At 36.3% G+C, this 144179-nt stretch overlaps 10 protein-coding genes, 1 long non-coding RNA gene, 1 other non-coding gene and 2 pseudogenes across 17 annotated transcripts in view; 2 read left to right on the forward strand and 12 right to left on the reverse strand.

Annotated features, from left to right (window-relative positions):
• Positions 1-11671: 11671 nt before the first annotated feature.
• On the reverse strand, positions 11672-12502 carry LOC137744224 (ethylene-responsive transcription factor ERF024 pseudogene; annotated as a pseudogene).
• A 17734-nt stretch (positions 12503-30236) lies between these two features.
• Positions 30237-33293, forward strand: LOC137746134 (trihelix transcription factor PTL). The gene is made up of 2 exons (XM_068486214.2): positions 30237-30974; positions 31861-33293. Exons 1-2 carry the CDS (start codon positions 30499-30501, stop codon positions 32990-32992), a joined length of 1608 nt encoding a protein of 535 aa, XP_068342315.2. The 5' UTR covers positions 30237-30498; the 3' UTR covers positions 32993-33293.
• Positions 33294-42753: 9460 nt separating this feature from the next.
• Positions 42754-45407, reverse strand: LOC137745032 (fructose-bisphosphate aldolase 1, cytoplasmic). The gene is made up of 3 exons (XM_068484885.2): positions 45246-45407; positions 44152-44379; positions 42754-43818 (listed from the first exon to the last, which is right to left on the reverse strand). The coding sequence occupies exons 1-3, from the start codon at positions 45271-45273 to the stop codon at positions 42998-43000; spliced, it is 1077 nt and encodes a 358-aa protein (XP_068340986.1). The 5' UTR covers positions 45274-45407; the 3' UTR covers positions 42754-42997.
• A 2209-nt stretch (positions 45408-47616) lies between these two features.
• On the reverse strand, positions 47617-49837 carry LOC148692586 (uncharacterized). The gene is made up of 2 exons (XR_015954034.1): positions 47937-49837; positions 47617-47845 (listed from the first exon to the last, which is right to left on the reverse strand). It is a non-coding gene; the product is annotated as an uncharacterized LOC148692586 (long non-coding RNA).
• A 729-nt stretch (positions 49838-50566) lies between these two features.
• LOC137745033 (fructose-bisphosphate aldolase 6, cytosolic) lies at positions 50567-53328 on the reverse strand. The gene is made up of 3 exons (XM_068484886.2): positions 53121-53328; positions 51812-52039; positions 50567-51617 (listed from the first exon to the last, which is right to left on the reverse strand). Exons 1-3 carry the CDS (start codon positions 53146-53148, stop codon positions 50797-50799), a joined length of 1077 nt encoding a protein of 358 aa, XP_068340987.2. The 5' UTR covers positions 53149-53328; the 3' UTR covers positions 50567-50796.
• A 4075-nt stretch (positions 53329-57403) lies between these two features.
• On the reverse strand, positions 57404-58801 carry LOC137744043 (uncharacterized). Its single transcript, XM_068483906.2, has one exon. The coding sequence runs from the start codon at positions 58578-58580 to the stop codon at positions 57666-57668; it is 915 nt and encodes a 304-aa protein (XP_068340007.2). The 5' UTR covers positions 58581-58801; the 3' UTR covers positions 57404-57665.
• Positions 58802-75311: 16510 nt separating this feature from the next.
• Positions 75312-77509, reverse strand: LOC137744596 (PAN domain-containing protein At5g03700 pseudogene; annotated as a pseudogene). The gene has a single exon (XR_015954293.1). The product of XR_015954293.1 is annotated as a PAN domain-containing protein At5g03700 pseudogene (transcript).
• Positions 77510-83753: 6244 nt separating this feature from the next.
• On the reverse strand, positions 83754-83834 carry TRNAL-AAG (transfer RNA leucine (anticodon AAG)). Its single transcript has one exon. It is a non-coding gene; the product is annotated as a tRNA-Leu (tRNA).
• Positions 83835-89473: 5639 nt separating this feature from the next.
• LOC137744787 (polyadenylation and cleavage factor homolog 4) lies at positions 89474-96512 on the reverse strand. The gene is made up of 7 exons (XM_068484585.2): positions 95507-96512; positions 93734-93835; positions 93155-93412; positions 92600-92728; positions 92103-92510; positions 89845-91758; positions 89474-89721 (listed from the first exon to the last, which is right to left on the reverse strand). Exons 1-7 carry the CDS (start codon positions 95870-95872, stop codon positions 89707-89709), a joined length of 3192 nt encoding a protein of 1063 aa, XP_068340686.2. The 5' UTR covers positions 95873-96512; the 3' UTR covers positions 89474-89706.
• A 413-nt stretch (positions 96513-96925) lies between these two features.
• Positions 96926-99870, forward strand: LOC137745578 (ribosome production factor 2 homolog). The gene is made up of 6 exons (XM_068485550.2): positions 96926-97153; positions 97298-97501; positions 98336-98581; positions 98668-98907; positions 98991-99056; positions 99299-99870. Exons 1-6 carry the CDS (start codon positions 97028-97030, stop codon positions 99506-99508), a joined length of 1092 nt encoding a protein of 363 aa, XP_068341651.2. The 5' UTR covers positions 96926-97027; the 3' UTR covers positions 99509-99870.
• Positions 99871-100521: 651 nt separating this feature from the next.
• Positions 100522-103566, reverse strand: LOC137745577 (heat stress transcription factor A-3-like). 2 transcript variants are annotated; one of them, XM_088681577.1, is made up of 3 exons: positions 102738-103368; positions 102028-102099; positions 100522-101753 (listed from the first exon to the last, which is right to left on the reverse strand). In XM_088681577.1, exons 1-3 carry the CDS (start codon positions 103218-103220, stop codon positions 100635-100637), a joined length of 1674 nt encoding a protein of 557 aa, XP_088537703.1. In that variant the 5' UTR covers positions 103221-103368; the 3' UTR covers positions 100522-100634. The 2 variants fall into 2 exon arrangements, with proteins under 2 accessions (XP_088537703.1, XP_068341650.2); XM_068485549.2 differs by lacking the exon at positions 102028-102099 and having other exon boundaries at positions 102738-103566.
• A 1230-nt stretch (positions 103567-104796) lies between these two features.
• LOC137744875 (serine/threonine-protein kinase CTR1) lies at positions 104797-112613 on the reverse strand. Of its 4 annotated transcripts, none has more exons than XM_068484685.2 (17): positions 111825-112591; positions 110406-110707; positions 110174-110318; positions 109766-109869; positions 109179-109387; positions 108007-108132; positions 107746-107904; positions 107598-107638; positions 107441-107509; positions 107232-107332; positions 107013-107097; positions 106801-106899; positions 106480-106548; positions 106255-106386; positions 106039-106133; positions 105756-105951; positions 104797-105642 (listed from the first exon to the last, which is right to left on the reverse strand). In XM_068484685.2, exons 1-16 carry the CDS (start codon positions 112407-112409, stop codon positions 105843-105845), a joined length of 2430 nt encoding a protein of 809 aa, XP_068340786.2. In that variant the 5' UTR covers positions 112410-112591; the 3' UTR covers positions 104797-105642; positions 105756-105842. The 4 variants fall into 4 exon arrangements, with proteins under 4 accessions (XP_068340786.2, XP_088538076.1, XP_088538075.1 ...); XM_088681950.1 differs by having other exon boundaries at positions 104797-105181; positions 111825-112586; XM_088681949.1 differs by having other exon boundaries at positions 104797-105181; positions 107746-108132; positions 111825-112613.
• A 5594-nt stretch (positions 112614-118207) lies between these two features.
• On the reverse strand, positions 118208-128969 carry LOC137746154 (DNA glycosylase/AP lyase ROS1). Its single transcript, XM_068486235.2, has 20 exons — positions 128522-128969; positions 127900-128418; positions 125150-126802; positions 124664-125071; positions 124316-124406; positions 122881-124228; positions 122700-122779; positions 122433-122517; positions 122266-122357; positions 122118-122186; positions 121950-121986; positions 121785-121867; positions 120858-121379; positions 120494-120530; positions 120319-120382; positions 119836-119975; positions 119643-119708; positions 119432-119546; positions 119308-119346; positions 118208-118679 (listed from the first exon to the last, which is right to left on the reverse strand). The coding sequence occupies exons 2-20, from the start codon at positions 128261-128263 to the stop codon at positions 118564-118566; spliced, it is 5409 nt and encodes a 1802-aa protein (XP_068342336.2). The 5' UTR covers positions 128264-128418; positions 128522-128969; the 3' UTR covers positions 118208-118563.
• An 11134-nt stretch (positions 128970-140103) lies between these two features.
• The window catches only part of LOC137746002 (delta(14)-sterol reductase), a 5290-nt gene continuing 1214 nt past the window's right edge, over positions 140104-144179 (reverse strand). The window contains exons 5-13 of the mRNA XM_068486044.2: positions 143656-143747; positions 142999-143046; positions 142487-142607; positions 142157-142203; positions 141654-141735; positions 141303-141379; positions 141085-141204; positions 140737-140811; positions 140104-140654 (exon numbers count right to left, since the gene is read on the reverse strand). Of these exons, the coding sequence (XP_068342145.2) occupies positions 140501-140654; positions 140737-140811; positions 141085-141204; positions 141303-141379; positions 141654-141735; positions 142157-142203; positions 142487-142607; positions 142999-143046; positions 143656-143747 (816 nt within the window). The 3' untranslated portion in view covers positions 140104-140500. The remainder of the gene's footprint in view (positions 140655-140736; positions 140812-141084; positions 141205-141302; positions 141380-141653; positions 141736-142156; positions 142204-142486; positions 142608-142998; positions 143047-143655; positions 143748-144179) is intronic.

The following is a 144179-nucleotide window of genomic DNA, read 5'->3' on the forward strand; positions in this document are numbered from 1 at the left end:
TTAAATGACAGAAATTAACAAGAAGTGTGTGGAAAGTGAAGAGATTTGTGGATATCAATCATCACCCTATATAGAAATGTCAAACTCAACTATATTGGCCGTCACCTTAATTTGCACTTAAAATATATATCAAGTCGTCAAGCAGGTTAGGCCATCTAATTTTTTGAGTTGTTTAAAGAATTGCATGATTAGAAAAGTAGTGGGCAAGAGATGGTGATTTTTTTTTTTTTTTTTTTTAAGTTTGCTATTTTTATCTTAGATCATTTAAGCTTATATCCATCACGCGTAGGGATGACAACGGAGTGAACGGTAGTCTGGAATGCCCATTACCATCTACCCTCCGCCGGATAATCGAGGACCACGTCCGAATTCGGTGCCCCTCCGCCAGTTATTTCTTCAACACAATAATAAAAGATTCGTAATATAATACTGCAAATATATTTCATTCATATAATACATATACACTACCAAAATAAAATATAGACAAACTGATACCAACTAGAAGCCGATTAAACCTCGAAGAATCAAACATGCTCTGATAGCAAGTTGAAAAATAGAGTACACATGGCAAACAAACAAACTGATGAATAAACCGACAAGAAATTAATATAATTTTATTAAAACTGAAAAGAAAGATTGTTGTGATGGCTATAAATTAAGGATTTCATTGTAACTGACTGACTTCTAAGTACAGTACAAACCATCAATTTTATAAATTATAGGACAAACAAAATCAAACCCTAACTTAATGAGTAAGACAAATAAACTTAACGGGCACATAATCCTAATCCTAGCCCAAAAAAAAAAATATATATATATATATAATAACAATAATATTAAAACTAATTTTCCAACATCAAATTAAATGTGTTTCAGGGTGAAAATAGAGATGAGGGTGGGAATCCCGTTCGGCAGGCCTCTACAGGTAAAAGAAAAAAGGTTAGTAGTTCCCAACCTACGGTCACCCAATTTCAAACCTTTTTTAGGCTTGGTTTGGTACCGAAGTGATTCTGAAAAAAACTGGTATAAAAAAAAGTTGGGAGTTGTTTTTGTATTTGGTAAACATTCAGCTTCAGCTTTTTATCACAGTTTTGGGTGAAAAAAAACAAAAAACAAGAAGCTGCAAAACCCAGCTTTGAAAAACCGGCTTTTTTTTTCAGATCTGTTTTACATAAAAGTTTACCAAACACTATAATACTGCTTTTCTTTTTTCAAAAACACTTTTACAAAAACGTTTACCAAACACTCTGTTGCTTTATTTCACAGCTGCTTATTCTCATAGCACAACAGAAGCAGCTTTTTTTTTCAAAACACAGCAATACCAAACCAGCCCTTAATTTGGTATCAAATTTGCATTTGTAAGAGTCGAACTTAAGATCATATATTTGTGTGTGAAGAAAAAATACTACTATACTGTAATGCTAGCTATTATGCTAGTGACGACTTTAACCGCTTCTAAACTTGGAGGCTATCTTTACACATTAATTCCTCATTATTCAAAACAACGTTACTAGAATTCCTGTGTATTTATTTACCAAACATATTTAGTATTTACCTATGTCATGGAAGACCAAGACCGAATCAATCTGCTATGCCGCCACAGTAATTCCCATTTGATCAAAAAAATATTCTCACTAATTAAAAATGCATACACATGCATGCATGTGCAAATAGACTATGAATATTTGATTAGGACACAAATCAAACTTTAAATCAACGATTAGCAAAGTTTGAAGGCTAGACTATGAATATTTAATCTGGACGCAAATCAAACTTTAGTCTCTTATCTTGTGCTTGAAGGCTTGACTGTTTCTCAAAGTTGAAATTTTGATTTTTCAACTCATCTTTCGTAATGTTGACTGTTTTCAACTGCAACCTTTGAATTTTTATATTTCGACCAGTTGTCATGCTCAAGATCCTCACGTCCCACTCCGTATATATACCCGAGCATGGAAATGATTTGATACATACATCTTATATCCTTACGACATTTGCTATCGCATTTTCTTCAAAGTTCAAACCCTATTTTCTATTGTCGGAAATCACATCGTTTATGTTCGAAGCTGCGTCTATTTTTACAGAATCATGAGTTCAGAAACCTTTGCAGGGAAAATTTCAGGACTGGTTGAATTTCCTCAACCCAGAAGACCAATAGACTACAAGATGAGTTCAATATCGGAGTTAGCATCAATATTTCCTTATCCTACAAAACCAGTTAGCATAGACAATATGACTAGTACCGATTCCGAGTCATTTGCCACAGACGGCAGACTTCCACGACAATTTGTTGATCATGAGCATGTATACGTGGCGGCACCACCAACCACGCCACCAGCGGAAGAGGAAGATAGGGAAGCTGTTGATGGGTTACGTGGATTCATTTCGGAGCTTCGTGAAACAGTTCCGGCAAGAATAGCAGAACAACTACTGAACGTGGATGGAAACAAAGGTCAAGTCACTGTGCAAAAGGGTGCTACGCGCGGCCTGCAAGGATCAATGGAGGAGTTGTCACATAAGCTTGAGCGCTTCAAGATACGAACTTTAGATATCGTAGGGGTTGTGAAGGAGGAAGAGAAGCAATAACTGACCAATTTATCAAGCGAATTGTTCCTAGCAATTAAAGTAAAATTTTCAAAGTATCAATAACAACTTCTTTTATTAATTACTCCTCTGCTCGTGCGAGGAGCCTTTTCAATGGAATCCACAGATCATACTTATATAGGTAATGTTAGGAAGACTAAATTTGTAGAAATGAGTACGTTTCAAACAAGGTCTAAAATATCGATGATATCGGAAATATCGGTAGTCCAAAAACACGGAAATTTCGATGGAAATATTGGGATATTATTGATATCGATAAAAATTGAATAAAAACCATGGAAATTGTAAGAAAAACTTGAAAATTTTTATTGAAACTTTGTAGGATGTTTATTGTCACATCCCGCCCTAGGGGGACCACTTCCCGGGCTTGCTCCACCACCGTAGCACGATATTGTTCTCTTTGGGCCCCAACTACGCCCTCATGGTTTTATTTCTGAGAACTCACACGAGAACTTCCCGATGGGTCACCCATCCTAGGAATGCTCTCGCGCGCTACTCGCTTAACTTCGAAGTTCCCATGGAATCCGAAGCCAGTGAGCTCCCATATTCCAGACCATACATTGAAACCCAGCCCAAGTGCGACACCAGCCAGAGGGTTATGGTGTCCCATACGCTCCGGCACATTGGATCGCGTCCAACCCAGTTTCACTTTTCGCACTGCACCAGATTATACCTTTTATGGGCTCTTCTTTTGGATCCAGTATGTTTCTTCTTTTCTCTTTCGCCTTTAGGCTTGCAGCATACCTAATATCAACCTAGCCCAATCTGGGCCTGGACCCACACTTTAATTTGGCCCTAAGACCAAATACTTAATTCAATTATAATTTTAGTCCTAGAGTTCTATTTGCATATTTTTCTTGTTGCATATTTTTTTGTATATATATGCGTTTGTCTGTAGGAATATATGAACCTGAATTTCATAATTATTTTGAAACCTGAAGTTTCTATAAGCATGCCTTGTTTGAAAACTTGAAGTTTTTCATTAAAAACATCACCCATGAAAACCCGAAGTTTTTCATACAAATTTTAACCAATACACGTCTATTAAAACCTGAATGTTCTACTCCTACGTGAATCGATTGATTTTTCTTTCTCCATTGCACTAATCACATCTTGTACTTTATTTTGTGATAGGAACATGTCGAATTTGAACAAACTCGACTTCACCACTTTGGAGGTCTCTGGAAGGAATTACCTCAAGTGGGTTCAAGATGTGAAGCTCCACCTCATTGCAAAGAATTTGTGTCCCACCATTGAAGATGAGACGGATAACCATGTTGGCGAAGCTGAGAAATCCACCCCTATGATCTTCATCCGAAGACATATTCATGACGCTCTACAAACTGAATATCTTGCTGAAGATGATCCACGAGCACTATGGGTCGCTTTGGCTGATCGTTTTGATCACTAAAATGACATATTCTTACCTGAAACAAGACATTACTGGCAACATTTGCACTTCGAAGACTTTAAGTCTGTGAATGAATATAATTCTAAAGTTTGTCGAATCCGATCACTTCTCAAGTTTTGTAATGAGACTTTGACCGAAGAGGATCTTTTGGAGAAGACCTATTCGAACTTCTCTGCTACTAATATTGTCCTGTAGCAACAATATAAAGCTCAAAAGTTCACTAAGTTCTTGAATTTAATCTCTGTTTTACTTTTCGCTGAAAAACATAATTAGTTGTTGATGAAAAATCATCAAGCTCAACCTACTAGGTCGACTTTTGTGCCTGAAGCACACTATAGTATGAACCAATGCCCAAAACACCAAAAGAGGCGTGGTAGGGGCGGCCAGAAGCCATCTCGCCAAGGTAAACAGAGCCAAGGCCCATCTAAGGGAGGACACAAAGCCCCGAATCGCCCAAACCTCGCTCACAAGGCCCTAAACTTCAAGAATAAGGGTAAAGCACCTGAAACCATGGATGCGGATATGTGTTATCATTGTGGTTCAAAGGAACATTGGTCCCATGTTTACTGAGCTCCCCAGAAGGAAGTCACTAAATATCATTATCGTTGTGAGAAGTTTGAATCAAACTTTGTGCAAGTGGATAAACCAGAGAGTAACAAAATGGAGGTCTCTAACTTTCAGGATGATACCACACCTATGGAAGATTATAATCTTAGACATAGACTTATTTTTTTAGTTGAAATAAGACAATGGGGTTGAATTCCACAGTAATGGCTGAACCCCCTCCTTGTTTTTTTGGTTAATTTTGAACAATTTTTCCTTTATGTTTGGATTATTTGTTGGTGATTTGTTTTTTGGATATTAAGTTTTAATTAATTTCCATCCTTGAATACTTAAAAAAATATTTTGAATGGATATTTGCTTTTTAGAACTTCTCTGCAGGTGACTAATTCAAATTAATTTTTCATTTTAGGTATGACTAGTGTGGAAGTTAGTTGTCTGGTAGATAGTGCAACCACGCACACCGTTTTACGTGAACGCATCTATTTCACTAACTTCATACCTAAGAATACACCTCTAATAACCCTCTCAGGCCCATCCAACCTGATCGAACGATACGATAAGTCACGTATAATGTTGTCCAATGGTACAGTCTTGACCATTGATGAGGCTCTTTATTCTCCACATTTTGGAAGAACGTTGTTGAGTTTTAAGGACATTAAAGATAATAATTACCATGTTGAAACCCATGTAGAACATGGAGTTGAATTTATGTGCATAACTTCATGCGAATATGGCCAGAAATATATTCTAAAGAAGATAAAGCGTATCCCGAATGATCTGTATACTACGACCATATGCCCCATAGGCAGCCACTATGTGGCCGGCCCTAACTTTGGGACCACGCACCAAATTACACTTTGGCATGATCGTTTGGGATATCCTGGACGAATAGCGATGCGCCGTATCCTCAAATCATCACACAGGCATCCACTAATTCAAAGTTTAGGTTCAATTCAAGGAATCGCATGTCAAACATGTTCTATGGGAAAGCTTATTACTAAGACTAAGCTTTCTTATGACAAGACTCGTTCAAATCCTCCCATTTTTCTACAAAGGATTCGGGGGGATATTTGTGGACCAATTTACCATCTATGTGGACCATTTAGATATTTTATGGTTTTGGTTGATGCTTCCACATTTTGGTCATATGTGTGCTTGTTGTCTACAAGGAATGCTGCATTTTCCAAACTGTTGGCTCAGGTTATCAAGCTCAGGGCTCATATCTAAAGCTTTGGATGATTGCATGTAGATTGGGGTTGAAGTTGAACATCTTGTACCCCATGTTCACACCCATAACGGCCTGGCAGAGACATTCATTAAATGCTTACAAAGGAGTGCTCGATCATTGGTCATACGTACCAAGCTCCTGATAATTGCTTGGGGTCATGCAATATTGCACACAGCCATGTTGGCCGCCTGAGGCCTGTTGCAATCCAACCATATAGCGTCATTCAGTTGGTTACCGAATACGAACCCAATATATCACATCTATGCGTTTTTGGTTGTGCAGTCTATGTGCCTATTTTGCCGTCCTTACGTATAAAAACAAGGTCTCAACAAAGGATAAGAATCTATGTCGGATATGATTCTCATTCGATCATTTGTTACTTAGAACCTTTGACATGCGATCTGTTTACCGCTCGTTTTACGGATTGTCACTTATATGAGACAGTCTTTCCATCATTAGGGGAAATAAAAAAGTCAACGTTCCTGATGAATGACGCGAATTATCATAGACGACTTCCACTTTTTCTCATTTAGATTTCCGCACTGCTCAGTGTGAAACTGAAGTGCAGTGCATATTAGATTTTTAAAGCATGCCAGATGCTTACACCGATCTAGCGCGAGTGATAAGATCACATATTCCAGCTGCGAATGCGCCTGCAAAAATAGATGTACCAAATGTACGACGGACTTCCCTCTTGGAGGCCCGAGACGCCAACTTTGGTGATCCATGTACATTAACGGCTAGCCAATCATCTGCCCCTACACAAAAGCGTGGCAGACCTCTTGGTTCAAAGGATTCACACTCTTGGAAGAGGAAACCCACGACATAGGTCCCTGAAGAGCTTACCGTGAATCCGACTGTTGCTTACTCATTCTATCCAACTCATGAGAAAATTCTAGATTATGGAAGTGTCCTCGAAAAATCAAGTCATTCTCTCAAGAATCGTGAGATTTCGGTTAATTATGCTAGCTTAGATGATGTGTGAAGTATAAATGAGATGATCATTCACGATGCATTAGCATATGCAATAGCTACTGAAATCATGTTGAGCAATGACATTGAACCTCGTTCCGTTGATGAATGTCAATGTATAACTGATTGGTCAAAATGGAAACAAGCAATCCAAGTCGAACTCAATTCGCTTGCGAAACATAAGGTGTTTGGACCTGTAGCTCATACTCTTCCACATGTGAAGCTCGTTGGTTACAAATGGGTTTTCGTTTAGAAAGGTAATGAGAAGAACAAAATTGTGCCTTACAAAGATCATCTTGTTCAGCAAGGCTTCTCACAACGCCCAGGGATTGACTATGACGAAGCTAATTCACCTGTTATGGATGTGATTACTTTTCGCTACCTTATCAGTTTGATAATTTTTGAAAAATTGAGAATGCAGTTGATAGACGTAGTAACTGCGTATCTTTATGGGGATCTTGATATGGAAATTTATTTGAAAGTTCCTGAAGGACTTACATTGACTGGATCAAATATTTCCAAACCCCAGAAAACGCTCTCAATTCGACTAAGGCGTTCACTCTACGGTTTGAAGCAATCTAGAAAAATGTGATATAACCGTTTGAGTGAGTATTTGACTAGTCAGGGTATGTGAACAACAAACTATACCTTTGTATGTTCATTAAGAAGTCACATTCCGATTTTGCGATAGTTGCAGTATATGTTGATGACATGAACCTTATTGAAGCTCCTGAAGAGCTCGCGAAAATTGTCGCAAACTTGAAGTCATAATTTGAGATGAAAGATCTAGGAAATACTTGATATTGTTTCGATCTCGAGATAAAGTGCCATTCGGATGGAATCTTAGTACATCAAATGAACTACACCCAGAAGGTGTTGCACATCTTTAATGAGGATAAAGTAAAGCCTTCGAGTACTCCTATGGTCGTTTAATTGCTAGATGCAAAACGAGATCTCTTACCTCCTAAGGAGGATGATGAAGAGATTTTGGAGCCTGAAGTTCCTTATCTAAGTGCGATAGGCGTTTTATTTTACTTAGCTCTATGCACTAAACTCGACATCTCATTCACTGTTAATCTTTTGGCAAGATATGATAATGCACCAACACGCAGACACTGGACTGGCATAAATGACATCTTTCGCCAATTTAAGAGTACTACAAATTTGGACTTTTTCTATCCCTACGAATCCTCGAGTCATGCCGCACCCTCTGCTTCTCGAGTCGATTCTCACCTTGTTGGTTATGCCGACACAGGATACTTATCTGATCCGCACAAGGCGCGCTCTCAAACAGGTTATATCTTTACCGCTGGAGGCACCACAATCTCTTGGAGATCAACTAAATAGACCCTAGTTGCCACTTCGTCTAACCATGCTGAAATTCTCGCCTTACATAAAGCAACTTGGGAATGCTTTTGGTTGAGAGCATTTGTGGGCCATATTCAAAGCTCATGCGATCTTTACATCATCATAGATGTCCCGACGACGATCTTTGAAGACAACGCATCATGCATCGAACAGCTCAAGAAGGGTTACATCAAAAGAGACAACACCAAGCACATTGCGCCGAAGTTTTTCTTCTCACATCAACAATAAAAGCATCAGAAGATTGAAGTCACACAAATCCGTTCACAAGACAATCTAGCCAACCACTTCACCAAATCACTACCGAAGGTGACGTTTTAGAAGCTTGTTCATGGAATTGGTATGTGTAAACTTTCTGAGTTGTAACATTGCTATTTCTCTTTGGAATGGTGTCAAACTTAGGGGAAGTATCCTGAAGAATACTTGTTTGATCTTAATGTACTCTTTTTCCCTATGATTATGAGCATTTTTCCCACTAGGTTTTAACGAGGCACCCGCCTTAGGCTGGTCATATCCCTGATGACGTCCCATAGACTTTTTTTGTACTTTGCATTTCTCACACTTTTTTCCTTAAACTATGGATTTTGTCCGTACTCAAGTTTTTGCCATAGCCTTAGGGTTTTTTTAGTGAGACTTACTTCCTTATGCAAGTTCCTACCTTATTGAGAATAAGCGTTGTTCCCAGAATTAGTGCCGACGAATCGACTTCCTCAACTTCTCCATGATGCTAACATCTAACCTTGAGTATTTACACACTCAAGGGGGAGTGTTGTGAACTTTCGTAGTTTAAGTGTGATAATGTAAATCCTAGATTAGATTTTATTCTAGTTATCGTTTCCTATATGGACTTTTATTCCTTAGAGATGAAGGATTTCTTCTCCCTTTTACTACTATAAATAAAGGCAGTACGTAGGGGGATAACATATCTCTCAACACACATATTCCCCTACGATTCTACAAACACATCTTCTCTCTCTCTTCCCTTATTGTCGGCCATCTCTCTTTAGTCAGATAAAATAGGCTACAACAACTAGTATCTTTTTTATTTATTTTATTTAAGTGATGCTTCAAAATTTAATTTAATTTAAACTATGAGAAAGGAGCATCACACGTTGCAGAGAAGGGAGCATATCTGATTCAATCAGTCCATTGGTAAAATAGAATACCAACTATTGAATATTTTGGTGGAAATTAAACTAGGTCTTGTTATTGTGCAAAAATACTGTATAAAAATAATAATACTTATTTAATTTAATAAATATGACTAGATATAAATAGCTTATAACATTTTCCTTATTGAGCCGCACGGCGAAAACTTTCATAAAAACTCAACAATAATCATTTTTCATAAAATTTGTGAACTCTACATAGCTTTTAATCGGTTTTGTAAACATGTGCAAAATTATCATACATCCTTTTTCACTCTTTTTTCAACCTCTTCAAATTTTTTTGAACATTTCAGAGATGTTGTGGCCGATAGAAGTATGTTCTACCTATGTTGTTACCAAAAATGTCTTTCTTTGATATGCCTAGAGTCTATATACCTACCATCCTTGCATGTAGGTTCCAACCATAGGAAGGTGAAAGATCAACATCCATCTTTGACATTCCCTGGTAACTTCTACCACTATTAGGCAGCCACGTCAGAGGCGATAAACTTGTTGAGAATGACTCGTCAACAAAGAGTAGGGTGGCCATAGACTTTTATGGAGCTCTATCTAATTCAAATTACATGGTTATTTTTTTTTTTTCAATGATGGAAGGGCCTTCCACTGTTACACATTACAATCAGATAACCCAATAAAATTTGGTATAACCAAAAAGCTCATTCAACAAACGAAAAAGAGAATTCTAATCCTTACCCCGCAAAGATAGAACGCAACTCCCCCCACCACTGCTACCACTATCACCTTGCCAGCAGCCACAAGGGTCCTGTCTTAAGAAAATCAACTCCGCGTCGGATTCGACGAAGGCATTGCAACACAAAAAATTTAACCCCACAACAAGAAAACAGTCCCGACCAAATTTCGCCGCTAAAACCGCGGCAGGAAAAGAACCACCCCATTCAATCCACATTCACATACCCCTGGTAAAGAACCAAAAACACAAACTTTTAGAAGACGATAGGGCTAAAGGCGCATTTAAAACACCCTCGCTTGGGCTAAGCTGCAAGACGCTTGGTCCCGATATTTCGGCTTGTCGGTCAGGCGAGGGGTAATGGGGAAGGATTGAGATATGGCGGCCAAATCAGGTTTGCCGCTCATAACTTTGAGCAAACGTTGTGGGAGGAGTAGTGTGTGAGAAGGGGGAGCTTATGAAGGAGTGAAGGTGATGGATGTTGGGGGTTGAAGAAGCGCAATTACAGGGATAGATGTTAAATTTGTCGAAGACAAAATACGCTGATAAACACCGGAAAATTGGTAAAGCACACCGGCAAAACAAGCCATTTACCAAAGGCATGGCCGAAGATTCTAAAGGGGAAAGAGAAAAAGGATAATTGCACAAAATAAATGGTTGCCAACCGACCCCAACCTAAGGAAGGAGTTGGAGGCGAGCTGGCCTTTTTGTTCTTCCCGAGAGAAAGAGAAAGCGAGCGGCCCTGCTATCTAATGGATACTCTTTTAAGTAACACAAATTACATGGTTAATTAATTTGAAGAATATAAGCACAAATATGCAATAATTTTGTATAAATAAATAATAATTTTATATTAATGTTCTTTTTGATAAATGGTTTTACCAATCAAACATTATTCATACTAGAATGACATCTTAATATGGGATTAATCCTGATTGAACATTCTGAATCTGGAAAAGACAGCACTATTCTATATACGCACGTATATATAAATATCACACATTTGATAAAATCCAACGTAGGACTTGATTATTCTTTTGACTAAATCTCTCAACCTATTTGCTTTAATTTCCAAACCAAACTATAGGGACATTTGCTCTGAAACCTGAAGGAACTAAAACTGAACCATGGATTGAACGCTTAGCTAGCTTCTATGCAATTCTAGAATGATTATCATCGTTCCATTTTAATATTTCATTTTGCAGAATTTCAGGGTGGCCTTTATCTGCTTCAAGGTTTTGGAAGGTTCTAGGGGAAGTTATACATATTGTCAAATTGTCGAGCAATAATTTGGTCCTGGACGGCTCTTGAACTGCATCGTTCCATTTCATGACGCACTTCAGACGTGATTATTCAGCTCGCTGCAGAATCAGAGAAAAACACCACATGATTTTGATTATGGTGATATTTTTTTGTTTTCCACATATTGGAAAGTGGATGAGATATATATTTCATTTTCTAAATTTTTTTTCACGTATATAAATAGAGATATAGGCGGTATTAATTAGCTCCTCACAGTATTGTTTGATTCAGCGAACTTACATAATTAGCAAAACAAAATATCAAACACACGCAAAAGTTTCATTGCACATTGTGTTCTAATGAAGAATGTGTAGATGCAGATAGAAAGGCGCAACAACACAGCAATTCCTTATATATTTGAAATCCTGCACAATCACATAACTCTCACAAACAAAATAAAGGAAACAAGCATTTAACAATTTCATAGGTTTTCATGGAGACCCCCTGCATATAGATCAAGGGTTAGGTCCTTTTATTCTGTTTTTTCTTTTAATTTTCGGTTATATTTTTTCATTTCTTTTTTTCTCGTTTTGATACTGTTGATAAAATTAAGCTGGGATTTTAATTAAATTTCCAAAGGTTATGGTCTCCTTGTTCTTGATCAGCACCTATAGCATCATCGCCAGCTATGTCCAAGCGAGGAGGGCTAAGAAGCATTCCCTCAGCCATGTTCACTAGAACGTTAGGCATATTGAAGATCAGTTCCTCATCAACAAACTCCTGATTCAGCATTAATCTATCAGCCTCATCAACTGTCTTATGAGCCTGATGAGCATCTTGCTGATCACCCTGCACCTCACTCCTTGAATAAGAACCGTGATCAATTGCAACTCCCATGGCAGCAGCAGCGGAGGATGCTGCCGCCTGGATGTCACGTGGCGAAGTGGAGGCTGGCACGGGCAATGAAGAAGCGGAGTTGGGGAAGTTGAGCTCAGCACCTTGACCCTTGAGAGCGATAGCAGCCACGTCATAAGCAACCGCAGCCATTTCAGGTGTGGAAAATGTGCCTAGCCAAATCCTATTAGGTTTTTTGGGCTCTCGGATTTCTGATACCCATTTTCCACTGCTCCTGCGCCGTATACCGCGGTACGTTGGGTGACGCCCAGTGGAAGTAGTAGTACTTCCAGTACTGCTTGATGTTGTAGTAGTACTTCCCGTACTGCTTGATGTTGTCGTAGTATTTGTGGTGTACATGGTGGAGATGTGGCATTTGGAAGTTGATGGAGGAAGCCATTTATGGAGGGAAGGTATTTGGGTGATGAACCAATTGTGAGCTAGGTGAAGAGTTTGAGAGGTAGAAAGTGCAAACCAGGTGTTGCTGAACTGCGCCGTGAAGAGAGTTGGGGTGTAAGGCTGTAAGCCAGCTTAGTTTGTGTTGGATGGACTAGTTCTGGGTTGGATTTGCGTATTTGTATGTAAACTGCGCGTCAATAGAACAGTGGTTTTATATATATATATATCACTTTCCTATCTTCTATATCACCCCATTCTCCTATCGTACTAAATGCTATCATCTAACAAAGATTTGATTATAATAATGAGGGGATTCATCTTTTCAAGGTGATAATCCCATCAAAGGACAGTATAAATATGATGATGATGAGACGTGGGGATGGTTAGTGTACTAGAGAGTGGAGCTTCCCACCCTTTCTGTTATCTATATCGCAACTTGCCTACTATATTAAACCGGGTTTTTGAACATTAGTTCTTGAAAAAATATCAAAACTTAAAAATTTCTAATGTTAGGTTATATATTGATTTAATGTATGGAATTGACTTGTTTGGACTGAAATGTCTGTACTTAAATATTTTGTATCGAAATATGTTATAATAATGAATTAGTAATGTAGACTTAGAAAAAAAAAATTATGAAATTGCTACAAAAATTATATAAAAATGACATGAATATGGATGTTGACATTTAAATAGAATCAAGGGACTAAACTCAATTTTGAATCTTGTACCAGACATTAATCTGAACTTTACCTTATTTAAGGATTAAAATCTAGTTTTCTATAACTCAAAGTATAAAATAAAAACATAGTCGTTGCATTATAGAAAGTAAGCACTCAACTTAAAACCAATTCAAAATAAACTCCAATAATGTTGTAGAAATATAGTGGAAAACATTTCACACACACAAGAGAGAGAACGATAGAGAAGAAAGAGCTCGACTTAATTTCATTTCCTGAGAAATTTTTTTTTAATAATCCATGAGCTCAAGATTATGAGGTCAGTTTAAAAGTACTTTTAAAATAATTAAAAACAATTTTAATTACCAAAAGTCCTTTTAATTATGTTTGACATAAAAAGTGAAAAGTAGTGTTTTGGAGTTCAGAAAAGCACTTGAAGTGCATTATGAAATTAATTCAGCTTCAACCCAACCTATATTGGTTCTAAGATTGTTATTGAATTGGTACTTCAGATAGGAGTTTCAAATTCTGTATGTAATCCTATTAGCAGTTTAGTTGTGTGCTTAATCCAGGTATCTAGAAGCTATATAGTTTTCCCTAGACTATATATATATGAACATGAACTCAAGCTCTTGGGTAATTATAGGATAACTTAGCAATTCTATGATGGATTGGTTTGCCAAGTCTCGAGCTCCTATAAATACCAGCTGGATCGCTGCACACGCTAGATACAATCATATTGATCTCCATTGTATGAGAGATTGTATTAGGCCTGGTGAGTGTGTAGAAGACTGCTTGGTGGTTTCTTGGACGTGAAGGTGTTGCTGCTACTTGGTTGAGATAGTTGCAATGAACTCTGCTACTACAGGTCAGATGTGTTTGTTATAACGTGTGAATGTTGATGTAGCCTTGTTAGTCTTGCACTTCTTTCAGAAAGTACATGTTGTGTGCTTTCTCTTAGGAAACACATGCTTCTTTCAGGAACACATGTTATATATGTGCTTCTTTCATGAAGTAGTTGCTATGTGCTTATTTAAGAAGCACTTCAAGTGCTTTTCCCATCAACCACTTACATTTTAATTAATAATTTCGAGATACTTTTACTGAAAATGTTTCTGAGTTAGTTAACTATTGAGCTAATCCATAACAAGTCTAACTCGATCCCTCTTCATTTCTAAATCATGTGCTTTGTGAACTATAACCGATTGTATGCTAACATAGTGGGGAGTCCCAGAATCATTAATTATACTATGCTGCGTTTTGATTTCCCAATTTAGGATTGTCTCTATACATACATGGCCATATTAAGTACAAGCATCGATCTCTTTTTGCGAAAATGATTGTGTATGACTAATAAGTTAAATCTTTTCGATTACATTGGTTTAGGGTTGGTTTGCGATTGTGGTACTTTTAAACAAAATAGCTTATTAAAAAATTTGTAACATCAAATGTGTTTGGCAAAACAAAAAAAAATGTTTTTTTTTTTTTTAAACTGGTGTCAATGACAAGAAAAAAAAAACATAGAAAAGCAGAAGTAGGTTTACCGTGCTTCTAAAAAAGTTTTTTTTTTCAAAGCATAATAAATAGTGCTCATTTAATGAAATTTTTAAATGGCAAGTATACTCTCACATATTTTACAAAATTACAATCATTGGCCCTACATTAATCTATTTGACAATTATTATTTCACATTAAATATCATATCATTTTTAATCATTTAACATATTCATAGCAATTTATACAAAAGATTATCAAACACTCAGACATTATTTTATTTTATTTTGTTAAAAACACCTCTACTAAAAAAATATAAAAAAAAATAAAAAAAACCAAACACTCAACAACTTTATTTTACATTTGTTTATTCTCACAGCACAATAGAAGCAATTTAAAAAATAAAAATAAAAATACACAATACCAAACTAGCCCCTAATTGAATGGAAAATATCAAAGTAAAGCTAAGGACACTACAAACAAAACTTCATTATCGACCAATAATTTTTGAGAAACCCAAATACCCTCGAAAAAAGTTCCCGATCGCAAAACATTGGTAGTCCGTAAAAAGTCATGGAAACGAATTTTGCTTTAGATACACATTTTGCCCTCAAAACAAGTTTCAAATGCTGTCGGAAATTTTTTTTTTTTCTGCGGGAAAATAATGCACCGTTTGTTTTAGCGACAAACAAAATTGTCGCATGAAACATAATGGTAATTTTCGAGGGTGTACGCAAACCACCAAATTGATGACAAAGGATCTTTGCATGTCAAACACTTCGTAGTTCTCATTCTTTTCGTGGCACCATGGGCGGTTGAAACAACTACGATGGGAGGAGAGAATGCACAATGATCTATATGTAGTTCATGTTGGCTAATGTTCGAGAGTAGTGCTACACTTATCATATTTTTTACATCACTTTTGTATTACCTTTCTAATAGAGGTTGAGTTTACCAACATATGTACATATGTGGATCTTATCTTTGTTAGAGAGGTAGAAAAATGTGGTATGAAAAATATGGTAAAAAATAGCTTCTTTTAATAATTTAATCAAGTTGTTTCGGGGTTTAAGGGTTTCATATTTTAAGTTTAAGATCTAAGATAGGATTTATGTTGGATATGTAGATTAATGGAACTCTAAAACCGGGTAGTGCTAGATATAATTCACATACCAAATTGGTAAAACACACTCACGAATTTCAACATATATTAACCAAAAAAATATATATATAATTCACATACCAAACCATAAACTCCAATGTAATGGTTACTTTCTCTTCTACATTTTGATTAAAAGTGATATTACTATTTTGAGTAACACTAAGATAAGCAAGAGAGTTTTTTTATTCTGACACACAAATCTGATGACCTAGTACTAAAATTACAAGCCTAAACACAGTGCCACACCCACTCAATTAGCTCTCACTAGCATTACTCCACTATTAATCTCTAATTTTAGCACTAAGAAGCGCCTTAAGTGCATGCATTTGCTGCAATACAATCATTAGTTTTCTTGACCAAGCAAGGTGCCTTTTTCACCAACTTGCAGCTGCAGGCAACCAACTTTTAACTTGTATCGTTTAACTCAATGTCCCAAAATGAAAACGCAAAAAAGCAAAAAAAAAAAAAAATTCTTGCTCTAAGGGGAGCAGACATTTCTTCCCCTCACTAGTTCTGGGAAGAGGCAGAATTGAAAACCCACCCTTCAAAACCTTACTTTTTAATATAATTTGCATGAAAGTACTACGTGAACTTACGTAGGAATTTACGATGTACATTTATCTTGTGCCATCAGTTGGATGTACATATATATCACTATCTTTACTTAATTGAATGAGAAATTTTTGCATACAACAGGTGTTGTAATATTACGCTTAAATTAACTAATTATGTTATCCATAAAGATCAGAACCTTCTCTACATAATACCGAAGGAGGGAGTGGGTAGTCCCGCTAAAGGATTATATTAAAGATAGTTGAGAACCAAATATTAAAGTTGAGAACCAAATATTAAAGTGAGCTGAAAGAATACGTACATATATAATATTGTTTGCCTATATGTCCGTACAAACCCGAGTCCTGGTAATATCATTACCAAGTTGACCTAGGTAAGACATGTATCCTTCATAGTTGGTCATATATATAGTGCCTCAAAATCAATCGAAACGTAGTGAACCAAGTTGTGTTTGACCCTAATTTCTTAATCAAAAATCTGAACGCGCTCAGACTGTGGTTGGAGAGGAATTGGTGGGTTCTGCCCCCCACGAACCAAAGTGATCTAGAGACCATGAACACTCTGAAAGAGACAGCGCCGCAGACAGAATTAGGGCTTCTTGAAGGAGATAATATTAATATAATAACTTTCATTCATAGCAAATCGATCCGTTCCAATTAGCAAAAATTGGACGGTAAGATCCTCGTAGGTACCAGCTATTTATCGTATAAAATTCTCGTACTCTACAACAAAAAATGATGAAAACAATGAAATACACAAGAAGTCCGGTGTAGTTAATAGGTCCTGTGATGATGCTATACTTATCCTTGCTTACAACAGTAAAGCGAGTTCTTACTAAGAAGCTGTTACGTACTATAAGCATACATTATCAACATCTAATATGAAAATAAATTATATGAATAAAGGTTGGGCAACTTGATTTGATATGTCGTGTCTTGGCCGTGTAACTATTCTTTGGTATATTAATGCCTCCCTCGAATGCTTTGAGTTTAAGCAATAGAGTACGTGTTGAAAATAACACTTTTTCAGTCGACATGCAGCACAATTAGGATAGTTTCGAATCAACAGACTCTTTTATGTCAAAATCTGGAGAAAATTAAAACGTATACTTACGTCCATCTTACATGCATATAAATAAAGAAATACTTCTGGCAAATGTTATACGTACGTACTTAAATAAATTAGAACAATGTTATAGTTAAATTTAAAAACAGAAATTCATGATATGGTTTTTATCCTGGGTATGAAATTTATTTAGTGATTACTAATTAATTGCCACTACTTTAGAAAATCATGTGTCCACATATTTTCTACAAAAGGAAATCATTTTCTGATTTTGGCTTGTGTTGGCAGTCGTTCACTTTGTAATTAATTGTAAATTTGTTGTTAGAGAGATTTTTTATTGGGATTTATTTCCTATTAGAAATAAGTTGGGTTTTATTATCTTCTTTTTTTCTCTCCAAGACTTCGTACACTATATGCTGGTCTCCAAAGGTATAAGAGTATATATTAGAAAATGAATAATATTTGCATTCCTTCTTGCGAATAACATGTCTTCAACGTATAAAATTTATAATCGAAACTATTTAATTTCTTACATTTTTTTTGAAAATCATTCCTATAAAAAAAAAAAAATCTTTCAAATTAGAGATATTTTAGTCATATTAATGTATCAAACAAAGTAATGGTTCATCATGAATATGTTACTTGGTACCCACACATTGATTTGTTGCATATACCTGAATGATTAAATGGTCTTTGATTTGAAGATTTTTTTGTAGAAATAATGTTCAAATGAAGATTAATAAATGAAACAGTACTGATTATAAAATTTATATAATAAAGATATATTATTTACAAGAAATAAGATACGTGGATTCTCTAAAAAAAAAGATGCAAGTATTATTTCCACGAACACTTGATTTTGACATGGTATCTTAGAAGGATCCGACCTGACACAACTTTGACCGTTCGAAATGTGGACAATGACCCTGATCCAATCCATTCCAATTCTTAAAATTGAATACGCCCAAATTTATTGAATAAGTAGAGATAAAATATAAAATAAATTGCGAAGAAGACGGTAGTCGATGTGGAGTTAGTTCCAAGTGTGGTCCACTAAAGAGTGTTCTCACGTAAATAGGCATGGTGAAGGATGTAAGTCCCACATTGAAAATTTGACAGAAATAAAACTTAGGTATTTTGTGATTGAACCTCACAACTGCTAGACTAAGTGTGAAGAAGAAAGGTAGCTAATGTGGAATTAGTTCCACATGTGGCCTCAGTGTTTCTACGTAAGGAGGCATGTTGAAGGATGTAAATTTCACATGGAAAACTTGGCAGAAATATAATTACAGTCTTTTGTAATGAAACCTCACACCTGCTAGATATTAATAAGCAATTAATTAGTTAAAAATAATATCAGTACTTGACCCATTAGTAATCGCCCAGCGCCTTTGTCTAAAATCTTAACTAGGATTTTTTTGTAGGGTTTTTATTTTGGTGGAGTAGCCATTTGAAATCCATTGAAACAATTTAAGCTGAAAATCAATTGCATCTTGTCACAGATTAAGCCATTTCGTAGATCATCCTAGCTTTCACCCTGCTTTTCAGTTTTCTGGCGAACAAAAACATTGACAAATCTAAAGTATAGACACTGGCGATAAGCCAGATAACAATGATGGGTCGGGCTTGAGTATAGTACCCCAGGGTGACTTTAGGGTCCTACCTGAAATTCAGAACACAGCAAGGCCCATAGGAGAAGGGCGCTAATTGTACATGGGATGTAAGATTACTGGGTAACGGCGCCATGCATAGGTATGCATTTGTTCCTCTCTCAACGTACTATCTCGTGTGTCATCTTTCACTTAAAAATAAATAAATTAAATAATCTCGTGTGTCATCTTAACACATAGACCCAAAGAATTCGTGTGTTATCTCGCTTCTGTTAGAAAGATGGTATATCAAATAGTCACTCAAAATAGTGCAAAGACTAGTGTTCAAATAAAAAAAAACGTTATCCAACCAACCCTACTTAATATTGAGATTTGTTAGTAAATGAACATAGTTGAAACTAAATTCTAAACTTGTGAAACACATTGGCAAACCCACCAAAGCCCTCCATACAAAGAGTGGGCACTTAGAACCAAAAACCGAAATCAAAATCAATTAAATTAGACTGCACCAAACGGTTTAGGTTAAAACGGTTTCGGTTTGAACCAAACCCCAATGTGGAAAAACAGTTTGGTTTCAAATTTGAACACTTGAAACCGCATCGAAATTGAACCGCCCCACAAAAATTAAATAAATACTTAATTTAATACCAATATTACGTGTTGGGTTCTAATTGGTTATTTGGTCGAGTCCATACATCGGTTTCACTTTCACAAGATCCAAGGTCTTCTCAAGTATCAAGTTCTCAAGCCCATTCACAAGCTTAAAGACCTCATCAACCTTTGAAGAGTAAGTATCCAAAAGGAAAGGGAAACGGAAGGGTTGAACAATGCAAAATAATGACTTGAAAGCTATAACACCAAAACTTTTTTATTAAATTGCACGAACAATTTTTTTTTTTTGGGGTTGTACTACTAATGCAATAAAGCATATTGTCGTTGAAGTTTGTTTGGACTTTAGTTTTAGTATGGTCAATAGTGTTGTACTAAGGTAATGGCATAAGACATTTTGATGTTGAACTTTAACATAGTAATCATGATTTTTTTTTTTTTTCAACTGAGTTGCATTTAATGGCATAAAGCATTTAGGTTGCAAATGGTACTGGTTGAAACCGAACCAAACCGCAATCAAATGGTTTTGTTCAATTTTGGTTCAATCTTCAAAACAGCACCAAACTGAACCACAAAAAAAAAAAAAATTGGTTTGACCTCAAACCCGTAGCGAACCAAACCGTGCCCACCCTTACTTTATACTGTTGAAGAATAGGATCCCAAATGGGACTTATGACAAAATAATATATAATAATATATGGAAGATTCCACCTCTAATATTACAGAGATCTTTTATGATAAAACCCAACACATAGTAATAGGTGGTTAAGTTGGAAAAATATTGATAATGATGGTGGTGGACCATGCTAGGCCTATAAAGTTTATCATGGTATAAGAGCAAACTATTCTCTTGATACGTCTTGGCTCAAGTTATTAAGCTTGAATCTGCTTCCTTAAGTTGAGTTTTCGAAAAGTTGTGCTCCAACTTAAGGGAATTGGCTCAACGACTGAGCATTTGAAAAAGATCGGCGTTGGATCAAGTGATCGAATACCTACCATGCTCTCGAACATATTGGTCTCTGATGTAGGAATTGGTTTCCCTTGTCTCTTGTATGGAGCCACTTCTGAGGAAGTGTGTTGAAGAATAGAATTCTACATCTGGCATATTACAAGATAATATGGGTAGTGCTATTCGCACATTTTTTTTTTCTCTCACACACCTTTGTTAATTTTTATTTATTGATATTCTTTAATTCATTCAATCTAATGATCAAAAATTAAAAAAAAAAAAATATGTACGAAATAAAATGAGTGCGCTAATAGTACAATAGAACAATATGCAATTAATATAAGAGAATTTTCGAAAACAAACATTTCAAAACCTGCTGTCTCTCAAACTCTCAAAGGCACTAATTGTCCACATTTGATGGGACTTTGTGATTCCACTTTTGCCAATAAAAAAAGATACTCCTTTAATTAACACTTACATCAAAACCTCCAACTTTCTTAATTTTCATGATTAAGCTTTTCTAGGGTGACAACTCACTCCCATATACCGATAAGACAACTTTTAGCCACCATCAACCCAAAAGCTAAAAAGCCTAATTTGGTTGGCAAATATCCTGTTTATGTTTTCCGGCCATGTAATTAAACCCTACTTTGACTAATCTCCCTCTTGCTAAACCAATGACCTTCCTTATTTACCACTGTTTTACGTCACATTATCCTTTTTTTCTTGCTGTAATTATTCAACAATCCTTATCAAAATCGTTCGTGATCATGCATTGGGGTCCCATAGCTATAATCAAACTTGTCCCACTACATTTGAATTTGATGAATCAGATTTCTTCTAGTACGGTATCGACCACAGTGAGCTTCTGAGTTTTTCGCATGGGAGATATACTTTCATTGGATGAAGTAGCTTTATAGTCAGCTAAATATAGTTGACATGGTTTTTCCGTACAATAGTTTGACGAATCAGAAATCGACACCTTAGTGTATGTAGTTGGCATGCTATGCTTCAGATCATAGTTTTCTTTTATATTTTTTTAAACAAATAGATAAAATATCCCAGTACATCATTTGTAATAATCATAGCATGAACTTAATCTACCAGTTTCTAGGGTAGACATTTTTTTATTTACATAAGTGATATTCAACACTAAATTCATAATAGACTATGGAGAAAGAGATTTAAATTTGAATATTGAGAAGATATTACATTGTTCTAACCAATTTAGTTAAATCCAAATTTGCAAATTATATATGTAGCAATTAACAAGCAAAAGTATGTACTGATTTGGTACTGAGGTGTTTTTATAAAAAGTGGGTATAAAAAAAAGCTAAGTTCAAAAAGTTGTTTGGTAAACACTTAAAAATAACTTATTTTTACAATTTTGGGTGAAAAAAAGCTGAAAACGTGAAGTAGCAAAAATGAGTTTATTCTCATAGCACAGCAGAAACAGTTTTTTTTGCAAAGCATAGCAATACCAAACCAGCCCCAACATCTTGTTAATTTAAATTATACATACACAGCGAGATTTTAGTCTCAACGGAGACCGTGTTATTTGGTGTTCAGATAAAGCAAACTACTCTGAATTGTTTACAAAAGACTTGATAGCATTCCGACACTTCCCCTCCACACTAATCACGAGTTTTTCTCTATTCCTCTCATGTATCATCGTAACGCCCTGTAATGCTAGATTCATTATCTCCCTTAGAGTTGGGGAGCATGAGGTTAGTCATAATCCTGGACAAATGAAATGCACTTGCCTTAGCCTGTGCGTAAAATAAAGTAAAGAAGTCAAGTTCAGTGGGTTGAACCGAACTCTTCCTCCTCACGCTTTCTACTAGGTTAAGCTTGTGCTGATATAGATTGATACACGCCTAAAATAATTATATATATGAACTTACTTTGTCGCACGTATGACACATGCATTTAGACAAAATAGAAGTTCACTCAATCATATATAGAAATAGCAAACTTATGATAGAAGAAAAGTTTAAAATCTAAAAGGATTCGCAATAAGATTGAGATTAATATAGACGTGAAGATGTCTAGTTTCTTTTTATTTGTTTATATATATTGCTTCTTCTTTTTCAGTTGATTATCATAGCCTCTCACAACTCATGAGGTCAACAAAGTTTAATCGTTCATTCTTTTGCTAATTTAATTACACCGGCCGATCGACACTTTCTAAAGTATAAACGTTATCAAAATCGATCGAATTACCATTGTTTAACATGTACAAGTCGATGTTATTCATATACGTTGTTCATGTCCAGTAACAATTAACTCAGAACTGATAATTACGTAGCAATTTAAATCCGGCCAATAATTGTCAGGTAAAGACTTATAAAATATGAAGGGGGCTTAGCCATTCTTTATTCAGAAGAGAATGTAACATTTGAATTTTTTATGTTACCTCAATAGATAATTACTGAAACCAATGCTGTACGGCAAGTCAGTTTATCAGCAACAACAACAAAAGGGCCGACATCGTTCTGATAATAATTTATCTTTCAAAATATGAACTTAACCTGCCTACTGTTAGGCCTGCAATCTCTGATAAGTGATGTGACAAAGGTTAAGTGAAATGAGAACAATTAAAAATCTAGGACTCGCCTACAACCATAGGGCTACACAACCTTACCAACTAGGACACTGGCACCCATTTCATGCTCAACTTTTTGAATGAAAATCTTCCCCCAAAAAAATATATAATATATATCATTTAAGAAAAGGGATTATTATTATTTTTTTTTTCAAAAAATTAAGATTAGTTGTAGAGTTCAAACTATATCGAACTTCAAATATCAGAACGGTTTAATCTCAAGTTGCATTCATAGATCTTCCTTATAAAATATTAGCAAAATCGGATATGTGATGCATCTAATTGAGTTCAAAAAATTAACGAACATTATATTCTAAGAAATATTAAATTTCATTTTAACATTAAATAGGCAAATGATTTCGGATTGAATTGAAATTTTGTAAATATGATCTATGAATGACTTAAAAATAGATAATTCAAATCGTTGAATTTCGATATGGAGTGAGTCCCACCACTAATCCTTATTTTTTGAAAAAAAAATTGTAATTCCTTCTCTTAAGGAGCATTTCCAACAGCCTCGTAACAAGGCTATTTGGATATTTTAATGGAAAAATCACAAAACTTCAGTTCCAAGAGGCTCGGTATATGCCTTGCTACTTTGACATTGTGAACAGTCTTTTGCTTGATTTAGCGAGGAGGAGAGAGAAATTCGCAGGCTGCCTATACATAAACAATTCTTATTTCATTGTTCTTCCTGCACACGCTGCATTGTTCTTGCTCCGCAGTCCGCACGTTGCTTGGGTCGTGGACTGAATATGTTGACAACGGGGCAGTGAGCTTTGGACGAGCTTCAACTAGCAGATTCGAGGACGACGACCAAACCCATTAGATATGGGAAGACAGAGTCGCTACTATTAGTTACGAAACGCCTAACCCAATGAGATCTGAGACGATGCAACCTCAAGGGGCCGATGAGATGTGAAATTGGTGAAGTAACAAACGGCGGAGGGAGAGTGACGGAAAGATGAAACAGAAGAACAAAAGTGGTGAGAGAAAACTTGACGAAAAAACAAAGAAAATAGAAAAGGGAAGAGGAAAGAGAACTTGACGAAAAAACAAAGAAAAATAGTTCTAGAAGACTATAGAGTCGGTGGGGTTTTTTGTCAAATGATTGAGAACAAAATATTTAAAAGTTGAATTATTGAATAAAAATTATTATAATGTTTGTTAAACTAGAAAGTGTTGTTGGAGATAAATAATAAATTAACTTTTTGAAACTATTCACTAGTTAGTTTAACAAAAAATTAACAAAATTGTTAGTGGAAAATTAATGAAAAATAGTTTAAAAATTTTGAATTTTAACAATAAGAACAAAATAAAAGTTAAAATGAATAGTATCAGAATTAACTTTTTAGTATAAAAATATGGTTTTTCGTTAAAATGAACAGTATCGATAATTTTTTCGTTTTAATTATTAGATTCAAATATGAGTCACTCAGATTTGAACCAAAGGTAAAGGAGAAAAAGAGAAAAAGGAGGGAGGACTTTCATACTTTAGGGCTCAAACCCTTTTTAGATTTACATGCACAAGTTGGATAATCCTATGCTATGCTCTGGCTATACAGCCAGGCCCAAAAGAATCAACAAGAAAAAGTAAAGGGATCGATCCTTTTCTCTGCCCCTACCTCTGTGTGTCTGTCTTCTCTTTGAAATGTCATCATCCATCCATCAATCCTGTCCGTCCATTATGAATCCAGCCATCAACGATGTGATTGCCAGCTAAATCAGTGGGTCCCAAACTCCCTCATTTTTTGTCTAGGGTTTCTCTCCCTCATCAATGTTCTTCCCTCCCTTCATTGCGAGCAACTTTTCGGCGTAATCAGAACACACCAAATAATACTTTCATTGTAAATTATAATAAGCATAATTTTCCTTATAAATATATCTTGTGTTGAATTCCACGTTGGCCAGAGGAAAATGAGAAAAACAATTTAAATAGAATTACTTTATTTTAATTAACACAAAGATCTTTTGTGATAAAATATCATACTTGATAGATTGGGTATATGGTAATTACCAAGTTGGAGAAAATATCGGTGTTATTGGAAGTGGGTCATCGGCCCATCATTCTACACTTTGAATGTACAAAAGATATATCAACAATTCGTTTACTATTATTACTGTGAATGTACGTAGATACATCAACAATATCGTTTATTTTTTTCTTATAGCAAATAAAATAATATATTACGTGTTTGTGTAGTGCGTATACTTGGAAATGGATCTTCTTCAGATTCCTTCCTCATAATCCACCAAGTTTGGAGATCTGAACCGTTGAAATTTGATCCAACAGTTACAAACACAGGCCCATTTTAAAAGTTATAATAACTTTAGCTGGTGAATCAAATTTCAATGGTTTGGATCCCCGAACTTGATGGAATAAAAGGAAGGAATCCGAAAAAGATCCCTTTCCCCTATACTCGACATCCATAAAAACCTCTCGGCCATAGGGCCATGGGCGAAGACACCATGATCCAATAATCCTCGATGATACCACGTCAGAAGCGGTAGAGGAAGGCAATGACTATGATTGGAAGAGGGTGGGGGTAGGGGGGAAGGGTGCTGCAGCACCTGATCAGCGTGGTTCATGGGCCACTCGTGCACCTTTTAATTGTATAATTTCTTGTTATCTGTTATTATTATTAACTTGGTTGTACATCGATGTGCATATGCATGGATGGAACGTTCTGCTGCTTCAAAAGCAAGCTATCAGATCTGACTCGCTCAGACTGCTTAGAACTCAGAGACACGAAAAGACTGAGATTCTTCTGTACACTACGTCCCCATACCCTTTCCTTCTATTATTTCACATCCATAATTTGCCCTTAATCTAAACTGTATTTTTAATGAATTCAATTGGTTTATTACTTAACAAAACAACAAAACATTGGGATGGAAATCACATAATTAACATGGTTTAAGTGTACGTAGTATGGTTTGATATCAATAATTCACCTTAGGCAAAACCCTAATCCAAAACAGTATATCCACGCATGCTTGAGATAATGTGTTTAATTCTTCCTTACTCTAATTGTGATTCTCATTAGTTTCACATTTTCTTAGTCTTATGGTTGATTCACGATCCATCGTGTTGATTCATGACTACATTTGTCCTTGTACTATTACAAATTATGATATTTAGATGATTCTTACACAATGTTACATGTATGGATGGTTGCTAGCTTGATTGGGTGAGGTCACATTCCTATCTGGTCGATTAAACGGGTTAGAATGTTGTACATGTAACTAATATTCTAGATTCTAAGAATGTAAGTTGGGAGTCTACTTTCTTCTTGCAAAAAAAAAAAAGTTGGGATGTTAATGTTCCTTCTCTTTCCACTCAACCCATATCTCATCGGCTTCGTCATATATTCTCCACAAATCTATCGCTCCGTTGTCATATTCACCAATCCACAATCCAGGATCTCCACAGAGAAAGGAAAGAGTGAAGAACAACGAAATTATAATTCTCTCTCCTCCTTGCTAAATCTTGAAACTCACTGTTCACTAAATTAAAATAGCGAAGCAGATACCGAGGTTGTGGGAGCTAGATTTTAATGTAAATATTGGTAGAATAGCCAAAGAGTATACGAGGCTGTTGGAGATCCTCTTAAATACTTTCCCTAAATTTTAACCTAAATTGGTAATAGAAATCGTTTCACACCAGCTATTAGGGGAAATATCCCTTTTAAAAGTTAAGATAGCAACTATACTTAAGCATTAAGTGCCTTCCATTTTCAAACAACTTCAGATATAACCATAAAGTTCATAATCCTAAATAGAGTAATGCTAGAAAGATTAAATTTGTCGACTAAATTTTATAAACTAAATAACATGAAAGTTAATGAATGAATTATTACTTAAACATTGATAAAAGTGCTCATTTCTTATTGGTCACATATCATTTAGTTTATAAATTTCGTTTATAAATTTAGTCTTCCTAACATTACTTCCTAAATATTGTTTAAACAATACCTTAAACTAATGATTGTTCAATTATTGCAAACAAGCATGATATAGGGATTAATCAAACTGATTGTGTGGAGATGAAAGCGACGAGAAGAGTGTCGAGTTTTGCAGCCGTATTAAGTGAGAAAGGAGGTATGTAATGTCAGTAAATATGCAGCATGCACCGTGACTGGTGGTAATCACATGGTCTTGATATTTGTGTGTTGAAATATTATTACATACCAATGGTCCAATCCAATAGACTCAGATTAAGTGGGGTACACTCCACAAATCATCCGCAATCAGATTTCCGGCTGGAGAAGAAATTTTTTCTTTTCCCTCTACTTGTATCATGAATATATCGATCTATATTTCGATTACACTAAAAAATTTGTAGCAATAGTACTACTACTTTAGACAATTCTTTCAATTATTCTTCGTAGCCATTTAAATTTTGCTACAGTGTTTGAGGGCCTTAAGGTTGTCGTTACAATATATATGCATTTGCTTTGCTTAGCATGCCCTATTTTGCAAGATTTCGAGGTAGTAAAGTTGTTTTACCTTTTCTTCTACTCTTTTTCTTTTTGTTTGAGATCTGAGAAACTATATATTGTGATGATTAAACAAAAAGAGGGATTACTTTAGATTGAAATTTGGCCATGGATAAACGCCCGCGTTTTTCACTAATGCAATGTTATTTAACAGGACAAATGTTATAATTGAAACCATTTATTCTCTCGTAACCATATTTTGTCCTTTGATTATTATAAATTATTCATGCCCTAGCATTACAACTCAAGAATGTGTTTTGGTTCACCCGGTCTGATAGCTAGATACACTCCTCCAAGTGGACGAATATGAAGCCAAAACATAAAATCTTTGTGAAAGCTATCCAAAGAACCACCATTTTTAAACAAGTCTTAGTTTCCCAAATAAGAATTCCTCTATTTTCAAAGAAAAGAGGAATTGAAAAATAACTCTTACATAGGATTTTTGAAGTACTTCTGAATAAAATAACATCCGTTTCCAAGGAAAAATATTAGTCATGGCTAGGAAATAGGGATTATATAATAATTTGGTCTTAATGCAGTATTAGTGTGAAAAAAATTATGGTTAAAATATAAATTTAAAAGCTTTAATAGTAAACTTGAAGATTAAAAGCATGAGCAAAAGTTGTAAGTGTTATTCGTTTAAGAAAATGGGTGATTGACTTTGACCATTACGAAAGGGTTTTTCAATTTAACAATGTTAAGTAGGTTGCGCCGAACACGTACATGTTTCTTGCTCATTTCTAACACAACTAACTTTGTGATGTGCTTGTAGGCAAACTGAATCAGTCTCGTATCGTAGGACGCCATCCTGGTGACACCACCATTACCAGGCACGGATCCAGGATTAAAAAGTGGTTGGTTGATTATTTAAAACTACTTATGTATTTTTCTTTCCTCTTAAATCTCAATCCTGCCGGTCACCACTAAATAATGCGCCTCTAGTGCCTGCATTTTGCCGAGTTACTGGTCTATTAAGGGCATGTAGTGTTTATCCCGTCATTGACGTTTTTATCCCTTGTTTCAGTTTTAGACAGGTGACACCCACTCATTGATAAGGGTACTAATAGAATGTTGTCTAAATTAGAAGACATAATCTCTCATGTGCTGGTGTTATGGATGTGTATGTACTCGTCTCAACAACTTTGGAACCAGTATAACTTAAAATGCGATCGAATTGGTAGGGTTTTGGAGTTAATGGGGGCTTATTAGCTCATGATAGAGCTACTTAATAAGAATCATATCTATTATATATGCTATCCCCAGTAGAAGACTATAGATGAGGCACAAAAGCAGAGAGAGCAGCTCCTTTAGTGAAGTAAAAGAGGCACACCAAGAAAATATCAAAAGAGGCATGTATATATATAACTTAATATATATATATATATATAGACACTCACTCACTCACAGTAGCCCTTCTCTTGTTGCAGCTGCATCTTCTGAGATTGCATGCAGTTTTCACTGCCTTCGCCACTGCACACGGCACGACCCCTTTCTTTCTATCCTCGAACTCTCTCTATCTCTCTCACACCCTTTTACTTATATCCTTAAACAACCCTCTCCCAAAACGATCGCCCCTTCTCGTAAACCCAACATCTTTCCCCTCTTCCCACCAAACGACAAATCGTTTTTTTCCCCGTTTATGCAAACGGCATGCAGCACGCCCCAAAAAAACTTTGTCACAAAGTCATTGGTCAAAAAGACCCGATCCCATGCACTGTACATGCGTCAGCACGTCACAACCATGCAGTCCGCCACTCCCTTCTCCCCACATGTCCGCCACTTATTAGCTGTCTCATATATTACTCTAAACTTGCATACAGGATAAAATTTCACGTCAAACACTTACCGTGTAATGTATCATTACAATGTGTCATAAATGGCGAAGTTAGAATTTTACAACAATGAGATTATTTTTGGGCCTACATTCATTACACGATCCCATCAAACACCTAGTAGACACCTATCAAAATCTAACAACATTCGTCGAAAACTTGTGAGACATCTATATGTAGTTGCTTACGACGAGCATGTGATTTGCACCATTGAGTTCCACACAAACACAAAGGAGAAAGAAGACAATGGAAAGAAAGAACATAATTGGAGAATGTAGAAGAAACAATAGGTTGTAATTTAACGTTGTTTACTTTCTTCTTAATTGGGGTAAAAGATAAATTTACCAATAAATATACACATAATATACATGGGTTAAGAAGTTGTTGTGGTCATGAGCAGCCATTAACCCTAACAGGGCTCCACTACTGCATGTCATAGTATCTCCGTAGACGATAATGTTAATACGTTCCACTTTTAAGCATTTAGAAGAAAAAAACTAAATAAACGTGTTAATTTTAAGTGGTATGATAATATTAAAACGCACCCGATTAACCTCTCCGCATACTCAATCCATCCAAGTTGCATCCTTCGCTTATCCTCGTGCCCAAACACTACAAATTTCACGCTCTAGACGAAATGAGTCACTAGACGTATACATGGATACATAAACACACACATACACTCTCAGACATGGGACCATTGTCCTGTGCTTAAATTCCAGCTTTTTCGTGAACGACACGATCCGACTCTGCCGCTCTCTCTCCTCTCCTCTCCTCTCCTCTCCTCTCTTACTCTCCCTCTCACTCTTCTTTTTGTTCTTCATTTTTCTCTCAATATTTCTTCTTTTAAGTGAACATTTGTTTCTTGTTCTTCTTCTTTGTTCTCCATGGAAATGGAAGATCAGTACAATATGGCCGATCTCCGGCAACTCATGAACGGAGGTCGGACCCACTTCCCCTCCATCCCACTACAACCCACTACCGAGCTCTTCCCGAACCACCACCGAGGACCTCCTCCTCCTCCTCCTTCTCTTCACCACCAACACCATCCGTACGAGCAGCTCATGATGATAGACCGTCCTCAAACCCACGAGATGATCCCTCGTGGGCTTCACCATCATCATGAGTTTCGCTCTCCGGACTCTACTAGTGCTGCAGGTGTAACTACTCCTACTACAGTTACGGCAGCTCCTTCTCTTAGTGGCGGTGGCTTGGAAGCTGAAGCTGGCGGGTGTCTTGGCGGTGAAGGGTCCGGAAGGTGGCCGAGGCAAGAGACTCTCACTCTTCTGGAGATCCGATCCGGGCTTGATTTTAAGTTCAAAGAGGCTAATCAAAAAGGTCCTCTCTGGGATGAAGTCTCTAGGTATGTAAATACATACATATATACATACACTTGTACCAGTATACACCCTACCCTAGCATATCTACTTATCTTCTTCTTCTTCTTAAATTTTCAAATTTTTTTGTTCACTCTTGGTTTGTCAAATTTGTTTTGGTCATCATTATTATGTGATTTCTCTTAATTAATTGGTGCATGATAGTAACTTTGGCATGAAGGTTTAAGTAAAATCATATTCGGGTACTTCCATTGTGTTTCTATTTATTAATTAAAATTATTTTGAAGCAATTTGTGGATAGTTTTCCATGTTTTGAGTTGGAAAATAATTATATATATATATATATATATATATATATAAGCAATTTCAGTTGATCAGTTGCGAACTGAGTTCATCAGTTGAAAATGTGACCCTTCTTTCAAACACAAATTTTTGTTTTTATTTTATTTTTGCCATAATAATTAATGGTTGGTTGGCCTCTTCCATGCTTGAGTACTATATATTAGTCGACTGGCTTTTATCTGATATTGAAAAGACATGATACACAATGAAAATACAGCCCCCCTACAAGACTATACATTCTCTTTCTTTAGAAAATTTGAAAGGTCATATGCTTAATTGGGATATCATAACATCATCATTAGCAAAGAAATGATCATAAATATTTCACATGGCCACAACATTTTAATGGGTTTTTAGCTTAGTTATTTTAAAATTCGATTTTCAATTTAAGGCTACTTACCAATATCCTCTTCATATAACCAATCACTATGACACTCTGCTTAATTACAAGCCGACACTACCAGGATTGCAAGTCTTTTACTAAGAAAGTGTTGTATTTGTTTTTTGTCTTAGAACCCAGTTTTTATTTCCTTTCATCTGCCTCCTATTTATAATAAAAATTTGTGGCAGGATCATGTGTGAGGAACATGGGTATCAAAGAAGTGGGAAAAAATGTAGAGAGAAGTTTGAAAATTTGTACAAGTACTACAAGAAAACAAAGGAAGGAAAGGCTGGAAGACAAGATGGAAAGCATTATCGGTTCTTTCGACAGCTCGAAGCTCTCTATGGAGAAACTACCAATACCGTAGTCTCACCATCTTTGCCTGCAGAAACCCATTTCGTTGGTAATAATAGTAACAATTATCGTTACCAAGCAGCCGGCAATGCTCAAGCAAATCAAGAGATCACTACTCCCTATCATCATCAGTCATCTGATCAAAAGCACTGTGACAGCCTCAGCCTCTCGAATTCATCCGAGTTCGAAACCTCCTCCTCAGAAGATCAAGACATTAATAATGATGTCAGTGCAGCCGCAATGGACAATGATTCGCAGGAGGTGAAGACAACGAGGAAAAGAAGAGGAGGAATTGGACGGAGGGGTTGGAAAACGAAGATAAAAGAGTTTATCGATGCACAAATGAGGAAGCTGATTGAGAAGCAAGAGGAGTGGTTGGAGAGGCTAATGAGGACCCTTGAGCAAAAGGAGAGGGAGAGGGTGGTGAGAGAGGAGGAGTGGAGGAAACAAGAAGTTGATAGGGTTGAGAGAGAGCAAAATTTCTGGGCCAAAGAGAGGGCATGGATTGAAGCTAGGGATAAGGCTTTGATGGATGCACTGCACAAGATATCGGGAGGATCATCATCAACTGATCAAGCGAAAGCTACTAATTACAATTCTTCATCACCTGATCACAATGATCCTGATCAAATAGTTCATAACATGAGTAGGAGTGCCAAGGAGTTATTCATGAATAAGAAGCGAAAGGAGAATGCAAATTCGAGAAGTGCATCGGCAGCCTGTTACTTTCAGAGCAATGAGTCGTGTTCCTCATTGTATAGTAGTCAAGGAGGGTATTGTGGTGAAATGAGTAATGACCAAGGTAACCATGATGGTTCTAACAATTCTCCTAATGGTGGGAATAATGCAAGTAATGTGGGGAGCAATGCAGTGCCTGATAATTGTTTTCCGTTCTTGATGAGTGAGGGGGAGAACTTGTGGGAAAATTATGGATTGAAGCTGAGCAAGGGAAGCCAAAACCAGTGATGATAATATTATATGAGGTGTAATATTATTACTTTGTACTAGGTGATCATCAGCTAGCTAGCTGCAGAAGACAACTACCTTGGTTGAATTTTGTTATGGGGTTTAACAAATTTGAAAAAAACCTCTCTCCCTCTGTGATGGTCTCATGTGAGGTGAGGTTTACAGTATGATCATGTAAGCAAGGAGCTAACTGGGGGTTATTTATGTGTAGGGTTTGATTGATGTTTTAATCATGGGACTGAAGTCTAAAGACATGGAAATTTTAGAGGAAAATAATTATGGATTTGGACAGGTTGCAGTACTGCTAGCGTTGGGTTATCATGAAAATGGTATATGTTTTTGTGGGTTTTCATTTGTTTTAAGCTTCATTTTTTTCATCTTACATGCGTGAGTAAATATTGTTTCTCATTTTGTGAAAACTCATGACATGGATTCCAAGCAGGCCATACTAAAAAATGAATGCATATTGAACATAATATTAAGAGCCAAGTTTTGAGCATTGTTAATTTGTACTTGAATTTGAATTTCCCTTCCTGTAGATAAGAAGAATTTAGTGTAGAATCGCTTGTATAATATATTAAAAATAAAATTAAAAAAAAAAAACGTTATATTAAGAGAATAATTTCTTGTTATAGATTAGAAAAAAAAATTGCAATAGACCAGATAAACCCACGAACTCTCTCCTTATGCAGTATACAAGGACGGAGGCAGCTAAGGCCCACTGATTGCGGCTGCCTCCACTAAAGTTTTGTGCGAAGGAAACAATATATGATGCTTACATAAGGGGCAAATAACATATTTACCATATTATTCATGCTCCTTCAAAAAATAAAAGATATATATAACTTGAATTTATTATATTTAAGTACTTTAACTGCTCTGTTGAAATTTTCAAATTATATTATAAAAATAAGTGATCATTGTGAAAATAAAAAATACCTACAAGTTGGCTTAATGAAATTTGAGAAGAAGAAAAATAAAGCAGTGAAATTATAGAAGATATTCTACTATCATAATGTTCTCAAGTATAGTTAGAAGTTAAGGTCGCACCCGCTAGAGAAAACTTCCAACTCTATCCCTAGCATTATAGCATGTCAAATGCTAGACAGTCGATAACTTTAATCATTTGGCTGAGTGTAACCATGAACTTCATAACTTACTAATTAGTTTTTAGGTCGAAACATCCGTACCATTTGTCCAACAGTTTAATTGGTATCTATTATACAAATCTCGGTCGTTCAAAGTAGCTAGGTTACGTTGCCTGTATTTTAAATTACAGAAATGCTGGGTTAATAAGATCACATGAGGGAGTATTCAATATATCTCTCCAACATTTAACTAATCTTGTGGTTGAACTCCTCAGCATGTAATAGGGCTCCGATAGGTTAAGCTTGTTCTACATGCATGCATGCATTGTTCAAGGACTTCACAGGAAAATATGGTTTTTTTTTTTTAGTTTGTTTTAAATAAGCTTCAAATGTTTGTGTTAGTGTACGATGCAACGTAGCAGAAAATGTTTTTTATGGCATGAAAGAAATTTTTGTTCACAAAATTGGAAATGTGAAATTATCGGTTGAATTTGATTTTTAAATAGAGTAGAAAATAGGCGAAGTTACGACATAATTAAAAGGTGTGCTTTAATAAAAAAGAAATTGTGTGTTAACCAAGTAATGGTGAGGGAGGGGTGCGCCAATGGGTTAGGGTTAGTGCAATTTTCCACAGTTTGTCAGAGTATCCCATACTTCGATGTATAAAATATTTTGAAGCACCATAAAATTTTTCAAGATTAGGATAGATCGAAGTTCGATTCTTTACAATATAGCCAAAAAATAAAGAAAATTCCCGTACTCTGAAGGAAGTTGCCTTCTCGATCAGATGAGCAGATATAGCATGGCTGGTTGGTACGTACTAGCTATAGAGAACTGACAATATTTGGAAGCAGGCAAGGCATGTCATGTGCAGCTTCGTAGCAAAGCAAACGTACGAATTGTATCACCAAAAACATGTCATTATTTGCAATTAAAGGCACTCGAGTATTGATTTCCATGCAGTTTTAAATTACAGCCAGCTGAGTGATATATGTAACACTGAGAGAAACTAATTAGTGTAGCATATATATACATCATTCTGCTGTAACATATATATGACTGTCGGGAGTCTATAGAATTACATATTTTCATATACAATAATACACTTTTTCTTTTGACGTACATGGTTTTGGAAATACAAAAGTTTTAGCATAAATGTTTTCTTCTTTTATTTATTAGCACTAGTCGTTTGTAAGTTTTGAACTCGATACCTCCTCAAGCAAAGTGAAGATTTGTACTAAAAATGGACCTGGATTGGGTTTTATAAGATCGTATCAAGCTTTCATTGCTTACTACAATTGTCATTTTCTTTCATATATTTTCTTTTATATGTCTTTTGGTTTTAGAGAAAGTTTCATATATTAGGTTTAATTAGTTCCATTGACTATCTTGATGAAATATGTAGTTATAGGCAAGCACGCTCATTCTGTCAACTGAGATATTCAAAAGTTCAATTAGATCAGATTTAGTTTATTACATGTTCGAATTCCTTTACTTTTGCTTTTGGTCCTGATTTCAAATTAGCCATATTAGTGTATAAGTTGTGAGCTAAGTAAAGTTAAAGTAAATAAGCCTTGTTTCTAATTGTGTATTCACTTAGTCTTAGATTATGACAAGTGTAAGGCTGAGATTGTATTGTTGGTTGTGTGTATCCAGCTAAGCCTTGTTAACAGAATTATTCCCTTTTTCACGAGTGTGTGTGCTGTGTGGAAAATATATTTTAAAAAGAAAGAAAAGGTTCCTCTGTAACTTGCAGAGAGAATAGCAGTCAATTTCTACATTCTCAGTGCACTTTCTTCTTCTTCCATTTTACAAAACGCTAACATGGCCTCAGAGCCAGGATCGATTGTTTGAGATCTGGGCGTAAAACCAATCGAGCTACACTCGAACTCGTTCCGGGTTGGGTGACGTTGCCGGAAATTTACAAAACTCGATTTCGATTTGTATTCGCATCATCAAAGCTCGAAGATGGCTGGACCTGGAAGTTCTGAGGTGAGAACTCCGATCTTCTCTGGTGAGAACTACGAGTTCTGGAGAATCAAGATGGTGACGATCTTCAAATCTCATGGGTTATGGAAATTAGTTGAAAAAGGGATTACGATCTCAGAAACAAAGAAGAAGAAGAAGGCTGAAGGAAGCTCAGAGGAAGAAGAAGACGATGAGAAAATGGTCGCAGCATATATGCAAGATGCAAAAGCTCTGGGTATTATTCAGAACGCAGTCTCAGATCAGATATTTCCTCGGATTGCTAATGCAGATTCTGCGAAGATGGCTTGGGATCTGTTATATGGCGAGTATCATGGTGGAGATCAGGTGAGATATGTGAAACTACAAAATCTGAGACGTGAATTTGAGTATGCTAGGATGCGTGATGATGAAACTCTGTCTGGGTATCTTACTAGGCTAAATGAATTGATCAATCAGATGAAAACATTTGGTGAGATTCTGTCTAATGAAAGGCTTGTACAGAAAGTGCTCATTAGTCTCAGTAAACCATATGATCCCATATGTCTAGTTATTGAAAATACCAAGTGCTTAGAAACTGTAGAACTGCAGGAGGTTGTAGCAATTTTGAAGAGTCAAGAACAACGATTTGATTTGCATAGTGTTGATGTCATTGAAAAGGCTTTCGCCTCATTCTCTGTGAGTTCAAAAGGACAAACCAGTGGAAATGCTCAATCTGGTACATTCAAATCCTATAAGCACTTGAATTCGAAGGGAAAGAAATGGGAATCTAAGCCTAAGTTTCAACAGAGGTCATTCACTAATCCTACACAGAACTCAAACTCTTCTGGGTATGTGAAGCAAGATATAGTTAAACCACAGTGTAAAGTGTGCTCTAAGTTTCACTTTGGAGAATGTCGATACAAGGGGCAATCCAAATGTCACAACTGTGATAGGTTTGGACATTGGGCTAGAGAATGCACAGCAGGCAAGGTTGTTCAGAAGGCAAACTGTGCTAATCAGGCAGAAGTGACAGGTAATCTGTTTTATGCTAACAGTGCAATTACTGAGGTCAAGGTGAATGAAAACTGGTACATTGATAGTGGTTGTAGTAACCACATGACTGGAAATGCTGAGCTACTTAGGGATGTAAAGACAAATGTCACTGGAAAGGTACAAATGCCCACTGGAAATCTGGTAGATGTTGCTGGAATAGGTTCACTTATGATTGATACAAATTCTGGTAGTAAATGCATCAAGGAAGTCATGTTTCTACCTGGTTTGAAGGAAAATCTGTTGAGTGTGGGACAGATGGACGAACATGGATATTATTTGCTATTTGGTGGAGGAGAGTGTTGTATCTTTGATGGTCCTTCACTTGATTGTCTGGTTATCAAGGTTAAGATGAAAAGTAATAGGTGCTACCCTTTGTTTTTAATGCAAACTGATCAAGTTGCATTGAAAACTAGTGTAGCTGAATGTACCTGGACTTGGCACAAGAGACTAGGACACCTAAATCTTAGAAGCCTCAAGCAGCTTAGAGAAAAAGAAATGGTGCATGGTCTTCCGCACCTTGAAAATGTTGATGGTGTGTGTGCAGGATGTCAAATGGGAAAACAACACAGAGATTGGTTTCCAAAAGGACAAGCTTGGAGAGCCAAGAATCCTCTAGAATTGATACACACAGATTTGTGTGGTCCCATGAATAATGAATCAATTGCTGGGAATAAATATTTCATGTTGTTTATTGATGATCACACAAGAATGTCATGGGTTTATTTCCTACGACATAAGTCTGAGGCACTAATCTGTTTTAGAAAGTTCAAAACAATGGTGGAGTTACAATGTGGATTTAAAGTGAAATGTCTAAGAAGTGACAGAGGGGGAGAATTTCTCTCAACTGAATTCAGCAAGTTGTTGGAATCTAAAGGCATACAAAGACAGTTATCCATTGCTTATACTCCACAGCAAAATGGAGTAGTGGAGAGAAAGAATAGAACAGTTGTAGAGATGGCTAAGGCAATGCTTCATGATAAGAGCATGCCATACTTTCTGTGGGCAGAAGCTGTACATACAGCTGTTTATATTCTGAACAGATCGCCTACAAAAGCTCTTGAGAACATGACTCCTTTTGAAGCCTATAGTGGGAGAAAACCAGGAATTGGTCACTTAAAGGTGTTTGGATCACTCTGTTATGTTCATGTACCAGCTGAAAGAAGACAAAAGCTTGATGCAAAGTCTGTCAAAGGTGTGTTTGTGGGTTATGCAACTTGTGAGAAAGGGTACAGAGTATTTGATCCATGTTCAAGGAAGCTAATTCTATCAAGGGATGTGATCTTCGATGAAACTATGTCTTGGAATTGGAAGGAGAATTCAGAGAAGTCTATTGCAATAGCTAACATTCAAGATCAGTATAGGACTGTGAATGATTTCAGTCTACAAGAAGTGACAGAAATAGTAGACAGTAATCAAATGGAAGAACAAGATAAAGATGTCTCTGAAACTGTTGAGATCACTAGTCCATATGACCATACACCAGTTAAATGGAGAAATATCAGTGATATCCTAGCACAATGCAATCTTTGTATTGTGGAGCCAGAGAAGTATGAGGAAGCTGCACAAGATAAAGCTTGGATAAAAGCTATGAAAGAAGAATTGTCCATGATTGAGAAAAATGAGACTTGGAAGCTTGTAGACAGACCAAGTGATAAGCAGGTTATTGGTGTGAAATGGGTGTTCAAAACCAAACTAAATTTGGATGGCTCAGTACAAAAGAACAAGGCAAGGCTGGTTGCTAAAGGATATGTGCAGAAACCAGGATTTGATTACAATGAGACGTTTGCTCCAGTTGCCAGATTGGACACCATCAGAACACTAATTGCGCTTGCTGCACACAGAAGCTGGAAGCTATTTCAATTAGACGTTAAGTCTGCTTTCTTAAATGGAATATTGCAGGAAGAAGTATATGTTGATCAACCTGAAGGGTTTGTGATTAGTGGCAAGGAAGATAAGGTTTACAAGCTGCACAAGGCTCTTTATGGCTTGAAACAGGCGCCTAGGGCCTGGTATGGAGAGATTGACAGCTATTTTGCTAAGTGTGGGTTTGAGAAAAGCTTAAGTGAAGCAACTCTCTACACTAAGACAAGGGGAGAAAAAGGATATACTAATAGTTTCCATATATGTGGATGATATTGTGTATACTGGAAACAATCAAGATATGCTGGATGAGTTCAAAGATGATATGAAGGAGAAGTATGAGATGTCAGACTTGGGTCTTCTTCACCATTTTCTGGGGATGGGGGTGATTCAAACAGAATCTAGCATCTTCATTCATCAAAAGAAGTATGCCTCTTCTCTGTTGGATAAGTTTGGATTGAAAGAATGTAAATCTGTCTCTATTCCTCTTGTGGCTACTGAAAAGTTAAGTAAAGAAGATGGAAGTGGTGCAGCAGATGAAGAGAAATACAGAAAACTTGTAGGCAGTTTATTGTATCTTACTGCTACAAGACCAGATGTGATGTATGCAGCTAGTTTGTTAGCTAGATATATGCATGGCCCTTCTAACAAGCACTATGGGATAGCTAAGAGAGTGCTCAGATATATCAAGGGAACACTGGACTATGGTTTGCATTATATGAAAGGCAAGAAGGCAGTTTTGGTTGGTTTCTGTGATAGTGATTGGGGAGGATCAATAGATGACAACAAGAGTACCTCAGGCTATGCGTTTTCTTTTGGCAGTGGAGTGTTCTCATGGGCTTCTGTGAAACAAAATTGTGTTGCACTATCCACAGCAGAGGCTGAATATATAAGTGTTGCCGAAGCAACATCTCAAGCTATATGGATCAGGTTTGTTCTTGAAGATTTTGGAGAATTACAAGCTGAGGCAACTCCTCTGCAGTGTGATAACACATCTGCAATCTCAATATCCAAGAACCCTGTGTTTCACCAGAAGACAAAACACATTGACAGGAGATATCACTTCATCAAGGATGCCTTGCAGCAAGGGATAATTGACTTGGTTTACTGTCCTACCAAAGAACAAGTGGCAGACATTTTCACCAAGGCATTACCAAAGGACAGATTCAACTATCTCAGGGACAAACTTGGAGTTATATCAGCTCAAAGCTTAAAGGGGAGTATTAGTGTATAAGCTGTGAGCTAAGTAAAGTTAAAGTAAATAAGCCTTGTTTCTAATTGTGTATTCACTTAGTCTTAGATTATGACAAGTGTAAGGCTGAGATTGTATTGTTGGTTGTGTGTATCCAGCTAAGCCTTGTTAACAGAATTATTCCCTTTTTCACGAGTGTGTGTGCTGTGTGGAAAATATATTTTAAAAAGAAAGAAAAGGTTCCTCTGTAACTTGCAGAGAGAATAGCAGTCAATTTCTACATTCTCAGTGCACTTTCTTCTTCTTCCATTTTACAAAACGCTAACAATAAGCACGTCGATGAGTAAGTGATTCTGTCACTCAAATTTGTTAATCAAAATCCTTCTCCTTGTTCCTTGCTCACTTTTGAAAATCCTCGTACGATGATAGCTCATAAGGTTAAAAACATTTGTCCTTACATTCAAGTATTATTTTTTATTCTTCATCTCCTATTATCACTTGTATGAATATATAACCTACTCGAAACCCAATATTTTACTTTTCTCGCCAACAAAGAAAGTTCTGAATTGATTGTTCTCTATCGAATGAATACAAAAGAAAGATAGAAAGGGACTCTGAGTTTTTTTTTTTTTTTTCCTCCAATTCTTTTTGTTGAAATTTTTTGGGGAAAGGGGGTGGCAATCAAATTGAAGCTTAATTTTTCCTTTCTCATAAGGGTATTGTAAACCGATGTATGTGATGCATCAGTTTGAAGAAAGGTTTAGGGTACTAAACTGAAACATTTAGATAAAGCACGCAAATTTAGCTATCAGCTGAAGTAATGCATTCTGTACACCAATGCATTATAGAATTTTCAAGGTCGTGCATGGGAGAACTATATTCACATGTAGCTTGTGGAGAAAGTCCATCGTGATCCAAATTCAGCTATTAGTTGAAGTAATACATTCCATACACCAACGCACTATAGAATTTTCAAAATAATACATGGGAGAACTATATTCGCTTGTAGCTAGTGGAGGGAGTCCATTGTTATCCAAACACAGAAAAGGGTCAGTCACTACTCATATACACAACACAGTGAACGCTCTTGGACAGACACTAGTGACCGTACATAGGAAAGAGTAAAGAAGCTTCCCACCAGGGGAACCAAACATTGCAGTCATTGTCTCAGTGATTTTCCAAGTACCCCCCCCCCCCCCCCCCCCATTTATTTTGTCTCTCTTATTGTCACTATTTTGATGAATTTCCTTCCCCGAGCTTGCTTGGTTTGCTTGTCCCAAGGCCAAACTGCTTCTGCTTCCAGCTGCTTGAGACAGTTGAGTGGCTGAGTCATCTGCAGTCAAACGAGAAGATTACATGCATGACAATTTTAGAACTTTCAAGTTTAAGAAAAACAGCTTTTTTTGGGAATGCTTTTGCTTTGCTTGCTTCATGCTTTTGCTGAGGTGACCACTTACTGAGCTGATGTGTATAAAACACCAAAAGAAAAAGAAGGAAAATTTTGAACTGTTACTGCTTTGCTTTTGCAGCTTATGGCTTATCCCAAATTGGGAAGTCTGGCCATTGCTTCCAGGCTGCTTTTAACCATCTTTAGACATTACTGATATTTACCACAGCAATTTAACCTACTCGTGTAAAACATAAATTAACTATAGAAATAAAACCCCTTAATCTTTTTCTATAATCCTAGTTTAAAAGTTAAAAATAAATAAGAAAAAAAAAAAGCCCTGCAAAGTCTAGGGTTTAGGGGTGTGCCCAATTGGCCAAAAAGCCCATTCAATTAGGTACTCTGAATTGGTCCAGAAAGATGTACATATGGGCTTGTTAGCGAATCTCATTTATCCCAGCAGGTTATTGTGCTGAAAAATTATTTTCGCACTCGTTTTTTGGGTGCTCTCTTTTACTCTTTTCTAGCTGTTGAATTTATCAATTAGAGGAGAATTAAGAGGAAAATCAGAGAAAAGAGTGTAGAATGAGAAAACGGAAGTGTGGAAATTAGTCTCCTATTGTGCTTAGGTTTAATGTTAAGAAAGGTAGTATACCATATAGAACTATTCCGATCGGGCGAGAAGCCCTCTCCCTTCTGTTGCTTTGATTCGTTCATCAATCTTCGCTCGGGATGAATCTCCGAATTAATTTTTCTTTCGGAAATTTGTCGAATCTAATCTTGAATTTTGGGTCTTCTGCCTTATTCAGTTGTCATGGTTTGTGCAGATTGATCTTGTGTTTGGAGGTGAATACAAGGCAGGTTCAATGCTGTAAAGGCAAACCCAAAGTTTGGGTCCATCCAAATTACTATTCAAAGCCTCAAATTTTAAGAGCTCAAAGTTCACAAAACAAATGACTGAAACCACAGTTGCAAATATTGTAGTAGACTCGATTTACGCCATGTTTTGGTGCCTAGGATTGGATCGGATAAGTTACTGAATCTATAACAAGTTGATAGAAGAAACGGAAACCAACTCACAAAGTTTAACAGATTCAATCTTAGATACCAAACGCGACCTATCAATAAAATGACAAGCCCAAGGGACGTCAAAAACTGGTGCAATGCGATGAACACGCAAACCATTCAAGAAACAAGGTAATCAAGATCAAAACCAAATAGACAAAAACTGAACGTTGGAAATTAGAGTGCTTATCTTCAATTCAGGCAATCAAAAATAACCGTTTAGGAAACATTTTTGAAACTCAACACGTCACTGGTAGTCAAGCTTTTTATTCTACCACCATCCTAAAATCCGAGATGAAGAACAGAAGTTCGAAAAAACCCTAAAAATACGCTTGAGAATGACAAAAGTCATACACAGACCGCAAGATAGTTTTCCAAAAATAAAACAAGAGAAACAAGAACTGTAAATTTCTTCAGTACTTGTAATCCTTCACATGGAGAGACTCAGCGGCACCCTCACCGAGCTTGGCATCACCCTTGTAGATTCCAAGAGTAGCTTCTGAGTTGGCCTTGGCCCTTGTGAGGAGAGCAGCCTGCGCCTTTGGGATGTTTTCCTCTTTCCCTGCCCATGCCTTCAGTGTGCTCTGCTGAAGAGCACGTCCGAAAGAGAAGGATAGAGACCACGGCTTCTTTCCCTTGAGTTGGTTCATGGCGTTGAGGTTCAGGGTAGCCTCCTCTTCACTCTGTCCACCGGATAAGAACACAACAGCAGGGACTGCTGCAGGGGTAGTGCGCAACAAGGCACGAACTGTGTACTCAGCAATCACTTTTGGTGAAGCCTTCTTGGCATCAGATCCTGGGGTAACCATATTGGGTTTCAAGAGAGTTCCTTCAAGCAGGACATGGTGGTCGTTAAGGGCCTTGTAGCATGCGGCAAGAACACGTTCGGTCACATCAGCACACTTATCGATGGAATGGGGTCCATCAACCAGGATCTCTGGCTCAACGATGGGGACTAGGCCATTCTCCTGGCAGATGATGGCATAACGAGCCAACCCGTTAGCATTCTCTTGGATGGACAGCTGAGATGGTTCGGTGGGGCCAATCTTGAGCACAGCACGCCACTTTGCAAACCGTGCACCAGCTTCATAGTACTTCTGGCAACGCTGGGCAAGGCCATCAAGACCCTGGGTTGTGGTCTCACCATTGGTTCCGGCAAGCTCAACGGTACCCTTGTCAACCTTAATTCCAGGGAGAACACCACCTTCCTTCAAGACATCAACGAATGGCTTGCCTGCACAACATAATAATGAGTACCATCCCATGGAAAATTTGACACTATTAGGAAAAGAACAATCCAAAGCGAGCATAAATCGGAAAAGGGTAACAATTCATGTAACCAGAGGATTGTCAAAACAGGATTACAAACAGAACAAGTACTGTTTACTGCTTTACCCAAACTTCTCTTGAAAAAATAAAATCTTTACAAAACGATAAGAATTCAAAGGATTTATTGTTCGAACAAAATAAAAACACTGCATACACAACATATTTGATTCAAAATAAAACAGAACAAATAGTTGTGCAATGACGAAGTATCAAAAGCTAGAAACTTAAATCAAAATACCTGAAGCGGTCTTCTGGTAGAGGGTTTCCTCAAAGAGGATAACTCCACTAAGGTATTGGAGCACATCAGGGGCAGTGAAGAGGAGTTCACGAAGACAACGCCTGTTTGATTCAACATTCTCAACATTGATGCTGGCAAAACGTTTGCCAATTGTGCCAGTTGACTCATCAGCAGCGAGAATACCCTTTCCAGGGGTGCCGATGTAGGCAGCATTGGCGATAAGCTCATCTGCAAGGCATAAAAAATTCAGCCAACATAGACCAATCACAAAATATAAATACCCACATCGAAACATCTACATTAAATTACAAAAAACAAGAAAATATGGAATGATAACAAAAGTTCGGACAAGTCCAAATTCCCCTCATTGTCAAGCAAGTAATACAACCGAAGACAATCGAAAAATCAATTACTACAAGTGACATGCTTCCAAAACTATTAGAAGTTCAGATCAAAAGAAAAAAGAAACAAATACAACGAGGAACTCTGAAGGGTAAAGTGTTATGAATAAGTAAGATAATCACACACATAAAAACACAGAGTTTCAATGTAGATCAAAAGATCTAGATTTAGTACCAAACAACTTTGTCAATCGAATCCCATACCAACAATTGACTGAAAAAATCATAAACCCCAATAAGCACACTTGCAAATTTGAGGACTCTTAATCCATAAATTTGAATTTAACTTTGAAGTAAAATATAGTCAACAGGTATTCCAACTTCACAAAGTAAAACCCAGAAGGCATATTAACTAAACAAGTCAGATTAGATCTAAATTTTAGTAATCAAAGTACTCAAAAAAGGTTTCAGGAGCAAAAAAGATTGATTTTCTGATAACCCAAACCCAGAAAACTGCCAGAAATCGATACGGTATAGAAAAAAACGAATCTAGGTCTTCGGATATCGAACACAGAAGTAAGATCCAATCACTCAACAACCCGAACATACTGAAAAAACATGGTTTCATGAATCAAAGCTTAAAAATGAACAAAAGCAATCAGATCTCAGAAATTAATCAAAACAAAAATAAGTATAGATACATTAACAGATCGATATAAACAAGTAACAGAGTGAAAGGGATGAGTAAATTACCAGCGTATTTGCCTCTGTAAGCAGACATGTTTGATTGAAGCTGAAGATCGCAAGAGGAAGAAAAGGACGAATTGGTTGTTTTCTGAGAGATCGAGAGAGAGGAAGAGATGATGGAAGAAAAAGAAGGGTGGGTGAGGATTTTTATGCAAGTACGGCTCGAAAGTTGCACTGTTACGTAAATAAAGTATTATTAATTTTCTCTTTCCGGTTTTACCATTTTGCCCTCCAGCCCTTAGTTGGACCTAAATTTATTTCCTATTTTATATTAATACGAATTCATTATTGTGGATTTTCTCCCAACTTACAAGAAACTATACATATCTATTTTTTCCTAAAATGTTTGTTTTCTCCATTAATTGAGTATCTCCAATGAAATTGTTGAGAAATGTTAAGGGAACTCTTTCGAAAGTGAAACTTTTCATGTACTTTCTGCTACACAGTTTAACATTGATTCTCGTGGTAACGTTATAAAACATTATACTAAAAACATGAGATGACAGAGAGTTTATGAAAATTCTTATTTTTGAGAGAGTCCACTTAGTATTTCTCCAAATTGTTTTAGAAATAGTGGTGTTAATAACTCACGACATTACCATGTGTGTTAGGTATGGTTTTGATTGGCATGTCTTAACTTAAATGATTAAGAAAATAAAATACCACATACATATTGTCATTGCTTATGTGACTCGTTGTTCTAATTAGATTTAATTTTACTGCAACAGAATTTCATAAGCGTTACTCTTTTTTTTTTCTTCATAAAATTGGTTTAAAAACGTCAGAGTCTTCATATCAATATTTTATGAAATACGTACTACCTTAAGGTCAAATGAACTTTTGAATATTAGAGGTTGAAACAATCATCAGAAGAATAATTAGTCCAAAAATTAGAATACATTATGAGAAAATAAAACTTCTATTGAAATACATGCCTTACAAAGCCTCTAGATTTACTTCGGCACGCATAAGTTTTATTTAATCTCCACAAATTTATATTTCCTTTTAAGTTAGAGCCCAAATTAATTGAAGAGGGTAACAAAGTAATTAGGCAGCGTGGTGACTGGTGGGTTACCCGTGATTGGGTTAGGTCGGTAGGAAGGGGGTCAAAAAAGTAAAACCAGCCAACCAAATCCTGTGGGGTTTGAAGGCGACTCCCGTTTTGGTTTTGGTTTTGTGAACTTGTGATAGCCAAAACCAACACCGGCAATCTAGGTTCCGGTATTTATCACAGTGCTTGCCTTTTTTAGCCTATATTCATATCTTGCAGACAATTTACAATGTAAAATAAGCGGGTGAGATTTAAAAAAAAACTGATCATATACTTTTATTATCTTCATCTATCCTATTTGTATTTTGGTGTGCTTGAAATCGGAAAATGATCCTCTTTGGATTCACTTTGTGGGAATCTTAACCGTTTATTGTACATTGTGCGGTCAGTTCTCGTCAAATACTATTTGTATTTAATTTTAAATAAAAAAATTAAATGATTTCTGATCGCACAATATACGATGAACAACTAAAATATGGGAATTCCTAAAATTCATACAACTTGAATCCAAATGGTATCCAATTCCCTTAAAATCACGAAATATTAGAGCCACGTATTCATATCTTGAGCGCCTATATTAGAAATTTTGTGTACGGTCGCCCATATGCTAGGTTATCTGTCGGCCCAAAAATCTCCTATATTTGAGATGCATGTCTTCTTTTTTTTTTTTTCCAACGCAAATTTAATTTGTTTTTATATAAATTGATTGTTGTAGTTTACAAAGAAGAAGCACTAAAGAAATGGAGTAGGATTATCTTCCCTCCTTTCTCACTTTCCTCTTTGTCTCTCTTTATAAAGAAGTCAACATAAAATGTTGATAATGCTTAATCGTGAGCGTTCAAATAAAATGAGAGACTGGAAGAGAAGGAAAATGAGAGAAGAAAGAATCCGGATCCGTAAAAAATACTCACTTAAAGTGTGGGGAAAGTGTAATATTTTACTAGTTTGATTGAAGGGCATGTGTGTAGGTAGCCTCTCTAGTGTTGGTAGTTTTGGAGAAATTTTTCATTGTGACGGGAATATGTATTTTTGAAGTTATTAACTTTTTAGCATACATATTTCACTATTGGTATAGTGACACGTGGTGTACCACCTTGTGTTCCAGTCACATTAAAAAATCTCTCGTAGGTTTGACGTCTAGGATAAATAATCTTACAACATGAATGGCATTTCCAATGAATTTTCTTTGCTTTGTACTTATAGGCAACTATCAAACGCTTTGGAATGCCCCTTCAATGTCTCCTTTATATGATCGATCGTACCTAAAAACTATACAAATAGAACTTAGGGGTTCAAACTTAAAAACTGAATCACACACTACAGTAATGTTGGAATATACCGTAACGTGATATAATTATAAAATGTTGTCACATTATAATGAATGTTTTACGTAATTCATAATGTATTCTAAATTAAATTTAATTAATCGATCATCCATATTATAATACATAAATTAATCATACAAATTCACAGTATTTCAGTATCACACTATAATTTTAGCTTCACAGCCACGTATTGGCTCTCTCGCCCGGTCCACGCAGGCCTCATGCTTCATCTGAAAAAATATATAAATTAAATTCAAGGCTGTCAAATGTCATTGAATTTGTTTTTTATTTTTGTGTATAAAATTGTTTGCAATGCATCACCTGCATTATTATGTATGCTCTGCAGAGTCAAATCTTACGTGCTTCATGTTGGTTCCTTGTCACCTCACCCACCGCATTTCTGGTTGCGCTGTTTTGAACTCGATTTTAATTATAATTCTTGAAACTTGATTTTAATCATATTTTATTTTATAAAACTTAAAGGTTGCTACTTTACTTTTTGAAATTCAAAATTTGCTTCACCTTGTTCCTTGAAATTCGATTTTGATCTCATTTTGTTCTCTAACACTTGGAAGTCGTCTTTATAAAACTCATTTTGTTGTTAAATGGGTTTGATTTGGGTGCGCCATACTAATCATTTTCTTTTTTTTTATATTTTTTTCATCTCTTCAATTTATATTAAACTTAATATTCTCTTATTGTGGAATGTAACGCAGGGTGGAGATTTATAATATTTATTGCACATGTAGCATAGTCTTATTGAGTGTTGAATCTCATATATGTTTCAGAATGTGACCTATAAGTTTTAGTGAGAATAGAGAATCCACAAGTCAAAATGGAAACGAATTTTGAGTTTCAAAAAGTAAAATTGTGACTTTAGAATTGCAAGGAACAATATAAAATCAAAATGGAGTTCCATATGATATAGCTAAAAAAAAAGCCTCAAAAGTCAAAACAATAAGAGTTGATATATATGCCTCATCCAACAAACTTTCAACCCAGCACGTCATGTATTTGATTTGTGACACTGGTAAATCAAATGATGATGATCATTGGAGATTAAATTCTCTATACAAGTCTTCCATAATCCCTTTTTAAAAAAAACAAAAAAACAAAAAAACTTTTAACGCATTGATATATGAACCAAAATCCATCGCATCTTGTCACTAGCATCACTTGGGATCATGCGCAACAATTTTCTTTCTTTTTATGCCACGCCGATCTTCTTTTTAATATTCAAAACTGGCAAATTCTTAAAAATAAAAGCATGCAAAAGAATATGGCATGATGACATTTTTCGTTCGTGGTTTACTTCAAGCGTTTTATGCTTTTGGAGTTCAATGTCCGATGATTGTCTAACATCTTTAATATTCAAAACTGGCAAATTCTTAAAAATAAAAGCATCCAAAAGAATATGGCATGATGACATTTTTCGTTCGTGGTTTACTTCAAGCGTTTTATGCTTTTGGAGTTCAATGTCCGATGATTGTCTAACATGATACCAAACTTTTTTTTTTTTTTTTTTATCTAAAATTATATTTGAGATTGTCAAAATTCTCATTTTAGTTCCTGAGGTTTAAAATTCACCATCAATAATTTTGGTGTTTTTGTGATAAATTTATGTTAAATTGAAAGTATTTTTATTAGATCAATCTTTCCCCTTGAATTGATGGTTTCTTTAATTTAATGAAAATTTTTCACAAAAAAATTGAAATTGTTGACGGTAAACTATCTCAAGAATCAAATTGAGAACTTATGTCAATCTTAGATATTATTTTGAATAAAAAGCTTACCTTTTTTTTTTTGGCATAGTAAGATTGTGCGTAAAGATCAATAAAATAAACCCTAGCATGTTGTATAGTGTTATCTTTACACTTTGATGTTCTACATTGATAGCCATGACTCATTTGTACAAATTCTATTACAATTTATATTATATTTAAACTAGTCTAAATTATAGAAAGAAAATACAAACGAAGTACGTAGAGTAGAGTACATCAGCTATTATTAGCCAATATAACTACGTCAACGTTTAATATTCATGTCGACTTTTGAAATTCTTGTGAAAGAAGGAAAAAAAGTGGTAGTTAGGATGATGAATACCAAGTTGTGGAGGCATCAGCCGCATCACCTGCGCCTCTCTTTCCATCTCTCTTTATCTTCTCTTTTCTGAAACTGTTGAGCCAACTGGCCAAGTGGGGCTTTTAATATTTTTTGTCAAAAGGTGAATTTTGAAAATTCATGAATTATATTTGTTCATCGTACATTATGCTGTTAGTTTTTGTCAAATACTGTTAATATTTAATTTTAAATAAAAAATATTTAAAACGATTTCTAACTGCAATATGTACAATAAATAAACACGATTCACGAATCTCTCGCAAAAAAAATCCAGATTCGGAAGGTAATTTTAATTTGTTAAATAATATTTTTTTCTGAACAATGTTGAATAATTATTTAAACTTGGAATATTCTTCACTTCGATCCGATATGGAGACAATTTGAACAAGTTCTGCTGTTACGTTTTGGAATATTCTTCACTTCGATCCTTCTTTATAATCTTTATATAAAGGATGCCTCATACAGGATAAGGGTTAGAATTTGGTAACACATTTTTTTGAAAAACTTTTTAACACACATTTTTAAGAGACGAATATATTTATTCATCCAACTAGTTATTTTTTATGTATACTCTCAAATGTCATCTTTAACAAAATCACTAAAGTCCCGAGCAATATGACCACTTGATTAAATTTGATTAAATTTAACATTTTTATAAAATTGTATTCGTCTATTTTCTTCACTATAAATGAATGTCTTATGATTTCAAATTTATCTAATTCAAAAATGTTGTGAAAGCCCAATACAGTATTGGACCTAAACAATACCTAACCCAATCAAAAAATGAATCAAAAGATTTCAAATAAACACATTCTCGATCAACCCAAATATATAACAAAAGAAGTTTAAATTTCTCCAAACTAAAACCAAGTCGATGAACAAACTAAAACTCTCCTCAAAGCTTTTATCAAAACCTACTAGTATGCAGTAATAATCTCAGCACGACTCAGATTACGAAGAAAGTTTCAACAAACAAAAAGGAAAGACCTAGGTTACGAGACTGCGAAAACAAAGCTACCTTCTAACCGCGTAACAACTTGGTATTCGACAGCTTCCTCAATCAATACTTGTAGTCCTTGACATGAAGGTTCTCGGCGGCACCCTCGCCAAGCTTGGCGTCACCCTTGTAGGCTCCCAATGTCGCTTCCGAGTTAGCCTTGGCCCTGGTTAGGAAAGCTTCCTGAGCCTTCTTCACATTCTCCTCCTTTCCTGACCAAGCCTTGAGAGTGCTTTGCTGAAGGGCACGTCCAAAGGAGAATGAAAGAGTCCATGGCTTCTTCGCCTTTAACTTGTTCATGGCGTTGAGGTTGAGGGTAGCCTCCTCCTCGCTCTGCCCACCAGAGAGGAAAACCACAGCAGGGACAGCCGCGGGCACTGTGCGCTGCAAGGCGCAGACAGTGTGCTCGGCAATCACCTCGGGCGCAACCTTTTTGGAATCAGATCCTGGAGTCACCATGTTAGGCTTCAAGAGAGATCCTTCAAGCAGGACATGGTGGTCGTTAAGTGCCTTGTAGCATGCGGCAAGAACACGTTCGGTCACATCAGCACACTTCTGAATGTCATGGGATCCATCAACCAGGATCTCCGGCTCAACAATGGGAACAAGGCCATTCTCCTGGCAGATGATAGCATACCGGGCCAACCCATTGGCGTTCTCGTTGATTGCCAGCTGAGATGGCTCGGTGGGGGCAATCTTGAGCACAGCACGCCATTTTGCAAATCGGGCACCAGCTTCGTAGTACTTCTTGCAACGTTCGCCAAGGCCATCCAGACCCTGAGTTGTGGTTTCACAATTGGTACCAGCAAGCTCAACAGTGCCCTTGTCAACCTTAATGCCAGGAAGGACACCGCCCTCCTTCAAAACATCAACAAATGGCTTACCTGTATAGCATAAATCGAAATGTCAATGGCATGACATATCATCCAAGCACAAAAAATAAACAGAAATGACAATGTCATAGATAAACTTTCGAACCCTTCTATACATGGACAAACACGAGTATTGAAAACAATTCATAATTTTTGAATTAAACCTGATTTTAGACATGAATTTCATAATGTAGGTAGAAAAATACCAGCAGCTGTCTTCTGGTAGAGGGTTTCCTCAAAGAGGATGACTCCACTGAGGTATTGGAGGGCACCGGGAGTGGTGAAAAGCAGCTCACGGAGAGCGCGCCTGTTTGTCTCAGTATTCTCAACGCCAATGCTGGAAAGACGCTTGCCAATCGTGCCAGTTGACTCATCGGCAGCAAGGATACCCTTTCCCGGGGTACCAATGTAGGCAGCATTAGCAATGAGCTCATCTGCAAGCCAAAGATAATTCAGTATATTAACAACTGTCACAGAAATAGTTGCAAACTAAGACCCCAAACTTAGATTATCCACAAGAGAAAACAAAAAGAAAGCACGACGACGAAAGGACCGCTTCAAACTCTGTGAACATAAAATTCTTTTGAATTAAAACACCAATTAAGCAAATATTATCCGTCACAGTCACATTGTCTTGAGCGAATGTGCTCTCTCCTATGCATCCGAGTCCTAATCATCCTCCCGTATTTTTAAGACTAAATTTCTTGTGTAAAAAATCAATTAAAACGTCAGCTGATGACAAAAACAGAGTTTTACAGGTATATTTTTCATATAATTTGAGCTTTACACGTTAAAATAAACCTCAAATTCAGGTCATGCCAATCGATCCAAACAAACATGGATCGTAAATCATCATTTAATTAAGGAAAGTGTTATTAGCCCTTCAAAAATCTCATCCTACACTCCTCACGAGTGTATTTTTCTTTCCAAATATAGAAAGTTTGGAGTGTAGAATGAAATTTTTGAAGTGTCAGTAACAATTCCCTTAATTAAAACAATCATTATAACACAAATTAAAAATGATTTCTTACAACAAAAGGGCAAACCCTACAATCCAAAATTTTAAGATTTTTCTCTACCCTACATGATCATAACCATTAACACACCAGTAAAACACTAATACGAGGTGGCGGAAAAGTCCATAGAGAGTCCACTCAAAGTCGCACTTTGAGAGAGTAAAGAGTCACACTTTGAGAGTCTCCTTAGCATTTATCTTAATTAGTTTCAAATTAACTTTTAAAATTAAGCACCATCCAGGCATCCACACACTATTAAGTATTAATTACAATTCAGCAAAACTTATTTTAACACAGAAATATTAATTATCATCTTGATAGAAGCACCGATACAACACTAATCCATAATCCATACGATAAATTCAATACATACAGATACAGACCAGAGCAAACACATATAATTCAAAAATTAAACCAAACAATAACAAAAAGGGCAGAGTATTTCAAACGATAGATAAAAGGATGAAGAGAATATGTAACGGCGTTAGGCGATGATTACCGTGATACTTTCCCTTGAAGGCCGACATTTTTTACGGTGAGAAGAGAGAGCGGAAACTTAAGGGTCGGTTATGGATTGAGAGATTGAGTAGGAAGATGGGAGAAAATGGTGGGTGTGAGTGAGGGTTTTATATCAGAGACCAAGGCCTTGCGGAAAACGTTGACCTCAGTCAAGTGTATCTCGAAAGATCTTCGACATTCTCGTCATTTTGACTCTTTTGCCCTTAATTTCGTGCTGGGCTTTCAGTCCTTAGCCGACTTAACCCACAGAAAATGCCCCAATGATTATCCTTTTTTTTTTCTTCTTTTTTTAATGTAATTCATCTTAATCCATTAAGTTTAAATATCTGGATCATTGAAATTTGATCCAATGATTACATAAGAGCTCAATTTAAAAGTTATAATAATTTTAACCGTTAGATCAAATTTCAATGGTCCGAATCCTCTGACCTGATAGATTAGAAGGAAGAGATCTGGAGATAATCCATTTCCACCTATAAGAACAAAAAGAAAGAGAACAGCTAAAAGCTTCTCTTAAAAATAGGATTCTGATTTCTGTGCCACCTAATATTTTTAGCAAGGTTCTAAAAGATGCTAAGTTAGTTGGACGGGGGTTAGAACCTAGCGTCTAAACGGCTAGATGGGACCTAAACAGATTTTAGTATAATATTTTATAATATTAACACGAAAATTTACATTAAACTGTAAAATATCATAGAATTATGAAGTCCCACTTCAGCAAAATCTCCTTTGCATTGCTTGAGGACAAGTAGAAAAAAAGTTGGGGCAAAAAGAAGAGAAACTTAGGTCAAACTTGTAAAATCCATGTAATTTGCTTATATTCCCAAAGAATCCAATTCTTTGATGTGAAAGCTAAAGTTAACTAAAACCATTATTCCTCTTCGTCAGAATTTTTAATAAATGATGTTTGCTAGTCAATTGCTTGGTTGGTTTTACGTCAGTGGTTTTCAATGATTTTGATTACCAGTTACACCCTTCATTAGTGCTTAATTTGGCTTCCTCCATTCTTTCGGAAGGGTATAATTGGTAATCAAAATCACTGAAAACCACTGCGGTAAAACCAACCAAGCAACAAATTGTAGTGCTTACTGTTGGCCAGGTGGAGGCGCAGGTTGAATCTGTGGGTTTGGTTGGAATATGCGAAAACCCCGAGCGATTACCACCACCGCCACACTTTCATTTACCACTAATGCAAATATGTGAAAACACACGCTTTTATATACATTTGGTCACGTATTTTTGTGGAATTCATTTTACATGTGTATTTTAATGATTCAAATCTTTTATTTTGTAGAATTTTTTTAAAAAAAATTATGTTTATTAAAAATCATTCAAATTTGAAATTATATAACTATCATATTAAATTTAGTGTTTGTTTAAATAACAATGTTCGTTCATTTTCTTCTACAAATGTATCTTAATGGTTTTAGATTTGTCTAATTTTTTATCATATGATCTCTGAATGATGTACTAAAATATAAATAGTTTGGATCGTTGAAATACAGTATAAAGTAACCCTATAAAATAAGTATCAAAATATGTATAAAAAACGTATCCTCGAATCCTAACCTATACATACTTAATCCCCATATAGATACAGTTAGTTCATTCATTCTAATGGATTTTAGTATAAAAGAAGGAAGTATACCAACCTTCAACAATACTAAAATCAATCAACAGGGCAAACGTGTAAAGGTACATAATTCATAAGTCGGTAAGATTTTTTCGGTGAAAGTTTGAAGTTGGAAGCCCTTCCTTGTTGATTCAAAAGATCATAATTTGTTGAGTTTAATTCATGTTCGAAATTTTTAAGTTCAAGGATAAAGAATGAAGAGTGCCAAAGTTTCACGTTTTTAAATGTTTTAGGAGTCAAGTCTTTTCCCTTTCTACTACAACATGAACCGTTTCAAGTCAAGCAAAAGTTGTGTTGCTTATCTACGACTGAGGAAAACTAAGGTAGCCCTAGCACAATGGTTACCATGCAGTAAAACAGTCTGGCACATCAAGTATCGTAATATGTAAGGAGAAGTTTACTTTTTTTAGGTGTTCATCTACTTATATTATGACACTTGATATACCGAAACTTATTTTTAATACATTAAAAAATATCTGGTTAATGATTGGAGAATGAATGAAAAAGGTAACAAATGCCTTGAACCAGGTTGGCCCAGTTCCATTACATCTCTTCAGCCTGTGGTTTGGAAATGGACTTGGAGCCGAAGTCCAATTACATAAGAAAGTATAAATCCATCCACGAACATAGTATCGTAAGCACTTATTCAAGCTCAACCCTAATACTTCGAGTTTGATCATCGCAAGCTACTGACTTGAGCGTTAAAGTGTCTTGATCAAAACTAGGCCAAATTTTTTTTCAAACTCTCTTAAGTTCAAGATATTGTGTTCCGGTAAGTACTGACTATCATGTTTCATTTTCTCAACAAATATCATGAAAATGGTAATACATTGAGTTAGAATAGTACCCAACACCGTACATACTACAAAAGTATAACTCACTAAATTTAATGCATATGATAAAAAATGTCACAAAGATTAGCTTTTCAAATTTTGTATAAGTTGGAAGTAGAAGATATATAAGCTTAATGTCTAGAATTGGATCAGATAATCACAAGCAGAGCTAGCTAGTGGTTGTCCCAGGTTCTAGCACACCCTAAGTTTTAAATTTTGGAACTTTATGGTGTTAAAATAAGCATGTTGTGGAACACTTAAGCGTAATATTGCACAAAGTAGAAATTTTGCCTACTGCTAACACCTAAATCTCGCTACATACTACAGGGAAAATAAATTAGTCCACTCCTATATAAATTCCTAGATCCGTCCTTGATAATCGCTAGATTCAAGATATGTTAGTTATAAAGAAAACTTATCGTTTCAATCTTATTATCAATGGCGATAAAGTGTGTACGGTTCTTTTTCTACTATTAAATTAATAATATTTTAAATCTAACAAATTATCTTATCCAAACCAATTCACTTTTAGGCATCACACATGGCCTAAATTTGATGAATGAAACAAACTCCTTGCAACTTTGACCAAAAACGATAGCTCTTATTAGGCAAAGCTTTGGGCTAACAATTTAGTTTTGTATGGGAATACGGATAAATGAGAAATCCGATAACACTTGATTTCAATGAGATGGTGACTTAAATTTATTGACACATGTGAGGCTGGACCTAACCTATTTTGACACTTGCAAAAGAAATTTAATCCGTGAAAATAGTAGCTACTAGCTATATAGTCCTTGTCGTTGACGTTGTTCATTGTATGATGTTGAACTACTATGCCCGTATACATAGAGTAAGCATCGTGTTTGAATTCTCTAGGTTTTGGTGGTATAAATCCTGACACAACATAAAATTATGATTCAAAACTCCAACGACATTATTAAGATTATGTCATGATTAACTACATACATCGTGTTAAACTTAATTAGTACTCGACAAAGATCTAAAACAACATGACCTGAACACAACCCAAAACGACCAGATATCACCTCTAGTTGGTGCTTGATACAAACCTAACTCGAAAGTAACAAGCGATGCCTCAAATAAAATTTCTTTCAATTGGGTTCGAAGTACTGCTTGTTACAATCAAAATAATAAAACTGTCAGTCTGTCACAATCTTAGATGATTCGGTTCTCCTACCTCTCGAACATTGGAGACGTTTTGAACACCTATATATTGTTGGTTTGAATGAGGTTGGCAAGTATGCCAAAACAATAGTTGTACTAGTGCAAAGCTTAAACCTAATCAATTGGGTAAACTCAATGTCAAGCAATAAAATTCAGCCGTTATTTGCAAACCAATAATATGAAGCTTGTGCACGTTTCCTGGCAATTACCTCATAAAAAATGCATAAACAAATGTTATAATAGCAGACCAAAAAATGTGCACGTTTCAATGGGTAAATTAATTGCCAAAATTTTTGCCCCCTTGGGTTTTAAAAAGCCAATCTATTTTGGCCATACGGCAAAAATCACTAAACATGAACAAAAAGGGCCACCTGCGGAAAATTTATGTTCCTATAAATTCTGAAAAATCACTAAAAGGAAAAAAAAAGGAAGAAAAATTTGAGTATTCTAATATATAACAATATATAATAATATACATTGCTTTTTACGTGGATCACATTTACTTGTTAAATTTTCTTGAAGTCTTAAATGCATCTTCAACTGTTTCTGTAATGTGTCATATATGATTGAACTCTACATAATAAAAATAGAATATTTGGCTTGGAAGGGAAAGAGGGAGGAAGCAGAGTACACATTAAATTTTGATTGTGTGTCGTACATCATTTTTAATGCAAATGCTTCCAGTAAAATTAAAATTTATACAATTTTTCTTCTTCAAGTAAAGCATATAATTTCATCTAATCTTCAACTTTTAAAACTATAAAATAAACAAACAACTTATAAAGTCGTTGTTAATATAATTTCTTCTGTTCACTAAATAAAATATAAAATAAATATAAAAAAAAGGTAAAAATTAGAGGAAAAAACAAAAGAATCAGTCAGGTCTCTTACACGCGCAGATCAACAAAGAAAATTCATCAGCACTTTCTTGCCCTTTCTTTTCCAAATTCTTGTCTTCCAACCAGAGCCTGCTATCCAATCCACTCCTTGTCCTGAACATAAAGACAGCTACCCCAGATTTTGGATTGAACAACCAGTCATGGATATCCCACATCAAATCCACCAGCAAACCATCCAAAAAAATTGTTTGGTTTCCTCTGAAATTCCACCTCAACCTCTTCACCTGAAAAACCTTCTTCTTGTCAATGCAGACCGATAAAACCGGGCTTTTCGAGCCCGGTTCTTCGGGTTGATCACACCTGATTACGATGTCATGTGATAGTCCAGTGTCACGGAATTGAGCTTTTGTTGCATACACAGCACTGCCTGAAAAATGCTCACTCCTAGAAACCAATGTGAATTTTTTCTGTGACATGATGGTTTTGTACTTCTCCAAGTCCAAAACTTGTTCGACCTTGTCGCCGAGGAGGAGGCAGAGTTCCGAGTCAGCTAGAACCATGACGAAAAACCCGGTTGCCGGTTCCGGTCCGGAATCATAATTGGCAGTGGACAAATCCCAGAAGACTTCAATCTTTGTATTGCAGGATTGGAATGCCAAGGTGCCCTTTTGGTCTTCCAACTTGTGGGAATCGGAATTGGATTTGGAAGGCTGAGATTTGTTGTCTCCAACGGTGACCGTGACTCCTTGGGCTGTGAATTTGTTGAACCAGGTGAGTGTGATCAAAATCCGGTTCTGGGTTGAGAGCCTGGCTTTGTATAAACATGACACTTCGTTTGGGATTGATGGGGCTAATTTTGGGGTCACATAAGCTTGGTTTGATGTTCCTGAGCAATACGAATCTGAGACTTTTATGGCATGCTCGCTGTAACAAGTTGCTATGCTTCTCATTGTGTATGAGAAATCCGAAGATCGAAAATTCGAAGATTGATCTATCTTCTGTATCGTTCTGACTTTGTCGGATGTCCCCGAGGGGACGAAGATGGAGAGGAAATGAGAAGAAATGGGACTCAAAATTTGGAGAGGAAGAAGGAAGGGAGTTTGGTCTTCCTTTTTGGCTATGGAAGAAGAAGGAGAAAAAAAATACTTGTCTTGTATATGGTTTGCTTCCATGTGGGGGTGTCCTTTCGTATTCACAACATTAAGTGTAAAAAATGAAAATATAAAATAAAATAAATTAAAAAAATTAATTAGTGAAGAAAAATAAAGGGAAAGACAGTGAAATCCATGTGTTCTAGGGCAGCCTAACCACATTAATTACGATTCCAATAACCTTAACAATTGTTTAAGGAAAATATTGAAAGCGAATAAATCAGCATTACACTAACAAAAAAAAAAAAAATCAGTATACTTGAAACACGAGGTGGTATACTAGATGAGTGATGAGTGTTTGGGTAGTCTATCTGATCTGTTTTGTTATACCTGCAAATACAAAACCATAATCTGGATTAGTTAGCTCCTAACCTAACTTAGACTATATTTTAAGTCAACCAAAGATTGACAGCCGCAATATAAGGAAAATTTTGTTAATGGATTGTCCTAAAGAATAGGTCTATGAATCTATCATGTATATCAGTTTGTTTTTTTTTTTTTTTTTTGGGTTGTATAGAATTCCAATGTTACCTAAACACACAAAATCGACACATTTGATAACACTTTATCTAGGGATGTGATATCCACACACCCCTTTTTACTTCTCCCACACCTTTTTGGTTTTCGGCCGTCGGATCGGATGAATTGAAGAAGATCAACAGACATAAATTAACAAGGGGTGTGCTATCAGCACACCCCCTTTATCTAATAGAGAGGACTATACCATTACATGTGGGATCCACCGATTAGAAAGTGTGTCAACAACTGTGTCAATTTTGTGTATTTAAACAACATTATTCATTTGTTTTTATTAGAGCATTATCACACAATTAGTACATGTACTACTTGGGGTAACGTTTATTGTCAGACAACACGGGTGTGTTATGCCCCAATTGTGCAGTGTAACGGAGAAAAACTTAAGTGCAGTTGTTTTTGCCATGTGACAGGCTGCAATGATGAGTGATAGTAAAATCTAGATAGTTGAAGGACCCGTGTTTAAACGATAAATTTGATTGTCAAATTTGAATACATGTCTTAACTAGGTTGTATTGTCATTCATCACTATCATGTGGTAGAAACAACCCTACTACAGCTTTTATGGTTTGAACTATATACTGTTCATATAAAGATCAATTTGAATAATGATTTGAATTTAAATTCCAATCTTCTTAGCTACTAATATTGTTGTACAGTGATGTTCATTTTCAATCTTAAGTGAAAGGTCTCAAGTTTGATTATTATAAATAACAAATATAATACGTAGTTATGGTTAATTCATCGTGTCAATCCAAATCTCCCACCCCAAAATCGATCGATTATGGAAAAAAAATTCCAATATTATTTCTATAAAAAGTAGGCTAGCCTAAAAAGTATGATAAGAATATTTCTAATGATAATTAAGAATTTAAGCTCAAAGAGATATGGATAAGCCAAATAAGGGGAATTTGATAAATACTTAATGGCACGTAGGTAGGGGGTAGTGAACTGACTTGCAGGATGCCATTGCCATTGGATAACATGGAGTTGTGCCTATCTATGATGGTGATGAAATGGATGATAGTGATCATTTGGGTCCACGAAATAAAAGCAGCCGTGACCTACTCCCTACTATGATGGAGGGATTTTTGAAGGCTCTGAAACACAAACGCTACATTAAATGTTATTATACAAGTAGAGAATTTTTTTTTTTTTAAATGTCCATCCATTGATATAATAACGCATAACATATATGTTCGTCTTCTAGATAAAGGAAGACAAATTTAGAATTCATGAAATTTTACTATTTATGTATTTCTAAGGTTTATTAATTTCTCTTCTGCAATTAAAAATCTTATTTATTATTGTTAATGCAATTCAGTTACAAATGTTAAACCTTTACGTTTTAAAACAGAAAACCCAAACATTGAAAAACCAAAAGATAGACATGAAAATAATATAATTAATAATATTAATAGGGGAGCTTTCACATCCTTGAATTTAATAAAAACATAGCAAATTAATACAACGGTTACAGTTTGAAGAATATAGAATTTACTTTCTTAGGAAAGGTTCGTGCATGGTACCCTTCCTTATTGTGACAAATTATTTTGCGTATCCTTGTAAATATTGTTTTGGGTTTGCCTAGTGCGTTGAACTTAGGCTTAGACAAATGAGTCGTGTTTGTGTCGTTTTCGTATCATACTTATTATCTTAACAAGCTTTTAACAGGTGACCCGATAACAATCCGATTCTTTAACGAGTTGGGTTGTTTTGTGTTTGGTAATGGGTCATGCAAGAAATTGTGATACTTAATGTCTAGATCTGGTATATAAAATCTTATAGAGTTCTTAATGGGTGTTTCGATAACGACCCTACTCATTAACGGGTTCTTAAATGGTGGCCCGGTAATGACATGATTTGTTAACAAGTCAACCATAAACTTGTTAATTTTGTGTCATTTTGTGTCGAGTTAACAGGTCGTGAAAGAAATTGCCGAATGTAGTTAAACTCTCGACCAAATAGTTTTAAGTTAGAATCCGAAGCTGTACGTTCTAAACAAAAAAGTCCTATTCAAAAACAAAAATTATAAATTTCGAACCAAACCCATTGGATCATCATTAGTTTTTCTTTTGAGAAAATTAGAATTAGATGCCTCATTTTAGACTTTTGTAGACTAAACATTTATGCTTTTTGAGTTTTTGAAACATTTGATTAAGATACTCAGACTTGAACTACTTCGGATTAATTGAAATTAATTTACATTTAAATATCTGCTATATATTTTAAATAATTTCAACTATATTTAAGTCTAAAAAATTTAAACTTTTCAAATCTAAATGTACACCCACGCCAAATGAAAACGTACCAGCCCCGAATTAAAACATACCCAATTATAAACTATATTAAAATGAATATTCATCTTTTTGGAATGTTTAAAAATATGTTTGATTCATGCACAATACTCTATATAGTCTTGTTTTTTGGTAGATAAGAACAACTTTTAGTTGATCGAAGATAAATCCTTATTATTGTAGGTAATGCTAAATAATAACGATAAATCATATAATTTTGAATTAACAAAAAGGTTATTGTCCGTTGATTAATGACTTTTTCTATATAAAAAAAATTAATTAAAGTAATTTAAAATTTTTCCTGGTTAACGACTCTTGCTATAAAAAAATAATTAATTAAAGTAATTCCTCGTTATTAGGAAAAAAAGTAATAAAACTTATGTTTTGAAAACAAACGTACCAAAACTTCAAATGTACGAAAAAATCAAATGTACCAAGAAGCTAAATGGACCAAAAATTCAAATGTACCAAGTAACTAAATGTATCATTATAATCAAATGTACCGCTATAACCAAACGTACATAACAACGAGTTTTGTTACATTCTATTTAATTTACTAATATAAATATTTTAATAAAAAATATAAAATATCTTAAATCATCACAATAAGAGATGCATAAAAATAAGAGGAAAAAAGGGAATGCTAATGTGAATAGACTTCTGATGAAATAAAATTAAAGTACCAAAATTGTAGGGAAAATGTTTAATCAAATTTGCAAAAAAGAATAGATGTTTAATCTATGACATTTAAAAATGAAGTGTCTATATCAAAACGTCCCTTTTCTTTTTTAGGTATAGGTTGTTCCCAATTTGCAGGGTTGAATTAGAAGTGAAGTTGGTGTGTTAGTTGGTCACTGACCCATTGGTTTAAAATTTCAAGTACTTGTTAGCTAAACACAACTGTTATTTGAGAGGGAGGGAAGGCTTGAGTGTTCGATTGGTAACCTAAAAACGGGAAAACGACCATTAATTCAAACGTCAAATTGAAGCATTAAGGGAGCTGATTAGACGTCCTAGCTAATTACAAGAAAACATTGAACACGATTTAAATTAATATCATTACGATCCTTAGCAACAAAAATCACTTTTACATAGATCGGTCTCGTCTCTCCTTGCAATGTGGTTAGCAATTATGTTTATATGTTAGTATCACTATGGTTTAGGGATACTCTTTCTACCTGTAAGTGTAAGATCCCACATTGATCAACGGAGAGGTGATAATGTGTCTTATATGTACATGCTCCCCTCCCTATAGCACGAGGTATTTTGGGAACTCACTGGCTCCTGATCTCATAAGAACTTTGAAGTTAAGCGAGTTTGGGCGAGAGCATAGTCCTAGGATGGGTGACCCCCCCCTGGGAAGTTCTCGTGCCGAAACCCAAAAACAAAACCGTGAGGGAATGGTGAGCCCAGAGCGGACAATATCGTGCTACGGCGGAGTAGAGCTGGGATGTGACAGTAAGTTAGAGATTCAAGGTTCAACTCACTTTAATGACAAGTTCGATATCTAATTATTATAACTGACATATTGTGTACCCTAGCCTAAAGGCCACTACTTGGTTCCTTATATGTAAGGAGTCATTTATTTTTACATGCAACAAGTCATTCCTTCTTACATGATGATGTGACATTATTTACCAAATAAACATCATAATTCAAACCGTTTTATTCAATTTAGAGACCGTTTAATTATTCATATGAATTAAACAAATTGATGGTTAATCATGAGCATATTACTTGTTAGCAAAACCGTTGATTTGTTTGACAAATAAGGATGACTAAACGAGCTCTTTTAGAGATGATCTTTAGAAGATGATAAACGAATGGTTGAATCACAACACTTATACAGTGAGATAGTGTCACGTTGTCATGTAAGGAAGAATGATTCATATTACATGACCACGTGACATCATTTAGAAACGTCATGATCAATGGTTCAAATTGTGATATTTGTATAGTTTAAATGGTAAAATAAACAAATTAGATTGTTAAACAGTAGAATAAATTGTTCAGGTTAAGATATTTGTATGCATACATTACACCTTTAGATTGTGACTTAATGATGACAAGAAAGTAAGTCTATCTTGCCTGCAAAGAAAACAGAAGACATGCATGTCTTCATAATATACACTCCATGAATATAGGGTAACTGAGATCTCACAGGCGTGAGCTGTGTGATGATTTATTAGTGCGGTGTACCGTCTTCTCTCTTGAGAATACGTAGAGAGGCCCAGATCTAATGAAAGATGCTGAACCAAAAATAGTAATGTCGGTATTGAAAGTGGCTAACTGTACAAAGTATATCGAGTACTGATTCAGCGCACAGGCAAAGTCCTTTTCGGTATTTTGATTCCCCCAAAAGTAGCAGAATGTGGGGAACTTTCTTTCACGTCACGCCCTCCCAGAAACGTATCTGGCATGATGATCACTTCTCTATACCACAAATTTTTGCTTAATCACATGAAAGCATCCTTTTTAAGTTAATGATGCTAACCAAAAGTATATAATTCTACGTGGTTTTGGTTCAATCAACCAGCGTGATATATCACATATTTGAAAATATTAATTTATAGATCCCACATTAATTAAAAAAAGAATTTGGCTACCATACTTAATTATATGTATATAATACATTAATCATCATTTTGACCATCTGATGATGATGTATTAAATCTATATATTCATATGAATTATATATTATTGTCAGAAGATGATTGTACTAATAGTTAATTTATATTCATAATTTAGCAGCCACTTAGTATTATGGACCATGGTCTAATAATATTCTTCTTCACTTGTAAGTGAGAGATCTTAAGTTCAATTCTCGGTAAAGACGAATTTGAACCAAATTAATATGGCTAGTGGACTATAAGATTTAGCATACTCTCCTACCCCTTATACCATCTCAAACTTTTGGGTTAAAACCTAAAATTTTTAACCCAAAAAATTTAGGTTAACATGTTTTGTGCACCAACCCTTTTGGGTTAAATTTTTAGTCCAAGATCATAAAGAATGAATTTAGGATTCCTAGAAAAAAAATTATGTAAACTATCCAAATTTAATTTTATGAACATTTTAACCTAAAAATATTTAGATTCTGATAAATATTGAAAAATAACTAAACCGACATCATGAAACTCGTGGAACACTATGAAAGAATATGAAACACATGAAAGATTTTTTTTTTTTAAATTATTTTAGCCGTTGAATTTAAATTTGAATCGTTAGATCTTTTTCTTTACAGTTAGATTTGATCATATTAGATCTTAGTCATTGAATTTAATGAATTTATAAATATAAAACTAAAATAAAATACACATATATAGTAACCCACTAACCTGGAGGGAATTCTGGGTCAAATTTGTCTCAAAAATGAGTTTTGGGTTAAAGCTCATATTTGGCCTAAGGGTTGGAGCAAGTTGGGATAGGTTTAGAATAAAAATTTTGAGTTTTACTCCAAGGGTTGGAGTTGGTCTTGGAGTAGATAATATCATATATTGATTGTATTCAAATAGTCATAGCTTAGCAAACATATAAGCAAATTATGGTTACAATTAAAATCTTCGGAGCACAATTAAGGGGCATTTAGACTTAAGGACCTAAAGAAGATTATTTTTTTATTATAACCGGGATGCTTTTATAAATCTAATTTTAGTCACTAATTTTAAAACTCATTATCAGTCATATTAAATACCCTTGCCATTATTTTCAACTTTTCTTTCTAAAATTCCTAACTTAATCATCAATTAGGCCTTAAAAATAGGAATTTTTATTGCTACAAATCAAATTTAGCAATTTAAAATGGAAGACTTTTTTTTGTTTGTTAAAAAAAAATGGAAGACTTTTTAAAATATTTTTCTAATGAGAATTAAACTATATAGAAATTTATTCAAACAATCACAAAACCAAACAAATAAACTAATATGTAGACACAATAAACAATATACAAAATAAAGGTACATGAATATATGTGTGTGTGTGTGTGTGTGTGTGTGTGTGTAGGTGCATACATATACATAGGTTCATATGTATAGGTGCAGAAATGTATATATAGGTGCATATATATAGGTACACATATATACATAAGTTTATATGTATAGGTATACAAATGTATATATAGGCATATATATATATATATCGGTACATAAATATATATTTATGTACATATGCATAGGTACACAAATTATGTATTAATTTATATATATGCATATAAACATTTATGCATTGTTACCACTTAAGCATTTTTTTACCCGTATTGAATACACATTAAGTACAAAATAAATGAGACATATCAGCATAGTTATGTTGATAAGCAATTTTTTACCTGTATTTGTGTATTGTGACATATCAGCATAGTTATGTTGATCAGATTGACAGTGCTGACTAGGACAAACAAGGATTAGTTAGAATTGGTTGTTGGTTAAGGGTTGTTAGGGAGTGACTTAGAGAGGAAGTTGCATGGTTACTATATAAGAGAATATTGTAAAAGGGAAAGGTTGTTGTAAAAGTTGACATGGCAATGAAATATACTAGCTATTGATACATTAAGTAAAAAGCAGAGTAAGGGTTGTATCATTGGTATCAACCATTGTTTCCGATCCTGACTTGATCCTTCTCGTGTATGACTCGGCTCGCTTCCAGAAGAACAATGGAATCGCGTGTATCTAAGCTGGAATCCTTGTTTGAAGAATTTCAGAAATAATTCAAGGAATCCAGAATCGAGTTCCACAAATCGCGAATAGAGTTCCGAGTGACTCATGAGTTGATTCTTCAACAGCTACATTCTTTATCTTCAAAGGGTGGTGGGTATGTAGGCGAATCTTCATAAACAACACATTTTGATCCGAATTTGCAAATGGGTACAAACCCTAATTTCGCCCCCAATTCTTTTCGTCAAGAAATCGCCACGATTGCTTCGAATATGTGTCAACCACTTATGAAGATGGACTTTCCCAGATTTGGCGATGGTGATGAACCCTTAGGGTGGATTTACAAATCTGAGCACTATTTTGATTTCTTTAACATCGAAGAATTCAAGAAAGTGAAAATGGCTTCCTTCCATCCGGAAGGCGAACCGTTACAGTGGTTTCAATGGGATAATTGCATTGCCAATTATCCAAAGTGGGAAGATTTCAATCGAGCACTATGTCAAGAATTTAGGCCTTCCGAGTTCAAAGACGCTGTTGAGAGTTTAGCGAAATTGAGACAAATTGGATCTTTGAGGGATTATGTTCTTGAATTCAGAAGATTGGCCAATCACACAAGAGATATGACTCATTCTCTTTTGAAATTTTGCTTTATTAGAGGTCTCAAATCTGAATTGCACCATGATGTGAAGATCTTGAAACCCAGGGACGTTTTTGAAGCAACTGCGTATGCACAGCAGCTGGATGCGAAATTGTCAGACTTAAAGGTCAAATCTTTTCCTTGTTCTTCTGTTAATTCTTTTTCTTGTACTCCATTACAGACTGTTAATACTGGTAATACTGGAGAAATTAAAAAGCCTGATACTGTTAGGAGAATGACTCCTGAAGAAGTCGAATATTGTAGGAAACATGGGTTATGCTTTCATTGTAAGGAAAAGTATGCTAGAAGTCATTCTTGTGAGAAAAAACAGCTTATGCTTATTGATGTTCACACTCCTGATGATAATGAATCCTCTGATGATGAGAATCTAGAACCAGAAATCACTTCTTGTGCTATTTTTGGCACTCATGCACCTAAATCCATCAAGACTATGAAAGTATTAGGTTGCATCAAAAATTGCCCTGTGATAATCCTCATTGATTCTGGAAGTTCCCACAATTTCATTGATTCTTCTTTGGTAAAGAAGATTAATAGTCATCTTGATACATCTCACTCTTTTAGTGTCAAGATTGCTGATGGGGGAAAAGTTAATACAATTGGATCCTTGGGAGCTATCTCTTTAAAAATTCAGACTTATCAGTGTATAACTGACTTGTATGCTATAACTCTTGGTGGTTGTGACATTGTATTAGGGGTTCAGTGGTTGAGAAATCTTGGACTAGTCCTTTGGGATTTTGATAAATTGTATATGAAGTTCACAAAGGGTGATGTCACTTACTATCTTTCTAGTCCTGAGACTCCTAGGGAGCACATTTAAGATGTCTCCATTTTCCAAATGGAGAATCTTATGCAACAAGAGTCTTCCATTGACGTCTTCCTGTTTCAAATCCAGACTGAAGACATGGTTCAGCCTCAAGACTCACTTACTGCTCAACAATTTATGGAATTGCAACAGTTATTACAAGAATTTGAGGGAGTTTTCTTGACTCCAAGCACTCTTCCACCTCATAGGTCACATGACCATCGCATTCCTTTATTAGAGGGAAGCACACCCCCAAGCATGAGGCCCTATAGATATGGACCTTTGCAGAAGACATAAATTGAAAAATGTGTGCATGAATTGTTAGAGGCTGGGTTTATCATAATCAGTAATAGTCCATATTCTTCCCCTGTTATCTTAGTCAAGAAGAATGAGGGGACTTGGAGAATATGTATGGACTATAGGGGACTCAACCAGATTACAATTAAAGACAAGTTTCAGATCCCATTGATCGATGAGCTGCTTGATGAACTGTTTGGGGCTCAGTTTTTTTTTAAATTGGACTTGTGGTCTGGGTATCACCAAATCAGAATGCATCCTAACGACATTGAGAAGACTTCTTTTCGAACACATGATGGCCACTATGAGTTTTTGGTGATGCATTTCGGCTTAATTAATGCTTCTACAACATTGCAGTGTCTGATAAATCAGATCTTCAAGCCCTATCTTAGAAGATTTATTCTGGTTTTTTTTATATGATATTCTAGTATATAGCAGCTGTTGGGAATCTCATTTAACTTATCTCCGAGTGGTTTTTCAAGTGTTACAAGATCATACCTTGTTTGTGAAGAAATCCAAGTGTGCTTTTGGACAATCAACAATTGAATATATTGGCCACATTGTTTCCAAAAATGGGGTTGCAGCTGATCCTAGTAAATTGGCATCCATTGGCAATTGGCCAATACCTACATCCGTGAAGGCACTTCGAGGATTTCTCGGTTTGACATGATATTATAGGAAGTTTATTCCTGGTTTTGGGAAGATCATTAGTCTTCTCATAGTTTTAACTAAGAATGATAACTTCCATTGGACTTCAGAAGCCACCACTGCTTTCAATGAGTTAAAAACAGCCATGCTTTCTCCACATGTATTGGTTCTCCCTGATTTTACATAGCCTTTTACCATTGAGAGTGATGCCTCTGGGTTTGGAATTGATGATGTGTTACAACAAAATGGTAAGCCTATTGCTTTTACCAGCAAGGCTTTGAGTATTCAGAATCAATCGTTATCTGTATATGAACGGGAGATGATGGCGATTATTCATGCAGTGAAAAAATGGCAATTATATCTGGTTAGGAGACACTTTATCATTAAACCGAACCATCACAGCCTTAAATTTTTTCTGTAAAATCGAGCAAATACTCCATTTCAGCAGAAATGAGTTTCAAAATTATTGGGTTTCGATTACGAAATTCAATATAAACAGGGTTGTGATAACTAAGTGGCAGATGCCCTTTCAAGATTGCTTGTTGATATCAAATCTCAGAATTGTGACATGGAATTGGCTGTTATTTCCTACCTTTATCTAAGTTGGTTTGATGACTTGTGGAGGCATCTTAAGCAAGACACTTAGATTGTGTAAAAAATCCAAGAAGTTTTACAGCTCAATGATTCAACTTTGTTCAGCAACTTAAAGTACAAGGTAGACAATGGGTTTCTCCGATACAAAGGTAGAATAGTATTGAGTCTCACTAGTTCTTGGAGGCATAAGGTGTTTGACGAACATCATTGTAGTGCCATTGTAGGCCATGTTGGGTTTCTTAAATCCTATAAAAGACTCTCTCAGTCTTTCTATTGGATTGGTATGAAGAAGGATATTAAGGAGTTTATAGCAAATTATGCCACTTGTCAACAACAAAAATATGAGACCTTGGTTCTTGCCGGATTAATTCAACCTCTACCTATTCCTTCTAGAGTTTGGATAGACATTTATATGGACTTTATCATTGGGTTACCTCCTTGCAAAGGTAAAACTGTTATTTGGGTGGTTGTTGACAGACTTTCCAAGTATGCCCATTTTCTTGCCCTTTCACATCCCTACACGGTTGTCTCTGTGGCACATCTCTTTGTTGAACACATCTTTAAACTTCATGGAATGCCTACTTCTATAGTGTCAGATAGGGATCCCATCTTTATGAGTAAATTTTGGAAAGAATTCTTTGCACTACAGGGCTTATCTTTGTGTTTTAGCTCGGGTTACCATCCACAAACAAATAGTCAAACATACGTGGTTAACAAGTGCTTGGAGACATATCTAAGGTGTTTTTGTAGCTCACAACCCAAGAAATGGGCCAATTGGCTACCATGGGCAGAGTACAGTTATAACACGGCTTTCCACAGTGCAACTAAACTCAGTCCTTATGAAGTGGTTTATGGACAAGCACCTCATGAGATTCCAGTTTATGAAGCTGGCACTACAAAGCTTGACATGGTTGATAGGTGTTTACAAGAGAGAAACCGAGTCTTATCTCTTTTGAAGGTAAATCTGTTGGCTACTCAAAATCGGATAACTGTTCAAGCTAACAAGCACAGAACTGAAAGGGTTTTTCAAGTGGGTGACTTGGTGTACTTAAGATTGGTTCTATATCAGCAATTGTCTTTGGCTTCACAATCATTTCACAAGCTTCAGCCTCGATTTTATGGCCCATTCGAAGTGTTGGCTGAGGTGGGGTCCATGGCCTATAAACTCAAATTGCCAGCCAATTTGAAATTATACCCAGTCTTCCATGTCTCTTGCCTTAAAAAACATATAGGTGATCACATTCAACCTACAATTCAATTACCAGTCATAACTGATAAGGGGATACTCCAAGACGTTCTAGTGGCAATGTTGGAGCGAATGATGGTCAAGAAATACACTACTGCAGCAACTGAAGTTCTAGTCCAGTGGCAAAACCATGCTCCAGCAGATGCAACTTGGGAAGATTATGCAGATTTGAAGTCCAAATTTTCGATCTGGCTCAATTGTGATGTTTCCATTCCATCAATGCATTATCTTAAGTGTTGTCATTTCTTTTGAAGTCTTGTGTACAAGCCTTGTTTTGAGAGTGGGGTATTGATAGGATGATGTGTATTGTGACATATCAACATAGTTATGTTGATAAGATTGACAGTGCTAACTAAGACAAACAAGAATTAGTTAGAATTGGTTGTTGGTTAAGGGTTGTTAGGGAGTGACTTAGGGAGGAAGTTGTCTGGTTACTATATAAGAGAATATTGTAAAAGGCAAAGGTTGTTGTAAAAGTTGATAATGCAATGAAATATACTAGCTACTGATACATTGAGTAAGAAGCAGAGTAAGGGTTGTATCAACAAATCTTTTATTTATAATAGTAAAAATAAAACTAAACTAAAGTTAATAATTAGTGGCTAGATTTTAGGTGATATATAAAGTCAAAGGACCAAAATCAGTATTTAATCTTACACCCAACTTTATTGAAAAATAGATCTTATTTAGGGATTATAATCTAGTTTCCTACACAATTAATCTGAGATTTTAAAGATCATGTTAGCTAGGGTTTTGCGTTTAGGATCTAGCAGCTTCTTTACTTGTCAGTGAAGTAGGAAATCTGTGTATCACCAATTAAGTCTATATTCATATATAATATTTTGATTTGTTGTTTAGCAACATGTAAGCAAATTATGGTTACAATTAAAATCTGCAGAGCACATTAATCTGATATTTTAAAGACCATGCTAGCTAGGGTTTGCGTTTAGGATCTAGCAACTTCTTCTTAACAACAAAGTAGGAAATCTTTGGACTACCAATTTACCAATCAAGTCTATATTCATATACAATATTTTGATTTGTTTTGATCCTATATATATGTATGTGCAATCAAGGAATCAACATACACATGTGCTATCGCTCATGCACCCAAAAACAAATACAAAACCCAAATGGACTAATTAATCACACCCATACAACCAACAACAACAATCAAATTTTATCTCTGAGATTAATTGTATAAATTGTAAAACACCACCGCATAGCAAACCAATCGATTGATTTCAATCATAGCCTGTTTTGTGTTTATCGCAAAGTCTTTGCGCCAACCCTAATTAAACCTTATCCGTTGTGTACGATATCTATGGGAGGATGCACAAGCCAAGTAAAAGAATATCCCTTTTATTTCATTTTATGGAAATGCTTTACGTAGCGATAAAGCAATCATTATTTACACGCTGTTTATATGTGAAATTGTATACATTGATCGAAGACAACCAGCTAATCATTTGAGGTTGAAACAAAGATGGAACCGGATCCCTCCGACCCAAAGAAATTAAGCTCAAATATCAAATGATCCAGGCTATTGAAATTTGATCTAATGGCTACAATTATTATCACTTTTAAAGGGCCTATTGTTTGTAGTCATTGAATCAAATTTCAATAATTCGAATCATTTGATGAGTAAGCTCAGTTCCTTTACGTTCGGAGAGGATCCGGTTCCAACAAAGATATCTGGACTATGGAATAGGAATCTGGTCCAATTCCATGACAGAAACATTCATCAATATACTTGATACTTCTGCAGCAAGGTGCTGCAAACGCAGTACATATGTTTTTGCATGTCATGTCATATCGAAGCATATATACCAAGTACAGTCCCAAATGTAGGAATAAGATGCCGCTTCTTCTGGAATATGAGAAACCCTATAATTCCTCTTGTATATTAGTAGGCGAATAATATTATGTCGCTCTACTCAAAAGATGAGTAGGAGTTCTTACTTAATATTGTTTATTGTCAATTTATAGAATTTCGTAATTATGATTGGAACCGTTTATATTATGAATACTTTATAAAGATCGTTTCTGCAAAAAATCAATTAAAACTAAGGTTGTTTAGCCATTGAACTGTATAAAAACAAATGAACATAATTGGTAAAAATATTACGAACTATCTATGTCTTTGCTACAATAGATTGACTAATTACAATCTTAGTTTTAATTCATCTTTTGCAGAGATAATATTTATAGAGTGATTTATAACATGAACGATAAGATCATAAGTAAAAAGTTGTATGATTCGAACGCAAAAAGATTTGAGTAAAAATTCCTATTCACTCTTGACTCAAGCATTAGGCGTATATGCTCCTTTCGTTTTTTCCCATCATGTACACACACACGTATATACATATACATATACGTATATATAAACACGTATATACTCACACACACATAGGAGACGACTGCCAACTTTCCTTCGTATATAAAATAACATCTAAAATGTTCATGCAGTTGCAAAGCTGTCAGTCTCCATTCACTGAGTAGTAATAAGTAGAATTGTAAAGTAGTTTTTTTTTTCAGAAGCATACGTACACACTGCCGTTTGACTTAAGATTTGAAATTTTTGGAGAAGACATGGTGATGAGAACATCCTCGGAGCGTTCTTCACCAGATGGGACTCATCATGTACCTCCTCGATCTGTTCTAAAATATGTAGCACCAATGCTACTTCATTTTTTAAAAGTACTCCCATCAGCCTTTTTTCCTTTGATTGATGGAGACCCTAGAAACTATTGAGGAAGAGTAAATATAAAGCACTAACTATTATATTTGGCAATCCGTCTCTAATTTCTTGGACAAGATCATGAGTTCAAGTCTCATAAACGACATTATAATGTTGAATCATCATAGCAGCACCTCCTTCAATTTTGGGTTTTCGACCTGAACCGATGAAGAAAAACTTGGATCTCATGGATTATAGAATAATTTACCAAAGGAAAAATATTATAGAATAAGCTAACCCTAGATTAGATAATTAGGATGGTTATTCTTATGGTCTAACTTCAAGACAGTATGGCACCCAGCGTCTCTAATTGGGGTTTTTCTGTGTTAGGGGACACTGCGTTGCCTCAGATCAGCCGAATACCTTTTTGAGAGAAGTAATTGTCCATCGTCATGTAGTAGGTTAGTTGGGCCTTTAGCCACATTACAACTTCAGAACAAATGAAGACTGAAACTTTGATGTGAAATAAGATGAGAACCTTTCGGCGTCTATTTTTGGGCCATTTGGGAATTATTTTATTCAAACAATTTTGCTCAAAAGCATTTCTGTTAGAAGAGCATCAAAATTATTAATGAAAATACAAGCGCATTTTTGTAACTCAAAAGCACTTTTGACTCTTATTTTTTTGTCGAAATTTGCCTATTTGGTGATATAAAAGCGTTTTTAGTTGTTTAAAAGCATTTTCAAATAGCCAAGTCATGTAGTACGGATTTATAACTAAGCATGATATTAAAGTAATTAGTTGTATAGATGATAAGTCAAGTGAGTAAAAAAGATTCAGCATCACCTCTTTTTCATCTCAAATTAAACACGTCTTAAGCTCTCAAATTAGTTGAAAAGATTCCACCGCAAACGGGAGAGTACAAGAAGAAAATAGATTCAAGTTCAAAACCAACCCTGTTTAATTAATCATCACATAATTAATAATGGTAACATGGACGTGCGTGTGTGATAGTCAATGCGTTAATAAGATAAATTATATACACTAGAACTTGATTTGTTTATAGGTGCCTCATGTACATTACACAAATAAGACACTTTCCGATATGTAGAAAACCAAGGCCTAGTTTGTGTCGAGGAAACTATGAGTTAAATATTAAAATTATTTTTTGTGTGTGTCATACGCATTTAAAATTTGACAAAATAAAATATAATTTGTATTGAGCGGTTTTACTTTTAATTATATTGAAGTATCTTATTGTGCCGTGTTGTATTAGTGTTAAAATAAAGGATTCCTTTCCTTTCCTATAAATTGATCGAGCATATCTAATCAAGCTGAATAGAATTTAAATAACTGTTACAGCCATTCACATCAATTTCAACAAACAAGAAAGGGGAAGCTACTGTTTTTAGAACACAAGTAAAGGTAGCTTGCTTAATCTTCTAGCAGCGTATGTTGGCAAACGAAAAAAGAGGCATTAGGACCATACGAAAGTAAAGAGGCATTCGGGAAGCGACTAGTCGCTTATTGCGAAGTTTCACAAGAATGTTCCGAAAAAGGACTTCGTGTTGGGTTGAGGGATTTTAAATGGAAGATAGGTTAGGGAGGATGTCTACATCTATATTATATTTGAATGAAATTTACTGAAGATGATGACCTCTAGAATTTGCAATTAGGATATGTTTATGCTACCTAACTATTTGCTTTCAAGTTTTTGGATTTTTAGTGTCGGATCAGTCTATAAAATATCATCCATTGCGTCATTTGCAGGCATAGTGCCAATGAAATCCATATTTTTACAATAAGTTCTAGAACCTCAAATATTAAAAACTTTAACTTCCCGGTGGATGATGTGGGTTTACATTATCCTTGCGGATTTACATCATGATCACATACATTCGGTTATCTGTTATCTCAATGGAAGATTCTGAAAGGACTAACAAGTATACATGACGTGGTACTGTAAGTTTTAATATGTTTCATACTTATCAAAACACTACAATCACTTACTTGGAAAAGAAGACATTTTGACCTTGCAGATGCAACCCACGAACGGATTAAAGAAACCCTAATAAACCTATAATTAGCATACTAAAGTCCATAGGATTAGTCACAACTATGTAAACCAATATGGAGAATGATCAAATAGCATACTATGTTCTACCATGACTCAATGTTGATCATCGATACAAAGCCCTTGAAGGCGCACTAATCTCAATACAAGGTCACTATGAAATACTAATACATTATCAATGGGATTAGGCGGGCTCCACCCAATCATTTGTCATACAAATTTAAATACATAAGGATTAAGTCTTGGACCCCCACCATCACAGACACAAAAGAGTTGGTGATCAACATCAATGTCGGTTAAACTCCATCCTCCAAAGGCCCCAAACCAAAAAAATGTCATTTCATACATCATTGCCTAACGCCTCGTTTGGAGATACAATATTTTTGCTCGTAAGCATTTTTGCTATGATGTTACAATTGAAAGCTGTTCACTATTTTTCGTCAAATATAGTTAGAAATGCTTTTATTTGTCAAATAATTGCTCTAGAAGCATTACTCAAACAAATCCTAACCATTTTGCCCACCCATCTCAATGGACCTAAAGCTTGCGGACCCGAGATCCTTATACGAGCCGGCCCGGCCGGGCGAAGCCCCGCCATCTTGACCCATGAACCTCTTCCCCCCTCCTCCTCTCTTCCTCCTCCACACCCTAAACCTCCAAACACCCACTACCCCAACAAATATCAAAAGCGCCACACAAACCACCCCAATCCCAACCCCAACCCCCACACCCACATTTATTTTCTTCCTCCCTGCACCCTCCCGCACCTTAAAATAACCCATCTTACTCTCATCCCCAACGCCCACCAAACTCTGGATCGGGTAATCCATCAAGTAACAAAACCCGGACCCGTTATTGTACACCGTGCCCCAACAGCTACAGTTCCTTTCACAAGTTCTTTCGCATTCACCGTAAGACGACATCATTTTATACTCCATCAACTCCTTGTACGGCAGCTCCACGCCGTTCCTCCTTAAAACCCGGAAGCTTTTAATTTCCCGCCATCCGGAACCGCAGAAGTCGCCGGTCTGAACCGGAAAACACTCACCGGAATGGAACTCCGTCTGGTTATTCAAACACGAACACGAACCATTCCCGGCCCCGCACAAACCGAACGAACCGCATGGACTGGGAAGCTCGCACGTGGCGGCAATCGCCTGGAAATCCAAAGCCCAGTTGGAACCGTCCCAGTAATACGCCTTGAGGTTTCCGTCCGCTTCCAACCTGACCTTACGGAGGCCGTTGATTAGCCTTGGAAAGGTCATGAACGCTTGGATGTCGACCGGAGTTGGGTTCCCGGTTTGGTACATTCCAATGAACCCGTCCGGATCAACACGGGCGTAAATAGGTCCTTTTCCTTCGACGACTTTGGCCTTGGCTTCCATGGCTTTGCGTTTCCAGTACATTTGGTCTGCATTTGAACCCGGTTTGAACTTGGCGAACAGACCCATGAAATTGTTCCCCAATCGCATTGAGTATAGGCCGTTCGATGAGACAAGCTTCATAGTCGATGTGAAATTCTGATTCTCGACGAGGGTATTTGTTGGAAAGTCAAAACTCTGCCATAGAACGGTGTCCTGGGTCGTTTGGATTTGGACGTTAGAGGTGTCGAGGACTGCAAGCCGGTCGCCGATTTCGGAGTGAGTTGACCAGAATACCTTCGACTGGGGATCTGAGAGGACTAGGCTACCGTTGAAGAGGAGGGTCGTGCGGTCGGACCAGCGGGCGAGTTGGGCAGGGTTAGCGAGCCAGACAGGGTCGGAGGATGGCACGTGGAGGAGGGCCAGAGCGAGTTGGGTTTTGTTGACTCGGAGGAAACCCAGTGAAAAGTTGCCGGTTGGGTCAGTGAGCACAGGTTGGAAGGTTTGGATTGAAGGGTCCGGAGTGGCTTTGAAGCCTCTGGAAAGCTCCGCTTGGGCAGAGGTGGCGCAAGGTGGTGATGTGACGTAGAGTAAAACAAGTGTGAGAAAAAGAAGCTGAGGTGAACTTAGACGAGTGACTGAGTTGGTGAACGTTTCCATAATGGAAATGAATATCAGAGAGAGAGAGAGAGATGACTACGGAACAAAACCAGCCATGGGAGGGAAACAAAAGGACAGCAGCAGCTCATATATAACAATATTTTTGAGCTGCAAAACTCAAATATTATTATAACATAGCTTGACTGTTTGCAACTTGCAACATTGTATACAATTGCCAATCTTCGACGCCAATTCTGCTCTGATTCTTATAGTTTGTTTGTTTGAAGTGCTCTGATTCTCAAAAATTTCGGAACATATATTCGGAAATTCATATATATTCAATTTTTTTTTTAATATTCTATAACTTTTTCGTACATACAATTTATTTTATTTTTTTCAAATTTGGCCTATGTATAAGTTCAATTAATTTTGGGCTATACTAGTACGCCTATTTTTGTAATATATAAGTGTATATTCAATATAAAAACAATGACCAAAGTATATCTAAAACTAACAATAAAAACAAAAATTGATTACAAAATATATAATTTGAGTAATTAAGTACAAAAAATCAGAAATTTTCGATTTTTTTTTATAGGAATAAGTCACTTTGAAAAAATTCAGATCGAAAATTCAAAATCTCTAAATGCAATCCAATTTCTGTTCCAAATTTTCGAAAAATTATCGAATTATTGAAAATTTTATTGGCAGAATTAGAAACATCATTCCCACTTGACCCCTAGCTAGTTTTATTTAATTCATGACAACTAAAATCGTAGTATTTTTTTTTTTTATTGCAAGCAATCTTTTTTATTTATTTTTTATTTAAACAAATGATATTATCTACACTAAGGGGGAGGGGGTAGGCTTAGCCTCACAATAGGCTAGCAATAATGTGGTTCAAATTCGTCTTTGGCGAGAATCGAACATAAAACCTTTCACTTACAAGTGAAAGGAATACCATTATACTGTAATACTAAGTGGCTATTGCAAACAATATTTACACTAAGGCAAAGGAGAAAATTTAAACTTGAAACACATTGCATTAAAGAGGAATACCTTGTTCATCTGATTAATCTACCACTTGTCTTCTAGTATTTAAAAAAAAATTCCCAACGCTATATATAAAGTGTAGATCTCTTTCATCATTTATATGCATTTCTTTATACATACCTTAATAGTGGGCAACAATTAGTATGTTAATAATTAGTCAACTAATTTGGTGTTGACTATTTTTTTTTTATTTTTTGTTTTTTGTTTTGTTTGCAGATTTGGTGTTGATTATTGAGAACGACATATTGTTTTTCTTTGTTTGTTCTTTTGCTATTCCGATACAACCGTTTTATGACTTGTGTGGGAGTTGGAGTTAACCATTTTCAAAGTAGGGAGAGAGTTGGCATCCATAAGAAAATCGTTGAAGTTCTTAAAAATGTTTTCTGAGGTTGGCTACTTTCTATCGGCAGCACTTTGAATAAGCTATATATATGCATATGAAGGTAGAGATAAATTAACCTAAAGAAAAAAGGATAGAGGCTTGGCTATTTATAGGCAAACAAAGGAGTAAACCCTATCTTGGAGGGGAGTGGTAGCTTGTCTACAACACCGATGTGGAAGCATTCTGCAAGGTTATTGCAGATGATGCTCTCCCCCCCCCCCCCCCAACATGTCTCGATTACACTTCAGACGTTCTCGATAAGTGCAGTGACTGACAAGCAGATCGATAGTATATCAAGGTCGTCCACGTTAAGGCCGTTTGGCGGCAAGATGGGCCTCAAGGACTGATGAATGTGGACTTCTTGGGCGCTCTAAGGAATAGAGGCTTGTAAGCCCATCGAGGTATGGATAATGTCTGCATGGTCTGTCAAGAACAGAACCGACATATTGAGTTGATAATACACATGTCATGCTCTAACAGGACGAAATATTTTATATTCCAACATTATTCATGTGAGATATTTCTATCAACCACCCCTTTTACATTTATTTCATTTTAACGTTTTTTTATTTCGCTTGTGAGGTAGAAAATTTTCAGCGAGGAGATGCTTTGTCACGTAAGCTGAGTGACAAGTTCTATTGAGTTGGGGCACTCGCAGCCAAAGTTCTAGCTTTTTTTTCGACATTGATTGACAAGTTCTATTGAGTATAAGCTTTAAGACAAATAATGTCAAGAATTGGATTCTTTTCCATTATAACCAAAAAAGAAATACACATATAAATGTGTGTGTAACTATGTATAAATAGGATTTAAGTTCTTGAATGTTTAATGTCGAAATTGTAGTGCTCCAGAGTATTATATATATGTCAGGATTTTTTATCGTTAGTTTTAAGTTTTATATCCTTAACAAAAAAATTAACGGTTAAAACCTCTAAAACTATAAAATACCCTAGAGTATACCAAAAAATGTCAATTCAATGTTTCCTGCAAGATGTCAATGAATTTGATTCATCCAGAAGGGGAGAAATTAAAGATACCATCATCAGGTGGGCGCTAGGTTTGACATTTACAATAGCGCATTGAATTGAGGGTTGACTTCTATCCAAAATGAATTGGGAAGAACTCCAATCTCCATTCAAGAATTTTCAATATTACCATTAATATATAGTTGCATGTTGTTTGACCTAATTGCAGAATACATTTAATTACATATACATATATATAATATATACACATATAATTTATGAATATGTATATATGTATATATACATTGATTCAACGGATCAAAAGATACACTAACCCTACCATGCATATCTCTTCAATTCAAAGCCATTTGATATGTCTGTATCATTCTTTCTCTCTTCCAAGATTTCGATCACTCTTTTGACCTTTCACCCTACATATGTCTATTTACGCCATTTTTCTCCTCTCTGCTCCTCTGCTTTGATCTTCTTTTCTTTCTTAAGGTCTTGAACAATGACCATTGCACGTCTCAGCCGTTTCTTCAATGAACAAAGCCTTACTTTTCTCCATGAGTAGAGAGCTTGCGAACTAGATCTTGACTTTTGCCTATATATCTAATTGATTATCTGAGTCCGGCTCACTGCACGTGCAAATGGTGGTGATGGCCTCACGTTTCTTCATTGAGGAATGTGCAACTCTCTTATTTGGACTTTTACTTAGAGTAATGTTAGGAAAACTAAATTTGTAGACTAAATTTTGTAAACTAAATTACATAGAAGTTAATGATTGGATTATCACTTAAACGTTGATAAACATGCTCATTTCCCATTAGTGATAGTGTGACATATCATTTAGTTTGTAAATTTAGTCTACAAATTTAGTCTCTTTGGTATATTATCGTGTATTGTCACCTGATAATTGAAACGGTCTACTTTCTATATCACTCTTTAAAGATCACTGTTGTAAAAAAATAAAAAATAATAAAAAAACTAACTAAATCAAAACTTGTTGAGTCATATAATGGTTATTGATAGGATTTTTACCACCTGCAAAAGTAAGAATAAAAATACTTGCAAGAGTACAAGGTTGTCGTAGTATAACAGCTCAAGCAAGATTGTTTTCCACAGGGATTGAATGAATAATTTTTGTTTAAACTAATTTTTAATTAATTATTTGAAACAAGGTTTGGAAAAAATTGATTTTGAAATTTTAAATAAAAACAATTAAAGAAATTAGCAAAGTAAAGAAAACAAAAGAAAACGTTTTTGAAAATTAAAGTTGTGAAAGCCTAGGGTTCCACTGTTACCATTAACAATCCTACGCAATTTTACCAATTACTTATGAATTTCTACATACATATTTTGAAGGTTAAGTTTTCCTAATGCATATTTTCCTTGTGATGTTTAAGCGAAAATGTATATCTAACATGCAACCCGTCTGTGATGTTCATATCAAATACAAACATGCAAGACTCATTAAACTTTGTGAAAACCCTTTGAAAAACCATGCAACCCTTAAGAGCATGATGTTCGTCTTAAGTGAACTTACAATTACTAATCACAAGAAGCCCTCTTCAATTTCAGGGTGATGTTCCAACATAAATTGCATCAAATTACTTGTCTAAAAGCCCTAATGGTCGCGAATCACTAAGACAATTAGATAGTTTAATCACGGTGATTAATAATTCCAAGCAAGCATGCATCTATTCATAAGCAAATTAATAAAATCACATATTCATGTTAAGGCTTGTGGCTTCGCCCTAGCAAAAGAACTAGTTACAAACAACTACAAAAACTAAAGAAAAAAATATTGAAAACACCTTGTAGGTAAAAAGTCTGAAGTTCTCCAAAATAAGGCGTGTCTTCTCCCCTCAAACCCTAATGGCTAAAAAACCATGCTTATACTCTCCAAATTAAAACCCTCATAGAAAAGGTTTTCTAAAAACTAAGAAATAAAATGATAAAAGGATAACTAGGAATTACATTCCTATTATGACTAGGAAATCTGCCCACCTCAGATATAGCAACGTTTCTAGACCTTTAGAGCTCCAAAACAGGCCCAAAATAACTCAAATTAAAGATTATGACCTCCTCTTCAAGTTCTAAGAAGAGCCTAAGTCCAAAATCCATCATTTTCCAGCCCAAAAGTTACAAATAGCTCTGCAGCCCAATCTACCAGCACTACACGCTAGTCATAAATTAATTCACCACAATCAGATGCTTTGGGATAAAATTAAGAAATTTTGAGACAACCTCTTGACAGATTCACGAACCCGCTTCAATTGGAATCACTCAAAAATTTCACCGTTTGATTACTTTATACTCAAAACAAGTTTGCATATCTTACATTAAAAATGCATAATAAAGCATCAAAATCTCACCAAAATATACCAAGAATAAGGAAATAATATACTATATAAAATCGACTCATCAGTTATCCAATAAATGGATGAAATAAGCTTCTGACTTATACACTTAAATTTTGATAATGTTAACCGAATAGTTAAATAATTTCTGATTTGGTGGATTTTTTGCAGGGTTGATTTTGAAGGGTGATTTAAAAAGTAGATGGTTCCAATCATTGAGAAAGACTTGCATAATGAGAAGGAGAACCGAGAAGGTACAAGTGAGAATGTTACTAGTATCTCCTTTATCAATTGTTGTAGTATGGAGACTCAAACGAGTGGTTAGTATCATGTTAACTTTAACAATTGATTAAGGCTTGAGCGCTTTTGTGTATTTGTATGTATAAAAATTAAATTAATGGACAAACTAAAACTCGATGAAAGATGAAAATATATAATACCACGATTTACATTCGTAATTTGACATGCATAATTAGATATTAGCATGCCTCGATTAGAGAAAACACGAGTACAATGAATATGCTAAAGGGAAAACCAAGTAAGATTTTATTCCGCATGCGCAAGATTTTTTTGGTAAGAAGAAGACAAGAACATTGACGGTTTAGAGTTTTAAACTATATTTCATTTGACTAATAAATCATGATATTTAGCAGTTTCTGTGAAGCAGCCGTTGGTATTATCCATGTATGTCGGCAAGGCAAACAGCTGCTGCACTGAAAGTATTTGCACACTTGCGCAGCATCTGAACACTGCCCTGTCCAGAAAGAGAGAGCTCAGTCGATCAGTTAGATTAAATAGTCGATCATATTATATGAACAGTAACACTTTCACCTAATATTACTAATCTATTTGTTATAAAACCAGCAGACATAAATAAACACACACACACACCATATTACTAATCTATTTGTTACAAAACATTCACGGGTTCTGCAAATATATTAAAAATTTCACAAAACCGTGAATATTTACGTTTATAAAACCAGCAGACATACACACACACATACATACATATATCAACTTGGATCTGCATGCATATAGCTGGCATGGTCATGGCTTTTCTGTGTTCCTTCAATTCTGTGTCTCAATTGGTACTAAACCGATCCGTATTTTATTCTTAAAGAGAGAAGCTTCTAGATATACATCGGGTCAGTTTTTTTGGATTTAGGTCGGTTTCAAAACAACCATTTAAGTAAATAGGTTACTTAAATTTAACATGTTAAGTTAACAAATCACTCGAGTTAACTTGTTAAACTAAAGGATCACCCGTTTCACGTGTTAAGTTAGCAAATCACTCAAATTTAACTTGTTAGCAACCGATTCTATAACTCATGAATTGCAATCCAGAATCCAAGAACAGAATTTTTCAGAAGAAAAAACCAATTCATTTCCACAAATGCAGACAAAAACATCGCATGCAACCAATTCAGATTTAAAACCATTGAATTCTGAAAACAAAACATTCCTTGTGTGTAAAGAATTATTTCCTTAAATTGTGCGACACAGTGTCGACCATCCAAAGCCAAGAACTATACCAAACCTTAGACAAATAAAAGTCCAAGATGAAATATAATTTGATTAAATAACAGAAAACTACAAGATGATAGAGAGTTTGAGCTCCTTGATTTTTTTTATTCAGTTTCCTAAAGAGATTTCTTCATTCCCCAGACGAAATGCAAATTGTATTGGACCTTTTATAATTAAATATCCGTAACGAGTTGGGCCCAAAACAGATACAAATTTTTTGAAAAAAAAAAAAATTGAATGTTGAGAGTGGGATTTGAACCCACGCCCTTTCGGACCAGAACCTTAATCTGGCGCCTTAGACCAACTCGGCCATCTCAACTTTGTTGTCAATTGTCGAAAGCATAATAAAATATTATAAATTATGTCTTCATAGGCAAATTACATCCCAATAAAAAGTGGTGGATATATTTCATTTACAATGCCAAAGTTCTATTCAGTGTTATGGCCTGTTTTACTGAAGGGAGAGAGTGGCAGAGGGGGATGAAGAAGGGTTTGAGGAATTCGCGTTATGTATAGTGTTTTTATTTATAGTAGAATTGATAGGATTTCTTACCTTGCAAGTAATACAATCATAAAGGAATAGGATATTCTAGTATCCTAATTACGTTTTACTAGTGATTTGCACAATCACATGTGTTATAATTAATATCGCAACGTTCAAGCTATTTTTTTCTCAAAATCTGGAAAGAAAAGCTCTCCGGACTTTAATGTTGTAATATCGAAGCACCTCTTTGTACCCATTCAATGAACTGTAAAAAGTCCAGAAAAGTGATCATATCATGACAGATTATTGTCTAGATTTTTCAAAATTATGTAACGCTCAAGTTTCAAAGTTATAAAGATACAGTAACAGTTCCAGCATTAGTTTTTGTTTTCTAGTTTTGATCTGACATCTTAATTTTTGGTAAGCATCTAGAAAATGTTGAGTAGTCAATCTTCCATATAACTCGTGAATTGGTCTGTGTTAGGGATGACATCTTAAAAGTTGTATGTACTACATAATTTTACAGTAGAAATACTGTAAACTCTTTGTTTAATTACAAGTAATATTCTATATTAACCTATATTAAGGGAAAAAAGAAGATTTGAAGCCGATTGGCACGTGATAGCTTGAAGAGGAATGCTTTAACTACTAAGATTATCAAATAGTTAGAAAACATGTATGAAAGTCAACTTCAACCTTCGCATCATTCAAGTTATCTATAAGAATTTAGAGAATTAGCTAATCCCTATTGCCCCTTAGTGCGTCCGCCTCTACAAATAGTATGTGGTGGATGAAGTGAAACACAACACAAAAGTATTAATTAATAAACATGTTGGATTAGCATCACGTCATTTGACAAGATTAAAAAAAACATATCACAGTAAGAATATGCTTAAAAGGCAGTGGCCACAGGAGGATGACAAAGACAAGGCTAGCTAGGTTAATTAGTGGGAGCACAACTAGATGTGATCAATACAACTTTTTTAAGGCTAGAAAATTCTTGTTTTCTCTTGGCATCTTCCTCTTCAATTAGGAAAACAGGCATCTACGAGTCAGTGTCACGAGTTCAGTATTGAGTTGAGCTGTAGGGTTTATTTGTGTTCATATAGCTCCTGGTTCGATATTGTTGGGACCTAAAAAGGACAACTCCGAGTTAATAAGGCTTTTCTCTTTGCAAGAGTTAGGAGAAACATTTATCGTACGTAATTTTATTTTTATTTTGCAAATAAACTGTTTTCACGATTTAAACTTATGATTTTTTAATCACAAAGTAGCAAGATACAACAAAAAAGCAAATCACCAATTGCGCTAGAACGGGACCACGGACTTGACAGTGAGACAAACAAAATACAAAAGATTTGACGGGTTAAGATGAGATATAGAGACTCGACGCGTTAAAGTGCAACGTAAAGATATGATTCGACATATTGAACGTTATTGATTTGATCAGTTTTTCAGAACTAATGAGAAAAGAACACTCATCTGCAGTACTATCGACGTCGTATATATTAAGAATCGAATATCTTCCAATATTAGAAAATATTTGATCAAGTACGTGTCTGGAATTAAAAAAAAAAAATTGTCAAATGGAAAACAGCTGTCTAGGGCATACGTGCATGTCAAGGAAGGAATTCCAAAAGTTGACATGGTTGACGATGACTTTGTCTTTGGTGGGAAGACATATGCTATTCTCTTTCTTTCTTTAATTCTTTCTATGCCTCTAAAGAGAAAGGAGAAGCATCAACATTGAGTCGTGGGGATTCTTTATTTCTCCTTTTTCTGCATCATTTTGTTTTTGCTTAGTTTTTTTTTGGGACCTCAATGGCCATGACAATGACAAACATGTAACTAGTAAACAATGAAATTCTTTATCTCACCCACTCCTACCATACAGTGTATATTTTCTTTGGTTAGGAAGTAGGGAGATAAGGCGCCTAACATCTAAATGCCTTTTTTCTTTTTCTTTTTCATAAATTTGTTGATCAGAGCAAAAGAAACACTTATATGAAACAATGTATATTATTTGGTTTATGAAGTACGAAGATGAGGCGCCTACATCTAAATGTCTTATTTAAGTACTTTGATCGTAGAAAGAGAAACATTTATATGAAACGGTTTATGTAATTTCTTTATTTATCTTTCTCTAATCATCTGATAAGAGAAATATGTAAAAAAATATAATAACAGATGCTCTATTATTTAATAATTTTGATATGATAATTCTCGTTCTAAATAAGTAAGCATGTCTTAAACTGAATTACAGGTTAGTAGTTGCTCACATTCTCAATCCCTCTCGTCCTCACGTGGGTTAGTATAACTTTAATTACCTTTCTCTGGCACCCTTGGCATAAACAAATAAAGAGAAGGAAGTGAGTAGACCCCACAAACTGCACTGCTTGTGACTGTGTGCTTGGCCTTCCTTATGAGTGAAACCGTTGTTAGTTATATTCATCTTATTTATACACTGCTTTGCTTCTCCTTCCGTTTTTTTCTCAAAACACACACACTCACCACCCACAAACCAAAATCCAGAAGCTAATAGAGAAGAAAAACAATGAAGCAGATGAAGAATTACCAAAACTTTCTCATATTTTCTCTCTTTATTTTTCTTCTTCTCTCCAACCCATCATCTGCTCGTGCTCGTCTTCAGCAGCAAAACAAAGCTTCACTAACTGGAAGCAATGATCTCGTAAATGTAAGATATATATATATCCCTCCCTCCTCCATTTTAATTTATCTTATGTGCGTGTTCGTCAATTAATTATTATATATGAATGTTCTTCTTCGATTAATTATTTGTTGGGTTTTTGTGGTAATTTTCTTCACAGCTGATGGGATCAGAAGAATGCGATGAGAAAGATGAAGAGTGTCTGCAGAGAAGGATGATTGCTGAAGCTCACTTGGATTATATTTACACCCAAAACCATAAGCCATAGACTTCGGATTTTCGTATATAAGTTGTATAAGAAATAATAAATAAGTGTTTGTTTTTCTTTTATGGTGCAAGCAAAAGCATATTAAGTAAGAAAATATAGTATCAAGTATCAACGTTGCCAATTACTGATTCCTCCTCCATTATTGTGATGAATTTTTGTGTCAGAAAGTGATTTTCACACTTTCTTTTTCTTACATGCATCTCTTCCTATTTTTTTAGCGTGGAAGGTGAAAACAGGTGCGAAAATGTTGTTGGAGGGTCATAATTCGAACGAAAAGCCATTGTTTTGGGAGAAATTCTTAGTGTAGGGGTAAAATTGGCTATTCCTAAACAAAACGCCTAAGACTATAATGTTTTAAACTAGTACATGTTTTCCGTTATAATTATTTTAGTCTAAATTTGTTTCTCATGCTCTCGATCACTAAAATAACAAATGTTTCAGAGACATTCATTCAAGTAAGTTTGTCATGCATATGCATTCATGTAGTTAGGATTAACTATACAATATATTAGATCAATTTGGCATGATTATTGTTACGGTGATATGTCTAGAGAGAAAAGAGTATACTTGGGTTTATTTACATGATAGCTAGGATTTAATCAAAGCCCATGACTTTCAAGTGTGAACAAAACCTTAGCATATACATCCGGATGAGTCACTTGATAATTTAGTTTTATGCCTTATTATCTCAACACCTTCAAATGTTTTTGTTTTTTTTTTTATCTCATCTATTTAGAGTTTTAAGTCATTTTGAAGTCTCCTACTGCAGCTTATATATAGATGGGATTACATTAGGGTTTCGTTTTGCTGTTGCCGCATGTTATTGATATAGGGGTCTGTGTTAAAAAGGAGTTGTGGTTGCTGCCATTGCGTTTTCGTGAAGGTGAAAAGGATGCTGTTGCTATATGAGAATAAGTTTTTTTAGTATTGGATTGCTGCTGCACTTTCATTGTTTAAGTCATATATATATGATAGTCTACAACAACTACATGCATTGTATAGATCCATTACTTGCTGCATGTTTTAGAATACATATATATTCTTATATATTGCTGCATGCTCTGAAGGTATGTATTGTAGTTTGCATTTGATGCACAGCACCATGCACTGTCATTCATATAACAGCAGAAAGTTTGTTTTCCATGTCGGTCAGCAACCTGTGTTTTTAAAAGAAAATTCATATTTTTCCCGTGAGGTTTATGGTAGAAAAATCAGTTTGTATTCACGTATTTTTTCTTTTAAAGAAAAATTTAGTTTTGTTCACTAATTTTGCATTGTGCTTTAATCAAAATCAATTATGAAAATGTGCCTTGTGATTTTCATAATTGATTGATTTCCAAAAATCATTTCATTTCATGTATTTTGCATAATCGCGTTAGTATCTTGCAAAGTTTGTGGAGACAGTGATTGATAGACGCTTTGGTGTCGTGCCACTTCCACTCGAAGGCTGAAGATAGATCGAGTAGTAAAGCGCGGAGATAAAACTGCCTACTAGTATGCGTGTCTAGTTGATGAGTTTTGTAAGTCTTTTTGTACTCATTTCTCTTAGTGTTTGTCCTGGCTTAGGAGCCCGAGGATTTTCCCAGTGGTGGGTTTTGCTTCATTGAATCCTACATCCTTGTGCACTTTTTATTTATCGTTTTAGTTGCATATGAGTATGATAGTTTGATATGTGATGTGAATGTGAATTTAATTTGAGAACTGAAAATTAAATTGAAAATTGGATTGGATTTTTAAATTGGAACCGATTCACCCTCGTCTGGGTTAAACAAGTACCATCCTATAACTTTCACTTAGACATTGAACCTTTTTTATGATTGATTTAGAACATATTCTCAGAAAAAGGTTGAATTCATGAAGTTAAATTGAGCAAGGAATAATACTGAATTATTGAGCGCAAGAAAGAAAGATTAAGATTTGAGAGAGTAATCTTTCAAAGTGGGATGAGAGATGTAAGAAAGGGCATCCTTGTAAGAAACATTGGCTTGTGCAAATAAGAAAAACGTTTTCATCATTCATGCATCTGGTGGCACCATACGATTGGATATGTAGGCTCCACACATATGCCATGTCACCACCGTAACAAAATTCTTGCAAAACATAATACTTTCGCGGAACAATTAAGCCTCGTTTGCTGTCTAAGATTGAATTGTAATGGATGAATCTTTCAAATAGATGATACTAATTTTTCATTTTGAGAGGGATTAGAACGGGATCAGACATAAAAGAAACTAATCCCTTCTAACCCTCCCACTTTGGGGGGCTTTGCAACAGATTAAGCTTCCCTAACAAGCGTTCCGCCCTCAACCTTCGAGTTGGAAACAATTTTTTTATTACTTCGAGATTCCTTCAATTAGTAGTTTATCCATTCCAATTCAATCCACGACAGATCATAAACAAACACTACAGAAGCCAAAAAACATGGCACTCAATTATGATGAAAGATCTCCACAAATGCATCTATCAAGCGCAAAACCGCTTCAGAGAGGTAAAAAACATAACAAATATAGCAAAACATCAACCACATAAGAAAGATCATTGAGATGGAAACTATCTCGCAAACGGATGTATTTCTTCTTCTCTCAAACTATGACTTAAACAAAAGGAAAATTGTAAAGGAGAAGCTAGTCGAAAGCTCTCACCACTATTTTGTGGCACAAGAAAAAAGGGCATTGAAGATTCACATCTAAAAACACGTTTATATAAACCTGGATTTCCCTCATAAGTTCAGAATGCATGGAGTTTGTCTCTTCAGCTTCGAGCTTCAAGCACTAAGCATCCGGTTCCTGCCAAAAGTAAGAGGTAAGATCTTAGCATCTAAAGTCGAAAATTGAAGGTAGAAGACTAATAAAAGAAGGGCCCAAAAATTGACAATTATTTTTCCCACATTCTAATTAACAACAGCATACCAATTTAACATGGCTATCAGAGAGTGAACCTTCCACTGTACAATTTGCATGCACAATGGGACCTTTCAAAACACTCTCCTCTGTGGTTTCCATCTCACCGGCCCCAGATGGAATACTCATGTACGAAGCTCCTTTGAACATCCATTCATCCCTCTCTTGACAGTAAAAATCTTCAAAAATACCACCACATATAACACATACACATTGGTTTTCGTCTGCTGGAACTATGGGCTCATCAATATCCATCATCTCGTTAGGCTCGTCTATTGAATTGATGGCCTCCAGTACCAAACGGGGTCCTGTCCTTCCAGCAACCCAGCTGGTTAAATCTGGATACCACTTCCTTGATGCCATAACTGAACTATTACCTTCGGGATTTTTCGAAGCATGCCATTCCAAATGTCTCTCAAGTCGTTCTTTTAGTTTGAGTCTAAGGCCACATATGCTACACGTATGTGGAAGGTCATTAAAAAGTTCATCTATCACAGCTGGATGAAATTCTCGGATTTTATCTGGCTTAAAGGCAACGCCTATGAGGTTTCTTATTTCCGTCTTGGTAGATTGAGGTACGGCAGCAGATGTTTTAGCTACAGGTTCTGGGAGAGATGCATCATCAGTTTGGGATGTAACAGGACGACTTGGAGAGACTGAAACTGAAACTGGAGATACTGTCACTGATTTGGAGGCAGGTGCACCTAGGCTCTTGTTGTGCGGTTCAGTCAGCTTTTGGGATGGCACAGGAGTGGGTGACTCCGACTTTGATGCAGATATCAAACCCTTTGCAACTAAGGAGCTTAAAAGGTTTGAAATTGGATCTGAGGCATTATTCACCACAGTTGAACTTTCTGACGCACTGCCATCAAGAGAGGAAGGAGGTTGGCTAGGTGGAATTGGCAGATGTGCTACCTTCTTCTGTGATACATTTGAGGAAGCTGGCGAGTTCTCACCAGAAAGGTGACCTGATGAAGGTGCTGATGCAACCTTGGGCCCTGGGAGTGCAAGGGTAGGGGAGGGTCCACTTTGCAAGGGAGGCTGAACACCAGACTCTGATGGAATATGTCCCATGTCCCGACGATTCAAATTGGGCAGGCTACAAGTAATTGATTTGTCAGAGAGTATTCCAGTCTTCATAACAGCAGCCAACAAACTACTTGTGCTCAACTGTCCTGAGGATTCTGCAGAAAGGACATTTGAAAGACCTGGTATAGAATCTCCAACAGTTGAGGGAGTTGAAAAAGTAGAGACCTGTGGCACATGAGGCTTCTTAATGCGACCGAAGGATTCAGACTCTATACTGTCTGGTTGTTGTCGAAAGGGGTATTTGTGACTTGATTGGATGTCAGGAATTGACGAAGATATATCTTGCGGCTGTGTTTTTGCTTTGCTGCCCAATCGAACATTGGGAGTCGGAATTGGCAAAGCGTCCTCAGCAAAGTCTTGGTCAGCTAAACTTTGCGAGTGATGACGGGGATGTACTGCAGATGTAGGTGAAGGAGAATATTGGTGCATCGATGACTGTTCAGATGGTGATGCAGCTCTCACAGACTGAAGCTGTTGTTTCCCTAAAGCTCCAGTAGGCCCTGCTGCTGCATTAAACCCTAGACATGACGTTCCGATTCGAGAAGACGCTACTTGTGCTCTACTTCCCATCCTGGCCACAGAAGAATCTCCACTTGTCGATAGCCCACTTAAACTTGAAGCATAACGCTCTGAATGAACCGAACTAATGACAGGAGTACCAGAAGGGGTCAGCCTGTCAACACCGATAGAGTCCTGCAATGTCCAAGGTGATGACATTCGCTGACCAAGAGCAGATAGGTCTTTCTGTTCAGTAGGATCAGCAGAGGTATCCAGATCAGCTGTTGATGCATAATCATTTACACCTTTTGGTTTACGCAACTGACCTCCAAAGCCCTGAGAATATGAGCAATTCCAATTAAGATTTAAAAAAAAAGTATCCTTAATAATGTAATGTAACAGGCGGTGCGAGTTTGTGCATCATAACGGGTAACACTAAGTGTTGAAAGTAAAAAGCATTGTATCAGTCCCAACAGGGATCAGCACAGTAACTATGTCAGTATCGTGTAAACTGTAAACTCTTATGCGAATTAGCCAGCTATCTATAAAAACTGAAGCACAAAAAAAATGGTTCCTGTATCTGCCTCCACACTTTGTGGCTGAGAAATTAACGTGAACCAGTAGGGTAATCAACCTTCAGGGTCCCAATTTTTCAATCAGTACAAATAATTGGAGCTTACCAATTTCTCTGAATCATCAGAAGCCCCGTGATCTTTTCTTGAGTTACTAGAAATATCTGGAGGGCCATGATCTGTTAATCTTGAGTTCATATCATCCCACATGAACTCCTCTTCCTCAGAGTTCTTCCAGCTACTAGACAGGCCACCACTGTTTCTAGTTGCAATGCCTGGTGCTGTCTTTAAGCGAGGATCAGCATTAGTAGATTTAGGTGCCGAGTAATTTGTAAGTCCATGCTTGATATTAAAACCATTTCTTTGGGTGGGCAGTGTTTCTGTAATCTTCCCACCAATTCTTCGCATTCCCGGGTTTGAATTCCTGTGAAGATCTGAACCATATTCGTATTCTCCATATTCGGCACCAATGTTCTCCTCATGAACACGAGCACTTAGTGCATCTGTATTGGAACGCTGCAAATTGTGCAAATGTTACATATCATCAAACTGAGGAAAAAAAGGGACAATAATACACACATAATATCAAATTTTACTTTACATACATGCAAATTAACAGCAGGATCAACCCATGGTCGTCCAGCACTGATACTTGCTGCTCTGGCTGGCATCTCTGCATCATCATCAATTGAGTTTGCCGTAACCCCAGAAAAGTCGCTAGCCATTCCTTTTGCCTTCATACCAAAAACCGGCATAAAAGAAATAAGTAAAAGCACTTATCTTTTCATAATGAACATGATGGTAAAATCAAGGTTGTACAAAGAAAACGAGTCAAGCAAAGAAATATACACTCTCAGATATTAAGTCATCTGGTAAAGAAATAAGATACTGCTGGAAAATATAAAATAAATTCTAAACTATAAGATCAATTTCTACGAATGAACTCTCTGACCAAGCAACATAGAAGTTTTACAACCTGATATAAGAATTCTAAAATTTGGCTGTAGTCTTCAGTGTTAAAAAAGCTCATCAGGGTATAGTTTTCAGATGATATTATTTATTTGTGCATAACTTTAACAATCCACCACCAAATCGTGGAACATCAATCCTAGGAGGTCAGGACACAATCCACATAGACCACGGACTTCAGAACTACTTACCCTTGCTGGCTGCTGAAGCCGTTGCCTTTCCAAATATTTGGGATTCACATGAATGCTATGTGCTGGTCGTTGTGACTGTGAATCTGGTCTTGATGTTGCTGCTCCAGAGGATGAACCATTTGCTGTAGAAGAAAATCCGAGTTCTTTCTCAATCATCTGAAGCGTCTGAGCAGGAAACACTCCTTTCCATGTTCCAAAAAGATGCCGCATGCTTTGATGTATAGGAGGTTCAACCTGCCTATATGCCTTGCAGAACACCTATAAGTTCAAAAAAAGGCAAAGAATTGGCAAAGTAAAAAATAAAGGGTCAAGTCTACCGTGGATTTTGACAAATACAGGTAGCAAGGACTTAGTGTGCAGACAAACATCTTTTTTATTTGAAAGATACCAGGTAATGGGTTAGCGTTGAACATCAGAGGTACCAAAGACAGTTGTATCCTAATGGCAACAAGTTGTTGCTCAAATTTAATACAGTTTCATATTGAATGTTCATCAACACATTCTTACATGTCGAAAGTGAAAAAAAATGCTTTGCATTAACTAGAAAAAGCATGATGAGAATCAAGCAGGAAATCTAACCTCAGGGAGTCTGGCAGCAAAATATTTGATATAATCCCTTCCAATATTCTTTACAATACTGTCCAAAAGATAAAGTGATGGTAACTTCTGCTCACTGGGAACCTGCAAATTACTATCTAGAATTAGATACCATACATTAGATGCAGCCAATATTATTTAGACAAATAAGCGATTAACACACCAAAGGCCTGGAACCAAAGTTTTCCAGGAGTGTGGAAGGGGGAAGGAGAATTTGTGTCAGTTTAGACTCTTCAAAGTTTAGACTCTTCAAACACATTTAAAAGATATCAAAAGCAACACAACCGCACGAATCATCACTTCTAAACTATCCCAGTGGCAGCAAACTTAGGATCATTAGGAGAAATACAGAAACTAAATAATGCGAGTAATATTTATTTCATTCGTTTATTTTTATGGTCATATTTTATGACTTGTTTTCTCATGCGTCCTCAAAAGACTTGGCTTTCTCATTCCAATTTCTGTCTCACAAGGATTCGAGTCACTGCCTTACGAGAACATTGAAAACTAACTAACAAGACATCCTGCACTCTGCCACTCATAGATAATGTAACATCTAAACAAACATCTCCAGGCACCAGATAATCAGAAAATACGCTCAGCTAGAACAGGAATGTATGCTATCAGAAGCCTAAAGGAGAGAAATTCAAGACTAAGAACAAATAACGGACTGAACATCTAAACCTATTAGACGTATACAAGTGTATATAAATGTAATGCACAACATATATTTTGGTGGTAATCACACTAGGTCAAATATGCCCTCCATCTTTCAAATGTAAGGATGTCAATGAAATAGGCACTATCACTTTAGTGCTCTAACAAAACCTGAGGTTTGTATGCACACTCTGTTTTGGTGCTCAGCAAGATAAATACCGGTGAGTAAAACCATATGAGATCATGCACCTGCAGAGAGTCAGCTATCGAAGTCTTGCAGTGCATTACCATCAGGTCTAAAAAAAATCCCCAAAACTCTAGTAAAATAAGGTTCTTATATGCAACCACAACATATAATGCTGATTTTCTAAACATAGCGGCATCTGTTAGGCTATGAAAGTGGTTTTCCTCCCCTTTCAAATGCTGCAATGTTGTTGTAAAAAGAAAAAAAAGGGCTATATGCAGAGATTTCCTGTGTAAAGCCATAGCCATAAGGATGAGATTTATTTATTTGGTTTCGAAACCTGCAACAGCTCATTCCACAAAACCCGTATAATCGCAGAATGTCGAAACTATTCTCTCGTGTAATTATATACAGCCTCATTTGTGAGCAATGGATTAAACAAATTCTACACAGGCTGCCAGAAAATGATGGACTGGAACCTGTTAAACCTGGGAGAATATCAGGAAAACATAATTGATTACACGTACAAAGCCTGACCAATGTTAACTGCAGCCAAACCCTCAACTCAATATCATACTGGAAATGTAAGATTGAATGTTTATTACTTTGACGGGCTCATTGGCGAATACAAACATTCCCACTCACAGTCAACACTAGACAACCACACAGCCCAAAGCTTTGTTATTTGCATTGAGAAATTAAACAAACATTTAACGGGGCAAACTTTCGGAACAGAACTTTGTTCACTAAATTATTGGCATAACACAAGACATGAGCACTAACACATTTTAATTCTCATTTGCCAACTCCATCCCTTTCTTTTTCATTTTACAAATCGAACCGAAACAACTGGCATTATAACCAAATATTAAACAAAAGCACAGCTACATACACAATGTAAAGCTTAGTTTCACCTCAATAATGTTGCCGCATACAGTTGCCGCCACCGACTTCGCGGCGTGGACATTCTCGCCGGCAATTATCGTCAAATTGGTAATAATTGGCTTTGAATTGAAGGTGAGCTCCGCCAACGCCGTCTTGTACTGGCTCACAAGCTCCTGATGCTGCAGTGGCTGCGGCACATAGCCCCCACCCCCGCGATTCGGATCATCGCTCCCCACGTTTCTATCACTCACTCTGAACCTTGACAGCACTGGATTAGCTCCACCAACGGGTCTCTGCCCAAAAGCTCGGCCATTCGGGTTTTCGGCCAATCGGGGCTTCTTCAGGCCTGGTTCATTCGATCTGCTAAACGGCCTACGCGAGCTCTCCATTTCCATCACAGTCTCAGAAATCAAAACCCTAACCCTAAATCCCTAATCTTCGATTACAGTTCAGCCAAAGGCCATCAATTAAAATAACAAAAAAAATCAATTCAAAACTGTATACTGCTAACAGCAAAAGGCCTAGTTATCGACACGATAATTAATAAGAAAACCCTAAGTACATGGATGATTATCAATACAAGCACTGATTCTTCTTACAGGAATACAAATTAAATTGAATAAAACAAAAACAAAATTGAAAAATCGGAGCCGAGATTGACGATTGGGGAATTGGGAATTAGGTTAGATCAAGAACAAGGCGATGAAGAAGAAGAGTGCATCTGCGTGTGAGGGAGATACATATCGGGGGAAGCCGGGAAGGTCCTCTTAAGACAACAAAAATAAATAAAGAATTAAAATTAAAACGATGAAAAAGGAAAAGGAGTTCTTTTTTTGTTTTTTTTTTTTTTGAGAGAAAAACAGGAGCTTTCATGAATCGAGATAGGAAAAAAGGTTTTTTTTTTATTGCCTTTCTTCAAGTTTGTTTGAATATGATTTTAAAATAATTGAAAACGATTTTGGTGAAAATAATTTTTAGTAAAAACGTTACTAAATCTTTGAAAAACATTAAAAGTGATTTTTAAAATAAGCACATAATTGATGTTTCTTGTAGATAATACTTAAAGTGCTTTTGAAATCCAAAATCATTTTATTTAAAAGCAATTTCAGTTTTTTAAAAGCACATCCAAATAAGTCATGCGCTGTTTGAAATTTCTTTGACAAACTTTTTAAATTTTGTTTAACATCAACAAATTAATTTTCTTTTTAATTTTTTCTATTTTTTATCAAATTTTTAGAAAATTAACTATTATTGGTATCGATATCATTATATCTATCTGTATTTGTTTATTATTATTTAAATCGATATCAATATATTAAACATTAGGTGCGTCGAAGAAATAAGAAAAGATTGGGCTTAAGATGGGTCACAAAAGAAAAGATTTATGGGCCGAAGAAGGCCGAGCAAAGCAGCTTAACGAGCCCACAAAACCCTAATGCCATCAGATCAGAGTCAATAGTCGTCACCGTCGTTTTGGAATAAAACCCTAGCTTCCCCTCCAAAGTCCTGCAACTGTATTTCTCAGAGGGTTTTACATTTTGCAGCCAACTATGTTGCAACCCCAGAAAGGAAGGGCCACAAGAGAGCCAGAGGGTTCGCAGCCAACCTTGTTGCAAGTGAGAACTCCCAAGACTGGAAAGGCCAGAAGAGAGCTAGAGAAACGTGCCCCCAAGATCGTAAGTTCCTCTCATCTGTTTGTTTCTCGGGAAAATTACGTATTTTCCCGTGTCCAAAAGCAAAATTTCAGATATTTTCAACTTGGTATTGGTTTTTTTCGATTTTTGTATTGATTTTCAAGTGGGTTTTGTATAATTTTGAAGGTTGAGACCGGGAAGAAGACGTTGATTCTTCACGGTAGGAAGACGAGCAGTGTGATTAATTCTGTGTTATCGGACCTTTACCATTTGAAGAAGGACAGTGCTGTGAAATTCAGCCGCAGGAATGAAGATATTAGCCCTTTTGAAAGTGGAGGTGATACTTCCCTTGAGTTCTTCTCTCATAAAACCGATTGCAGCATTTTCGTCGTAAGTACAAAACTACCTCAGCATTTTGCTCCTTCTGTAATTTAATTTCATGTGAGCTTGGTATGTGTACATATGCGTGTGCGTGTGCGCGCGCACCTGTATAATGCAATTGTTTTCTGTTTGGGGTTTGAAAGGTTATTTGGATTTCGATAGTGTTGCAGCATTTGCTTAGTTTTACATGTTTAATTGCTAGCATTGATGAATGTTTGGTTGTTTTCTGTTATTTCTTTGAGCTGCCCATTAAAACGAATGTGTTTCTGATAGAAATCTTTGGTTTCTATTTGTTAATATTCTTTCAGAGTTCTGGAAATCGTTGATTTTTCAGTTTATGTTTCTACAATGGACCTGCCTCATTGATCCTCTTGTGACATTTGCAATGGATTTGGTAGGCGAACAAACTGTTTTTAGGCAGATGTTTGGACATTGCAGACGCTGAATTCGTAATACAGTATAACTAAAAGCGGCTCGCAATCAATGATAATATTTGTATTTGTATACTATTTCTACCTATCATCCTTGATTTTGGAATCCCATTGCTTGTCACCCACTTGTTAGTTCCATTTTACCGTTTTAGTTGTGATTTGGACTTTACCTTGAACTCTTCAGCCTATGTCTTGAATTTTATGGGTTCCAACTACATATACTCATTTTTCAAAATATATGCATGGTGGTCGATGTTTTTCCCATTTCCTGAGTCGAGTTCTTGACTCGCCCTCTTTAGAATGCTGAGACCCTGTGTTGCCTAAGTACGATCAGGCACTGAATCTCATGCTTGTGTTTATTTTCCCGATTTCTTTAATGTAACTTTTAAGCTTTTAATTGCTTTTATTGCAGTTTGGCTCTCACTCAAAGAAGCGGCCTGACAATCTTGTCATAGGGAGAACTTATGATCACCATATATATGATCTCATAGAGGTTGGGGTTGAAAACTATAAACCATTGGAATCATTTACATATGACAAGAAACTAGCACCACGCGTGGGCACGAAACCTTTCGTTTGCTTTATTGGAGAAGGATTTGAAAGCGCCGGAGAACTGCAACATTTGAAGGAAGTTTTGCTTGATCTGTTGCGAGGAGAGGTTTATCTCTGCTACCATTTTGTTGATATTACTCGTGTTTGAATTTAAGAGGGATATTAATATATACATAAAACTGATATGTGCAGGTTGTAGAGAAATTAAATCTTGCTGGTTTAGACCGTGTATATATATGTACAGCTATATCTCCTAAGAAAGTGGTTCTTACTCAGTGTGCATTACGACTGAAAAAATCTGGCACAGTAGTTCCACGGATGGAACTAGTTGAAGTTGGCCCCTCCATGGATTTAGTAGTTCGTCGGCATCGTCTTCCTAATGAAAGCCTTAGGAAAGAAGCAATGAGAGAAGGCAAAAATCAGCCCAAGAAGGTTGAATTATTAAATCTCCTCATGATTTCTCGTGTTTCTTTTGCATGTGACATGTCTAACACAATTCCTCTTACTACTTCCAGGACAAGAATATTAAACAAGACCTACTGCGGGGCAAGGTTGGGAAAATCAACATCCCGGATCAAAAGGTAACTGGAGAAAAATTGATTATTTCCTTTAGCTGTTGTTTTGTGGTCTAGAGGGCGAGCTTTAGTTTATGTTACCCGAACCATTTCTTCTCTGTTTTGCGTCGTTTTCTACCATACATTTTGCCCCAGTACGCTGATGTTAAGCATGTTTAACTAGACATAGGTTGATTCTTGCATGGCATTAACTTTTGAGCACTTATATCTGACATTTGTTAATTGTTTGACAAATTCCTTGTTTTTAGATTGGAGATACGGTTTATTATCACACAAAGGTTGGTGATACATTTGTGCCGAGCAAAACAAAGGGAGTTAAAAGGGAGCGCCGTGAAGCTAGAATGAAACACGAAGGTAATGAGCGTGCACCAAAGGTTCAAGACATGCTTGAGCCCAAGAAAACAAAAAAACTTAAAAGGGAGCGCCGTGATCCTACAGCTACTGAGGATGCCGAGTGATTCGCTTTGGACAAGCAGACAGCTTTTCGGCCAATGCTTGCAAGGATTAAAGTCAGAAGGTGTAATGGATCCGAAGGGCTTGGGATTTTTGTTCTTCCCATATCTCATAGATTCAGCTAATTATATAAGTTGCATGCCTAGCAGGAGTTATATCTGTTGTAATCATTCTGCTTTCCATTGTCGCTTCCATCCCGCGAGTTTAAATTAGTTACTGCAACAGCGTTTTTGACTCGAAAGATTGCGTTATTCGACCCTCCAATGTTAGATTGGCACTATGTTATGTAATATTTCCCCTTTCTAGTTATATTTCAGGAATGTTTGCTTTCTACATTTAACTAAATATGAATTATTCAGTTGTTCAAGTGATAGCACATAAATAATGTACTTGTTATAGTGACATTGGACATCCGAATCTTCGATCTACACTAATCTTAACACATTTCACCGGCTTCAAGTTTGAACGGTCGGCTTTCCTCGAAATAATAAACAACGGCAGTCGGAGCCATGCGTGCTCCAAATCGGTTGGCTCCAAGTCGGTGTACGAAAGGTAGAAGGTAAGTTCAGAAAGGCTAGCAGTTCAAAGCACCTCTTCACTGACGCACACCACAATGCTTCTTCGGTACTTATATTCATACCCCCAACTGGAGAAATGAAGTCGAAAAGATTGAAGTCAAATTTGTGCCGCTAAAAGTTGGCAGACCAACAAAAAGAATAAATTTAAGAGACTGACCTAATTTCTGTACCTGTTAAAACTTAAAACAGTTCTTTCTGGACTTCCACGAGCTCGAATGGGCAATCCGATACTCATGCCACGTTCCGATAGAAGTGAGCTGTGCTTCGAGAGGATAAAGACCTGCATTTTCATAGCTCAAAGTTATCTGCTAGCGACAGAACTACGAGATTAATGTAGCCTAGAACTAGAAGGAATGCAACTTATGAAATGAACGAGTACAGTTACGAAAACAACCAAATGTCACAGTGGAAATCGAAGATTAAGAAATAACAGCGGATAATAAAGAAAGAATGAAACTTTGATATCAAATTAATATAATCATTCATAATTGTCCATATAATAGACCCCTGCAACTGAGAATGACTAGGATCCGAAAGGGCAGCTAATGCAGCCCTATGGATCAGTAGTTTTAGATGCATCTTCTTTCGGCTGCCCAGCTGAACTCTCGGGCTCATCAAATGGAGAATCATGGGCTGGAGACTTATCAATGCCTGAGCCTCCTGCTTCTTGCAGGGGACCGATATCCCAGACATCTAACAATCCGCCCGTGACTCCAATCTCTGGCACATCATAGTTGACCGGATTACCCCATAACTCATGGCTAGAACTTGACATACCAGCACTGACACCAAAACCCATGCTCCATATGTCTTCTTGTTTGATCATGCTCTCCATCCCTGGAGAAAAGAGTTCCGGAAAAGTCCTTTCATTCGCCAAATCCTCCTGGAAAGAGACATAACGCTCCGGATTAGCCTCTTGTTGTGGGCTCAGAACACTCTTCCCTTTGAAAAAAGGATCTTCAGTTGCCATGCTTGATGCCCCTTCACCCTCTTGCTCTGGTGTTTTGAGAAATCCTTGTGTTGCTGCTAATTCATCTAGTGCAGGATCCGCAAATTGGAATGGCGTGCTTACTGAACCTAAACCCAGTTTTCCTGTCATAACTTGTGAAAGATAATCAGGAGATTGTTCAAAAGGAACTGGATTCGAATCCAGGGCTGTGGAGGATGTGGTTCGGTTTCTCCAAGCAGGCTGGTACTTCACAATCTGGCCTTCCATATCGGCATCTGATTTACCGAGTTCATGCTGCTGATGCTTAACAAATTTCCGCCTCACCCTTGAAGGGCCTATATCTTCCTTTCCCGTTTTTATTTGAAGTCGGGCTAGGAATGCCGGGTTCTGAAGCATCTTGGCCAAGAAAGAAAACATCTGCTTCTGTCTCTTCTCTGCTGACTGTAGCCTCTGATTCACTACCTTCATATGGTCAACTGTGCCCCGGTGCTGCTGCTGCAATTCAACCAACTCCTGCATTAACACACTCCTCTCCTTCCGCAACATCTCTATCTCACCTTCCACTCCAGATTTTCCTTCTTCCGCGGAAGGCCCGATAAAGCTCCCGATTTGGAGAGACTGAGGTGACTTGCGTCTCTGGATCCTCTTCAACAAATGTCTTTGGCCCCTCTGAAAAGCTTCGTTCGCAAACTCCCACTTATCTGGGTCAACCTTACGAAACCCCTGAATACAATACCCAAAATAATTCAAGAATGAATGGGAAAGCAACGGTACAGAAATCAAATTCAAAAGACAGATATGATTATTTAAGTAGTAAACAAATTATCACAGAAGACAATGGAAAGCCATCAACTTTCATGCATATGAACAGCTGAACCTCGCAATACAATCCGCATTAACAAGCAGTGGTAGGGGAAGGGGAGCAGTTGAGATGATAACATGTGGAGATCTTAAAATCTTTTGCAGTAACATGTTTCAAAAGGAACCTGACGTCTACCTGCAGAAGATGAACTCCCCTCTCCAGTACATAGTCAGAGGGGAAGATGTTTTTCTCGGAGGACGATCCTAACTACAAAATCAATAAAAAAACGCCCTCTAGCATAAACACCTCTACCATTTCCATTACCTTCACTATACTAAGTTTCATGATAAAGACAATCCTTACAAGCATGTTATACTATCCCGAGAGATGATTACATGCCGGTTAAGGTAGAACCACAGAAACCATTATCATTATCAACAACAACAACTTCATCACCATTATCCTAAACCATCATCATCATAAACAATCATCATCAACCATCATCACCATCATCAAGAACAATAAAAGCAGTAATTCATTCTTTCACTCACCTGCGTAAACTATTGGAAAACGATAATAAAATCGTCAAGAATTCCATGGAATGAATCCTTTTATTATTTCATTTTGGTAAATTACATAAGAATCTCTACACATACAACAAATTGGGAGTTAAGAATACAACACCAACTCCTACAGAGTCTTACATCGCGAGCTTAATAGAAATACTAATCGCCTCGGTTACATCTATACAAAATTAACCTCATCAAACCCAATTCAGACAACAAACAACAGATTTAAACACAGAGAAGAAAAAAAACAAAAGAATTAAAGAACAAAAAACAAACAAAAAATTTACAGACAGATCATAGCAGCCAATACAGGTTGTGCTACTACAAGATACCCACATAAGTATTAAGCTGCCGCACAAAACTTGAGAAATTTTTGTGCTTGAAGTTCCTCGGCAAGATGAGCCTGGAAAACTCCAATGGGTCCCACACCACGAAGCTGCCGCCGCTGGAGCCCCACGATATGATCGGGTCGAGCGATGGGTCCTCTACCAAATCGAAAGTCTTGGACAGAAACGGAGGCACCGGAGTGCCCTGCAGACATTCCAGAGGCCGCGGCGGAGCAACCACGTCCTCCGCATCGCCGCCGCCCATAGACGACGTCGGAATTGAAACTCTTTCAGTGAAGTCGAAAGCACCCAATGGGTTTACAGAACAGAAGGCTTCGAATTCCATCAGAGGAGAAGTGGACGAAGGAATCGACTGAGAACCCATTAACGATTCCGGCATTTCCGATCGAAATGCCGATAACCCAATTGATTCCGGGTCGAATCCAGCTGAAATTGGCGGAGAATTTGGGTGGCTCTCGTCTTTTGGGTCCATGGAACGAAATTCTCACTCTTTGTCAATGGCAGTGAACTGGGTAAGAGAGAGAGAGAGAGAGAGGTGGGTTCTGGTGGGTGGGTGAAAATGGGGGGTTCGGCGAGTGCGGGAGTGGGCATATAAGGGGGTCGAATAGTTACGCCGACTAGGTGTTCGGTAAAATTCCTGAGAGAGCGGTCAAAGGCGGTGGAGGTTTTTCTACTGTAGCAGTCATCTTCTCGGTCATCCCACCTCCGATCCATGTGGGGCTCCCTGCAATTTGAGAGCGTTTCAGCACCGACCTAGTGAGAGAGAGGGGGGGAGAGGAAGTTTCCGGGGAGCAACGCTTGTTTTGAAAATCAGTTATGGTCGTTCTGTTCCAGAGGGGGCCCAGTGGGCTTGAGATATTTTGTCCGTTGATATTTTGTCCGGACCGCGTGCCGCGTGCGTGCGTCTTTGGTGGGGTTTGGTATATATTTTTGAAAATGATACGGTGGGTCGCTGTGTAATACTTGGGGATGAAGGGAGCGGGGAGGACCAATCAGGATGCGGGATTTGATCAGGGTTCGATTTGGGAGACAAGTGATAGCGTTTCGACGTCCTATTGATTGATTTAAAGACACGGAGACTATTTATGCTTCGTCACCATGTTTGTAAACAAAACAAATAAATTTTTTTAAACAAACAATATTATCTAAGGTTCGGGAGCTAAGCTTCACACTGTAATAATCATAATAATATAGTTCAAATTCACCTTTAGCGAAAATCAATCTACAACAACTTCTCGCTTACAAATAAAGAGCAATATCGTTAAACCCTAATACTAAGTGGTGAAGAAAACAAATTTAAAAATAAAAAAATAAAAATAAAAAAAAAAGACTTGTAGAGGAAACAAATTATGTTAATTTCTTTCCTTTGATTCCTTAATTCAATCCAACGTTTGATAATTGAGAGAGATGTATAGATAGCACCACTCATAGGTATTTGAACAATAAATGGGTGTAAGTTACTTATTTTAATGTAATTAGTTTGGGAGTCTTTATTTTATTTTTTTTATTTTTTTTTATTTTTTATTTTTGGTTAAGAGTTTGGGAGTCATGTGGTTAACTAACTAGAGCTTACAAAATATTTTTTGCTTAATATTGTTTTTTACATAAAACACCTCTTTTTATATAGTAAAGGGAGTGAGGATATAAAACCTTTTTTTTATTAATACAAGAATGAGATATAATAATTATTATGAGACTTGTTATTTACAAAATTCGAACCAAAGATTTTCTACTTAAAAGTGAACAAAAATACAACTTAAATCGTGATAATCATACAACACATTATGACTATTTAGAAATGCTAATACACTTAATCAATTTAAAAAGTAGGGCCTTGCCTGGATATAAGATTGAGTTTAAATAGATAAGTCACTATTTCTTAAAAGAAGAAACAAAATTTTTTTGTGGTCCACGTAAGAAGTAAAATTAAGCTAAATATGTCTCCATACAACTCAATGGTTTAATTTGTCACATCTACATGCAATGGCAGCTCAGGTTGAAACTTACAAGCTGGTTAAAATGGTAAATTCAAATGACTAAAATTTAACTTACAAAAAGACAAAAGGGGGGTCGAATTTCATAATAATATTTTGGTCAGGTACATCGAATACATCACATAATTCAACAAGCAAAAGCAAAGGAAGCTTCAACATAATAATGTAACACCCTACATTTAATTAATAAATTGACCAAAGTGGATTCCATTTGCAGACTTTTTTGGTATGCTTTAAGTCTAATCAAAGCTAAAAAAGAATTAAAAACGCATCGCATGATGTTTATTGGTTCGGAATGCAAATTACAGAAGAAAAGCTTTGCTGCCGATTTCTCTGCTTGTCATCATCGGCGGCATTACCATACCGGAAAATCTCTCTAAAACTTGCCGGCTTTCCGATACCCATATCTTATCGGTTAACTTTGACATAAGAATAAGATCTGCAATCCAAATGTAACACAAGGGTGACCGAAACATTAAAACATAGAGAAGAGGAGGGAAAAAAAGATAGTAATTTGTCGACGACTGGATCACTACAGAGGCGTGCCTCCTAACAGATTCGTGCACTTGGGGCACTTTGTAATTTCGTTTTCTTCAATTTCACTAGTGGGGCAACAGCAGAAACCAGCTTCTAACTGAAAGACTAGCTTTCACATTTTGTAAAGGCAAGGACAAACCATGCTGGGAAGGATGTAGTCGATTCTAGTAACGCTCTTTTACAAAATTACGAAATAGAAATTATACAACTTTCCCAAGACGAGGAGACAGAACGGTTTTTGGTAGACTTCTGTGAGAAGAGAAGAGACGGCAATGCAGACACTGTTGGCACTCATAGTTTCCTTCATTAGGTTAACGAATCAAAATGCTTAATTGGCGATAAGAGAAGAAATGTACAATGGCTCTGCAACCGGTTGATACAGAACACGCATCAGACATTTATGCATACAAGTTCAATGTACAGGAAATTGACCACAAACCAAAACTAAGAATACATATTGAAGGTAATGGCCATACCCGAGACTATGAACAGCATGCATCCACGCCACACATCAATTCTCTAACGAATGCTGTACTATGTGCATGAATAAGACTCGTTCCCATTCAGGTAAGTAATGGCATATCTGCACGACTAGGTTGAGTGACGGGAGCTTTGATCAACGGCGTCAAAGAATCCATGATAATAGCAAATGAAGGTCGTTTCCAGGGTTCGCTGCAGCATGAATCTGTTATTAGAGAAAACAGGGAAATTTGTATACAAAACTCAGTTTAAAATATTGAATTAGTGTCTCAAACTCACTTGGCCCAACAAGCCTCAATTATAGCTGCCACATTAGGATTCAAATCACGTGGAATCTCAAGCCTTTTGTTTTTAAACCCAACAGCTGCGACAACCTACGCAACATAGAATAGAAAGGCTATATATCATTATGACATTTTCAGAGTCGTCAGGTCTAAAGATAATCCCTATTTCCATTTTACTAACCCACAAGAGCATAATCACCATAACACAAACCTGTGCTGGGTTTAAATTACCCCACGGCTGTTGCATTGTTGCGAGTTCCCACAATATTACACCAAAACTGTAAACATCTGACTTCTCATTTGATGGTTCATCACGCAGGACTTCTGGTGCCATCCATTCAGGCTAAAGAAAATAGAGAAGAATTTTCAATTTCCAGCAAAGCCACCATAAAATTGTAACTTCCAGGTTGTTTGTCTAATTTAAAATAAAACTTACAGTCCCGGCAGCTGATTTTGAGGAGAGGAAGGTGTTTGCCTTCAAACGGGAAAGACCAAAGTCGCAAACCTAAACCACAAAACAGGCATGAAAAATGATATAAATGATGCAGTAAGTAAACAAATGCTGGCGCACTAAGTCATGTTCATTTTCAAACGCATAAAAGTGCTTAAAGTCGAGCACATGGCAGCAAAACTTAAACTCCTGTATCATGCAGCAGTTTGATCATTCACCATGCTCAGAAACCAATTAAATGAAAATTGATGGTCCATTCCAAACGCTCAAAGCATAAGCAAACTAAATGCTGTAGGGGATCCTCACCTTCACTGTATATTTTTTGTCTACCAACAGATTTGGAGATTTTAAATCACGATGAACAATGGGAGGTTTGCGTCTATGAAGATAATTCATTCCCTTTGCCTGTGAAAAATTTCAGATCATGTACAAGAACACAATGAATAGAAACTAAAATATAAAAACTGAAAAAGAAGAATAAGAGGCAACAGAAGAACAGGTAGTCTTCATATACTCACCACATCATAAGCCATACTCAAGCGACGCCTCTCATCCAATGTCTCCTTTGCACCAGCTTTATGCAAAAGCCTATACAAGCTACCTCTGCAATTAACAGCCGACAATTCAGATCTTTAAACAATTTGTTGACATGGTATAAATGTCTAATACATATGAAAGTTCCTATTTGTGGGGGTGGCAGAGTGGGCAGGGGTGCAAAAAGAGGACATTACAAAAACCTTGATAAATATTCTGTGACTATGGACAAGTTTGGAGGTTTGGTAACTGCACCCATAAAGAGAACAATGTTTGGATGTCGCAGGCGCTTCATTATAGTAACCTAGCAGACAAAAGACGTGAAGCTTATCTCAAATTCAAGACAAAGAAAGTACAAGGCAATTATGTACTTAAAAATCTCAATGCGTCCAAATGTTCTGCCATCATGTACCTCACTCAAAAATTCTTTAAAGCGTTCGGCATGAAAATCTTGTTCCATTAGAATCTTCACAGCAACATCCTTCAATGTACAACGTTTTATCAGTATTATGAATAAATGGCTATCTCAGAAGTAATGAGGGCAGAGTGTAAATAGATTAGGTACTTACAGAGCCATGCCAATCAGCGCGATGAACAGTTCCAAAAGAACCTGCAAATGCGCAATGTTATTTTTTACAGCCTCAAACTAACTTTTATGAACTGCATTAAGTACATCAAGGGCATATGAGCTCTTCATGTTCATGATATTACTTATACCTGCACCGATTCTCTCTTTTATAATGAGATCACTCCATGGGATATCCAAATCCTCTATATCGAACCCGAGCTCTCTACTTGGTTTACTAGGAACCAGTTGAACACCCTCAACAAACCTTGAGTCTGTAATTGTATCCACCCTTGGACCATCTCTATGCCCTACATGTGGCATACACTTTAGAGGGATTGGATCATTTACCACAGGTGGTGTGTGCAAAATATTTTGAAGAGGATTAAACAACTGGGGATTTCTATCATCACCACTTGTCCGGGGAATTTTGGCATGTGCAGAGGTGTCACCACTGAGACTTGAAATTAGGTTTTTTCCCTCTGTACTCTTCCTATCAAAGTGTTTAGGATACATATTGTCCTCATCAACAGCACTTCCTGTGATGAGAGAAAACACCATGGGTGAACTACAATCGACATGACAGATGAATGCTAATTTACATGACAAAATATAGACAAGACCGTAAAATAGTTATAACTTAGAATTATAGGTACAGGCTTAACGGGATAATGAAAGTCCAAAAGAGCTGTTGATGAATACTAATTTACAGTTCAATGTAAACATAATCACAACATAGTTAATGCTAGAACTCTATATGCCAAGGGTAAACAGACGAGGAAATTTGGAGTCATGTTAATAGATAACTGCCAATTTATACGACCCCAATGCAAACCTAATCGGCACCACCATTACTTGAACCGTGTGCAAAGGTATAACAGAAAATAAAGCTCTTTAATTTGCTACTAGATCATAAACATTCAATTTTCCATTCTAAAAATCTCAAAACCATCTGCAGTTATCTGACATTAACATGCATCTATCCTAACCCCAAAGAATCAGTAAAAAAGAGTTAAAAGAGGTTAAACTAAATGAAGCCACCATACTAATCCTTTTGATGTACTACTTCAGTGCAAAGGGTGTCATACAAAGTTCTTGTATGTAGCAAGTTCTAGGGAAGGCGTCCTTGCATTACTTTCAGGCAACTAAAATTTAGAATAAATAAGATTATTTATTGTGTAAGAGCCTGTACAATAGATTTATTAAATGTATGTCTCAAAATGTGAATGGATGTGTGTATGGATATAGAGATGGACACAAGTGTATTTGCATATTTTATAACAGGTACTCCAATTGTAATCATAATATAAATAATGCATCCAACCATAACTTTTCTTTTAGGATTTAGGGATCAATGTATCTTCAGTTCTGCACCATACTGTACCTGCATCCTATAATTATGTCTATACCTAATTGTATTTATTCAAGAAAAATTGTCATAAAACAAATCAACAATTGATCATATTAATAAATTGTTCATACAACACCAATTCTATGTACATTATCAGCATTTCTGAGTTTTTTTTTTTTTTTTTTTTTTGTAAATATATACTATATATCATGGCTTTGACAATCAAAGAATTACCTGCAGGAGCTTCATCAAACACAAGATTAAGCGATTGACAGTCTGAGAAATACTGTTTAGCCAGTAACCTGAAATCAATGGTAGGTTCAACTGGTTTTAGTCTTGGAAAGCGCAGTGGTGAAGAAATTGAGATGGATGATGGGCCATTGAGCAAGGAATCAGGGTCGCGCAAGTAGCCTGGATTTGCAATCAAATCGACTAAAAACTCCCTGAAGTGAAACAAATACGCCATATCAGATGTTTCCACCAGTTTGATAACATGGAAATGAAATTTGGGACACACTTGATTCTCCAAATAGAGAAATATTCTCTCTAACTCTAATTTGACCATGCCCGTTTTCCTATATAATTTTTTGAACACAAAGGGGGAACAGCTCGGGCTTGTTCAGGAAGGTGGCAACGGCTGACGAAGGACAGAAAACTAAAGGCATAGACAAAGAAATTCAAACAGATACAAATATGATGAATAACTTTTTACTGAAGCGTAACTTGAATAATTTTGCAGTTATGCACCAGGCAGTTCTAAAAGTAAACTGCGTTGCTAATTCAAACTATTGATAGAGACAATAGATAAAAAAATAGCATACCTGTCCAACCCAAACCGGACAAGACAAGAGGAGGCATCATCCCTTGTACAATATTGACAGCCTTTGGCAATTCGACAAGGTAAATCAATTGTGTCAGCTAGAACCTTCAAAGATAGACATGTAGCTTGTTAGTATAATACTGTTCTCAAATGAACAAAGAATAATATTAACTTATGGATCAGAAGAACAGTAGTTAACAGACAAAGATTGCCACTAGTATATATGTCAAGGTTAAATTTCTGTGTTCTTTATCAAACTAAGCCTTCAAACCAGAAGCAGAAAACTTCATATTACTAACAAGAAGAAAAAACAACAAATTTTGTTTATTTATTATCAAATAAACAATTACCAAGCTAAATACACTTCTTTCAAGGAAAGTAAATACATCAAATTATATAGGAGCCTTACTTTGAATAATAAGGCACGATGTCTACATAAGCCAACAGAAAGGCTGCCTATTGGAACAACTACAGATCCTAAGCAATCTTTCAGATCATCGCTGCTCTCCCTCCATATGGAAAAAATTTCATCCTCTCCTACGGAAGATGAACCCCTTGTGATAGCAATAAAATTCAGTTACATATGAATGGAAGACATAGATATCCTAGAAAGAAATGGACAGAAGATTCAGAAGACTTACCCCATGCGACTGTACACAAGCTTTGCCAGCTGATCTACAATCTCTTTTGTATTTATGCAAGTACAGGAAATGGTTAAAACCCTATTTTGAAGCTCCTTTAGACTGGGATCACTACGTTTATCAATTAAAACCACTTCAATGCTTGAACCAATGCCAGGATCAACCGACCTTAATGATTCAATTGATGGTATACGACCATTTTCTTGCAGATCAGTGCACACAGTCCATACATACTGATCTATCCCATGAATTAGGTAAAATCCATCAGGCACTTTGTCAAAGTATGACAGACAGCCATTCACCTGTTGCACATCATATCAATAGGAAAGGATTAATACAGTTATCACCACAAAACACAAACCATTTGTACGAACAGTGTTGTTCAAAAGCAATTCTTAAACTCCATTAGCCTTCTGAAAAATTTTGGGTTGGGAAGAAAGAAAATGGAACAAATTATCTCTTGTTAGATATCTGACATGTAAATTGTAATGTTCTCATAACATCATTTCCCTTAATCAACAGTTACAAGAGTTTTCTCAAGAAAAATCAACAGTTACAAGAGAAAACTCCTCCATCCCTACCTATGTACACGTATACATATTACTATACTGCAGTTATAGCTATTACATTAACCTAACTTCAATGACAACCGATTTTACTGTGTGAATCCCGAATCATTGGCAGCCTCAACAGGAACTTATTAGTTTCCTAGTTACTGTAAGGTCAGACCAAAATATGCAGCATATTACCAAATTCATTACCAATTATCTTCTATTTCATAACAGTTTTGTGACTCTAGTAGATCAGTTTTGCTTTAGTGATGCTCTCATAAACGGAGATGCAATCTGACATAGGATCAAGCAGTTTTCATAACACCTTTTTTTTTAGAAATAGAATACATCATACAATGTAAGCACTGCCCACGTGGTTAACCTGAGGTCATACACACTTCAGTTATCAGTTGCTTGCTCAACCAATACGTTATATTGTAAACAAAATCTAATCAATCGGAAACATTCTTTTCTTGTTTGGTGTGAAGCATGTGAAAGAATGCAATAATTGGATATTTGAGATAAAGGTTAGTTCTTCAATAGGATTCAGATAGGATTGGGGACAAAAATGGCGTGCATAAATTCAAACCCGGTGTTTGGAAGGCCAATGAGATAATGCAGCTTATGAATTCAAATGCCATTGAGCAATGCATAATGTCTTCACAAAAAACCCAAAATCGCTCCAGCCATTCCGTTGATAATTAAGCAGTCTACAACATTTTCCACACAATAAGCTAAGAACTCAGCTCAAATAAGCATATATATATAGACCGATTCAATTAACAAAGCAAGGCAGCAAACCATTCATCTGATGAAACATAGCACCTCAACAATATCGATTGGCCATAGAAAGCAGAATAAACCTTACCCAAAACCGATGCGATACGGCATCAACAGAGCTGGACGTCCTGGAAGCCGATTCATCCGGCACTGGATCCAAGAAGTTAGGATCATCGGCGCATGTAGCCTCCGATGAAAGCCGAAGAGCCAAAGCCAGCTGCAGCTGATAACTCTCCTCAGTCTGCTGAGCCCAGCTCTTCCCTGAAGAAGAACCGCCGCCGCCACCAGTGGCCGTAACAGCTCCATCCACACCTTTCATTCGAAATTCACCCCCTCCACCACTAACCTTGAACACATCGTCCGGCACGTACCCGAACCCGTCGATCTCACTGACCGCGGCGGTGGATAGGGTCGGAGGGTAGTACTCGCCGGAAATCGAGCTCTCGGCAAAGCTGCTGCCGCTCGACTGCCTCTGCAACCCGGCAGACGAGTACGGGTTGCCGGCCCGATTCGCTTGCTGATTCGCCCGGAAATCGGCTCCGGTTTCCCAATCGAACCCTCTGTCGACTTTCCCCTTGTTGTTCTTGCTCTCCGTCTCATGAAACGCCGCCGCTTGGTCGTCGGGAACTTGGCTCAGAAGCGTGTAGTTGGATCTCCTACCGGGCATTTCCATCGAGATTTGGGACTAATCGGTTCGTCACAAAACCCTAGAAATTCTTAAACCCGCCATCTTTGAAAAAAATAAAGCTTTGAGGACTCAGAGGACTCCACAGAGAAGGTCTGAGTTTCTCTCTCTAGAATTTCCACTGTCGGAGAGAGAAAAAGCGAAAGCGGTGGTGTTTCATTCGGTGGTGTAATCGTAATTATTCTTTAATTTAATTTTTTAACTTTTCTTTTTCTTTTAATTTAATTAAAAGGTTTTGTTTTCCTTCACACGCTGGGCTCGAAGAATTTTTCTCTTTCTTTTTGTCCGTGATTAGGACTATTTAATTGGGTTTTGGCGTAATTAATTATTGGGTTTCGTTTGGACAATTAGGTAGTGGATCCAGTGATTTTATCAACTTTTTTATGTTGAGATACATGCATTATTTTTTAATTTTGGTACATGAGAATTTAGATAGGTGGGGTTCAATTCACTGCATCTTGTTTCTTTTTAGGATAGTGTTATATATATATATATATATATATATATATATATATATCTAGTTTTACTTCTCACATATCTTTTTTATTTTTCAATCGTCTGATTAAATAAATTAAAAAATATTAATGAAAAAAATTAATAAAAATGCGTGAGAAATAAAAATGCATGTGTGAATAACACTTTCCCCCTTTTATTTTGACAATTTCATTTGTTATTATGGGTTTTTTTAAAAAAAAAATTCTTTGCTTGGTGTTTCTTAATGAACCAATTAGGTTATGATTCAATTAGTTAAAACTCGATAAAAGGCGGTCAAAGTCCTCGCCGCACTGCATATCTCAATCGAGCGATGACACTTGGAACCGCATAATTTGGTAATAAGTATTGTGTCTACGGCAGACGCTGAGTAGCTAGGTGCAGAGCAAATAGTGGTGGTGCTTAAGCATTCAAATGAATCGGGTCCAATATCATTGTGAGCTTCCCGACAAATCTTGGAAAATAAAGACTAGTGAAGGGGTTGGTTTCTAGAAACGACAACAACGTAGGTTACTAGGCCAATGTGGCTATCTATTTATTTTTTATCTCCAAATTTTTGCATGATTTAATATAATTCTTCACATTATTTCCCTTTTAAGCGTTTTTATTCTTTATAGGGTGGTGTTATTTATACATCCATTTTTATTTCTCATGCGCCCATTTTTACTTCTCACACATCTCTCTCAACTTTTGACCGTCGAATCGAATGAATTGAAGAAGATCAATGGCAAAAAATTAACAAAGATATGTGAGAAGTAAAAATAAATATAAGAATAACACTTTCCTCTTTTTATTTTGGCAGTTTCTTTTGTTATTATGGATTGTTTAAGTCAATTCTTTGCTTAGTATTTGTTAATGGCCTAATTAATTTTTTTTTTTAATGATTCAATTTGCTAAAACTCGATAAAGGGCAGTTGAATTCCTCACAGCCTTGCATATCTCAATCGAACAACGACGCCTGGAACTGCACAGATTGGTACTATGTATTGTGTCTATAGTAGACGCTGAGTAGTCAAGTGCAGAGCTAATAATGGCGGTGCTTAAGTATTCCAATGAATTGGGTCCAAGATCATTGTGAGCGTCCCAACAAATATTAGAAAAGAAATACATGAAATAAACGCTTTGGTTGCTAGAAACGATAGCAGTGTAGGTTACGAGACCAATACGGCCGTTTCTTTTTTATCTCCAAATATTTGCATGATTTAATGTAACTCATTACGTTATTTCCCTTCAAAGCGTTCTTATTTTTTAGTGTGATAATAACACCGTAAAATTTGTGTTGCTAATCCAATGTATAATGAGTGGATAAAATATCAATATCTCGTGAACTTAGAGTATAATATAAATAAATAAGTACATGTTACATTGTGACTCGTGTGAGAGTGGTGAACCCTTGCCACCCTGCATAAGCTCAATCTAGCGAAGGACACCCTGGAATCGCACAACCTGTACCATGTATTGCGTCCAAGGTAAACGTTGATCAACCAATTGCAAATCAAATAGTGGTTTGACCTGCCTCAACTTGATTGCGGGGACGATTGTGACTAAAAAAAATATATCATGTCGATGGCCACTTGCAACTTTCACGTCAAAATATTTGCACAATCTAATGCAATTCTTTTTATATTTATTATATATTTTTTTTATATACTAATCAATGCTAAAGTGAGGGAGGAGCGTTTAAACTCGAAGATTTAGTGAGTTGAAGAAGAATATCCTAATTACTAGTGTAATCCACCACTCATTACATTTATTATATTTAAGCATTCTTATTCTCCGTCGTGATAGTAATATTGTGTGATTGATGTTGCTAATTTAAATGTTATAATATAAATACTTGACAAGCTCACGAAATTTTTTTTCGAAGTGGCACGAATAATTTACGAGAATGAGAGTTTGGTGAAACATTAAAGTTGATCGTGGCCATGGTTCGCCACCAGTAGTATCATTTTTAAAAGAGAAAAGAAAAGAAATATATACCAATAACATGTTGGTACGTTTTACTGGTGATAATATCGATCGCACATTAATTATCATCCTTAAATAGTTTTTTATTTAATTATTTTTTAATTATTTTTATTTTTAAGAATAGACGTTCACTGAATTCTGATAATTCCATTTATATTTGAAATCAACATTTTAGGATTAATCATCGTTTATGTCACATCCCCGCCCGGGGTGGATCACTTCCCGGGCCCGCTCCACCACCGTAGCACGATATTGTCCGCTTTGGGCTTACCATTCCCTCACGGTTTTGTCTTTGAGAACTCACGAGCAACTTCCCAGTGGGTCACCCATCATGGGATTGCTCTAACCCTCTTCTCGCTTAACTTCGGAGTTCCTACGGAACCCGAAGCTAGTGAGCTCCCAAAAGGCCTCGTGCTAGGTAGGGATGGGAATATACATTTAAGGATCACTCCCCTGGGCGATGTGGGATGTCACAATCCACCCCCCTTTGGGGCCCGATGTCCTCGTCGGCACACACGCGACCAAGGTTAGGCTCTGATACCAAATTGTCACATCCCCGCCCGGGGTGGATCACTTCCCGGGCTCGCTCCACCACCGTAGCACGATATTGTCCGCTTTGGGCTTACCATTCCCTCACGGTTTTGTCTTTGGAAACTCACGAGCAACTTCCCAGTGGATCACCCATCATGGGATTGCTCTAGCCCTCTTCTCGCTTAACTTCGGAGTTCCTACGGAACCCGAAGTTAGTGAGCTCCCAAAAGGCCTCGTGCTAGGTAGGGATGAGAATATACATTTAAGGATCACTCTCCTGGGCGATGTGAGATGTCACAGTTTATGATCCCATGCACAATAGCGTAGTTAACAATCACAACACTTTGTTATAAGTTGAAAGTAGTTAGGAGTTTTTCTCATTTTACTTTAAAATAATTTAAATTAAGAGTAAATATTTAAACTTGAATACATAGAAGACACACATAAATACGCTCTAAACAATTTGGCTACGCCTAAGCGATCATTCGTTTATGAGAAATTATTGTATAATTATTAGAAAATAAAATAACTAACCGAAGGAAAATGAAATTCTCTATACAATTAACAAATTATCCGAAATATTTTGTTTTAGTGCATAACGTAATGTGATATTACCAATTAACTTATGTTATAAAAATATAAAAAATAATGTGATACTGAATTAAATGTAACAAATCTAAAATTTGATTCTTTCTAATGTAACAATTTTCTTTCAAGGTTTTAAAAATATAGACATAATATTATTATAAAAAATAAAATTAATAAATATTTACTAGATCAAATAAACCACGACATATGCGTGCCCGAGCCTTACACATCTCAATCGAGTAAATCCACAGCAGACCACAGCTCGCCACGTAACTCGTCTCACTTTAAAATCACAAAAGGAAAGAAAGATGAGAAATTTGGGAGGGAAACCAAAAAGGAAAATGGCGCTAAGGCGGCAAATGAGCGTTTCTCTTCCCCCCACCCCTTCGTATCCCCTACCCCTTCGCGTCTGCGACTGAAGAGGGAGAGGGAGAAAGCTCTTCAGTCTTCAAATCCACGATCCATCTCTTCGCGGTTCGCAAGCAGATACAAATCTGAAGGTATGCTTCGATTCGATACTGTCATAGTCGATTTCCTTTCTCTGCAATCACATTCGATTTCATATGTTCTGCATCTTAATCAGCGTTAAAGAGAGAGAGAGAGAGAGAGAGAGAGAGAGAGAGAGAGAGAGAGAGAGAGAGAGAGAGAGAGAGAGAGAGAGAGAGCTATTCAGTCTTCGAATCTACGATCCACCTCTCGCGGCTCGCAAGTAGATTCAAATCCAAAAGGTACTCTTAGATTCGATTTATCGTAGTTAATTTTCTTTCTCTGTAATTGCATTCGATTTCATTTTTCTTTCTCTGCATCTTTAGCGATTTGAAACTTGCTTGCTCATGTTCGATTGTATTGATTTCGAAGATATCACCGTTGATCGCTCTGTTGAAGATTTGGAACTTGAGCCCGGTAGTAATGCGTAGCCTGTTTGTCTGAATGATCTCGAGAGAAAAAAAATCATAGATCTGAAGCTTTTAAAACTCGAGGAAATTTCAATCTAGGAGTAATTTTTAAACATCAGAAGTTTAGGAAATGTTTCATAGATCTGAAACTTCTCGAATTGAAAATTTGATGCATTTTTTAAGCTAGGAGAAATTTCAAAGTATCAGGAATTGTCCAGTGGTGGGGAAATAGAGAAGAACAAGGTTGGCAGGGATTTGAATGAGGTTTTTGACGTAAGAAGATGAAAATGGAGTGGAAGGAGAATTGAGGGGATGAGTTTGTTAGAAGAAGAAAACTGTTTGAATGAAGAAGGGGGAAGTAAGAAGGCAAAATTAGGATTAAATTTTGAGGAGTTAGTAGTGTTCAGAGAAAAAAATCATTTGGAGACAAAAGGCTAAAGAAAGAGGTTTTGGGAGGAATGTGAGTATTAGTAAACTCTTGCCCAAATTGCTTAGGTTTTGGCTTGTGTAGAACTCTCGCTGAGTACCGGAGCTTTCTGTGAGGATGCCGAGAATTGTCCTACATCGGAAAGTTAAGAAATCGTGCAAGAGCTTATAAGGAGTTGAATCTCTCCAATGTTAATTGGTTTATGATTGGAACCTCAACTTCGTACACTTTCATCATTAGGAAATGTCATTTTGATTACACCTGGTTTCTATAGAAGCTGCTGAAAGCTCTAGTCCTTTTCTCCCATCCATTTTGTGGTTTGGAAGGCTAAAGCTTCTCCCACGGTTTGGGTTTCGCGTTCTTTCATGAAATATTGCTCTCGTTGGATAGATATTTGTGATTTCCTTGAGAGAACAGGACCCAATGTTTTTCTTTCTTGCCATTGGTGTATGAAACGTAGGAGCGAAGCTGAAAGTGCACATCACCTTTATTCTTTATTTTCCCGTACTGTAGTATTTGCTGAGAAGCATTGGTGGCGGGACAAAGGTTGAAAGTCCTATTGAGATGTGGAGTATTGGTCACGTTTTGGGTACTGTGATTAGAAAGAAATAGAAGGATTTTTGCTGGTTATGAGGGGGAGGGGTTGGACGTTCTGTTAGATAAAATCAGATTTAGGTCTTCTGTCCCTACAGAGTTAAAAGAGTTTCCATTTTTTTTTATATTTATTTTGATTTGGGGGGCTGGATTATGTTGTTTGAACAGTTTAGTCATGTTTGCTACTTCGCTGGATTTGGTATTTTAGTGGACATATTATCCTCCGTTTTTTAGTATGTTTAGTGTGTTCCGAGTGTCAATTTTAGCGAAACTTTGTTGCTCACAAAGAATAAAAGCTATTGGAATACTTTGCACCTGCTTGAACTATCTTTAATCTATCTTTGGCTACTAAGCTCACAACCTTGAACTAAATTTGCTCAAGAAACTAGCTAGTGTATAAAGCCGCATGGTATCGTTTGGTTATGCTGGCCGTTCTTACACAAATGGCTAAATGCCCTCTGAGTCAATTGAGCAAACAACTAAACTAGAACTCGACTCTTTACCACACGAGCCAATTTACAACTTTTGAATGCTTTGCCACTCAATGCGGGGTATGTGCGGCTCTATAGACTTGCTTTGAAACTTCTGGGTGGCTCAATGTGGGCTATGTGCTGCTCTATAGACTTGCTTTGAGACTTCTGGATGGCTATTCCTCTCTCTTATCTTTTGTTCTGACCAACTTGCTGGCTGGGAAGTGCAGTCGTGCCATTAATGGACGCGGTGCCCGCGTCTTTTGGTCAAATCCCCTCACGCAGACAAATCCTGCAAAAACACCAGCACTTTTGAACAAACAGAGATTGCTATGAAATTGCCTAGAGGCAGTTAGTGCCACAAGATTAAGTCAAATAGAAAAGTGAAATGGAGCAGATTTTGCTATTAGTTTAGCCATAAGATGCTTTACGTTCCAGTTCGTTGTAAACATAGTCTTTGTATCCGTAGATCCCTTTCTTGGGCAAGTTCAGCATTTGTCATTTTAAGTTAGGAAAGTGTAATCTACTAAGAAGCAATTAGTTTTACGCAAGGTACAAAATAATCCTGTTCATGCTTGTCTTAGTACATTCTTGGTGCGAACCAACAGAATGCTAATGAAGTGTCTTAGGTAGTTGTCAGGAGGAAGATATTACAATATCCTTAGCTCCTTGGGTAAAGATGTTAGAATAACAACATTCCAAGGGAAGTAGATCTTATTCCCTTTCTTACAAGTATAAGGTTTTCAATGGGTGTTGGAATGTTGAAGGGAAGTAGCCCTAATGTTTCTTTCCTACAAGTATAAGGTTTTGAATGGGTGTATAATTCAACAACAATACCCTAATGGCCACTTTGTGCATACATATAACCATTTGAAGACTGCTAGGATCACATAGAATGCGTAAATGACATTTTCTCATACCTCTCCAGAAGCAGTGCTGAATTTCTGGTGTCGATAACCCTGGCCAGAAGAAGAAGAGTATTTTGAGTTTTATTTTTAGACACATTTAAAAACAGATCAAAGCATAATATTTCACAATCTATGCCTTTAAATATTGTTGGTATCGAGGTTCCGAAGTACACGGTTCTCCTGTATAGCTTCCACAACCAAGCCCTTGGAACATCAATTGGGTTAATGCTCGAATCATGGTCAGCAAATACCTACATTGGACAGTATTTGTTATCAATATCACCTGAACGTGAAACAGATGCCTTAAGGATGTGAAAGACCTTGAGCTGAATGAAACTGTATCTCACCTCATTAACTTGAAAGTAGGTTCCGTTAAGTGGAAAGCTCCCTCTCATTGCTGTTCGGCATGGTATCTGTTCATGATCAGAACGAGTAACCACTCATCATTGTTGTCTTTACTTCTATTGGTGTGACAAGCATTTAGTTTGCTTTATCAGTTATTCATGGTTTTCATACTAGTGTCGTTTAGCATATTCTTACCAAGAGAGTCCCTCGGACTGTTTGTGAATTTGCTTCCCGTGCACAGTTGCATGAGAAACATTCCATATCGTCACACAATTTGCCAAGTTCTTGAGAACTACACCTTTTCTCTGGTGGTTGAATGGAATTTGGCGTTTCACCTGGTATGAACATCGAGGCATTTAGTGGAATTGCCCGGTAAACATATAGAAAAAGAGTCTATGTATTAACTGTGGGCAGTACCCCACCCAAGAAGCATAGAGATGCTCTATGCATGTTTCTAGTGTGATCTTAAACCAGTTTTTATTCGTGGTTCAAATGATAATAGTAGTCACTGTGACATTGGGGACTGTTGAGTTTCATAAGGTTATGCCATCCACTTTGGAAGATTGTTCTAGACTAAACTCTCAAAAAAGGGTTGAGAACTTGGGGGTGAAAGAGGAAAATTGGATAACCAGATTTAAGAATTATTTTGGTAGTTGGTTTTTATTGTTGTCTGCATACCTGGAGTCCAAATAGCCAGAAGGTAATTGCATGGATCGTCAGGTTCTCGCTTATCCATATGCAACTGTATTAAGCAAAGACATTAAATTCGGGATAGGTACTTATTGGACTCATAAAAACCCAAAGAAGGGGTTGTTAACCATTGTTATTAGATAGATACATAGACATTACTGACCATTTCTAGAAGAGGGTGCGTATCAGGAAGTTCATAGCTGCATTGTGAAGAACAAGAATCAGTAGCATATAAGATGTTTGGCTTTATGTGATTATATATATGAAAATCATCATTATGTTAAAAGTTGTAGGGCTTTTGTTCCAAATGTTTTCCTTCATTTCGGAAGATGATATGTTTTTTGGATGCACAATCAATATAATTTTTGACAGCACGATCCATGATTTTTATTGGGTACCTTACCTGGCCATGTTTTTATCTTTCATCTTCCATTGCTTACTTAAACATCCATTTTATCCTAGTGATACCAAATTCTTGCATGCTAGATATTTCTTGAATTACTGGAGAGATGAAAGCTCCTACTTACACTTGGTGCTCAGTTCGCAGTCGGCTCACATTCTTAAGCTTGGGAGTTGGTAATGATGCAGCTTCTGGTGTTAGAGAGACTAAGGCCTTTGACATTTCACCTTCTTGAAGCTCCATGTTTTTTTCCATATAATTTTGCAAAGTCTGAGTGAACTCTTCAATGTTAAGTTTAATAGTCGGAATTTCGTCAGGACCAGCACAGAAGTCCTCAATGTCTTCTGATATCTGTGTACACACTGGCTCTGGTGATGCTGGTTCTTCAATAATAGGTTCACAATTACCAACTGCAGATTTTGCTTCAGATATCTGGCTTGCTTCCAATTGCTGGCATGTTGTAGGTTCACAATGACCAAATGTAGATTTTACTTCTGATTTCTGGCTTGCTTCCAATTGCTGGTATGTTCCCTGAGGGAGGGGCAAGGGCATTATATTGTTGACACCAGCAGGGTTTGGATGGGTAGTTCTGTCTTCAGTTGCACTCACTATGCTTTGCTCCTCTGGTCCCGGCAGGGCAAGCCTTGCACTGCATCCAACATTCTTTGCAAGTAACTTAACAGATAATCTTACAGTAAAGTACGTTCTATGAATTGTTATTGGCAGATTTGCAGTAGGATATCTGATGTTCCTTGTTCACAATTTTGATTACATTATAATATGATTCATGAAACCTTCCATGTTGTTCCAACTACGGGCATGCTTAAGATTTTTTCCTTATGTTGATAAATCGATAATACAACTGTTACTATGCCTTAAGTGAGTCACAATGAATTTTTTATTTATACAGTTGCTTATGCCTATATCTTTTACTTATCAGGCTTAACATCCAAAAGGGATCTAATTGGTGGTGGACAAACGAATGTTATTTATTGGAACTATAATGGAGATTGTGGCTTTTAGATGCAAAGGATGGAACAATTGATTTGCAAACCTCGCAAATGCACTCGCAAAATGCCTACAATCTGTTCTCAGCGGGCATGCATTACAATTCGGCTTGCTTTTCGTGCAGAAGACCTGTGTCAAAGGATGATATTTTATTCGTTCTTAGTCTGAATGTGAAGACAAATTACTTCACATAAATAATAAGATGACATACCTTTCCAAATGTTATCATTTGGTAATGCAGCTCGTACCTGTTCACAAATATTGAAATGTTTTTGTCCAATTAGTATCCAGTTTCATGGAAGAGCTACTCTTCCAAAATCATGCTTATAAATACAATATAGTGTACTAATGTGAAGATTTTATCTGATTTTGTGTTTACAATGTTCTTTGGTCAAGCTTGCACAGTCGTGGCCACAAATACTTTTGTATGGATTCCAGCACTGGGTACCTATAAAGGACAGAAAGATCAGCTCCAATGCCGATTGGATATGCTTTGCAAAAGTAACATGGAGGCTCATAAAACTCACAGTTCAAGAAGATGCAACTGCAATGACTCAGGCAGGGGCTGAAGGGGTACCCATCCAAGCCGTACAGCTATACGTCCAACATTTGTGTCCACCTTCAAAGATACAACTATATATATTGAGATGTGTTGCATCTATTCTGGTCAGTCATATTTTTAATATATACTCACTGGAAAAGCAAGATGGTGCAGTGTCAAAAGCCGCACACATTCCACGCTTTTCAACCCCAATCCGCGAAAGCTCAGCAGATACTCTCTGTGACATATCACATAGTTATGGAATGCAAACTACGTAAGCATATTCATATTCAGTACATCATATTCGTATACAGTAGAACACAGCCGTAGCATTTTGATATGACATGCGAGGCAAGCGATTGGTTTCTGGGAATTTAATATTTATAATTAGAAACGGGGTGGATAGTTCAGCAAGCTTACTTTGCTTGGTCAGGTGGAACGTCCCTCAACCATTCAAGATCAACACTACCGTGCTCTCTGACCAGTCGGTTAAGGAAATCCTGCACAAATTTCTCAATCAACATTAGCTGATCTAAAAAGGTTTTCTGTGTCTAGCTTGCACACTGACAAATTTGAGAATTATATTTAATGTTATTTTTACCTTGATTCGTTCTGCAAGCATATTATTCATCCCCCGCTCTTTGATGGTTTGGGCAATCTCATTAACATCTGCACATCTTACGGCTTCCCAGTCCAAGGAATCCATTGTATTTTCTGTCTTTTCTCTTTTCTTTCCATTTAATTCTGCTTGTTTCCTTAATTTGTCCCAATCTTGCTGATCGTTTTCCTCTTTTCCAGCTTTTCTGTTTTTTGTTTTGGAGGTAGCAGCATTTGTACTACTGAACTCCTTGCTAACTGAATTACTCTGCTCATTTGAACCCAACTCTGCTGCCTTCTGCATAACATCTGTGGTCCCTCCAGAAATGTTCAAGCAACTTTGCTGTAGCTTATTGTTTTGCTTCTGGGAATGTATGTCAACATTATTTGAGCTCCCAGCCAACCCGAGTTGAGACTGGGCCATATTATTGCCTACCTGAATGTTATTGCATGAATTTCCGGAACATCTTGGTGCTTCTTGAACATTCGCTGTTAGCTTATTATGTATTGTATCTTGACTGGGAGATTCTGCTGTTAGTGCACTTCTTTCACTCGGACTATCTTCACATTTATTTTTGGATGCATAAGAAGACTGGGTTACTTCTCCGTACAAATCAAAGTACTCAACTCGCCGTACTTCTGGGCTGGGGGTTAGATTCAAACAACAGTTACTGGAAGGCTCAAGGGATGCTTCTCTGTTTATCTCACATCTTTGGTCATTATGCTGCACACATGCAGGTTGGTAACCTCCACAGTTTGATACGTCATGAGATGACATACGGGTGCTCCTGAGACTGTAATGCAGCATACTTGATTCGGCCCTCTGTAAAAGCTCCACAAACGAAGTGGAGTGATCTAAACTGCTGTTTTCACATCTATTAGGTGGATTCTCTGTTTCCGAGTTGCTCTCGCATGATCCTGTCTTTTCCACAGTTTGTGAAGTTGAAGAATCCTCAGAATTTTGAAATGAAACTCCATTGTACGTTCTCATATCCTCCCGCAGGTACAATTCTGTTCTTGTGATCTTGGTGGTTGACCTGTTCATTAATGAGTTAGGATACATTCCCGGACCAGGTTCAGATGGATGTGAAAGCTTGCATTGTGCTTCATTTGTTGAGATAACACCCTCAGTAGTGCTTCCAGAGTTATCGTGTCCGTTGACAACTTTTTCTTCACTATGCTCAGCGTCATGGAACGTTAGGGAACTCCAGTCACAACCTGGCTGGTTTGAATTCTCACTAATGCATACTTCTGGTTCATCTACTACCAAACTCGCAACTTCTTCATCGCATGATATTTCGTTGCTCCTTGACTTCAGGGGAAAATGTGCAGCCATTGACATGAACGCAGAGCTGTAAGGAGGTACATATTAGAGAATTTCTCACTTGTAATTTATCTAATGTCAAATTCTCTAGTTGTTTATAGAAACGGTACTTTACCTAGACAGGTGGTCTGAGACATTTTGAGTAAGGAAAACTCCAACCACTGAGTCCACAACTGATCCCTTCCACGGAGAGAAGCGTCTATCTCCTGTTAAAGTAATATTATACTGTTAGAATATGAAGTTATAACTTATATCTAAAATTGAAGAATAGCGTTGTATTTGTATGTAAATGCATAAGGGTTCCCAAGGTGCTTGAGACTAGCATGATGGTCACTACATGAACGTACAGAATGCATATTCTTTTTCCTCGAGTAGCTTGCAGTATGTAGAACTGTATTGCATGACGTAAGATTTGAAATGACTTGTTTAATATGAATTCCCCTGAAAATGGAAGAATTTGTACCTTGCACAAGATGCATTCGTGAAATAAAATTGTCTGCACGTCCACGGAACACTTTACGCTCTTGTTCCCACCATTTTTCTTTCTCTTCATCTGTGCCATTAATACCTTCACTGTTTATATTTTCCAGCAGAAGCTTCCATACTCTATCAGTCTCTTGATCAAGGTCAACTTTAGGTCGCGCTTTACGTTTCTTAATTGGATCAAAAGAACCATCAAATGGTACAACAGTGCCATCTCTTCTATAAAGAACCAGTGCGTTGTGCTCTTGATCTTTTGCCTTGTAAGAAGAGATGACATTATACCCGTGATAGGCAAATCTGCTGCTATTTTCTCTATTAATGTCCAAACATTTGAAGTGCTCAGTAATAGCAGAAAGCAGTTGTTCGAATGGTACTCGTGGAGGAACACCTGCGATTGATGATCAAGTAAAATTACCAAAGATGATTGGCGGAGTTGGAAACAACCTGCACACGAAAACTGACATACCTGATGCTTTGGCAAAATATGGCTGGTTCTTATATATTACAAGACCTCGTTGTGAACTGGAAAGTGGATTTCTCTTTGTCCTCTTCCTTTTTGCGAGTGTTGCACCCACATCTGTGACTAGGGCGTTAATGCATGTCTGAGATCTGTCGAATTGATTCACCCCTTGACCATTGCCATCAGTGGGTGGTTGATTGGCGAGACAGGTTCTGTGCAGAATGTGCTCTGGTGTTCTGGTTAGTGAAGCCAAGTTGCGAACCCTTGTAGGGCAACTAGATCTTCTCTTTGTTGACCTCTCTGTCTGATACAAGGGCAGGAAACTGTGAACACCTTGCGGTCTATCCTGAGGGTTATTTCCTACTTCTTCAAGTGCAGTTGAAACATTACCAGCATTTACTTGAGGACCAGGAATCAAGCAGCCAGCTGCCGATGGTCTCCATATGTTTTCTGCCATATTCACATGATACGAGGTGCTTGGTATGGTAGAATTTTGCACCTTATCAGTCCTCTTCTTCTTGTGTATGTATGGAAAATGCACCCATGACATCACATTGTAGTATGCCGGCAAATTATTATAGTTTGCCCCGTATAAATTTCCGGTCCTAGGATCTTCTTGCTCAACAGCACTCGAATAATTTCTCTTTGATCTTTTTGCTTGTTCTTCTATTGTCAGAACTGTAGTTGTGCTGTGGGTGGAATCATTTGCACTTCGTTGGGATGATCTAGTGTCCCGATCCAACATGGTTTGTGCACTGTATCCACTACCAGTGCTCATTTGTCCTACTTCTTCTGCAGCCTCCTTTTGGGATTCAACATATGTAGTAGAACCTCTGGTTTGTTGTGGTCTGCTTGGAGGTTGTTGGTCTGGCAATGACAAGTAATGTTTCAGCATTCGGCTTGTAGAACGGATGAGATCTTGGGCTATGCCTGCTTGGGTGTTATCTGCCACCAATTCAACTTCATTTCTGTGTGGTGCGGTTGAATTTGTTTGAACTCCATTGGTGCCAACATTCATCTCCTGTGATTGTGAACCCACATGTAAAGACTTGCTTGAGGAACTTCCATCTCTTGGTTCTTCTGCGTCAAAATTTAAAGCCTTTCTGCAAGATCTCTTCGTAGGCTGCAGATTATTTGAATCAATATGCTCTGTAGATTCCTGCGGTGGAGCAGTTGTGCTTTTGTCGAGTGTACTCTTGCGCACATACTTTCTTTTGGGTTTTGGATTTTCCATAGAACCAGAAGGCTGTGTGTTTCTTTTTGGCTTGCCTTCTATAATCACCTTCGGCCTGTGCTTTCTCCTTCTTTGTTTCGGTTGTGGTGTCTTGTTCAAGTCGATACTGATGTTCACCTCCTTGTCAGGGCTGCAATGTTCCTGGAGCTGCGTGGAGAAAGTAGCTTGTGAGGAATCCACAGCAGATTTTTCTATATCTTTATTGTTTTCCAGATCAATGATATTAATTGTCGCAGAATTAGCATCCCATTGCTCTTCTATCTCCTGGCCTTGTCCATCGTCAGCATTGGAGCTCGGAATTCGATACATTTGTTCACTGTCTACTCTCATGGACTTATCCGGTGTTATAGGTGCAAATTGGCCATTTGTAGTCGGAGGTGGAATATTCAGATCATAAGGATGGTTGTCAGGGAATGAAAATTCATCTGCATACAAGAAATATTGGTTCATCTACTGATCAAAGAGGTAACAAAAAAAAACTACAAACTTTGTTGTTGATTTGTAGAGTTGCACTTAAAATTAACATAAAAAAACTACAAACTTTGTTGTTGATTTGTAGAGTTGCACTTAAAATTAACATAAGTCGACATCTTGTAAAAAAACTAGTAGTAATCAAGGAGAATTTGCTCCCCACGATAAAATTCTTACCGAAAATCAGAAATTCATACAACACATCAATACACAACTCAATTATTGCAGTCAGAATATATGACAAATGAGGTGTGTGAGAACCGTCTCATTACTTGTTCTATCATGCATAGTGCAAGTATTTAGCAGTTATTACTATCATCTAGATATCGTATTCCTGAACACTCTACCCCTTATGTAGCCTGCTATCAGTATTTTCATTTCGAATGTTTTTACTTGTTCTGACAACTATCGCATTCATGCTGTTTGTATACACTTCCCCAAACTATCCACACTAGGGCGGCTCTCCAGCCCTTAAATTCGGTGACTGCCGAGTTTACTTCTTGTGCGGTAACTATATTCTTCACTTCTCAATAGACTGATGAATTTGTTTAAAATGCTTTGCTTGTGGTGTAAGATAGTAAAAATTAGAGTTCATAGCAAAAATCAAGTAGAAAGCTATATATGGGACTCAACTTGCAACCAGGCGAGTACCCTTTGCGTATGCATATTCTCTCCTCACGTGAGAGAAAAAAAGTAGTATTCATGTAAGTCTCTCTCCATTTATTGGTCACTAAACAACTCCATGAAAAGTTATGGTCTGACTTCTGTTTTTATCTCTCATCACGTGACAAGACAAAAGGAGAGAGATAGACGTTCTATAGGCTGCGGCGAGTGGTGCCGCGTACAGAAGTTTGTATGCAAGAATTTCTCCTAATAAAAATAATAACACGTGCGTCCAGCCGTCGATCGTCTTTTAATGATTAGAAGGCCAGACGCACGTGGGTCCAAGCGCACAGATCCATGTGGATCTGTGGGTCCGCACATGCGCTGGCATTTTTGTGATTTAGTAAATGTGATACAAATAACTAAAAACTCAATTGGTTGCACTTACGCTGAGTATCTCGCAGCACAGTACTACCGCTCCCATCATTTGCAGAGGCCACCGCAAGGATCATGAGCTCTTTGCAAGGGACATCTCTCCACTGTGCCACGCGGCGGAAATAAGCGTCCGTTGAAGTTTCAACGCCGCTGCCGGCTCCAACTCCATCTCCATGGTAAACAAATCCGCTCTCTTCCGCCGGATCCGGATCCAAGTCTATAACTAATCTATTCTCCTGAATTTCTTCTACCCCCAATGGTCTCGAGGACGTCGAAATTTCCGGCCGAAATTTGGTCTCCGGTCTGGTGAGAATAGGCCTGTAAGGAGTTGGTGGCATCCAACAGCAAGAACTTTGATCTCCTCCCTGTTCACCCATTCCGATCCCTCTGCCTTCAGAGGGATCCACCTACCTGTTAAGTTCTTAGATTTCTCCTCACTCACTCAATTCAGTTCCTCCAAGGCGGATTTTTGATTTCGATTTCTCGAAATCAAGAATTATTCATCCTTCTCTTCCCCATTTTATTGAATCACCTGCCACAGAGAAACAAAACCGCAAAATTTGAGAATTTCCAGCTGAAAAAAACCCAGCTTTGAGCTAAGAACACAACAAAACATGAGAGTTTACCCAGCTCACCATAAACATTACACCCAGCATCATCTGGTTGATAAAATTCAGATCTCTCAATCACCGAAAATTTTCAGTTTAATTAAATAAGATGGGGAAAACAGAAATCTCCACGGATAATGCCACTTTATTCTCAGCTGTTTGGTAGAATTTATTGCACAGAGAGATAAAAATATTGGCAAAATCCGAGAGGATTTATAGAGCTACCCAAAATTTGAGTGACTGCCCAGATCTCGTTCAACCCTCAGAAAGAATCAAAAATGGTGAAAAGTTAATCAGGAAGGGAGTGAAAGAAATCTGAACAGAAAAGAAAGAAGCCAAACAACACAAAGTCCCATAGAGCTGTTAGATATAACTGATGACTCCCTTTCCCGGTAAGCGATTTGATATTATATAGAAAACTAATTAACAAAGACTTTATAATGTACTCACACAGCCATGCATTCATGGCATGCACGACTAAGTATCATACTCACTCAAAATATGTATTGTTTTTATTTTTTAGGTGAGTTAAATTTGAGACATTTTCCGATTGAATAAAGACAAAAACACTATTTTATAAAAACATATATCATTTTTGTTATTCAAATGAATCGAACTTGAACTTAAAAGACTTTTTGTATATTAATTGTTTTTTTTTAATACAAGCGATAGTAAAACATGGGATTGAACGTAAGACCGCGAGTGTAGTTATAAATGCTTTATATTACTTGAGTTGCAAGTCCTCTGCTTTACGCGTAACAGTTTAGGGTAGGAAATGGAAAATGTAATTCGTACACATGGGGGTAGTGTAATTGCTGGATACTTTCAGGGGTAAATATGTGAATTTGTTTTAGCCCAACGACCACGGCGTGTAAAGCTCAAGCCCTGACCGATAGAGGTTTTACTGGGCGAGGTTGGCACGTGCAGGCGTGGCCAAAGTCAATAACGGGTCCGGCTTAGCATGAATACGGCGTCGTTCGGTTAGAAATTGGGCGATTATTACGATGCTAATAGGTGGTGTACTTTTGGTTTATTTTTCGCCCCTAAGCGTCACGGCAAATCCCAGCTAACGGAGCCATCGGTTACGGCGTTAGTGGTCCCCTCATTGGATGAGGAAATGGGGCACAATTTTCTAGGTGGAAGTTTTAGGTGTTGATTGAAATTGGCGCGCATGTGGCATTGATTCATGATGGTCATTTCATGGTGGGTCATTTTGTGGTGATATATAATCTTGATTAGTGCTAATTCTTCTGCTTAATATTGACGATAATTCATGATTTATCAAGGATTAGTTAACCTACTATACTATTGGGCTACCCTATTTTGAATTTGCATGCTCATGCATTTTTTGTAAGTAGTTGTGTCAGAGTTTGTTTCCGTAACGATTTGCCGTACAGGTCGTAGCGAAATTTAAGGTCGATCGAAACTTAAATGGGTCCTACATGATCATAGATTTCAACAACTTTTTACCAGACAAAAGTCAAACATATGTATTGTTTTCATTTCACCTGTCTCATGATTGGAAGATCGTTCTGCTCTTTTTTCTATTATAAACAAATTAAATAATCATATGCGTCTTTTATTCAAAAATTTAATATATTCTTTCGTGCGAACGCGCGCCGCCTTTTCTTAGAGACTTAACTTTATTTAGTATGTGTGCTTTTTCACTCACACAAATGAAAAGTCAAATGCTTTCAACCACATTAACTATCAACATGTTATTGGGATCTTCAAACCTAACACATCTTCATAAGCACCATCACATCACATACAAGCACACATACACATACATATATATCAGGTGGTTTGTGTTTATAAAATTTTTGAATCAAGTCACACAATAATTAACTCATAATAATTAAGTATTGAACTTATTATTATTATTTTAACAAACAATATTATCTATACTACGGAATGAAAAGTGGACTAAGTTTCATAATGGATTACAGTAACATGATTCAAATCAATATTTGACTAGATTCAAATCTAAAACTTTTTATTTACTAGTAAAGAAGAATACGTATATGATCTAAATTTTAAACTTACTGTTAGTGACATGTATCAATTTGTTTTAGAAACTACTTTTAAGTGGTAATTAACTGGAATAAAAATTTTTGGATTTGGCAATTATATTAAAAATAACAAAAGATTTTTGGTTGGTTTTTTATTTAATTGGAAAAGAATTTCTTTTACTTCTTTTTGTTTGGATGAGGAAGGGATAGGGTTTGGTAGCTAAGATCCAAAAACCCTTAATTTTATCGAAACCGATATTTAATGGTGATGAGGTGTGTGAACATAATTTTGGTGGTTTGCTCTTCGCCAGCAGATCTCATGCCCGTTTCTCGCTCTACTTTCTCACTCCTTGATTTGCTTGACCGTACACGCAAATGTGTCGGTCACCGCTCGTGACTCACGGCTCAAAAGCTATTTCAAAGAATCTTATCTCCCTCTTTTCGCGTTTGCTTCTGACGTTTTCTGTTGCAAAACGCTTGCGACACTCACCCATGGCACCACCTTCTGTTCCTGCTACATGCCTCATTTCGTGACACCTGTCGAAGGGCGGCCAGGTCAGTTCACTTCATTTTTCTGACTCAAGCGATTAGAGGGAATGGAGAAATCGAACTCCAGATTGGTCTGTAATAATGGATTAGTCGTAACCAATTCAGCTACAGACGGTCAGGATTTTAAGATATCGATATAGGTGAGAATATCGGTGGATATATTAATATTATATTGATATTGTTTTATTTTTTTTTAATGAAACTGATGAAAGTTTAAAATGAAATTTTATAGAATGTCATATGCTGCTACGAAATATAAGAGTTTTTATGATATTTAACTGATATGTTGAAAATATCAACGAAATTTATCGACTTTAGATGAAATTTAAGAGTTTCTCTGATATGGAGTGAAATTTAAACTTTATCCATTTTTCATATGTTTATGTGATTTGTCCGATACTTTCACAAAAATATCAACCATATTGAAGAAATTTTAAACATCGCAAACAATTTGCGCTTATGTGTATTTTCCCAGTGTCATTTACGTTTTTCGCACTGAGTTTGGTTATATTAATTCTTGGTAGTTGACAACTTTAATTTGTAGTGCAATGCCCACGTACTAAAATGACGAGGATAAATATGGAACTGAAACTTAGGGTTAGGGTTTGGTGTTTCTTTATTTTTTTCATTGAGGGGCAAGTGTCATCCATGCCGGCCGAACAAAACAGCAGAAGTGGCATGCATTGGTTGCTTTAGTGCTTTGTGTTTGTAAGGTTTTCGGGGGAAGCAAACAAAAATGAAGAGGCCCCCAAGAAAACGATCCAAACACTCATGGCCAAAAGAGAAAATAAAATCTGCAACTTGGTTGGAGGATTCCCCTACTTTATACTAGGGTTAGTGCTTAAATATCTGGTGTTTGTGTGGGGTTAGACAATTTAAGTGTGTGCACCATTTCATTGGTTTGGAATTCTTTTTGATTCGTGGCTCAAGATTTTAGACTGCGATCGTTCTGACATGACGGTTACAATGATTGTTTGTAAATACTCTTAACATAAATTACTAAACTAATTGTCGTCAGCTTCATTGAAAATATGTATCGCCAACACTCGTCTTTACATAAAACAAAATTGTTCGTAGTTTATTGATTACGTCACTAATTGTGTTGGAACTTTTATCGTCAATGCGGATTTGACATTGATGTCCATGCAAGTAGGACAACTTTAAATAAAAACAAAACTATTTGTATCATATTTACTAATGTCGTAAATTGTTTTTTTTTTACAAAGTAAGATTCATGGTTTGTATTCCGTTCTCCTTTTTCTCTTTTGTAAAACTTCAACTTCTAGATGTTTAATGTTATGTAAACACAATCCAATCTTTTTTTTTCTCCATTATAACAAGAAGTAGTTTGAGCAACTTTGTTGGAATTTTCGTCCCTTATTTTTTACTTGAAACTATTTTGGACAAAAGTTCAAATGGTGTTGCACAAAAAGATTGTTACTTCATAAACGTGTACCATTTTATTGGTTAGAAATCCTTCTTTTTGTTTGGTGGCACTAGATTAAGATCACAATAGTTTTAACATGACGATTACAATAATTGTTTGAATGTACACCATCAACACGAATCATTAACATAATCATTGTCAGCAAAATTTAAATATGTATCGTGAACACTCGTCTTTATATAAGACAAAACTGTTTCTGCTTTACTGATTACGTTGCTCATTATGATTGTAAGGTTATTGGGCGAAGCAAACAAAAATGAAGAGGCCCCAAGAAAGAGAAAATAAAATCTGCAACTTGGTTGGAGTTCCCCTACTTTTTACTAGGGTTAGTGCTTAAATTTCTAGTATTGGTGTGGGGTTATACAACATAAATGTTTGTACTGTTTCATTGGTTTGGAGTTCTTCTTTTTGTTTGGTGGCTCAAGATTTAGACTGCGGTCGTTTTAACATGGATTACAATGATCGTTTGAATATACATCGTCAACATAAATCATTAAAATAATCATTGTCAGCTTGATTGAAAATATGTATCGTCAACATTCGCCTTTATATGAAATAAAATTGTTCATGTCACTCATTGTGTTGGAACTTTTGTCAGTACGAAGATATTAGAGATTTGTCGTCAATGCAGGATTTGACATTGGATCCATGCAAGTAGGACGTCTTTAAATAAAAATAAAACTATTTGTATCATATTTACTAATGTCGTATTGCACAATGTATTTTTTCACAAAAGTAAGATTCATGTTTCATGTTTTATATTCCCCTCTTCTTTTCCTCTCTTTTGTAAAACTTCAAATTCTAGTTATTTAATTTTATGTAAAAATCCAATCCTCTTTTTTTTTTTCTTTTTTTTTTTTCTTCTCAATCATAACAAGAAATAGTTTGAGTAACTCTGTTAGAATTTCATCCCTTATTTTTTTTACGTAAAACCATTTTGAATAGAAGTTCAAATGGTGTTACACAAAAAGATCAACACTTAATAAATGTGTGTACATTTCATTGGTTTGGAATCCTTCTTTTTGGCATTAGATTTAGACCGCTGCCGTTCTGACATGACAGTTACAATGATTGTTTGAATATACATTGTCAACACAAATCTTAAAAATAATCATAGTCAATGCGATTTAAAATATGTATAGTCAACACTCATCTTTATGTAAAACAAAATTTTCCGTACTTTACTAATTACGTCACTCGTTATGTCAAAACTTTTGTCGTCAATGAGAACACATTAGATACATATGTGGCAGCATAAAATATTATTGTTTGTTTATAGTACACGTACTTATAATTAGACACATCTTATACTAATGATATTATTTTCTTTTTTATTTAAATTTATACTTTATACCTGTTTTTCTGTCAATATTAAAATGTTTGTGAAACCATACATGCTCATCCAAATATTTGGGACTAATTAGGGTACAAGTTGAATTGAAAAATCATATCCCGATTTCAAAAGTTCTAAAATCTAAACATTATGGGAAAATTGGCTGGAAATCTAGATGTACCCAGAGGAAACTTTCGATCCAATTTTTTCTTTGCCAGACTTAATTCAATCTAAAAGTCATGATATATTCTAATTTTTTATGTTTATTTACTACACTTATTTATATTATAATGAATTTTTGTATTTTTATTATGTTCAATTTTAGTTTTGTATATGTTTTGTTTCTTAACTTTAAATCTAGGGAGATTATATTCACACACCGTAAATTATTTCACCCTTTTAATTTTTTAATATATTTCTATCAAGTGTTAATGGTGTGTAGAAAATATTAAAAAATTAAAAGAGCATGGAAGAAGTCATTTGGGATGTGAACTCTAAATCTAAACATTCTGGAAAAAAAATTCGCTGGAAATTTAAACGTATATAAAGTTATAAGTATTTTTGGCTGTCAAATGATGATTTGAGTGTAAAAGTTTCGAGGCATGCACCTTCATGTAAATTCACACATGCTATAGGTAGGTATGGTGCACTGAAAAAAAATGTGGAGATATTTAATCTGTTATCTAATATATAGATTCCGACAAAAGTAAATCCATTAGTTGGCCTTCAGTTGGGAGGATACTTAGAGAAAATTTATTGAGGAATGTTAAGATGATTTTGTTAAAGTGAACTTGTTATGAATTTTTTGCCACTTCGTTAATTTTTGTGTCATATTGTTATTGTATCAAAAGTATGAGCTGATAAAGAATTTACAACGAGTTCTACTTTTGTTAGAGACTCTTTTACATTTCTCATATTTTCATTGGAATTAAGAATACTCTTTTTCTACTAAAAGGGCAAATTAGTACGCTAATTTTATTGAAATTATGTTTAGGTGCTTTAATTTGATGTGACGTGATTTAAGGTTTTTGAATAAACAATGATTGTAAATATGGTTGTTCTGAGTTCAGATGTTTGTCCTTTTTTTTTCTTATTTTTTTTTATCTATTATATTATTAAGGAAATGAAAATGTTTGGAAGACCAAGTTACTGTGTCAAGACTCAAAGTATCGGAGATGGTTAAGCTTTCTACCAATCAACATTAATATCATTCCCAGCTTAATTATAATGTAGTTATTAATTAGTATTACAGTTTGATAGTATTTTTATTTTATTTGTAAGTAAAAAGATCTTACGTTTGATTCATATGACAACGAGTGTTTGAAGTTTTTCTTTACTTTGTCCTAAAGCAAATTGTTGATCCCATTGGAATGGCCCATCATGCAGCTTTTTTTTTATCTAAAGCAAATTCTTAAACAAATAGGGAGCTTATTTAAGACTTTCATGGCTTAGCTTTTGTAGGATAATATTTAGGTATTCATTAGTGAGTGCCTTATATACTTATTTTCTAATTTGATTTAATAAAGTAACATCACGTGTTTTCTATTTTCTAAAGAAAAAAATAATAATAACATGTCTGTTATTTTTTTAAAACACTAAAACATGTATTAAAATATCATTGGACAAAATAAGAAAGTAAGTAGTCACTAATGAGTACCTAAGGATTATCTACTTTTGTATGCATTATACATTGGGCTTCGTACTTTTATGTGTTTATGAAATGTTCCAATGCATGAGTGCGACTCTTTTAAAATGAGATTTTTTATAAATTTTTTATCATTTTATAATTTAACGTTAATTTCCTTACTAATATTATAAAATATTGTATGAAAAATTTTAGATGACAGATAATTCATGAAATTCCTACATTTTAGAATCTTCTTAACATTTTCATGATGGTTATTCACCTCGTGTTGCGGCACTCAACTACGAATTTGCCTTTGAAATGAGTAGGAGAATATTCCAACGATACCTTGACTTTAGTAGTATTCATCCACTCATTTCAATGCCATCGTTGACCGCCGCAAGACGAGGTGAATTAAGTGGTGCGTCCCTCCCACTCTCCATCTCGATTTGCGTTTCTTTTCATGTTTCTCCTCTCTCTCTCTCTCTCTTCCTATCTCGATTTCTGCACATATTTATTAGGTCATCAGTTCACCTGGCTTTGGGTTGGTGAGATATTGTGGACAAGGGTCTTCTCTAGATTTTTTTTGGGAATCTGATGATCAATCAATCGTGTCTATTATCGTATATTGTATGGTCAGTTTTCATTATAAATTATTTATATTCAATTTTAAATTAAAATTTTAAATAATTTCAAGTCCTACGATGTAGGATGAACAAACACGATTGATTGATCATCTAAATTCTCACAAAGAGGATCCACCTATTCTAGATATTGTTAACACATCCACCGTCCATTTACAAATAAATTAGGGTGAAAAATAGTGAATGCAAACTCGAGGAAAACAAAGATAAAAGAAGTTTGTGAATGGTGAAGGAACTACTTGCTTCTCTCTTGTTTTATTTGAGAGATTTTTTAATGTGTCAGTAACATAACTTGTATATCAAGTGTAATAATATAATTGGTTAATAATTTGAAGAAAAAAAAATTTTCAACCAATTATATTATGACACTGGTATACGAAATCGTATTTCCGGCACACTGAAAAATTTCTTGCTTTATTGCTTACAAGAATATGCGTTGGCAAATAACAAGTTAACCATACGCAACGGAAAGTTTGACAAGTACCCCTGCCTACCCATGATTCATCACCATTGCCTTTGGCTTAGCTGCCCTCTCCCTCTCTCTCTCCTTTTCCTTTTTAAGTTTTAAGAGAGATTTCGCTCCACTGTTCATTGAGCGGGATTGATATAGTACCTCTGCATTGCATGTATAATGACCATATGTTGCCTTATATCGTAGAGCCAAAGAGGAACATAAAGGAAAATACGATGATGCTATGACATCCCGCTCCAAGAACACTAGAGCGAAATCTCTGCTAAGAATAACCTATATATATATATATATATGATCTGTCTCACTCACAAAAAGAATAAGATTCGTGGCACATCAATATATAGCCAGGCAAATTCGAGAAGTCCACATGCACGTACACTTGTCAGTGAAGAACTTTTTTAATTACCAGCTTCAAAACCAAAACAAATTGGATTGATTTGGGTACTAATTTTGTATTGAATATTAGATTAGGGTACTAATCTGCATCGAATTTGATGATCAAACCTTCAAAATACAAATTGGAAAGAGCACTGTATAAAAAGAAGATGCTTTAAACGTCCGTCTTTCTAAAAGTGAGTGTTTTGTTTTGTTTACTTGCTTCTGCAAACTGCATCATCATCTGCATGTGATGTGCGTGGAATCGGTGGAAAGCCTTTATGGAATTGCAGATGATGAATCATGCATTCTGAATGTGATGATATGAATGCCTTCTTGCTTTTGTGTCAAAGACATTGGTAACCCTAAACCCTAATCATGCATGGTTTGTCGTTGTAATTGTCGAAAGAGAAACACAAATCGTCTTTTTGACGTACAAAAATAGGAGAAATTCTTGCATTCGATTGTTTATACATATGGTAACACACTGGAGGTGTGTCCAAATTGAGGACTACAAGTAGGGGCCCATCTGTTCTCAAGTTGATTAGTATTTTAACGGTTAACGATCGGCCGTAAGAATTTCTCCTTTTAATAAAAGATTCTTGAATACGAAAGACATAATGTGGGAGTGGCAACCTAAAAAATAGGTGGAGTGGGACCTACCCACATAAAAAGATTTTTTGGCTTCCTATGTTACAGGAATGGAGTTTGTATAGTATGGACCGGCTCATTATAAGGATTTGAGAATTTTGAGGTAAGGAATCAACAACTATGGATCATGATTCATAGGCATGGTCAATAAGTGCCCATATATCACCATCATCACCATCACAAACACAAATATCGCCTCTCACCACCACAAACAGCATATATCTACATTTAAATGGACCTCCACAAAACTAAATAGGTACTCATTGACCATCCATAAGTTTATTGATCTATGCTATAATTATTAATTCATTCTACAATTTTCGTACAAGATATTGTAATAGTGTAGCTTGGTGAATTGTTGTCATGTAAGACTCGTTTGGAAGTGATTTTAAAAGAGTCATAATTACTTCTGAAGAGAAGCACCTCCATGTGCTTTTATATAAAATCGCTTAAACTGTTTTTTTGAATGATTTTATAACACACCTCCCATGTTATTTTTCTTGAAGAAATTACAGCAGTTCCGAACGAGACCGTAATTATGTGCACTCGGTTGCTAATTAACATGTTACAAAATGTGGGTTGATTAGAGAAGAGATGCCCAGACTTTTTATCTACAATTTCCAAGTTTTCCAAAAAAACTAATGAACAACAACTGTAAGCAACTCTCTCTCTCTCTCTCTCTCTCTCTCTCTCTCTCCCCTCTTTGCGTAGGTTGGAAGGAAAGGATAATTAGGCATCGACCGAGTCTTTGCCTTGCTTTATTGAAGGGGACCACTTCTTGAATGAAATGCCTTCATCATCACGGGTTGTTTAATGTTTGAGTAATACTGGGAAAACTAAATTTGCAAATTAAATGATGTGTCATTAATAGAAATGAGTGTTTATCAACATTAAAGTAATAAACCAATCATCAATTTTCATGTTCTTTAATTTTTAAAATTTAGTCTATAAATTGACTCTTCCTAGCATTACCCTGAACGTTTAGTCCTACCTCATCATCCCCCTCTTGCTGCTAATTTACATGCAAGCCCTTTCACCTCTGTAATGCACAATGTTAGCCAAAAGAGGTTGAGAGAAAGAAGCATCCCTCCTTCTCCCTTCTTTTATTTGGAGGATGTTCCATTGTTTGCAGACAAATCACGGTTTGATATATATGCAGTTTTATATTATTTTTAATTTAATGAGTTTATGTGAATTTAATTCTCATGTATAAAAATTAAGTCGTCTAAGTTTGATTTCTATAACATTATGTTTGTAGTTATGAGATCAATAGGTGTACAAGTCATATGCTATAAGAATCAAATTCACGATAATCATATATTATATAGGGGTGTGCTATCCACACACCCCTTTTTACTTATCTCACATCTCTTGTTAATTTCTGTCATTTGATATTCTTCAATTCATCCAATCCGATGATCGAAAATTAAAAATGTGTGAAAGAAGTAAAATGGGGTGTGTGAATATCACATCCCTATTATATAAAACAATTGAACTCGCCGTTACTAGATTTAAAATTTCTGACTTTCTGAGTGAATTCGATGTCAATTTATAAAAATCAAATCCAACATATATGGCCCAACATGAAAGGCTAACAAACCGTTGTTTACAGTTAAGAAAGAATGACTCATTACATATAAAAAGTCGAGCGTTGTTGTATTTTATTTGTTGTTGAGTGATAAGGATCAAGGAATAGATGTTAAAGGTGGAGATAAGGGAAACAAAAGGACGACAAAAGGGGAACAACCACCACCACCATCACGGTAGATTTTTCAGTATGCTAGAGACACGATTGATACATTAAGTGACATAATACAAATAATTATATAAAAATTTTAACTATTTACATTATGATACTTAGTGTACTGACCGTTTTTTCGACACCTGAAAAATCTATCCACCACCACGCATCACCGCTCTTTAGTTATTCTCTGGCTGTGTGCGTTTGACTGTATGTGCAAAACAAAGCTTTCTCAACTACCAAGCAACCCTACATCCATTACAAAATGCCATCTCACAAGCTTTTAGTTTATGACTTTTAGGTGAGCATAATTTGGTTAGTAGCACACTTTTACACTAGGGTATATAATATTATATCATTACTTCCCAAACGTAAAAAATAAGCATGTCTCAATTATGCATGGACTAAATATAGGGGGTGTGTGAATACACTCCTTGATAATTTCCGTTGATCTTTTTTAATTCATTCGATTCGATGACCGAAAATTAAAAAAGTGTGAGAAGTAAAATAGAATGTGTGGATATCATACCCTCTAAACATAACAACCACAGACATAAGTTAAGTCAGTTTGTCATAATAATACACCCCCTTACGCCCAAATTTGAATTCTTTATGAAAATTATAAAAAAATGCTATTCACGCACCTATTTTTACCTTCGACAGACTTGTTAATTTTTTTTCTCGTTGACCTTCTTCAATTCACCCAATCCGACAACCTAAAATTGATAGAAGCGGGTAAGAAGTAAAAATGAGCCTGTCGATAGCACTATCCAAATTATAATAATTTTGATTATCGATTTGCCAAAAAATAACACATAAAAACTATGAGCCGAACAGCCCAAGCCCAACCCACATTAGGATCTTGATGTTAACCAGTCTCTTACCGTACACATTATTTCAAAAGCAAAATGCTCACTTTGATCCAACAAATGCAGGATCAAATCATGGATGGAATATCATCCGTGTTGTTTTTCTTCTTCAACTGACATTAACGACGAACATGTCGGCTAGCTGTTAGTCTAGTGGTACTTGTTCGAATCCATGATAGTTAAAGGACGCACTACATTTTCTTTCTGAAATAACTCAACAGTCATGAATGAAGTACTGCAAGAACTCCACACAGCTTATACGTGATGATGTTGTGCAAGGTCCAGAAGCTTAGTAAACGTAAGGTAATATTCTCCACGGAACAAGCCGGCGGTATTCGGCCCAGATCTCTCTGTACTTCTCGGCACAACGAGCTTCATCTCTTCTTTCTCTCCATATGAGCAGAATAAGAAGATAAATTGGATAGAAGTATGGAACTGGGGAACTGCAAAACAAGTGACATTCAAAACGGATAATTACTTTGCAAGAAACATATATGAGCATTTGTAAAGAAATAGCGAAACTACCTTATCCCGCAAGGTAAGCTGAAAGACAGTGCTAGTAACAAGTCCCCAAGGTAATTACAGTGCCTTGCAATTCCCCTACACCAAAATATTCAGAACCGTGAGTAAATGTTTGTGATGAAACATTCGTTTTTCTTTCTCCTTCAAAATAGTTCTGGAACTAAACACATATTGTTCTCATCTCTTGTTTGCTTATTACACCTTTACCTATAAAAATTTCCAAATTGCTTCGACATTGTCCAAATAATATATCTTCACATGGCGACGTACTTCCATTTACCATGTTCACATTCATCAATTTTTATCTGTAGAAATGAGAAGATGATAAGAAAGTGATAGATGGAACCTTACCAATAACCAGAAGCAAGCAACTTTCCCCCAATGACCCTCGCGGGCTTACCCCATATGGGTGCTTTCGGATTCTTCTTAAAGACATGCTTTTGCTTGTTGGCTCCTCGGAATACTAGGTACCTGACCAGTATGGAAATTAAAAGTAATGTTGGCAAATGCACAAAGAGCAATAGGTTATAAAGCTTCAAATCCCAACTACAAGTTGATGGGTAGACTACCCAATCAGAAAAGTCAAGCAATTTGCTATGACAGCCGCTGTTCCTAACTCCACCTTGTTACTCAGAAGCCACCATCCCTTTAACAAAGGAAATAATCATGCAGATATTAACAACAACAAAGAATATAACAGCCAAGGGTTTCAATTTTGCTTCTAAATCACGCCTGTTTCATAGAATCTATACCAAATATGCTTTATCTTTTACAGTTCTGACAATAGACAAACTGAGTTCTCAACCAAAAGTGTATGGAAGCACAGAAATCAAGTATTGAGTGCGCACAAGAATGTGTTTGGGTGCAGAAGTAAAGAAAAAACCAGTTGAGCTATCTAAGCTCTAGTTCAGGCTACATGCCTGGATGCTGAAAGTAAACGGAATCCAGACTAGATCTCCAAATACCAGCATGAAGCCCAGTTTCTCTGCGATTATGTCCCATCTGTAAAGGGAAAACCAGGTAAAAACAAATCGAATATGCAAAGGAAAAACATATAATGACCTCAAATTGACAAGTTGCTCAATAAAAAAAATACAGTGAAAGAGGAGCGTGAAGAAATATAGCAGAACAAATTTAATGAATTCTTTCCTCACTGTCCCCAAAAAAAAAAAAATAATGAAAAAGAACATACAACTCGAAGTACATAGAACAAACAAAATAAATGGGTATAACAAGTAATCCGGAAATGACAAAAGATACAATCAGACTTGTGTTTCAGGCGTATTTTCAGAGAGCGTGTATGAGTCAGATTCTGCCAGGGGAAGCATATTGTGAAAAGATATTTGGTAATGCAAAATAAAACAGTGACACAGGATAAAACTAAATTGACTTATTCAGCTAGACGCCATGGTAATGTACTTACGTGGAGGTCATGTACTCCTCATGAACAAAGTAGTCCAAGATGTATAACTGGAAAAAATAAAAGAGAGAAAATGACAGAATTTTTAGCAGTCACTTCCAGCATTAAACAAAAGATATACAAATACAAACATACATCTGTCCTTACATGCACGCGCACACACACACACACAGAGCAGGAAGGAGAAATGTGCAAGTGGGGGACAATGGTTGCATGCTTCATTTCCTATCATAGTATGGGCGATGATGCCCACGTGACAATTTTGTATGCACCTCATATTAAGACGTGTAGAGAAACAAATTTATACACGTATAAAAGGAGGTCCCAGATTACCGCACAGAACAATTGATAGAGGATCATTGATTGACTAAAGGTACTGTCTTGAACACTTCTGGCGAGAACCGAAAGGTTGATAAATAGCCAGCCCATCATTCCAGCTCTAACAAAGAAAAATCTACAAAAGAGATTATCAACTTTATAAGACTCATATATATATATATATATTATTAATATCAGACTAATTTTGTCTCAGTTATACAAGTAGGTATAAAATGTAATAGCAATCAGAGGAAATGGTAACATGATGAGGACTAAGCAAAAGAAGAGAGAAAGGGGAAGAAGAATAGAAAAGGAAAGGAGACAAACTCAGACCGCAGTAAGAGATAAAGAACTGTTGTACAGAAGGGGCAAGGGAAATTTTCAGGTAAGGAAGAGTAATAAAGGTTTGAAATCAAAAGAAATTACTAAAACGTTAACAAAAAGTGATTGTTAAGACCATAGTAGTATACTAATTTTACGGGAGTGTGTTAGAACATGTCATGAATATTGAAGACTGGAGTACATACTTGAGGTCAATGCCCATAAACTGAGGATTAAGCTGTATTCCAAACCACCTACAAAGCAAAGTAAGAGTGTCCATATCAATTAACTGAAGGATGCATCTGACAAGGGTTTGAAGCAAATACAAAAAATGAACACTTCATTTTTAAGACAGTAAGAGATAGACTAGTCAAGCATCACATTGCAATGTGATGAAGCAGTAAAGACAAAAATCATCGAGATTTAATTTATTTCTGTTTGTTCTAAACCACAACATAAAGATTTCTTTTCATCGGTCAAAAGAATATTCAGCAAATCTGCACCATTTTAAATAATTAAAGAATAATCTTGCATGTAAATGTCAGGACAGGGAGTTTTCAGGTTGTCTAATCATGCAGATGGCACAGAGTCTAGGGTAGGAATGATAAGACAGGTTACACAGTATCAGTACTAAAACCCCTCTATAACATCCTCTCCTACCATTTTCTTTATACAATTGTCTAATTGAGAAAATGAAAATATTCCCATAAGGCAGGTAAGACAATTTTTTACTAAAACCACTATATATGTTTTGTTTATATTTATATAAACAATTTTTACAAGTTTCTATATCATATATGAATATAAACCATTTCACCCAATGGAGATGACTTGGAATAAGTTAGACAATATGCTTAAACTACCAGTCATCAAGAAGGTTCCCTGTGACATGAGGCTTTAGGGAAGAACCCTGGTTGGTCGACTTGCAGCCCACAGCGTAAAGTACCAGTGTGACCTAACATAATAAGCAATTGAGAAAACAACTACATATCAATTAACATAAGCATTGATAAGAGAAGAAGACTTAATAATGATGATCTACTACTTATCCACTAAAAATGGAAAGTATGGTGCTTAAATATAAGTGAATGCAGACAAGTGATTTTCTTCTTTACCATGTGGGTCTCGTAAAAGGTAAATGAAGCATACATTACTATGAAAAATTTCTTGAGATTTTTTATCCATATATCTTTGCATGCAGAATGGCCTAATTATTCTCCCAATCCAACTAATTTCATATCGAAGTTTTGGCTTATCTTTGGTATTTCAGAGTGAACACTGTCCCAGTTACTATGAGGTTGTGGCGGTGCCCATATGGAATCTCTTCCACACGAGAACAAACAGAAACATTGAAATGCTCAATTTTTAACTCATAATTGTCCATCTG

Source organism: Pyrus communis, chromosome 12 (genome assembly GCF_041283825.1).
Source record: "Pyrus communis isolate YQ-2024b chromosome 12, ASM4128382v1, whole genome shotgun sequence".
Classification (NCBI taxonomy): Eukaryota; Viridiplantae; Streptophyta; class Magnoliopsida; order Rosales; family Rosaceae; genus Pyrus; species Pyrus communis.

Excerpts from the sequence above, each read along its gene's own strand:
- LOC137746134 (XM_068486214.2), top strand. The coding sequence starts at position 30,499 with ATGGAAATGGAAGATCAGTACAATATGGCCGATCTCCGGCAACTCATG. Across the intron at positions 30,975-31,860 it reads CTCTGGGATGAAGTCTCTAG|GATCATGTGTGAGGAACATG; the intron begins GTATGTAAATAC and ends AATTTGTGGCAG.
- LOC137745032 (XM_068484885.2), bottom strand. The coding sequence starts at position 45,273 with ATGTCTGCTTACAGAGGCAAATACGCTG. Across the intron at positions 44,380-45,245 it reads TTACAGAGGCAAATACGCTG|ATGAGCTTATCGCCAATGCT; the intron begins GTAATTTACTCA and ends TATGCCTTGCAG. Across the intron at positions 43,819-44,151 it reads CTACCAGAAGACCGCTTCAG|GCAAGCCATTCGTTGATGTC; the intron begins GTATTTTGATTT and ends TATGTTGTGCAG.
- LOC137745033 (XM_068484886.2), bottom strand. The coding sequence starts at position 53,148 with ATGTCGGCCTTCAAGGGAAAGTATCACG. Across the intron at positions 52,040-53,120 it reads CTTCAAGGGAAAGTATCACG|ATGAGCTCATTGCTAATGCT; the intron begins GTAATCATCGCC and ends TTTGGCTTGCAG. Across the intron at positions 51,618-51,811 it reads CTACCAGAAGACAGCTGCTG|GTAAGCCATTTGTTGATGTT; the intron begins GTATTTTTCTAC and ends TATGCTATACAG.
- LOC137744043 (XM_068483906.2), bottom strand. The coding sequence starts at position 58,580 with ATGAGAAGCATAGCAACTTGTTACAGCGAGCATGCCATAAAAGTCTCA.
- LOC137744787 (XM_068484585.2), bottom strand. The coding sequence starts at position 95,872 with ATGGAAATGGAGAGCTCGCGTAGGCCGTTTAGCAGATCGAATGAACCA. Across the intron at positions 92,729-93,154 it reads GGCTTCAGCAGCCAGCAAGG|GCAAAAGGAATGGCTAGCGA; the intron begins GTAAGTAGTTCT and ends TTTGGTATGAAG. Across the intron at positions 92,511-92,599 it reads ATCCTGCTGTTAATTTGCAT|CGTTCCAATACAGATGCACT; the intron begins GTATGTAAAGTA and ends CACAATTTGCAG.
- LOC137745578 (XM_068485550.2), top strand. The coding sequence starts at position 97,028 with ATGTTGCAACCCCAGAAAGGAAGGGCCACAAGAGAGCCAGAGGGTTCG. Across the intron at positions 98,582-98,667 it reads TTGATCTGTTGCGAGGAGAG|GTTGTAGAGAAATTAAATCT; the intron begins GTTTATCTCTGC and ends TGATATGTGCAG. Across the intron at positions 99,057-99,298 it reads TCAACATCCCGGATCAAAAG|ATTGGAGATACGGTTTATTA; the intron begins GTAACTGGAGAA and ends CCTTGTTTTTAG.
- LOC137745577 (XM_088681577.1), bottom strand. The coding sequence starts at position 103,220 with ATGGACCCAAAAGACGAGAGCCACCCAAATTCTCCGCCAATTTCAGCT. Across the intron at positions 102,100-102,737 it reads TGCGGCAGCTTAATACTTAT|TTAGGATCGTCCTCCGAGAA; the intron begins GTGGGTATCTTG and ends TTGATTTTGTAG. Across the intron at positions 101,754-102,027 it reads GGGGAGTTCATCTTCTGCAG|GGGTTTCGTAAGGTTGACCC; the intron begins GTAGACGTCAGG and ends TATTGTATTCAG.
- LOC137744875 (XM_088681949.1), bottom strand. The coding sequence starts at position 112,409 with ATGGAAATGCCCGGTAGGAGATCCAACTACACGCTTCTGAGCCAAGTT. Across the intron at positions 109,870-110,173 it reads ATCGTGCCTTATTATTCAAA|GTTCTAGCTGACACAATTGA; the intron begins GTAAGGCTCCTA and ends CTATCTTTGAAG. Across the intron at positions 105,952-106,038 it reads ATTGAGGCTTGTTGGGCCAA|CGAACCCTGGAAACGACCTT; the intron begins GTGAGTTTGAGA and ends TTCATGCTGCAG.
- LOC137746154 (XM_068486235.2), bottom strand. The coding sequence starts at position 128,263 with ATGGGTGAACAGGGAGGAGATCAAAGTTCTTGCTGTTGGATGCCACCA. Across the intron at positions 121,380-121,784 it reads TTTGCGAGTGCATTTGCGAG|TGCAAGGCTTGCCCTGCCGG; the intron begins GTTTGCAAATCA and ends TGTTGGATGCAG. Across the intron at positions 119,347-119,431 it reads GATACCAACAATATTTAAAG|GGTTATCGACACCAGAAATT; the intron begins GCATAGATTGTG and ends TCTTCTGGCCAG.